We start from the raw sequence: 119,629 nt of genomic DNA on the forward strand, positions 1-119,629 counted from the left end.
TTCTTGGACAAATCATCTTTTTCCTATTCAAGAATTCAAGTATAGTTAGTTTAGATGTGATCCCATGCAGAGGTAGGTTAGTTTGTAGTAAATAAGACCTCACAAATTCAAACTTTAGACAATTTAATGACCTTTAAGGCCTAATACCGATAAAATTGAACTGTATTGAACTTTTTAAGGACCTGCAAACGCTCTGTTTGAGGGTTGTTGGACCAGATCTGCAGACTCATTATAGGGCAGAGTGTAAAATTGTCGTAATTGGGTGGAGTTCAATGTTTCTTTTACATATTCTGTACGCATAGTTCAAAACATTAAAAATTTATGGTCCTTCCAGAACGATTCTCTTCACAAGTGGGGATGTAGAGACTTGTCGCATTGATGTCATTATGTGGCTAAACACGATGAGGAAAGCTGTTGTACTTCTAGTGCCTGCTTACAGTTCTCACAATTCACAGCAAGAAACGCAACCTTTCCTGTTGATTGTATGATAAACAAATAAAAAAAAGAGAATTGATTTATTTTATAGCCCTGCAGGGCGGTGATTTTCTTGCGGCTTTTGTTTGCAGAGAGAATATAATCTGTGTTAACAAAATAAAACAAATGACTTCAGGGGCAGGGGAACAAATAGTGCAAGCGATGTGATCAGGCAACGTCTGATAAGTTTTTTCCTGCGGTTACTCCCAGTGTCACGGACGCTAACTTCAAACAGCGCGAATGATTTAAGCCATACCTTCAGCGCCACAGAGGGTAAAGAATAGTGTGAGGAAGAAAGGTCCATACAGCTGGCGTAGATACAAAAGCAGGAAAGCATGAACCTCATCTCACACCTTCCCTTCTTTCATCTACTTCCCCTAATAAGCTGGTATTTTGATTCCTGGATTCCTGGCAAGCTGCCCCGCTTGCAATTCAAAGAGTTTTCAACAAGAGCATCTGTTTGAGTATTATCATAAACCTGCATACACCCCCACCCTTCACCTCCCAACCCCCCCCCCCCCCCTTTTCTCCCTCCCTTTGCTACCGCTCTCCCTCTCTTCCCTCAGCCGTGTGCACTTGCATGTTTGTGGAAAAGGGGTGGAGAGGGTGGGTGATGGTGGTGTTAGGGGGGCTTTTCCTTGACCCACAGAGTCAATGATACATAAGCCACATGACCAACTAGACTCATACACACACACACACACTCTCACGGAGAGAGACACACGCTGACAGACAGACCTGCAAGCTGACTTCCAGCACATTCACAGCTCCACTGAACTTGGCTCATGCTGCCGGTTTTCTGACAGAAGAAAAGAAGAAACACACACACACACACACACACACACACACCTCCGTGGGAGAGCTCAGATAAAGACGTGCCTTCAGTCTTGGAGTGGCGCTGTCACACACTCATATACAAATACGTATTAAGACAAATACACAGGCACAGTCAGGGAGCCACCACACACATATTCCCACAAATTGACACACTCACTTCTCACACACACACACACACACACACACAGGGGAGCAAACAGCAAACAGTCTCTCTCTCTTTCTTGCTCGCTCAGCTGCTCTCTCTCCCCCTCTCCCTCCCTCCCATCCACACACACACACACACACACACACACATACACACACACCACTACAGTATATCAGCGAGTGACTAGCGGAGAGCCAGAGGGGAGTGCAGAAATGAATGTGAAGATCCTGACGCTGGTGATTGTGCTCTTGGTGTCTCTGCTGTGTTCTGCCAGTGCTGGTGAGTACAGGAGCGGCCAGCCTCGTCGCCGGTCGTCTCCCTCTGCTTTCTATTTCTCTCTCTGTTTGCCTTGTGCTCGTGCAGGCATCTGTAGTTGATCAGTTACCCAGCATGGTTAGCCTTGTGTGGGCTCTAAAAGGCAGGAATATCAGCACCTGGCTGTATACAGTACTGCACTGCAGTGGTTATACTGTCTGCTATTGTACTGCCATGGCTTTTATGGTAAACTTGAATGTGGTTTCTAGCTTAGATTGATCCTTTTTTCCTCCCTGCCTTACCTTGATGTAAGCTTGTAAGACTTGGAGATGAAATATTAACAGGTTTTTGTTGATGGACATTCATGTGTGGAGCTATGCCTGAGTGATAGATAACGCTGGATGTATGGGTGACTGTTGTGGCTGTTATGAAATGTAAGATATGCATGGCACATGTTCTGTAAGGTGGAGTGAATCAGATTAATTTATGGCTTGATGTATTCCATCTGACCCAAGTGCTATATGATTATTACATGACTGTGATTGTGCAGCAGGGGCAACACAGTACCTATATATGCGTGCGTGCCTCCTGTGGTGATGATAATGAGGACTGTAATTGTTGTACGCATCAATGAGGGGAACACAGATCCCAGATGCATGGATCGTCTCCTGAGGGGCTCAGTCTTGATTCCTTGTCACAGTAAATTTCCGTAAAGTGCTGCTGCGTCTCTGGAGCCATTGTTGGACTAGATATCAATTCCAGTGTGGACCTAAAATGTCTAATATTTGGAACAAAAACATTGGCTTGGGACAATTACACAGGGGCAGGGCTATTCGTCTCTGGTGGCTCATGGGAGTAAATTGGTTCTGAGAAATGTGGCTGGGGGTTTAGTTTGGAGACCGATGGGCAGTCTGCAGATGTGATGCAGGTAACACTGTGGTGTGAAAAAACAACACTTAGGCCTGTGTAAATGTCTGGACCATTCTTGGGATTATCACCCACCCACCAACTACAGTGGCTCAGAAGACACACTGTGTTTATATTTAATCCATGTGGAAGATGCTGTATAACACAGAGGATAAAAGATGTAGGATACATTATGATGATAAGACGCTGTCTACACTACATCTTAGAAGATATAGGCCTTGGAATATATACTGTACAATACTGTATAGGCTTTATGTTGCTAGGTGCTGTATAGACTGTGGTTGTAAGATGCTGTGTAGACTTTATGCTTGCTAGATGCTGTCCACTCTGTGTATCGATCCACGGCCACAGCACTCACAGTTCCCATGCTTCCCAGCACATTCGTTACAGCGACATGCTATTTTTGTCTGAGGCTCTCAGCACATGAGTAAATGGGAAGCAATTATCTAGCATCATGGTCAGTGTCGTTTTTCACGCCCTGCATGTGGCTAAGCATGTTCCACGCCTGAGAGCCCACCGTGCTACACCAGCGACGGGGAAAACAAGGCTGCTGTGCCTCGGGCTTTCATGGGAGCTTATCCTTCTCAACGTTGTTTAAGTCATGCTGCTTATGTGCCTCTCTGTTCCCTGGTTGCTACTGTAGTATCAGAGCTCCATTGACATAGAGGAAGAGAGAGAAAGGGAGTGAAAGAGAGGAGGGGATGCAAGTGTGTTGCGGCGTTGATGGGTGTGGGGAGGGATGCTAGCTGGAGTGTGTCTGCGTAGCACAAGCCTCTGCTACAGTATGCGCTGTCGCGGGAAGGTGTCGGAAGAGGCTCTGCATGTAGGCAGTGGGTGTGAAGCCTTTCATCTTGAGACAAACGCTTTTCCAGTTCAGTGGGCTTTCTCTCTCTTTCAGGCATCTGTGTGTGGACATGTGTGTGTCTGAGAGAGAAGATGCACAGAGAGTGAGACAGAGACAGCATGTGTGTGTGTACTTGCAGGAAGCAATGAATATAGAGCTGAATCTGACTGCTATAGGGTGGGGACGTGTGCATGATTGTATTTATGGATGCATTTGCATATTAGCAAGAAGTCCTAGTGCAACAGGCAATTCAACTCAACAACCTAATGCTACTTACAATATTCATTCAGTACACTAAAAGAGCTGCTGTGGCCTTCTCCATGTAATATTAGCATCCTTTAGCAGCGCACTTCAATTACCCATCCTTGAAAAGCACTCTGGCTCAAGAGTGGGCTCCAGCTTTAGACATGTGGTATCCATAATTCATCCCGAGGCCGATCACTCTTCCTCCCCGTGTAACTCTTAAGACTGGTAAATAAACAGTCTCAAAACATTCTCTGTCACAGCCTTGTGGAAGATATCAAAGCTTCCTTTTTCCCCACTATGGAAACACCCTGCCAATCTGCACCTAGGGATGCACTGGATAAAAACAATAACAGCTGGCTCAGATACGCACATACACATACACACACAAACACACACACACAGGGTGTAATTGTGAGGCCTGGGTTGAACAGGTGAGCCAGTTGTGAGTGTGAATGGGGCACGAGGCCCGGATCAGAGCCATTATCTGGCAGAGAAATCGTCTGCTTGGGAAGGGGGGCGATTTTATGAGAGCTGTCAGCAGTGCTATTATTCCATATTAAACTTTGATGTATTGTTGGGGCTGGCTGCTCTGTGGCACCATCATGCATGCATACTGTACTGAAGCCCGCCACGCTCACATGTTCAACCAAATGTTACGGGTCAAAGTACAGCCAAAAAGAGGAGGCCTGCAGTACATGCAGCCAGTCATTAAAGCACCTTGAGGCATAAAACGCCACCTTGCTCGGTGTGATTATTTTGTTAACAACATGTAAAGATCTAAACCAACTGTAACCAGGAAGCTTTAAATCATAATCCCAGGTTTTCTAATGTAAAGAAGGTGTTTGTGCCTGTGGACGTGATTATGGTGGTCGTGGAGAGAACAAAAGCTGCTAAACTTTTCCAGATGTCCAGGCATAACATAATAACAGTGGGCAAACATTTGTGTCAAAGGGGGAGCGGTGGAAAGGTTATTACGGGATTATGGAGAATCACAGAGCCTTTTCTTTTTCTTTTTTTTTTTGAGGCACAGGAGCTTGTGAGCACCAGCTGGGTTTATGTCACACACACATGCACACACACACACACAGACACACACAGAGGGTCAGATGAAATCCTTTTCATGAGGAACCTGGATTTCCTCTTCATGCAGCATTACGAGGAAATAGAGCCAGCAGCCTGCAGCATCAGTGGAGTTTATCTGCTGCAGACAACACACACATACGCACACACACACACTAAACACTCCATGACTTGTGTTTGGGATGTGAGTAAAGAGGGATTTGTTAGCCTCTTGTTGCTCTGTCTCTTGTTTAGCTTTTAAATAGTTGTTCCACACAGTACATATCCATGCTGTCTAGGTTTAAGAGTGGGCGTTTGACAGTATATAATGTGAGATGATATAAATCTGTCAGCTTGCCATACTATTTATAGTGTGGAAGCTAACCCTTTCATATTTCTGGATACATTACTGCATGTCATTTTCACGTCATGTTGTTCAGCCAAGGGGGAATCATATCAGGACAGGTCAATAAGCTGCAGTACATCTAAATAAAATCCAGTATTAATACCAATATAATCCATTTAGCTAATTCAAAGGAGCAATTTGTTTGTATCTGGTTTCACTTGTTAGCGAACCACCACAAATATTGCAAAAGTAGCAAATTAAAGCTGTTTAAATTGTGTGTCTACAAGGTTAGCAGTGGGGGTAGCCATCTTGGAATAATGCTTGAACCCTCCCAAGTCAGAATAACGGGACGTCTTTTAGTTCTTCCAGTTCTGATGGCATTAGCTCACTGTGGTAGCAGGACGTGTAATGTGATGAAGTACTTTTATTTGTTAGGTATTTAATTTTCTGGATCAGTCAAAAACAGACATTTTGGACCAATATTTAATCTATTAACATTTTTTTGATCAAAATATGTCTTTATTATGATATACAATTATTAAGATTTTATCCATAGCACCCACCCCTGTAAGGTCCACAAAATGCAAGTCAGTGTAGCTGTATGTACGTTTCAATTAGATTTTTTTAAAGGCTCTCTGTGATAAACCACTTCACATCTGTATAATATCACCCAACATGAGCTTGGTGAATGACACCCACAATTGCTCTGGAGTGGGTGGGAATTGAGGAAGAGATTTAGTGAAAAATCATAACTCATTTGGTAGGGATATAAGGCTAACCTTTGGGCGAACACTCCCCAGAGAGCTCAGCTGTTGGAAGACTTTGGCATATGTGACTGCTGGGCTGCTGTAATGTAATTCAGAACCCTTTGAATGAATAAATCTACTCACTTAGATCTTCCCTTGAGAGCGAATGCAGTGAAGGGGAAAAAAGGCAATAGGGGGAGTAAAAGACGGGCCAAGGGACAGAAAAAAAAGGGCGGACAGGAAGAGAGGCTATCTGGGAGCTGAGAGGTTGTGTAAGCTTTCCAATGAAGAGGAAGTCACGGCTACATCTAAAAACTCACAGCTGGTGATCTTGTCCATCTTTACTAATGACACTTCACGGCTGTTCGGCTATATACTAAAATGACTTGTAAATTAAATTCTGACTCCATTCTGATTCATTATGTATATATGCCTGTTGCCGGCCAGACCCCCCTTTGAGTTTTGAGGGCACAACCTGGAGGTTTGGGGTGGTGGGGGTGTGGAAGGAGGTCCTGTGTTAAACAGACCTCATGTGATCACCAGACCTTATCCTCAGGCCCGGGGCACTCCTTACAACTTAATTAGAGCCAGATATTTTCAAAAACCGCTCTGTTTTCCACCAGTGACCAATATTAAAGTGATTTATGACTCTCTTTTTGAACATTAAGTGTTACATTTACAGCGGTAGTCCCGGCAGATCAGATTCCTGATCAAGATCTAAATGGACATTTTTATTAACGGGCTGCCAGACCGCAGAATAAATATTGTGGTCTTTAGGAATGCAGGTGCTTTAATTACTTTCATGCTCAATTTGTAGGAACCCAGAATGGAAAAATATGACTTCTGCATATTGCTTTAGAGATGTCATTTGTGGTAGAAATTCATACTCACAGCAGCTAAAACGTTTTGTGAGAGAATCAGATGAATATGGTTTGGGGTATTGTCACCATTAACGTCAAGCCTCTATAGGCGCCATCATGGATCAGAGAGATTTCATATAATGTATGGCTAAAAGCGCTGCACAGCTGGCTGTTGTTAGGCTGTTCTAAGTCAGACAAGGGATTTCAGTGCTGTGAGGATGGCAGTGTGGATTGGGGCTATGGATGGTGTACAGGGACTTAGTAGATTTTGGGTTCATTTAGTGACGCCCCCACTGGGATCTGCCTAAACTCCAAGCCTTAGGCAACAGGATGTGCACGTCACTTTATTCTCAGAGAATTACAGGATGTTGCGGTGCACCTCATGTGGTTTCAAACTGTCATGCACCTTATGTTCTCGCCTGTAATTGAAATGCTCGAAAATGTAACATCTCTTCCATCTTCCACAGAAGTGGGGCCCTTCGGTGACAACACAGAAATCATTCATTTATGAAATCATCCATAATTCATCACAACCGCTCCGTCTTTGATCACAAATGTTACTTTCCCTGGGAGACTATTTCACACATACAGATCCACACTTAAACATTGGTCAATCAAATGATCTGCCACTGACTAATAGCATGGATCTCCACACAGGCTGTTTCCTGGATCAGGACAGGGCCCCTTGCTGTGTCCCTCTGTCTCATACACTGCTCAGGAGAGGCCGCCCTGCTCTCAGGGCCCCTTGAACATGAACAGATGTTTGTAAAAACAGAAGAGCAAAACAATATAGGGAATTCATAAACACGCTTCCACATCAGGCAAACGGTTCATCCTAGCAGCTGATGAAAACCTTGTTAACGCAGAGGGCCAATAAACACTAAACTTTAGCTCACCTGCAGCAGAGCAGCCGAACCTGTCAGTAAAAATCCTCATGAATTTTATGTCTTCACTAAATACATGTGACAGAACTGCTTACTACATTTCATTGCATAACCTTAAGCCAGGAATGCTTCTCTCCTGCGCACCATATGCTCAGTACATAAATAATAAAACTCTGTTTTAGCAGACACTTTTCATTAGACATAATCTAAATGGGCTACAAGTTCATTCATTCATTCAAACCTTTATTAAAGACTTGGGAAGTCAACTGAGGAAGCCAATTATTTCCAATGATGCCGAGCATTAACAGACATCAATAAACAATTAATAAGCAAACCTAAAATAAGATCAAATAAAGAGATAACATGCAAACCAGTTAAAAAAAAAACAAAATCATACATAAAAACAAATGTATTACAGCTAAAAGGTGAAATACGGGGTAATAAACTTGCTAAGGAGTAGATGTAGTTAACAGCATTTACAACCAATTAAAACAAGATCTGAAATAAGGCATTTAAACAGCCATAATGGTGGCAGAGAGTCAAAGTTTAAGGTCTTGTGCAGATCATCCCATGTATAAGCTGCACTGTGAGAGAATGACAGTTTTCCTAGTTCAGTTCTGATGAAGGAAATATGGAACAACAACCTATATTGTTAGCGAGTACCAAGATTGTGTGAGTTCAAAGTTACAAGGGATGAAACACAGGGTGGAAGCATCTGTGTCAAAGCTTTATAGATGAATAAAAAACTATGCTAGTAAAGTTAAAAGTTAAAAGCAAAACAAAGAACAAAGAAATCCCCCTCTTATATATATCATAAAAAATGCATTATTGTCGAATTCATTGTGTGTCTCTCTATTACTAGAGACACTTTTATGTCTATGCTGCAGTGGTGCTCTTTGGGGTACAAAGCATTTAACCTTCCTCGCACTAGTTTTACATAGAGACCAGGGACGGGTCACAGTTCAACCCCTACAATTCAGGAGTATCATTAATACTGATAAGGAAAACATTATTACAAACTAAGAATATTTGTTATTGAGGTTTTGTCTGATGCAATGCATTACAGTGTAACACAGCTCATTGCATCAAACATCAGTTGCTGTTGTTATATGTTATTCAGCATATATTTGCCATAACCTGATCAATATATCAAACAGTGACACCTTTTGTTGAATAAATCTATCCAGCTAAGCTTGAAGTGTGGGAGCCACTGTTTTTCATTCTTTATGGTTGAAAGGTAACACAGTCTGATGCAATGTTGCTGCTATTCTTCCTTTAATAGTACCATATATGCTATGGGGAAAAGCGATGGCCCCCTCAGGCATTAAAAGCTGCAGTGAACCCTGCACAGTGACGTTTCTCTCACTCTCTGTCTCTCTATTTCTCCCACATTAAAAATGGGAGAAGGCACGCAGGTTCACAGCATGGGGGGAGTGATGACACAGGAGAGGGAGGGGGCTGTGTTTCACATCTGATTAGCGTGCCCATGGAAACGGATGGTTGGAGGATCCCTTTGCCCTTGACATGCAATCTCTGGAGATTAGGGCAATGGTTGGTAGCCTTACCTACCTACTGTACCTGCCATGCGCAGAGATTTAGCCTGCTGCTGGGAACGGAAACAGCAGCACCAGCATCTCTCCTGCTCCTGCCCTCGGTTTTGACACTCCTCGAGAAAAGTTACATCAAGAAATCTCCCTTTGGAGTTATATTATGTTTGCTTCTCTGACTGCTCGTGTTCAGTAGGCTCCAACCTGCAGTAACCTTGTAGCCACAAATTCACCCCTTCAACTGGAGTGGGATTGTGAATAAACCAACAGGCAGTCAAGTGGTGAGGGGAGTCAGTGGCTTTATTAGCTGGCTCAATGCTGCTGCCGGCCCTTTGAACTCACAGCGCTCTGATCATAGCAGAGTACGCAGTCTCACACCTCATCATTTCATACACTCTCTAATTCAGGAGCATATATAGCACCGCACTTCACAGGCGGCTGGCTGACTCAAAGGGACATCTGCAGAAAGCCAGAAACTACTTGTTTTTAATTTGTTCTGAACCTTCGCTGAGAGTGGGGGGTTGTTTTCAGAGCTGGGTGGACAAGGGGTTAAGTTTAAACGCTGCAGTAATGGGAGCAACTTTTCATGCACTTTGGTTTCCTCACTGGAGTTTGTGTAGACAAAGCCAGCCTTCAACTCAGCCACAAGCCTAGCATTATCACAGCACAACAATGCTGCATATCAAACAGTCCCTGACAGAAATAAAAGAAAGTGCTCACGACCAAAACAAACCCCCCCTGAGAGGAACATTCAGAGGCCAAGTGTGGTGGCCCAGAGAGGAGGTTAAAAACATCACAGTCACAGTCAGAGGGCTGATCAGGGATTCAGACTGTGTGCAGTGAAATCTGTAAATTGAGAACCTGGTCGATTTCAGCTGACAATGTCATTCTTTTTGCTCCAAACTGAGCGCCTTTCATGGTGGCTGCCATGGTAACGTGGTCTGAAAGTCGGCAAGCAATTGGTACCAGTTTCTGCCAAGGCCCAGACTTACTGGTAGGCATGCGATAAGCAGCATTTCCGACACTAAATGTTGGATTGTGAAAGCTGAACAACAAGGGACTGCCTCCTTTAGTTAGGCATCATTCCATATGTGCAGGATGAATGTGTGGGGAGGCTATCAGGGAGCGAGCAAATCCCCTGTACGATGCTGTAGCAGGGCTGGGGCTTATTCTAGGTTAAAAGAATGTTTGGCTTGTATTTGGCACAATTAACACATCTCATCCATGGCTAAATAATCCTGATCCCCTAATGTGCTTATGCAGTGGGAAGCATCTCTGGCCATGACATGTCTCTGTCTGGCTGTGTGGGTTAGTATGTCTGTGGTAATGGCATGCTATAGAAGGATTCATTAGCTAAAGCTACTTTTAGTGAATGAAGGAGGGAGGCACACGATGGAGACAGCAGGCCTGCTCCTTCAACGTCATGGTAATAACCATGGCTACACACACCAGGGTATTTATTCTTCCTCTCTCCCACTAACACAAATATTGCTCTGTTACCCATAAGGATTACACACTCACATAATGAGCTACAACTACCTCCCATATAGACACAAATAATGCTGTTGTCTTTACATTAATGTTTAAGTGCTTGGTTTATTTTTGCAAGAGAAATCCAATCCACCATTACTCTGGAAAATGTTAGTAAGGAATCATTCATGCTATGTGAACATGACATGTAACTGTAAAAAGAGGGCAAGCTTTAACTGGGGCTCAGTCCAATCACAGTGCTAACAGAAAGTTCAGATAGAAATAATACGGGGAGGCTACAGTCATGCTTTGAGATAACTGCTACTATCAGCATGCAAACAAGCTCACAATGGCAATGCTAACGTGCTATGTAATGAAATTACAAAATAAATGTTATTGTAATCCAGTTACATTCCAGTTACAATCCAGTAATCCAGCTAAAACAAAACATTTTGCCCCCAGCTCACCCCAAGAAGTAAGCAACTTTATTTCGCACCACCCTTTTAGCATTGTTTACTATGTTAGCATCACAAACTGTGTTGACACTGTCAATGGTTGTAACATAGTCAACACTTACTTAACAGGGCAAGCTGGCAGAAGACCAGAGGGTGGGCACAATGTTTCCACAGCAACGCTGTTGAGTCAGAACAATGGATGTTTTAAGGCACAACGTTACTAATGGCCCAATGAGGGGCGCCGCTAGCTAGCTAGCTCCTACCAGAACCAGGTTGTACACAGTGCAGTAAACTGAAGAGTAGCACAATGTACCTATAGATCGATGTGTAACCGTTCAAAAACATTCACGGTGGTTCACTGATCAATGTTTAACATTAACATCCGTAATGCTAACATTTGCTAATTAGCACTAAACACAAAGAAAAGCTGAGGCTGACAGGAGGATGACAGGAATATCAATAGCAAAGTTTACAAACAAATAGACAAATTAAACCACTATTGTAAATGTTAAGGAATCACCAACATCTTTACATTTCATTCAGATGGGAGCATTAAAGTCTGCACTATATGTCTTAATAATCTCAGAGCATAACCAAAGTCAGTAGGTTTCATCTTCTGGGGAACAAGATACTCTGTACGAAATTTCATGTCAATCCATCTCATAGTTGTTGAGATATTTGAGTCTGTACCAAAGTGATGAACCGACCAACCATCCATAGAATAATGTTATAGCAAGTCAAAATACATCCCAGAAACCTGTGAAAGAAACTACCAATCCAGCTTTGATCATTTATGAGGTTGTTGATGCCAAGTTATAAAGTAGAATCAAACTGTGTGGCACATGTGGGGTTAACGCCTCCTATTTCAGTACTGAATTGTTCCCATCCTGCTGTTCTTTAGACATCAAGATGCACCTGCACAAAATGCAATGAGCAAGATTTATGGTGCACAAATGCCAGATAAGTGATGTAGGGACAGTTATGAAACAGAGGAGAGATGAAATGTTTTCAAGACGCTCAGCCAACTGAGAAAATGGATCAATGAGATTGCACGCAATTGATTCATAATCAGTGTGACTGTGAGTGATGAGCAAGACGAGTAAACAAACAGATAAGATTCAAGAGGACAGCAAATCAATTTGCAGTGACACAGAGAAAATTAAACGCAGCAAGGATTACATTTTGGTGGCCATGCTTGACTGTGCATGCTTACATTTGATGCAACAGCTTCTAAACCGTGAACACAGCCCTGTGCTTACTTGTTGCTACAGTTAGACTCACAGGCTGGTAAAGTTTAATCTCTTATGTCATAGTGGCAGAAAAACCATTATGCTGTGGCTGCATTTACAAGTGCAGACATTTGTTATGTGGTCGTTTTGGCAGTCAATACACACAAATCAGCTTTACAACTATTAATAAGCAGCTCTGGCCCATTTGCCATGCTGTCTGTGTTCCTGCTTTGACACTGAGCGCTGTGATATACAGTTTGCTCCTGCCAGCCATGAGGGCAGTTGATGAACTTGGCATTAAACCAGAGGACAGCCATTTCTCTTCCCTGACTGGACGGACAAGTGCTGGAAGATGTAAATCTCTCCAGGCTCCACTGATGGACTCTTTGCAGCATCAACAGGGATAAGCTGTCAGTATTCCACTTTCCGCTGGGCCATAATAAGACGGAGAGCCGGCCATTTGAAAAACACAACATAACAGATATCACCTTAGGAGGTGGTGGGGAAACTAGGGCGGGGAATCAGGGAGCAGGCAACCAGCTATTCATCATTAGTCTGGAGACTGGCCAGTCCGTGACACTGTCAACTACTCTCTGCCTGACCACTTCTATCTCTCCTCTTCTTTTTAAAGAGGACCTATTATGCTTATTTTCAGGTTCATACTTATATTTTGGGTCTCTACTGAAACAAACATGATATTTTCTCCATACTGTCTGTGCTTTATTTACCCTCTCTTTTAGTGCCTGTCTCTTTTTTCAATTGTCTGTTTTACTTTTGGTTTTGAGATCAGTAGGTGCAGCTTTTGCTCGATTTCCTTTTCATGCTAAATTATTATGTTTTATTAATGTTGTGACTGGCATGTCAAAGCCAACATAATGACAGTGAAATGGAGGTTGTGACAACTGATTATGTTGTGTATTTTACATGTTAGAATCTCATTGTTGACATTAACGTTGTAAGCTAATGTAAGGGCTAGCTTGCTGAACTGCAACGTGAGCACTAGTCTAGTGTTTATTCTCCAAACTATGAGGATTGTTACACTTCAAACTGACAATGCAGGCCCTGTGTGTCTCACCCAGGTATGTGTAGGGAATGTATCTTAAAATTAATTTGTTTAAGTTATGCTTGGCTAAAAATTATTGAGCACTCATGGTATTGTATTAAAGCGAAAAAACAAATACAATTCATACTATTTGGTTGAAGTTTTAACAGGCTATGTGATTTAAAATTCTGTCCGATTTCTTGTTTGAATAGATCAGAACTGGAAAGGACTGTTTTATTACAAAAAGACGATGTGTCCGTCCATCTTTCACGCAGTTAATGCGCCGTGAACTCAAGACGATTCCTTTATTGACTGAACAGAGCTGAAGGCTTACAGGCAGTGCTAAGGTCATTATAAGATATTTGACAGCAGTATTTTGAATTGAAAGAATAAGTCCCTTTGAGGCAATAACATCTAACTTTTACCCAAATAGAGGTCTACGTTAAAGCCTATAGTGTGTAAAAGGTCTTTGGTAAAGAAAATCTAAAATATATTCCATCTTTTTGTTAATAATTACCTGTCGGGATTTAATAAGACATTTGGAGATATCAGCCGTAGAGAGCCTTCTCTCCAGAATAACGAATAGAAACTTTAATGGCGTCCTCTTTACCTGAGCTGTAACATTAGCTAGCTCAGTGGCGCTAGGTGAGCTAGCAGTAGACGCACGCTTCCTTCTGTACAGTGATATGTTTGGTGGGTGTTGGGAAAATTGTTCCTTCATGAAACTGCACACAAGAAGCTCTGTGGATTATTGTGGATTTCTAAATAGAGACACTGCTGTGGAGTTTTTCAAATGCATTTTTTTGGCCCTTTGAGCACCACAAGCTGAGTGCCATTTATGTTCAAATACATTTAACATAAGACAGGCATCTCTATGGCCAATATCTCCAACACTCAACAGCGCACACCAAAACAATCTAGACTGATCAAGAGCACTGCAGGTAAAAGGAAACATTACATTTTTGATTTTGGGGTGAACTGTCTCTTTAAGGAGGCTGCAGCAGCAGTAGTTGCAATAACCAGGCATTCCTGAAATTCCCCCTTTATTAAATTTTAATTAGGGAATTACCAAGTGGGGGAAGAGGTGTTGAGATCTGTTGGAAAGAGGGCAAACCCAGGGCTCCAAGGTCATCAGAAGTAGAGATAAGAAGCTTATTATTGTAAGACATATGTTATCCTGCAATTTTACTGTTTTACCAGCTGAACGTAAACATGGGAATCTCTCATGGGAAAAGATCAAATGAGATACTATAGAGACTGGATCCAATTTCAGAGCAATAAGATAGCGGAAATATCTTTGTTTATGGAGATGAAATATGCATTAAGCAATGATAAACCTGCCATAGAAACAATCAAAAGCTCTTATCCAGATGCAACAGATACTGCCACATTCAATCTATATGAGCTCCTCCACAGATGGGTAGAGACACAGTGCTAGCTGTTGCTGTACGTCATATCTGTCACAGCGAGATGCTCTCCCTACAGGCTGCAAGAGTTAATCTATACTGCCAGTGTTATCACTGGGGCCCGGCTTATTTTTAGCAGCTTTCATTACACTTTTCTATCCTGTAGCCAGATTGGATGGGTTGAGATTTGTCAGGAGAATCACGAGATGTTCTCCCTTCAAGCCCCAGTGCCGAGCAGTGGCTGACAGCTTGCTATGGCAGGAGACATCTAAATTGTCTCATTATGGACCTGGGTTATGACAGCCTGAGCCACCCTGTGAGAGAAACAGCAGATGAGTTTTGTGAGCCGAGGTACAATTACTTTACCATCTCGCATGGCAGTGTGTGTGTGTGTATAACGACTGAGTGCAACTCCATGCGTGTGTTTGCAGCACCTCTTAAACTAGCCTTCGCTCAAACATGAGCTGCAGTTGGGTGCCGTGTAGCATTGTAGTTACTGCAGGTATCACTGAGAGACATTTAATGTGTCAGTATGCTTTAACTTAAGTGCTTGTGTCCTTCCCAACGTGTGTGCATCTGACAGGTTATGTAACTTTGCGAAACCAACAATCACTTTGTGCAGCAGTCGGTGGTGTGTGTGGAGGTGAGAAAGTAGGTAGGATTTTAACTTCTCTCTCAAACACTTTTTTCATTTTTCACCTAATTACTGCTGGCGCGTTTTCATGCATACAACTGAATGCAACACCATGAATGTCTCCGAGGAGATTCTGACCGAAGTTTGCACCGATATCCCTGTTTGAATAATGTCAGGCTTTTAATTTCACCTCCACCTGTGACCGTTTGAAACAGATAAAACAACTTTTGTCTTCAGATTTAGTCAAATGAAACAGTGTACCAACTACTTTGTTTTGAACACTGTGCAGGGAGGGTTACTTTTAAACCACATTCTACTACAGATAATTGAATACATGCCCTAAAATGTGACTAGATTATTCAAACTAAGTAATGTATTCTAAATACTTTGGATTACTTTTGGAATACTTCGCTCCTTTGCCTGGGTCGTATACTTCCCAGGTCAAAAACACACAACAGTGTCCTGGCTGTGCATCTCTACATTGAACACTGTTTATGGGAAATCTGCGCCTCGTGAATTTTACACAATGTCGCAGCAAGCAAGCGTTGCTCTCTGTCCGCACTGAATCAGTTAAATATGCACTCCTGTTACCACATTTAAACAAACCATGTACCTATCTCAACTGAAGACACAATCACTTTAAAGGGCTGGGCACGTACTTGTTCTTGTTCTTTCTGCATTTGTACTTTTTAAACAGACAACACATGTTTTACATCATGATATTTGTTGGAAATGACATAGAATGTATTAGCGGTGGTCATTTATCAAACTTTCGGCTCCCTGGGAATCTCCCTCCAGCCAGCTGCAGCCTTATTTTGGTTTTTGTAGTTAAATGAGGAGGTGTTGTGTAGATAACTCCCCATTTCAACTTCACATATCAGCCGTTCTTTATCCATTCACAGCTTTTAAAACAAACAACAGGGATAAAAACAAACAAGGTGTCTGACAAAAGTTCTGCTCAAACCAGCAGCGCACTTTTCCAATTAGGGATGTAACTAATAATTATTTTCATAAATCTAACTAATCCTTTGACCATCTAATCACGGAAGCTCTAATTCCAACAGAAAAAACTGACGCTTGCTTGCTTTGCATTCAGTTAAGACACCATGTTAGAGCCAAACAAAAACAAATAAAGTAATCCTTTCAAGTAAGCTATCTTTAATATCAGTAACTGTATTCAGATTACCACCAATTTAAACTGTACAGTATCTGTAAAAGAATACAGTCACTCGTATTTTAAATATGTCACACCGTTACTTGTAATCCATTACTCCCCAACCCTGCGTATCAACACCTTGAATGGCGACTGCAGCCTTGTGTTTCTGTGTGTTCCGCGCATAAATGCTGACAGTGTTTCAGTGGTGAAAAAGAGCAGTGACCACCCAATAATACGTAAACACTAAGTATATTCACATCTAACCCCCGGATTTGAAAAAAGTGAGCTGAAAGCCTTCAGAATGTGTCAATGTCCCTCATTCACAGCGTATCTGGAACAATAACAAAAGGATAATGCGCAGATTAGTGCTCCTAGAGGCAAAGATGGGCTTTAAATGCGGAAATATGCAACAGAGGCTTTCCCTGCTGCAAATGAATTAGCCCACTGTTCACCCACAAATATAGTGTGTAATGTGCTTGCGGAAGGAGATTAGTGTGGATGTGGAACTTGAGATGTCTGGCATTTCAGGGATATACATCGAAAATATTCAACAAGCTGTCTAGCTGAGTCTTGCAGTTCACCATTATTTAATCCCGAAGGCCAGAAACACTTCAATTTTTCCTCCTTTTCTATGGAGAGTTGTTCTTTTGAAAGGTCTTCAATATGCCACAGCTGAAGGTCAATAATTAAGAGAGGCTGCAGACAGACTTTGCCTTGCTCCTAATGGTGTTCTGAATTCAGCTCTTGAAACAAGCTGCCCTCCATTCAAACAAGTTGATCTTGGCTATTAGAGAAGTGTGAGTACTTTAAATGCAGTAGACGGGTTTTAAAGCTGTGGTTTGTTCATATTACAGCTTGTATTAGCGCCACTCTGCCACAACTAAACACACTAACTGATGAAAACAGTCAGGAACCCTGCATCATCATGGCTTTTGTAAGCTGCTCAACTGCTGTCCTCAGTATACTTTCAGCTTTTCCAAACCTCTGCAGTCGACAGGCTGACTTATCTAAAGCTGTGTCCTCACCCCGGATCCTCGTAAACCAGAGGAAGGTCATTCTCTTGGGAATTCTAAAAATGGTGCCAGTGTCTCTGAGAAGAGGAGACAGGAATGTCATGATCCCCTGTGAGTGATGTCAATCAGCTTTTTGATGGGAAATGCCCAAAGGGATTTGTAGTGTCTTTTGAGTAAAGGGGGTTAGTTTGTGTCTGAGGAAGTCTGAGAAACACAGACAATAGGATGTATTATTAATTTTCAAAAATGAGAAAGGTACGCTGTAAAAGGGGTTCTCTGCCAATTATACCAATGAAATCATGGAAAAAAACTGATAATGTCAACAGAGTTATGTCAGTTTGGTCTTGCAACTTACAAACTAGAAGTGTGGAGTTTGAAAGAAGTGGTTATTTAGGAGGTGGGGAGTTCCTTTTAATCGCATCTACACAGCTCCATTAACTTACAGTCTTTATAAGATAAATGAAAGTTTATGTACATTTAATTGTTCATTGTTTAAATTAAAAATGCATCACTGTATGAGTAATACACACTAGGGGTAGGCATTTTAAGTAACTCCCATATCTGAGTGCTTACATTTAATCATTACACAGTACTCAAGTACTCAAAAATTGGCCAACAATGTGAAAAAAGTGCAATTTTAAATTCATTTATCTAACAACCTGGCTTGAATTAGCCTATTAAACCATAAATACAAAGTTAACAAAAGAAAAATCTGCGAATGTTCTGTTGCTTGCATAAGTAAAACGCAGCACTGAAGGACCATCTCCGCCTCAGGTGGGTGTCTGTGTGCAGATGGACTCTCACTAAATATTCCCCGACAGGGAGCGCAAACTCCCACAGTAGTGGTCACATGATAAACAGAGAAAGACTGAGGCTGAGCGAAGCAATAAACTACACGCAGCTCTACAGTGAAATAAAATCTTAACCATTTCAAATAGTAAAAAAAATATATTAAAGTCATGTTTACTTTTGGCAAATACTCTTTAAGATAAACAGATATCCAAATCGAGTACTCGAGTACACGTGCCTATCCCTTATACATTCAATGACTTGCCACTGAGATAGGTAACCACTTTTACATTCCTGAATAAAAAGTCCTGCTCTGCTTATTAAACTTTTACTGGACTAAATAACTGGCTGTAGTGTGAAAGATCACCAATATTAAATATCCCATTACAAGTAAGGTATTACTGCAAAACTTTCTTTAAAAAAATTATGAGAAAGGAGGACCAAGAGGAGGTGTGTCAGTTTGCGATAGGTTGAAAGGTCATAGAGACACTTAACGTGGACCAAACCATTTGGAAAAGAGGGGCTTAGGGGGATCAGGCCACACTTATTGAGAGATGACTGGGAACATCTGGGATCACTCTCAAACACACATGCACTCACACACGCCCAAGACATTCGCACACATTTGCACACATTCTCACATGTACACGCTGCTATTAAACTCATCTCTAATCTTGTGACAGGATGCACCTCCACAAGGTCTGGTGCTGTTTGTAATCTTGAAGGAGAGTGACAGAGACATGAGACACAAGGGTTCGAGTTTCTCGTCTATCTGCTGTGCTTCACTTCCACCACACTGGCTTGATGAACTATAATGCTGGGTGGGCTTACAGAGGCCCACACACACACACACACACACACACACACACACACACACACACACACACACACACTCTCACACACACACTTATCTATACATGTCTCTTGTTTCCTCATCCATTACCACTGTGATCCCCCTTTAGATCTTGCTACACATTTTCCATAGGCACTGATGGACTAATCAAAACGTGATACTGTGGGTGAGAAGAGGCTGCGAAACACATTTACATGGGAGGTCATCTAATTGGTCTCTCCTCTACATGTGTCCTCCAGGTCCCATGGCCTCCACGGAGCATGGCAGAGAGCTGGAAGAGGCGGCTACGGTGAGAAAAGTGGTCCAGCAAAACCCTGCGAGGGCCGGTCAGAGCCACAGACCAGCCGGCTGGAAGAGGAGACGCCCACGGCCACGTCTTTCCCACAAGGGGCCCATGCCGTTCTAGAGCAAGGTGGGTTTATAGCAGCCAAGGGTGAAAAGACGCTCATTGTTTGTTTGTTTGGCCAAGCACAGCATCAAACCTATACTAACATGGTCAAGTCGATTCTCAGAGAAACAGTCTATCTTTGCTGCATCAGACCAACTTTCTGTCCAACTTTCTGTCAAGTCAGAGCTACTTGTTTCTCATGAGAATATGAGCAAAAGCACTTCCCGAAATATTAAAACATAACTGCTGACTAGTGAGGAAACACAATTTCATAGAGGAATTTCTAAGAGGAATATGAAGTTGAGTCCTAAAATACTTTGTTGGCAGAATCAGTTTGGATGTTTTTCGATGACGAATGGGAAACTCGAACTCTTACAGGAACACTGGAAACTCTGCAGCCAGACTGAACTCCAACACAAGGATGTTATTGTTGGCACTGAAAATAAGTGCACGTCTTAACAGATTATTGGACTTTAGCCTACCAGCTTGCATGCTTTCATAGTACAACAGAGATTGGTTTTAAGGCTACGTCATTTATTTCCTCAATTGGGAGACAGTTATACTTAGAAACTGAACCTTTGAGTCAGTTCAGCTAGCATAAATCTTTTCTCTCCAGCTGATTAAGTAAATTAAACCCCCTTTTCCAAAGATAATACTTTGTAGAGTTGGGTTTCCTAGTGGCACCTCTTTTACTCGTGAAGGAATGTTTAACTTGCTGTCAAGTAAAACAAGACGTTGTGTAAAAGCTCTTTTATCCAAAATCAGAGAAAATATTTTCCTTATCACCTTTTCAGAGTTTGGTTTTCTTTTCTGAACCATAACAAACTCTGTATTTCTATAAAACATATCAAGCTCCATTGAGAAACTAAAACATACTTCAACTAATTAAACAAGATGATGAAATTTACAGTATACACAGATTAAAACTCTGGCTGCACTTGCTGCACTTGCTAATGTTAGCACATCTCTGTGAATGGAGGGCATCAGCAGTACAATTATGTTCCTGCATTAAGAAGCACAAGACCCATTCACATGTCTCTCCCAGACGCTGTGAAAGACAGGGAAACTCACCAAGACACAATATCCCCGCAGGAGGTGCCGACCATACAACACTGACCTGCAGAGGGTCGCCATAAATTAAAGCCATAGTGAGAGCGGGCTGCAGCCAGAGAGTGTCAGGGCATGGTTAATCAGTTTTAAGGAAAAGAGATCAAAGCTTTAGACGTTTGGAAGCTCTTTTCTCTAAAGCAGCCGCAGAGGTTTTACAATCTATAGCGAATTTTTGATCATTATAGTTTTTTTGTATTTTTGAAAAGACTTCTAGAGGCTCAGCACAAAGGTGCAAACAAGGACTAAGGACCGAGCCAGGGCAGCCTGCACTTGACGGATAACGTGGGTCCTCCAGCTTTCCTCAGTCTGCCAATAAAATGTGAGAATCCTCTCCGCGAGTTGAGTGGTCAGTGCTTTCAGTGTTCAGCGCCAGAATGCTGGCCACAAATACGGGGAGCTACAGGAAGTTGTGAAGCTCTGTAAAAGTGACGGCTCAGTGAGTCACAATGCTGTCTCTGCAAACACCCCTTAACCACAACACGCTGAAGATTTCCTTTTTGTGTTAGCTTCCCACTCCGGCTCCTCTCATTCTTCCTGAGTTCATAGTTCGCCTCATTCAAGGGTTTCCTCACTTAACATGCCAATTTACCCAACCTGACCACACTGGGAATCAGGCTGTCCATTAGCAGCATACTAGGCCCTGTCTACACATGTACAGATATTTTCCTCTAAGTTTTGGCCTCTCTGAGTTTTGGGTCACTAAAAAGAAGATATTTTTCAAAACTCCAGATATTGTACATCTGTGCAAACACAGAAACAATGACATCATCTCCTCAATTCATGCATGGCCATTGTTGCTTAGTGTAATGAGCATGTGCTAGAAACAACAATGGTGGACTACCAGCTTGCTAATGTTTTGTTAGCACTGCTAGTCTAAAGCCTACTTTACACATAAGCTTAGTATTGCTGCACAACTTCAGGCTCAATGTTATTTGGTCCATCTCATCGACTGTGGTTTAAAGTCCACCAGAAACTTTGTTTTTGGATCAGGCCCGGTTGAACCAGCAGATGGTAGGAAACTTTGCAGTGTGGGATTGTTGTTGATGAGTAATGGAAGTAAAATTTCAGCATGTCCAGAGCATCACTTATTAGCTTGAGTGAGCTCCTTCCTTCCTTAAAAAGGCAACGTTAGCCTGTACACTTTACAACATTTGTGATGAGGGGAGACTGCTAAAAGCAGCTAATGCAGGCGAGTGTTTGAGGTTACTTTTTGCGTTCTTGTGTGGACAAAGATATTTTGTAAAACAAAGGTTGCATGGACTATATTTCTTTTTTTAAAAAGGAGGGAAAATATCCGTTTTCAAAAGTATCTGTATACCTGTAGACAGGGCTTCAGTGATAATGCTACCAACCGTCACAGATTATATGATCTAAGGAGTTCTACTCTAAGGAGTAAGTTCTTCACAGTTCGGCCCCAGTTTGTTCTGTATGCCTCAGTTTGATGTATTCTGACTGAAGGAATTAATTTTATCTAGTATCATCCCATCCAACAGTGCTCTAAGAGATTTAAGGCTCTTTTTCCTCACGTGTCCTGCTTTCTTCTTTACTTTGAGCTGATGATGGGAAAAACACCTTCTGGAAGCAGCTGGAGATGCATTTTGTTTGATCAAAGCTAGAGTTCAATGGAGACATCCAGCTGAGGGCTGGTGCGACTCGTAGGCAGACAGACTGTATGTGGATATGTCATTATTGGTCTGAACTTAATTACTGCGCTGTTTGAGTAGAGATTAAGAACAATGATTAACTTGACAGTGTCAGTCCACCAACTTTATACTACTTAGCAACATCTCCTCACTTCAGTGTCAAAAGCAGCTCATCTTTTATTCCCTCAGACACCTGACGCAAAGTCTGACTTTTCATCATTACACATTCCAGATGTGAGCGACTCTGAGAAGAAAGATGGCGACCCGGGTCATCTTCTTTGAGCATTTAAAGTAGACTCAGATCCAAACGTGCCATTACAAGTCTTGGATCTAAGCCATGCCAGTGACAGTCTAAAAGACGACAGGATATTACAGATTTAAAGCTGGAGGGAATTTATGAAAAACCCTTTGAGACCCTGACTGTGAGTAAGCTCAGTGAATGAGTCTTTCATTGCAGGTCTGCAACTCTTCCCGTACACTCAGACTGTGATGTAGTGCGACTTCAAGGGGCTGCTGCACTGAGATCATACAGCAGACCCAAAAACACAAAGGATGACAACAAACAACAACTCAATGGAGATTAGATATACGGAACATCAGCTCTCGGGGCATTACATGACCGTGGAAATATGCCATCTTGAAACAAAGGCAGACTCTTATCAGTGAATAAAGCTTGTTGTCATGCAACAAAGCTTACTGCACTACTCATCTGAAATCTTGGAAAATTATCACAGAACAGGAGAAGATAAAAGGCCAGGGAAGATAAAAGATTTCCTCATTGTTAAGGAGAGATGCAGTGCCCAGAGCGTAGAATAATGTGCTTGTGTTTTCTTCAGCGAGATATGCTACAATTGTTTTTCTTACTCCCTGCTGCACTTTTCCATCAAAGACAATGAAATCTGGTTGAAACATGTTCAGGATCTTTACTGTTTCCTAGCTGGTGCAAGATATAACATAGGCTATAACACAGTGAAAGCTCTGCTAGAAACTCCCTGAGGGGCATCCTTATTGGAGAGGAAATTGAAATATCTGAAGAGCGCATGAAATGATTTTAAGGGGAAAAAAAGCACATGCTGATGGCACTTTTTTTGTTGTTTTCCTGTTTTGCAGGCACTGCTTTGAGCGCCCTCCCCCAGGTTCTGATTTCTATGCTCTTCCTTTGCCTTGGGGGGCCTTGCAACGAAGGGCCTACGCTTGCCCAGCCTGAAGAGTGATGTCCATAGCACCTGCTGGTTCTTCAAGCAACTCTGTCCACAAAAAATCAGGACAAGCCGCTCACCCTCAGCTCTAGAAGGAATTGGGGGCAGGGAAGGGGGGTGGGTGGGGTATGGAGCCCGAGCTATCAGACTCTATTTCTCTGTCTCTCTCTTTCTCTTACTCTCACTCCCTCACTACTTATCTATCTCTGTCTTCTCCCAAGTGTTTTTTTTTTTCAATTTTCCTATCATTTGCTTAATAGAGCCCAATCATAGCGATCTCCCTGAGTGTCTCACACACTTTGCATGACATGTGGTGGAGAGGGAGCCCGGTCAAAACAATCTGAGTCTTAAAGCATCTGTCACTTCTCCACGGTGTGGTATTCCCATCTCTCAGATCCAAGGTTACTGCAGCCGCTGATTTCATTGCTGTGTAGCTACTTAACGGCTTTACTAGCGGGAGAGGGCGCTGATTGTGTGGAAGGGCAATGTCAGTTTTAATAGTTGACAACATTAAGTTCACTAATGATACTCTGGATGTCTGCTGCGAAAAGGAATTCAAGGTGTTCAAAATGGAAGAGCAAGACATTTAAATGGCATTACATTCATCATTTAATCATCATTATTAATGGTGCTTTGTACCTCCTAATGACAGTACGTCCACATGCAAAGTAAAGTTGGACTGAAAAGAGAGCACATATTGTCGAAACAATCTATTTAAGTGACTGAATAATTCCTTCATTTAGGAGATTCTTTAATCCAAAGCTATTTTGGTGTTTCTGAACTCATTAACACCTTGGGGGGGTTTACTGACGCGCTCAAGGTTACTGTAACATGTCCCACCTTGGATGAGTCCTTTGACCCCAAATCCCAATCCCAATCCTGTCCCCAATCCCCAGCCTTCTCACCACACTGCTGCCCTGCGCAGCTGCTCTACACGACTGTTAACTGGCAGGGGCAGTCTGCTCCACCGACGGGCTGCCTCGCCTTTTAATGAAGTGCCAAATAATAACCTTCTCCACAATGCTGCCAGGATCGAAGGAATGAAAGGTTAGGGAGAAACACATTACCTCTTGTTTAAAGTCTTGATACACTGACACATTATGCATTTTAAATTTCTGCAAACAGAAATCCCACGTGAGACAATGTTAGCCAGGAGGACAGTTAAATTAGACCAAAAAAAAAAAGAAGAAGAAGAAGTTTCAAAGCAAATATCAGCTCAGTTAATATGCCAACACGATCAGCCTACCACTAGTGCTCTGGCTGTTTTAATATTCAGCATAAGGCTGGTTTGACCCTTTGACCGAAATCTTTCACTAATGAAATGCTATGCCTTTTCCATCATACTGGAATATATTACTGTTTATGTTTATTTCTGTGTTAAGTAGTTTTATTTCTTTTTTTCTCAGGGTGCTGTGATAGAGGCTTGTACTAGAGCAGTCTATTTTGTGCATTTATTTAACAAAACACAAACATACAGTACATTTAAAGCTTATATGAGCATATTTTCGTATATTTCCTTACTCTCCCTCTATGTATTCACCAATATAGCCATGTATCCAGATTCAGTCCTTTCTAGTCCTTTCCCCACATTATGTCGGATACAGTTGCCTTTCTAGTCTGCCCTACCACAGCACAGGTGGTCGTGGCTTTGATCATTACACTCATTAAATCCTAGAGTTAATCCTTCTCAGATGGATCTCCCCAAGGCTGGCCGGGGCCACTTAGTCTGAGCTCATTGTTAAATTGGTTTAGACTGAAACCACACCCTTCCCCCCTTTTCGAATCCTCAAACCCCCGCTGATTCAGTGTGTAACCATGTAACATATTAGGACTGTAACCTGTAGGGCAGCCACCTTGCAATCGTTCGTTGTGTATTAGGTGTGCGGTGCAATTTCCTAGTTGTTCTTAAATCTGATTTCAATCCACTGCGATTCAAGACTCCTATTCCAAGTCAGTTTTGACCACATAAGCAACTGGCAGGTTAACCTAGATTTCCAACACATTTTCCCTCTCGCCATGTCTCATGCAAATATTATAATAAAAAACTAGAGTCTTCTCAGTCCCAGCATGAGAAGCTTTTATTAAGAGAGCATCTAAAATCACAGTGGTAATCCACCCAGCCAAGATCACCTTGATTAAAAATGTATTAAATCCTAGGGCACTGTGAAGAGTAATAATTTCAGTTCCACCATTACTTTTTCATACCCTCTCAGACAGAGATGTAGATTTCATTAATGCTCCTCGGGAGTGAGACAGCTTTGCTCAGGATGTCTCATGTATTATTGGGGAAGATAGTAGGAAGATATGAGCTGGGGATGGAAGTTCAAAGCCACAGGAGTTGGGATGCTGCAAGTAGACTGGGTCATGACAGGGGGTTCAAATCAATATTTCCCCATCTCAGAAGTTATTGTTACGGAGCCGAGCAACGTCTGTATCCGCACTGTTCTTCATGAATGTATCCTCACCATCTGCACCAGCCATGCTGCCCTTTCAGAGACCAGAGCAAACCAATGTTTATGTAAAGTACTCTTTTTAATCTCTGTCTGGTTATCAGTTGAATCCAAAAAAAAAAAAAATTAAAAGCCAAATATCCCACTGATCCAAAGCCTCCGGTGTCAACTAGTCCCAACAAATAGACGTGGCTTTGCTCCAAAACTTCTCTGTATGGGTTCGCAAGGCTGCACTTTTGCAATTCCATTATGCTGCTGGAAAAATACACCCTGAAAACAAGAGTCTCTTGGTATGGAATGGTTTTCCAGTGTATTGTGACAATTTTTTTGTCTGATTCTTGTCTAGCTGGTTGTCCAAAGCTTACTTTTTGAATACAGTGTGAAAAGCTGTATCTTTTGTGGATGTAACAAAATAGAAAAGTAGTCTGCAGCACAATATGTCGTGGACACGTGAAAGCTTTCAGGCATTCTTTTCTTGTAGATCATAGCCCACAGCCCTCCCCTGCACATCAGGTTAATGGGCCTTGTGGTGTGGAAGGACAAGCACGTCCAGGCTCAAACTGAAATGGTAAACCAATACATTATGCTCGGGGAGCAAAACCATTTTCCTTAATGGTCTTTTCCAGCAAGGCTTACACAAGAGAAACGACTCCTATCCTCTCAATGTTTCCTCTCCAGTTCCTCTTCTCTGTGACCATCACAAGGCCTGAGTAATGTTCCTATGCACTTGTTAGCATGTTTTCCTGGTAGAAAAATGTTTGTTCTGAGAACTTGCCCCTTTGTGTTTAGTTCTTTTTGTCCAAATGCATTTGGCTGGGAGTGTGTAAGGAGTGGGGATGAGCAAAGAGATAGATTTGTGTTACAGATGGAGATGAGAATAAGCTAGCAGCAGGTTTTAAAATATTAGCTTAGCCATTGATCTCTGTATCCCAATAGCTATAGACACAACCCCCCCACCCCCACAAAAAGATCACAGAAAAATACAAGGTTTTTATGTTGTTTTTTTCTTTATCCTACTGTCACTCTATACTCAGTTCTCTACCAGATAAAATTCCTTTAAAATGACACTGAACTCCAAACATTTCACTCACTGTGGAAATGGAAACAGAGTTGGCACACAACACATTCCATGATTTTACCTTGTGAATCTCTCAGCCCATCAAACTGTATCATGTTGGCCTTCAGAGTGGGTGTCTGCAAGATCAAGTGGCTGATATTCAATCCAATGCATTCACACATTTCCACCGGCTGGGCAATCCACAGGATAACTAGATTTTATCTCCCATGGGAAATGACTAAGATCTGTCATTATCTTGGAGCCTCAAAATGAGACTTCCTACACCCAGAATAGCACAGGCCCCTCCTGCCTTGATTGTGACAAATTCTCCATCTATGTAACCACTGTGTCCAAGAACAGCGACATTCAGAACAATCTGAGGAGAGATGCAGTCTGTAGGCTAATACGCCATCGCAACAGTGTTACTAGGTCTCAAGCAGATACCATTTAAAAGACAATGTATTACTCCTGAAACTTATATTCTGTTTATGGTGTGTGCTCATATTACTCACCAGGCCAAATGTACAGTCCCTGTCTCTGTTTTGATGTTGAACTGGGCAAAAATAAATGACATAAATAAATAAATAAAACAAGTGTATCAGAAATGGTTGAAATACTGTGTACATATTTGAACTTTTGGTTTCTAATTTATAAAAGATAAGCTTTAGCTCTTGGAGTACTTATTTTATTTTTTCCTTTCATGCGTAGCTTTGTGTTTTTATTTTCTATTTCTGTAAAGTGTGTAAATATATCTTTATGATAATAAGTAATATTAAAAATCTTATTTTAAGAAAATACTGTGTCATGTTTGGTTTTTTGGTAAATGAAATAATGAAATTGAAATTAATGTTAATGTCAATGATAACATGCTATAACTAACATGCTGATGTTTAGCAGGTCATGTTTATCACGGTCACCATCTCATTTTAGAGTGTTAGCATGCTATTGTGCTAATTAGCACTAAACACAAAGTTGGTGGTTAGTTAGTTATTTTAATGACACAAACAAATAAAACGCATTAAACTGATGATGGTTTTAGACAGAGAGTTACTGTAATGGCCCAGATACACCAAACTAACTTAAAACAACAAGTGGCGACAAAGGCCGACTGTTGCATCGCCTCAAGTCGTCTGTGTCTCAGCTAAAAAGCAGCACCTGAACACACTGCTCAGACTACACCATTGGCCAACTTGCATGCACATTCTGCGCCTGTGTGAGAGGAAATAACCCCTCATACCAACAGACAGCGGTGCTCAGTATTGGTCATTCAAAAAGAGAAACCGGAAGACCATTAGGATGGATTCAAGACGCTAGTTAACCAGTTAGCACATTAACAACATAACCTCACTTCTGTTTCTCTTCTTGTGCACTGAGCTGTACTACCATTCAGAGTGATTTCTCTCACTGACGGGCTTCGTCAGCTCTGACACTGATTCAACATGCTGAATCGGCTGAAATAAGCCATCAAGGGGCCAACTACTGCCAACGTTGCGGGACCCAATGCAAAAAATAGACAGACAGACGCTCACTGTAGGCCTGACATTGACTAACTGCCAACCGTGATCTTGGTGTGTTTGGGCCCGAGGAGATCACCAAAGTTATTACAAGTGATCTTGAGGGGGGCGTGAATGTCTGCACCAAATGTCATGTCAGTCCATCTAATAGTTGTTGATACATTTCATTTAAAACTACAAATGTGAACCTCAGGTTGGTGCTAGAGGAAATGTCAGGGGATCATCAAAGTTGGACAACTTCACCCTCTGGGAAACATGAAAAACAACAATGACAAAATTTCACATCAATTTCTCCAACAGTTGAGATATTTCAGTCTAGACTGATCTCTAGAGCCCCAAAATTTAAGTTGACCTTATATTGTAGCTCCAGCAGCCATTATTAAGATACCGAACGACAGGCAGAAATTGAATGCACAGTATAACTGTGATAATAGAGTAAAATTTTCAAGCTGACATTCAGTAAAACTGCACTTGGCAGAAACATTGGCACAGTGTAGTGGCATCAATCAGCCAACTCACAATTGCTGAATTCAAATAGGGTGCTCTAATCAGAGAAAACTTGCCTTTTCATTACTCATCAGATGTCCTCAGCTCCTGAAGATTTACTCACATTTCTCAAATATTTTACTTTAATTCAGCCCAGTTGTTTGTGTATTCTAACTGTGTGTAGCTGAACCCGACCTGAAACTCTACAAAAGACATGTTTACCTGACTGCCATGGCCATTAACCTTTACCTTCAGTTGAATCTTGTGTAGAAATTCATTCGCTGCAGTCCACACATGCCTTTGGAAATGTAAATCAACTCCTCATCCATTAAGGAACACTTCACCAGTGACAGGTAGCCTTTTCAGAGCTTATAGTGCATACTAAGCATGCTGCACATTAATGCATCGCAGCTGCTGAGCATGCATGGAGACTATGGATATGTCTAGATGCACCGAGATTCAGCATGCATACATGTCATATCTACATACAATTGAGTCTTTACCGCTGCATAATCAGAGAGGAATTTAGCAGAGGTAAGCCCACTGTGTCAACATTTATATGTCAGACATTTTGGAGCACTAACTGATGGGATAAACCTGTCCAAGAATCTGTAATCCTTGGATTAAACCTTTTCTTTTATATGTGTGCATACTAAATATTTACATTACTCTAAAAATCACACACTTGACAACATCACTCATGCTACTTTCTCATTATATTGTTTATCTAAAAAGAAAGCTTCAGTGAGGCAATGTGCTGAAATGAACTGGGCCTTGCATGGGAGCCACTCTTCCTCCCAAAGCCCCATTGGGACCACTCAGGGAAGTGTCTGGTTAACGCACAGAGCTGACATGTCATGATAGACAAGACGTGCACCCCTGAGTCCCGGCAGCCCCCAAAAGACGCCCAAGGTTATATCATCAAGCCTGGGTCAGCTGTATAATTGGGCTTGGGGTCACTGGGAGGATATGGAGCGTGACAATGAGGCTATAGAGTTACAGTTTGTAGCCGGGCAGAGAGGGCCGCCGGTGGGGCATTACTGCGAGACCAGACGTCCCTTTAAAAAGTTCAAGGTCCATCTGCGAGAGTGGCTCCAGCCCTGTACACTGTCACTGCAGGAATGTGTGTCACTGCCTGCCAGCCACCAGTACACTGCTGGGAGGGTGGGGGTAGGTGAAGGAGACGGTGGGTATATTTTGGTTTTGTTATGAAAAAAAAAAATAAAACTTCCAGGATGATGAGTGAGGTACTGCAGATAATGAGTTGCAAACTCATTCACAGACACAGTTGCAAACTCTCTCGAGGTTTTTTAAATTATTGACAACATCCCTTCAGCTAGGGGAAAAAAGGAAAAGCAGATCAGAAGTATGTGGTGCTCTGCGCCTTCAGTACTTCAATGTATGTATGTATATTACAAACATAGACGTAGGGGTAACATCTGGATTGCTCTTGGCACAGAGTCCCAGAATCAACTTCTGCCACATCATAAAAACCTTTACTACAGTTGGCTCTCCCACAATACCACCAACAAAGCCCACAGAACCGCTGACAAACCCACAGCGATGGATATTACCCAGCTCACCGCTGTCACTCAACCACCTGGACTCCACAGACTCAAATTATACAGACTGCAAATGAAGCACACATGTAACGCGCAGGTGTTGCAAAAGTTTGGAATGCTTTTTTCATTATTTTTTATCAGTGTTTTTCTGGTTATGTAGCAACAAGTGGATGATTCAAAGGGTGTGTGTACGCAGTGTTTGAGCCAAGATGAACACTGCTCTTTCCAAGAGGGACAATATTCAACACTGTGAGAACTGCACACTGATTACTACAAATTCATTTTTTGAATACAAGTTTTTTGTACATTTTTGCCATTTTTGCTAAATTTTTTTACTAAGATTAATTGACTGACAAAAGAGCTGCAGAATTGTTTTCTGTTGATCAACAAATGATTAATTGACTATTCATTTCAGCTTTGATCTTACCTTAAGTCGCTTTAAAGAACTTAACCATACCAATTTACTGTGGCCCACAATTACTTTTTGGATATCTTATGTTTTTATTAAATAGCCACCAGTACAAACATGACAGGAACTAGGCCAGAAAGAGATGGGGAATAACATGCAACAAACTAAGGTTCCAACCACACAATTAGAGGATGCTGCAGTTCACCAGGGCAGCCCAGTTTGTCATTATTCCAATTATTACATAAAAAGAAGTGTAGTTATATTTAGTGGCAATTCCTAAAGCGTTATCTACCTGTGGTAATAATGACAAACTGTTGGTAAGTCATGTCTGAAAATCAATGTTGGATGTATCAGATATCATCTAAATTGACCTTGGTGACAATCTCTCCTTTAGCTGCTGAGCTAAGGTTACGTTGGCTAGTGTTATAGTTTCACAGACTGTCAAGACAAGCTGCTGCTCAGAAAAAATTAAGTGCACAGTCAAGACAGACTCATCACTCTGTTGGTCCTTTTCAACAACAAAAAGAAGCAATCCTTGCCAACTTTTTAAACATTAAAATGGCACAGAGTAATGTTTTTCTCTTTAACAAACCATCTTTGGCTGAGTGTTGATCCTTCCCTTTATTTTAAGGTGGACTACCGGGTGCAGGGAGGCTGCAGTGACAGGATACTTTATGTTTTGGTGCACTCTGGCTCAAACCTGATGTATGTGTGTGAGAGAGAATTCTTGCATCTGCTTCTGAAGTGAACGCAAAGCAGCTCCTGCCTGCAAACAGAGCCTGGAGCCAGGTAAGAAGCAGGAACAACAGTCTGTGTAATGCACCTCAGCTGTGTTAACACCAGCAGCTCTGCAGTGGCGACGGATCACTGGCGTGGTCATAAAAACAAGGCCAGCACAAACACAGAAGGGGAGGGGGGGGGGGGGGGGGGGGTCAGCTGTAGAGAAATGCAAAGCTGTGATGAGGGTGACAGAAAGAAAAAGGAACCAGTGGCTGCATGAGTTGCCAAGAGTTTCCCCTCTACTGTGCATGTGTTTGGGATTTACCGTAAGTTTTAACCTCCCGTGCTCTTTTAGAACATCAATAAGACAACATGACAATGGTAAGTAGTGAATTTCTCTGAACCTGAGTCCTTTGTTAATGAGCCAAGACTTCCTTCAGGATTATTCTATACACTGTGCAGCTTAGCCACATTAGCTTTAACTCACAGGCCATGAACAAAGCAAGTGCACCGGTCCATAGGCTAATACAATCAGGGTCATAACTTTCCCATCATTACAAAGTTACACATTGATGACGGATGGACTTAGGATATAAACTGTTAGCTTCCTTAAGCCCTTCCTTAAGTGTCCTCTTCTGGGGCCAAGAGGACACTTCCTTTCTTCTTACAGAGAAATGTTGGCACCTGCCTCCCTGCCATTCCCTCTTAATTGTGGCTACACGAGCATGAAGGTGTGTTGTCCATGTAAAGGTACGGGGCAATAGCTTGTAAAATCTTTATGGTCATAAATGAGGTGGTAAACAAGAAACCCTCAGGGAATTTATGTGATAAAGCAAAGCTGTGCAAAGCCATTGTGTTGTGCTGTCATTTTAAAACTTTTTATTGAGCAATGACTGTTTACAAGAATGCTTTCTATTGTTTGGATGCTTGTAACATTAAAACTTCCTCATGCCGTCCTACACATTCTATTTTTAACAATATAGGATGTGAACAGCTTCAAACAAAAATCTAAAGCATCAAGTTGCCCTTGAGGTTTTCTGCAACAGCCCTATCTTTAACCACACTACATACACATGTATACATAGCGTGCTCAGAGCCAGGAAGTGAGCAAGCAGATCATACGGGTGTCACCCAAAACGACACGTTTATCAGCTGTGTGCACGGCACAGATTATCTGATAACACATCCTGGACTTTACAGAGATTGTTGGTGAGATCTATTCAAGGTCACGTCAGTCAGCCCACTCCCCTTCTCCCCTAAGCCAGAGCATTTAAAGAAACAATTTGCTGCTGATCAGGGGATCCGTGCAGTGTTATTATCTTGTTAAGGCCAGTTAAGAGGCCGTGTCTCTGAGGGCTGAGCCGACCCTGTCAGGAAGGCGTCACTTTGTGGGCTGCCATGCGACCACAAAGGCATTAACGGTCCAAACCTCTTTGCTACATGGACACTCTAAGAGACAAACACAAACTCAAAGACAGACAATAACATGACTCACTTCACTACCCTCAAGGTATTTCCCTGATCTGTTAAAAGGCTAAAAGGAGTCAAGTCTGCTGAGAGATGCTGAATGTTTTTGTCTCAGCCTGCTAGCAATATTAAAAGAGCTACTATTCCGAGTAAGTAATTTATATTAATATAAATATCACTGTAAGAAAATCAATATTAGCGGCCAAATTAGATAATGCAGTTGTATATTAGCAGGGGAGTTTTAACTTATAATAATGCAGGCTATTCTTAAGCACTGTCTGTATGTAAATCTATGAAACGTAATGCACCACAATTTGTATATTACCCATGTAATCATGAGCCAGAAATTTGTGTAGATCCAATGGAATCAGGAAGACTGTGATCACGTGACCAATGCGCTAATAGGAGTAAATAAGGAAGTCGTCTGTGCAAAGAGGCAGGTCAGGGAAGTGGATGGGCCCCAAAACACAGGACTTTCTCCCAGTCACGCAGTGTTCAAAACCATGTTAAACCCAGTGAACTTTGAGCCACTTTAAGGTACATTGTCTCTATGTTTCTTTTTCTAAATGTAACCTACATAACTTAACTTGCCTAAACCTAACCCATGTAACTTTGTTAAGTACTTGAATTTACGTTAGGTATCGAAGATCATTCATGGATGTGCTAATTCGTCACCATACAAACCGCTGTATGTGAATTTTCGTAGGATATCATATGAATCATTGTATGAGGATATGCTGAATAATGCCCTGCACCATATAAGCTATTTCTTAATATTCATACTTATCTTCAAACAGGTGTAAAGGCATTCCTTATTAACTGAAAGAGACAGAGGAGCCAGAGGAATATTTTCTTTGATATTTAAACTGGGACCACAGTGCCACTGCCTGCGACAAACTATGTCCCTTAACATCTATGACACTGACATGATCGCTTACAGTTACTTTCATTATTAGATGAAGGCACTGGGTCATTTTATACCGCATTTACTGGAGATGGGAATTAATGCTGATAACATGTGCTTACTTGTAACAATAACCTGTGACTGTTTAAGTACTGATATTGGCAAAATAATTTCACTAACAAGGATGTCTTCCAGAGAATTGGTTTGTGTTTTCATCATGTACAACCATCTTTGTGTGACATAGCCACCCGCACATTGGTCTAAAAAAAAACAAACATCAAACCACAACAGAGACGATCAATACATGAAGCTGAATTATTTATGATGTAACAGACAAACATGCGTCGTTAGCTAGTGCACACATGATTGCAAAAACTGCATCCTCCATTTAAATAATTTATTGTACTGTAGGTCTCTTAATTCCATCAATAGTTGGTAGTAGCTTTCACTTCCAGTTTTGAAGTGATGCACCAGGTGAAATGTCAAAGTGTGTCACAATGTGCTTTGACCACAGTCTACTTAAATTATATCTCAGTATAGGTGGTGCAAATGAACAAAGTGGTGAGCTAAGTGTGAAACTGAGGAGTTAAAACACTGCAAATTGTGTTAACTTTAAACTTAAACTTAAATCAGTTATTGCAACAGGCAAGCTTCAAGTGGACGAATGTGTGATTTAGACAGAACTAATTATTTCTACAAGCAAAAAGGAGGAAAGTAAAGTTTCTGCACTCTCTCTAATTTGCCGGGAATTTGGCAAGGGAGCTTTATCCTGAAACACACAATAATGATTCACAAAACAGCGGTCAAGTTGTTACTGGATTTCTGTTCTACTTTAAATGGCAAAGAGAAAAACATAACTGATTGCGGCAGGAGCTGGTACTGAGCTATTCAAAGCCAAGACAATGATGTCGTGACACACACTGACCTATAATTGCCAACAGCAGAGTGCTGAGGGGCAGTGATTGGCTGGTTCTTAGGGCCCGCTGGCCTTAGAGGATGAGAGTCATCATGCAATTGCACAAGATCAGCAAATCACTGTCAGATGCCCACAGGCTACACCACTCCAAACCAGAGCTATTTTCCCATCAGCATCAGAGGGTTTAGAGAAAACAATAAAAGCAAAATGGTTACAATAAAACAGAGAAAAATCCTTTAGGCGACGTGTTTCAACAAAAAGTCAAAAGAACAAAGTGCATTAGGAGTGAGAATGAGAGAAGACTTTTTTTCATCTTGGCACGATACTGTACTCTCTGATAATGACAGTCTCGAGTGCAGTGAAAAGTAACATAATGCAACAGAGCTATGGAAATGTTGGCTCATGAGTTTCATTCATTCACTACCAAAGGAAAAGGCTGATTTCATACATGTCTCATAAAGACATTAGTGTGGAGATAGAGATATCAGTTAGCAAGGAAGCATTTGGGCGATGTCCAGGCATTTCTAATCTGCCAACACAGATTAGGTGAACTCGATTTAAACCATAATAGCAGATTTCCTTAAATCACTGCCAAAACTCTACAGTTTAACAAGCTTTTGAAGATGTTCTAGAAAACTGTTCCTATTAGCCCATCAGGCAGTTTCTGATGTCTTAATGCAGGTCAGCTCACAGACCTGCAGCTGCACAGAGAAAGACAGACCAGGGGAAGGCGGGGGGTTTGTGGAATAAACCCAGAATCAGCAGCTCTCCCTCTGCCTCCTTTCTTATCTGCTCGCACAGCCAGTTGAGAAGCACACAGACACAGCACTGTCAGACACAGCCAAGCTTTCCTGGCATCTCTCCCCCCACTACGGAGAGATGAGTTTGTCCTCCCATCTACACCTCTGTGTGAAGCCCAACACACATCAAGTAGCAGCAGCAGCCACAAGCACATTTAATTGGCCAGCTGTCTGAGTGGTCAGAGCTACTAATTACTTCAGAAGCGGCAGACAGCAGTTTTTCGACAGTTGCTCAAGTCATATAGGAGCACACATTAGAACTGTGCACAAGAGTGCAAACATGAGCCGTATGCAAATATCAGAGAATTGTCCTTGCCCCTACATCCCCACTGGAGCGAATCTGCACTTTCCCATTTCTCCTTCAGAACGTTAATTGATTAAAAATTCAACATATGGTAATACAAAGCTTGTGAGTGAGGCTCTGCTTGCAGGCAATAGATGCAGTCGAGTCCCCACAGTAAATCAAAGTGATGTCTTATCAACTAATTATCTCCCCTGAATTGTTTATCAAACACAAACCTTGCAGACTTTTCTCCCCTCAACTACAGTGTTTCTGTGTAAATCTCTGTGTGCATGTATAGTTCTGTGAATTGTGTGTCGGTAGGTGACATCTCTGGGTAACATTGCGTGTAAGGCTGGTAAACACAGACATCAGCAATATACAAAGCACACTGACCGTGGATGCCACAGGGAGACACAGCGGAGATGAGTCAGGAGGGCTGGAGGGTGGAGGAGATGATCAAGGGCCGGGAGATTAATGCTGAAAAGAGCACACGTTGCTTTTATGAGATGCACTTACCGTTTTTGATGGTGGTTGAATGTCATCCAATTATGTCATATCATTTTAACACTATGGGCTCTAGTTTCCCGGCGCAGCGCAGGTGGCGCAGGGTGGGGAACCCCGCGCAGAGCTAGTTTTGAGCAGCGCAACCCGAGGCACGCTCAGTTTGGTAGTTTGGCAGACCGCGGTGCGCTGAGATGGGTGTGGCGGCACAGCAGGAGGAGGTGTCGACAGATCCAGCTTGGCGCAGTGACAGTTTCGTGCCAAAAGGCTTCACCGAAGGTGCACTAAAAGCTCCCCATCTGAAACCAGGTCTACTGTCAGCGCAGGGGGAGCGCAGCCGGTGTAAGCCGAAGTTTGGCTGACTGGTGGACAGTGCGCACATGTCACCAAAACCTCACAGGCAGGTTTCCAGAATATCAGGCACATTAACGATGCAATAAATAGCCACAAAACCACTATTCAATGCAACTATCTGCAATCAGCACATAAATGTAACTCTATATCGACTGTCCCGTCACATCTGATGTCAGATCAAAGGGGATTGGCACCATTTGGCACGTGAAATGGAAATCCAACCTGATTTGATTAACACAGCTGCAAACTAATGCGTTCACATCCCTCTCAGCCAACCACAAACAGCCACAGCATCAGATAGGGAGTATATATTCAGCATCTGTCATTAGAAAAAGTCAAAAGAAAAGAAACAGAGAGAGACTGCGAGAGAGAAAGAGAGCGCGCGCGCACGAGAGAAACGCAACATTGATTTACAGTTGTGGTGACCTCCTCCCAGGCTACCTTTGCATCATCAGCCCGTGGAGGTCTGCTCGCAGTTCTGTATATTCGGACACTGCGAGCAGACCTCCCGGACCAAAACATCAGTTTCCTCCTGGGAGGAGTTTGGCCGTCTGACGCTGCTGCTCTCTTCTGCAATGGCGAATTGAGTAAACTCTCATTACGCCTTCACACGGCGCATTTAAGGGCGAGGAGAGGGGCTCATTTGATTGGTGTGATGTGTGTAAAACCCACTCCACGCCTTCTCTCCTCCCTCTTTCCGACTTGCGCCGGTAGGAGGGACAGAGGTGGGACAGACAAGTAGCTGCGCCAGGCGCACGGTGTGCCAAACTTACAAAATCCGCCTGGCCACACCCAGTTGGCGAAGCACAGGTGCGCTGCGCCCCCGCTGCACCCAGTCTGCGAAACTAGAGCCCTATATCTTATTATTACGCAACTTTTTCCCCCAAGGAAAAAGTGAGTCCACTGAAAACAGATACAGCGGATGTTCTTTCAGTGTAGTGCCAGATTGTCTCTCTCATGTATTATCAATGTGTTCAAGACTTCTATTTCTGCTCGAAGATAAATCTCTAAAAATTTTGAAAAATCTAGCAGGTAATTAAACAACACTTACGGCATACATTTCAAAATTCTCAAAAGACTCTTCCAGCCATCTGGAGAGAAAACAATTATCCACCCACTGCATGATAAAAACAGATTTCTAACCTGATAACATTGTTGAAAATCTATTTCCTGATCCAAACAAAAATTATGTCCAAAAAAAAATGTTTTTTGTGCAGTGGAGTGAAAATGTATTTTATTTAAATAGTTATTAGACTCTTTGTGTACTCAGGAAATACTTCAAAAACAGGAGAACAGCTGTTAAACACCCTGATGGGTTTATCAAAGATCATTAAAGCCTCAGTGTGTAAAAATGGTGAGTAACAGTGACATCAGCGGTCAAATTCTAGATTGCAGCGCTCACTTGCGCTCACTCACTCACCCCTCCCGTTGGGTAAGTGAGGGTGGCCTCGTAGGACAAAAAGCCTTGCGCAGACAGCAGTTTTTCGAGTTTTTCAGGAATATCTAGCAACGAGGTGAATATTTATTTAGGAATCTAAACCATGTTATGATATGTTATAGCTTACCAGTGAGATATAGGTTATCTGTGAGATATATGTTAGGAGTGTTTTATTTCTAATTGTTTTGGTAACACAAGCATTAGCACAGCAATGCTAAAATAACATGTTTTATGTGACAGTCACGGCACAGTGCGGCAAATATAGGTTGGTACGATTACAATATATGCATTTCCAGAGTGTTCTTTCACAGGACACAGGGAGATGAGGAAGAGGGAGAGGGGGAGGAGGAAGACCAGGGAGAGGAGGGGGGCGAGGGGGTAGCGTTAGAGGCGGTGCAGGAACGGCCAGGCGAAGAGGTGTGTCTCGGCTACCCAGAGGGAAGAATGTGTGTGGTCCTCCATTTAAAGTGTGACAGAATCATAAAAGTACAATGCAGGTTCATGCAGAAGCGCCCTGGATTGATCTTCACCTTAACCGTCTCCAGTGACAGCAAGTTCTAGGTAAACGCGAAAGGCGAAGCGCGTATATTCCTTTCAGCCGCTGTATTCAAATATGGCGACGCAAGAAGGCAGCCTCCAGCAGACCGCACCCTGCCTGTGTATATATAGAGAAATCATTCTAAGCCTATGTGAAAGCTTCCATTTGTATATGAATTACATTACATTTTAGTTAATATACAGTATATTTATGAAAGCAATAGTTTATATTTGCTAATAAACAACCACGTAAATTACACATTGTAACTTTAAGGTTTTATCTTTTAGAAAATAAAATATGCCCTTTGACAGCAATAATAGGAGCATAGTACACGTGTCTTAAATTTTCATTAACTTTTCTTTTAGCTTTCCTTTTTAGTACAACCTGTGAAATAACATCTTTTTGTATATAAGTGCTGTCTGGTTTCAACAAACTCTTCCTTCCAAAATGGCCACCAGCTAACGGCTAACATTTTAGTAAGCTAACATTAACATTTACATTGGACTGCATAATAAACCATTTCTACTTACATGACTAACACATACACAAACATATGTTGAAAAGTTATACTTCACAGCAACCACACATGGGCGTATTATTTCAACTGTTTCAAAGGATTACCTAAAAAAAAATGTAGGACGCTAACTAGCCATTAGCACCTAGCTAATGCTTCTAATAGTTAATGATAATGTATCACTATAGCTAATTAACGAGCTAACTACTTTGAATAATCGCTGTAAGTGCCAGACACTGATAATGTAAACATAACAACTGGTTACTGAAATACTTACTCAGTAGTTAAGTGCTCCTGGTTATTCCTTTTTGGTCCTGGAAGTATGCTAACCTTGACAGCTAACCTAACGGTTAGCAGGTTAGCAAGATGGCGGCCGTTTGCGCTAACGTCTGAATAACGTTCATCTGAAAGTCAAGATGCCCGTGTTCTCCCTCAGAGGCAGCGTAGTGGACATAGACTTAGTAAAACTCGGGAAGTAAAGACTACAGCTGAAGCAGGATCCATCCTGAGTAATGTTAGCTGATACCTGTTTTACACACTGACAGAGACAGTGGGGTGAGTTCATGAAACACAGTGAGGTACAGGAAGTTTTTATGCTAACACAGCTTTTCACAACTTCCACACCTGACGCAAGATTCAAGCTGAAAACTGTGAAGAGGAAAATGTATATTGAAATATTGCAGAGCACAACATAAAATTACATTATTAGTTTTGAGTGATTTTTTTAGTACAACCATATAATTTGTGATAACATGTCAAGTGTAATATTTCATAACAATACTAAAGCCAAAACAACTGTAACAGCCTTATGTAAATTAATAAATAGGCTAGTAAAGATTATTTAAACCTATTTTACAGCCTTTTTTAATCTTGACAAAATGCAGCTGCAATAAACTGGACAGTTAAGTAGACTGTCACTAGTCATGTTGATTGGCAGCCTCTAGAATACCGGACATTCTAGCTGTTGGACTAAGACAGAGAATGGACATTAATAAAAAAAAATAAATAAATAAATGTTTAAAATCCTCTAAATGAGAAGAACAGACAGAGACTGGATCCAGAGAAGATTTGTATCCTTAAGCACATCACACTGAATGATTGTATCCGACAAATGTTAACACTAACCTAATAACTGTATTCGAGACTATCCTATTTTGATTAAGTTCACTTAAATTTAATTTAAGTTGTCTGCAATGGCCTCTACTGGGGGTCAGCATTTGTTATGCAGGGTACAGGACAAACCAACCTTTCTTCCATTTAAGGAAAATAGTTTACAGATCATATTTTTGCACCATAAACTATACCAAACAAATGTGTGGATAACCATACCAAATGAAAATAGTTTGGCATACCAAAATAAAGTTGTAAATCATCACAGAGTGTTTATACGAACACAAGATTTCAGCAGAGCTGCAATTGAACAGATCCTAGATCAGTTTTTTTAGTGCATCAGTGGCATAGTAAATGTACAATTAAACTCTGACTGGTTCAAAATCAGCTCAGTACCAAAAAATCTGAAACAATGATATGTTATCCATGCATTCAAGGATAAATTATTGTGCAAGTATAATAATTTTTTGTACACCTGGCAACTAGGGCTAGGTAAAAAGTACCAGTACCAATACTTGTACCCTTAAAGTGATACAGATAACAGTAGAGTACCATATCTGAAACCTTTTTTTCTACTTAATTTTATACACATCATCTGAAGGGAAGCATTCATTTGTGTAAGACACAATCAGACACCACAGGCGTGTGGTAGCCATACTTTCGAACATTTTGGTGGCATCCTAGCACACTGCACTGCCATCTCCCTTAATACACCAGTTTAACTTCACCATACCACAGACTGTATGGGTTGTAGCCGCTACAATAGTGGGCCAATCACACCTGGCATTAAACTGAAGAACACTTTCAGTGACTGGCAAACAAACCCATACAAATAGTCATTCTTTTGTAGATGTAGGTACAAAACGGATTGAATACAGGTATTGTTTGACTAGAAAAGTTTCAGAACTACTTGGTACTGGGTTATTTCAGTCGATATATCAAAGGTATCAAGTACCAATACCATGCCCTACTGACAGCACTTACAACAACTGACCCAGAAAGGAACAGACATGGTCATCAGTCACCTGAACCATATTTATAATCCACCCAACAATGTGTGCTCCTGCACTTAAACATGCTGTTGTTTAGAGTTAATGACTTGTGTTTAGGTATTTAGGTAGGTTTACTGTCCGCTTCATGATCGGTTGTATGTGTTGGGTCCACACAGCAGCTGACACACAGACAGGACATGTTCCTGCTGTTCCTGGAGAACATCTGCCTGCAACAGGTAAACATAACCCACCACACAGATCAACACACAGCCAACCAATCACATGTCGAGAAAGCACAGTGGTGGGCAGTGTAGACACAGACTGATAAGGATGGTTCTGGATTAAGGATTATTTGACATGATTCAGATCTCAACAGGTCAGACGTGTGGGCGTTAACACACTGAGGAAAATCTCAAACAAGTTCAGAATATTTCAGGACCCTTGATATCATGTGCATTATATGAAAATTAAGTAAATTTACAGTAACTATTCAATATTGTTTGACTTTTAAACACAGAGAAGTTGACCCTATGGGCTGTAGTGAAAAGAAATATACATCATTTTGACCATTAAGAGTCCAGACTTGCCGTGTGGCTCACTTGGCCCACACGGGGCTGTCCCTTCAACAGCTACTCCACTCATGTAAACATGACCGCTGTTAGACTAACAACTGCCTGAAATTTTTTTTTAAGTAATCCCATTCCACGGGGACTCGCTATAAAACCTACCAGGCACTTTAAAAATCCCAGAGTATGTGTGCGCCAAACACACGGCTTAACAAAGATAGACAGAGAAATTCAGTGGCACATTCTCAACTTAAAGATAAATCATGGGTCTGTGTGGCTCAGCGGGCTGGAGGTGAACACCATGTGTTCCTGTCATCACGGGTTCAAAACCAGCTCATGACCTCTCTGAGACATCATCTGTTTCCTTCCCGAATTTCCTGTCATGTTCCACTGAGTACTATCTAGTGGAGCAGAGGTTTCCTTCACGGATAATACTGCTCTTTACATTATTCCTACTGGTGTTGACAAACCATAAAAAGAGCATATTATTCATTTCTCGTGCGGCATGAAAAACCACAGTGACACGACACTGACAAAATATCTCAAACACAGATATCCATCAAAGAAAAAAAAAGCTTAATTTGATTTTTTGTTAGAGTCTGTGTTTAACTTTCCACTGTGAATGAGTCGACTGTTTTCACATCATTATACCAAACTTCTCTCACTGTCAGTCACCTGGAGAAATGAGAAGTCGCCTTCAGGAAATAATCCCTTAAAAACAAGTCAGCTTACAAACTTTACTGTCACATTCATGTCTTCTTATTCAGGGAATTATTGTTGTGTGGCGGAGCAGTTCATTTCAAGCTCGGCTGGCACAGTAAAGGGTTGAAATTTCAAAACAGCTCAGAAAGATGCACGCACAACGCTCGGAAATATTTTATTTATGTGTTTTAAAGGAAACTTAACTGCTACAACGATAATGACTACTGGCAATGTTTTCTTAATGGGAAGTTGGTTGGAGTTGCTGGTGGTTCTTCAAAGTAGAGGACTTTGACACCTGAGACCAGGGTGCACATCCTGAGTCCCACATGCAATTAGCCTAGGTTTTTGAAACTAAAGCACTTTGGTAAAGGTTAAATTAGGGAAAGAAGACGGTTTAAGTTAAATATTAACAAAGTAAAGTGCTCATGCTTCAAGATGTTAAGTTTTTCAGTCCTCCTCTTAACTTAGCCACCCGCTCTGAGTGCCCACACATCACCATCAAAAAACATAATCATACTTTTGTTGCTTCAAGCAGATATTGTAAGTAAATATTTAATTTCTAGATATGTTCCATATTAACATATTGCCACTTTGCATAAATGTTTATGACAAAGGTTTCCTCATCATGCTGACAAAATCCAATTAATGGTCAACAGCCAAGCTAGTGACTCTGAGGGATAGTACTTAGCTAAATGCTAACATCAGCATGCTTACATGCCCACACAATGACAACGCTAATATGCTGATAAGCAGATATACAGTGCTGCAGGAAGTTAGTTAGCAGTTAGCATATTAGCACTACTGGTTCCCTCGTCTCAAAGTCAGTGGCTTTTTGTCTGAAATAAGGTCTGTGGTTAACACATGCTTAAGATATTTTCACGTTTTGTTCTGTGATATAAAATTCATTAGTAAATATCCCCCTCATGAATTTTGAAACTGTGTCTTAAAAAGGCAGGTGCTAGCGAGTGGTTAAATTAGACTACTGAACAACATCATGCCAAACACGGCTTGCCGATTACATTTAACATAAAAAAATCATAAAAGTGGTGTTCATTTCACAAACTTTAGTTCTCCACAGAGCTTATTTTCTACAATAAACCAAAACCCAGTGGAAAAATCCCACAGGCTTTTTGTCGAGGGAACCAGGACAGTGCTACTTCAAGGTTGACCTACAATAAAACATCATCCCTGCAGCACTCTATAATGTTTAGTGTGTTCCTCATCTTGATTTAGTGTGTTAGAAAACTAACATTTGCTTGAAGCACTTAACACAAAGCACAGCTGATGGTAATGTTATTAGTTTTGCAGGTTTTTATCATAAACCAAAGTATTGGAGAAACTGGAATTTGGATTGGATGAGGGTGCAAAATAAAAGGTCAGAGGATAATCAAAGTAATAACAATCAATCCTGAGGGGGATATGAACAGTGCCATGCTATAACTCTGAAACCCCAGTAGTCTGAAAAATATTCCACTGGACTGAAAGCCAAACTGTACGACAGCCCACTATCCACCCTGAAAACAAACGCCCATTGCTCCGAAGGCCCATTGCTCCGAAAATACACACTTTCCCAGCAGTGAGTAAACTCAAGGCCTGCAATTTGTCAGCCATGCCACAATATTTTGTTTTCTACAATGAGAAAGGCATGACCTGTCCTACTCTGCCTCTGACTGTCTTACCCTGGTATTCTTATCGTAACTCACACCAGTCTCACTCCTTATGCCTAAACCTAACCAACCCAACCAACAAAGGCACTACGGTGAAGGCACGGTCGATTGGCTAGTACTCCTAGCCAATCGACCGTGCCTTAGCCATGGTAGGAAAAAGCAGTGGGAAGGTCCAGTGATGACATAATTCTGTATAATTAGCCATGTGTGTCTCTACAGAACAGTGTGTATTTTCAGAGCACTGGCTCTTCAGAGCAATAGGTGATTGCCTTTAGGTTCAATGGGACTATTGGAATTTCGGAATAATGGGTTGTCAGAACACTGGGCAGTCCCCACATGGGTGTTTCAACTTAATATCATGGCAGTCCATTGAATAGTTGCTATCAGTTTGGACCAAAGCGGTGGACAGACAGACTGGCCTTTACATTTCCCTCAAAATGTACTTGCTGTTGCAAAGTAGTGGTATATAAACTGAATTTCTAAAAGACAGGGTTGTGCCCAAAACATATTCAGCAGGGCACATGTCTGCTGTTTGAACACAAGGCAGAGGTTCTGGGTTCAAAGCACAATCTCTCTGAGCTGCTGTCTAACAATAGTTACATACACTTTTCAAGCTACAGTTAAAACTTGAGTCCAAACCACAGTAGAGAACTGGCTGAACTGTTTGTCTGCCGAGCCTGATTCAGTGAAAGAAACTTTGCGGTCACAGCTTCCTCGAAGCTCACACTGTAGTGACCTCAGCCACTGGCAGTTCTCCACAGACCTTTCACCGTGTGCCAGCAACACAACTCAAAAGGCAACAAAAGGGACACCCAAACAAACCTCTGGCTCTTTGACACAGTCAGCATCTCCTGACACAGTGCAGCTCTGTGCTCAACCTGGATATCTGACAGGTTATTATCCCATTAGGTATGCTTCATTTACTGTCCAGATAATAAAAGCACGAGCCAACCGCAGCTGAGGCTTAGAGATAGAGATCAGCTGCTCCTGGCTGTGGTTTTTACCAACCAGAGTTTGTTTTTCAGCCAATTAATGGTCACTTATAACAATCAAAATTGCTCTCTGTTTGGGGTTAGAAAAATACTTATTCAGACTGTTGTGTCTTTAAATGTGGGACTCGTTAGCATAAAAATATCTATTAATGGTTGAAAAAGACTTTGACGTCAACTCTGCCCAGCAGAACCAACTATTTTAATTGTATTTGGAAGGTTGTTGCTCTTAACAAGACTTTACAGCACATTTCATATGAACAACTGAACAGCAAACAATGCCCTTGTGTACCAGAAAAAATCAGACAAGAAATACTCAGAATTCCTGAGTCCTGTACCTCTGTTGTACTACTTATTGTGTTTGGCCATAAATCATATTGTCATAAATCATTTTTAAAACAAGGCCACTGCATGCATATCCATCATCCTGAGATAATTTCATTTTCAACATGAGCAAACTCATCCTTACACAGTGAATGTTTACGGTCTCTGTCAGCATCAAGCCAATTGCTCTTCCTCGGTGCGATGCATGGCGTGAGGTGGGAATGTAAAACATGTTAAAGAGTGTGGACGGCTCCTAGATGCCATGTATCAACAGATCCCTGAAATGTTGTTTTGACACAGCTACAAGATGAGGGAAACAGATGGGATGCTGAATGTTACATGAAGTTAGAAATGAGAAATGTCTGTTCAGTTTTAATTCCAGGTCACTGGACGAAAACACAAGACAAAAATACAATGAATTTGATATGAAGTGACAAACCTCTGCTTGATTTTAGGGTACCAGTTTCTCATAAGTCACTTAAGTTACCACTAATGGCTTTATTAATAAATCAGTTGTAAAAATAAATCATATGTTTGACGCTGTCTGAGTGCCCTATTATTTAATATAGCGCATGCTCTCGGGCTGCAGGCAGGTCAGCCCGAGCTTTGTACTGGAGAAATGTCAAACATTGAACATCCTATCACTCATTTAGACAAAAGTAGACCCAGGTTGAAAAAAACATAGTTCCCCTTCAAACATGAGAGCATGTTCCCAACTACGGTTCGGAGCCGGTAAACTGTCACCAAGAGAGAGGTAACATTAGCTCAATATAAAGACTGCAAGCAGAGGGAAACAGCTAGCATGGCTCTGTCTAATGCCAAAAAAAGTTCTAAACAACACTTAATTGACATATTATATCCTGTTTGTTTAATTTGTATGAAAATAAGTGTAAAAATGAAAATGAATTTGCCATTTTAGCTTTTTCCTTTTGTTCCCTTTCTTCATGCTAAGCTAGGCTAACCAGCTGCTAGCTAGCCATGTAGGCTAATTACCACACAGTCATGAGAGTGGTATCATCTAACTCTCAGCATGACAGCAAAGCAGCATATTCCCCACCTTTCCTTTAAAAGCACATTATGTATGATACAGATCCAACTTCCTGACACCAGATTTCACACATGTCCACACCACACATGTTGTGCAAAACTGTGCACAGGACATTACTGCATATTATATAAATATGAAATCTGATGTCCTCATTATCACATGTAGCTCTCTCGGTCCACTAAGCAGCCATACAGACAAACACACAGGCTGGGTCTCTTCTTATATATAATAAATTGCAGCCTTGTATATTCCCTCAAGACCTTCCCTTGAATGGGGAGACAGATGTTTATGCAGTTGCCATGGCGAGGGGTGTCCTTTAGCGAGGGAGCAGCGGAGGTGTCGCACGATCCACATCACCCTTTCACAGAGTCATTAGACAGCCCCGGTCGTGTCAATGGCTGAAATACCATCCTCTCAACAGGGTGGGCGCGTTCTGTTGGGAACGAGGACACGTTCTGCAAAATATAGGCAGAATTTATTTTGACATAAATTGCCATTTCACCCCAAAACAACAAGGGAGTTACTGATAGCTTCTGCACATGATGAAAAGTAAATATTCCCACAAACGTGAACTACATTCCACTGAAACAAATACAGTTGAACCTCAGTATTTTAAGTTCTGTGTATTATTGCTTGCATGTTAAGGTTTCCGTCTCTACAAGGTATTGTATATCCTAAAAACACAATATACACCAAAATATATTTTCTCATAGAAGTAAACAGATCGGGCTAAAGGAAGGAAACTGGTTTGAGTTTCCTTTGTTGCTAAAGTTAGCAGTGCCTGGGATACATCCATAAAAATTCACAAGGACGTTGTGTGGCCGTATTGAAGGAGGCCATGAGTCTAATTATCAATTAACTGGGTTATTACTCTCTCTTAACTCAGTCAGGCAGCACATATGCGCTGTTATGTGCGCAGGATACTTTGATTACTGCTAATAAAAGACTGTTTGTTGTCCAACTATTCACAAGTAATTTCCTGTAAAAGTCACAATGCATCCAGGTTTATTGTTCGTATATTTAGATACTCACATGAGAATAATTAAAAGCATATAATGTACTCTATAATGTTAATATCACGCCTGAGGCTAGTGGCAGAAGTAAATGAAAATGTGGACCTTTGACATGTTGTGTTCAGAGTTGGCCAATAAAATCAGGAGTTTCAACGCCCTGGAATCTTGGAGGTGTGGATCTGGTGTTCTGTCTGGCCCCTTGTCTAAACATTTGTCTTCATCTTCAGGATGGCTGCTGGTTCCGGCCATGCCGCCAGCTCCTCGCTGCTTGTTTGATGATTAAATACATTTTTGGCCATGTTGTAAACTTCCTGTGTGGTTGCACCATCAGGTCTGTGTTCCACACCGCTGCTCCCTGAAGGCCTTCCATGAGCACCACTATTATCCCTGCAAATTAGCCCAGTTAACCCACCCCTGCTCCAGCTCACTCTTTGTTAACCCCTCATTTTTCACCGCGTCTGGACCGTCGGACCAAAGGCTTGTAGAAGCTGGCTCCCCCTCCCACCATCCCCGTCCACCCCTGTCCCGGCAGATCCTAACCCCTGTGAATATTAAACAGCACAGACTGCAGGAATGCCTTGGCTAAATTGGCAGCAGATGTTGTTGAGGGGATTTGGTTGTGAGGTGTTTTGTCTGCAAACTGAGCTGTAAAACATCGCAGGCCTGACAGGTCCTCTGGTGAGCCTCTGAGGTGAAGCGGCACAAGGGCAATATAGTCCTGTAGCAGGTCTACTGAGGCTCACTGGTGGCTGAACACCCAACCATCCATTTAATGGTCACTTATGAAGAAAGGATTCAGGAGACAAGCTGAACAAAGAGCCTACTTCAGAGTTGGAGTACAACAAAGATTAGGAGTGTTTGAGCTGTTCTACACATTGCAAATAATGTAAGAGACAATTCAAAGATTTAATTGGTGGATAACATACTTATCATCACAACATGACCTCAGTTTGTTCCACATGTTGTTGGCCTTTACATGACACAGGAAGGTTTAGTCGAATAAGACACAGATTGAAGTACAAGATGTGGAAATCATGTCAACACACAAGCAGATTACATTTTAATGTATGTTAAAATAAAATTTTAAAAACCCTATATGTGATCCAAGAGTGGAAAATGTTGCTTACCTGCTGGTCACGTCAGTTTGAGAGGAAGCAGGCCTGAGATGTCTGGGTGTCTGGGAGAAAGATGAATGACTGCTGTGCAAAGAAAATTATTTTGTAGGGTTTTTTTTTTCCAAATTCTAAACCAGCCATTGCTTCAGGCTACAACCGCCGACCTAAACTGTGACACATGTAATTTCTTACTCCCAGCACAAATTATGATAGTTTGGACTACTGGTGCTCTGGCTCCAGGTCCTCAGAGGCATAGGAAGAAGAATTGGTTATGAGCTGAAATAAGTCAATGGGTGGTAACAAGAACAAATGCTTTCATGAATCTGAAATTTAACAAGCAAAACATGACCTTATTATTGATTTAAAGCCGCACTAATTAATATAGTTAAATAAACAATGGATGAAATGACCGTGTGTAACGTAAAAGATGCCACTCATAGTGACAAACCTACAGAAAAAAACCTACTCAGCTCTGTGAAATGTTTCAGCAACTTTCAGCTCACTGTTATGGTTTTATGCTCCGCAGCAGCAGGCAGCTTTTTTTTTATTTTATTTTTTTTTTTAAGCACAAAAGCTCTAATAAACCTGTTGCACTCCACCAGGTCTGCACCAAATAGGAGGCAGACACAGTTTGCAGCTAGCCGGTGAATATTGTGGAACATAAAGCAGCTGAAGTGCCAGATATTTTCCTCAGGAGTTGGTGGAGACCAAAACAGAGCTAAAAGAAGAGTGAATATTGGATTTAAATTCCAGTGAATGATAATATTGCTCGTTGTCTGCTGGATGTTTTAAATAGGCAACTGTTTGCTAACAAGTTAATTTCACTTTTCAAATGTATCAATCATAGTCATGTTTCTACAGTGCCTCAATGTATAAGCTGACTTTGTCGTCAGGAGGTGGAGAGAATGATGGATAGCATGTCACTCAGGCAGGATGCCTGCCAAGCTAGCTTTTCAGGCACCAAACCTGGGTGTTTTTTTAGGGATTCGTCACTGTTTTTCCATGGAGGATAGTGCCCGATGAGCGTTTTTTTTTTTTTCCCTTAAGATATTTTTTTGGGCAATTTTTGCCTTTAATGAACAGGACAGCTAAGTGTGAAAGGGGGAGAGAGAGAGGGGATGACATGCAGCAAAGGGCTACAGGCCGGACCTGAACCCAGGCCGCCGCGGCAACAGCCCCGCACATGGGGCGCCCGCTCCATCACTAAGCCACCGACGGCCCATGAGCGGTTGTTTTTACTGAGCCATTGCTGCTTTCGCTGCTGGCATAGTATGGCGAAAAGCAGATGTTTTTTAGCTAGCCATCGTTAGGTTTTCTGCGGGGATAGTGTAACAAAAAGCAGTTGTTTTTACTTAGCCATTGTTGCGTTTTCTGCAGGGATAGTGGGACAGAAGTGGATGGTTCTTACAGAGCCACAGGATAATGCCACGAAAAGAGGCTGTTTTTTGTACCAAGACATTGCTGTGTTGCTGGGCAGAACTGAGTGCTTTTTGTGCTTAAACCTAACTATGATAACCGGAGTGTTGTTAAAATGTGGAGTTTCAGTGTATCTGATACATAATGACATACAAATGTAACATATTCATGCTTTGCAGAAGTATACAACTACACAACATTTTTCGGGCGATTGGGTTGCAAGACAACTATAAAAGGTGCTTTCAGACAGCTGTAAACCGCCGCTGCATCTGCTGCCCAACAACATTGATGTTCTGAATTAGCGGCAGGAAGACAAAACACAACAACACCAGCTCATGGCTACATCAAGTTCTACAAATTGTCTGTTGTAGAGATGCGACTGATCTCCGGGAAGTCGTTAAAGTAGAAGTAGTTTTATTGTGGGCAGATGTTGTTGTAGTACAGGTCAGGTTTCAGTGCTCAAAAAGTGACAATGGCTCAGACAGTCATCTCCCCAAAAAGAAAGTAAAACTCTGACTCCGAAATGCAGGAGTGTGATGTTATATGTTAATACCCAAATGGCAATCATTACATTCTACCATACACCATGAGCTACTATCCATCTAGAGTAATCTCATCGAGTAGCTAAATACAGCAGGTTGTAGCATTAAATAGAGGAAATAGTAGCAGTACAATGTGATTAATACAGTAGGTTTTGCTAACTAATATCATAAACTTTGTTTATTGTCCCACAGCGGGTCACCAGACTTTGACAGTTTCACTTCATCAATAGCAAATGTTTGCTCTCTGCTTGTGAAAAGGTATATAGCTCAGAGATCTTAGATATCATTAAAATTAACACCTGTATGTTTCCCTCTGTGTGGTTTCTGTGGTTGCCATAGCGAGCAGCAGCAGCAAAACTGAAAAAGTTGAACTCTGAATTTGGCCACCATCCTCTCCTTACTGTCCTGTTTGCATTAGAAACAATGGAGGTGGCTCGCTGTCTGAAAACACCTTTAGTTCAGACTGTATAAGTGTTGTGTTTACAGACTGTTGAGTGGGCAAAAATAATTTAATGCAGATTTAGTAAATCATTTATAAGATATATTTTGCAGATTATAAATGCCTTCTGGTGGTCTGCAAATGCACTTAAGTGTTTTTCACCCTCTTATACTCAATAAGTGAGATCACTGTGTGCCATATAATTCAAATTAAATGCGTCCTTACAGTGTAGCTATAAGCACTCACTGTATATCACAGTATGCCATCTATCAACACAAAAATTCCAGAAAAATAATCAGGTTAAGTGCTACAGTAGGTGGGAGGACCTCATGCAGCAGCAGCAGCTATGTGATAAGAAACCATTACAACCAAGACATAAGTTGCTGTGTGTAGGGTAGGAGCAGGGAGCAGCCCATTTACTGACAAGTGAAGCTTAACATGAGAACTAAATTCAAGGGTGGCCAAGATCCACGCAGGCCATCTGCCAAGAATCCAATACAGCAAATGGCTGGATCGGTGTAAGCCCTAAGCTGACAATAAAGTCACTATGCTTAAAAAGATGCTAACATCCTTTAATGGGTATGGAAGCCACAGCAGCAGAATACAAATCCAGGCTGTTTTCTCTCGCCGTCCCTGTAGCCCAGACTTTTATCCGCTTCCATCCAGCACGCCCTGTGAAGTTGATTAATTGAACCCTTTTGGACAAAAGGGAAACTTTTATCAACTTTGGCTGTGACTAACCCACAGTGTGTGTGTGTGTGTGTGTGTGTGTGTGTGTGTGGAGTTTGGGGAAATTAAGAAAAAGCTGCTTTATCTTCTCATCGCAAAACAGGGTACTGGAGTGTTTGCCAAGAAATAAAATGCATCAGAATCTCACATATTAGATGTCGGATCAAGATGGGGAGTCGGGGGGAGAGTTTGCCACCTGCTTTGGGACAGACACGAGAGGCAGCATGGGGTAAATGTGGGGTCAGGGCTGTCAACAGTCTCTCCGTTAGACAGGCCAAGTGGAGCTGCTGATACGAGGAGGGCAGAAACTACAGCGATGACATGATGGGGGACCCGGGGGTTATGCAGTCACACTACCACCATCTTCATTGAGCATTGCATGGCGTGTAAACTGTGTGTGAGGAGCTGTGTGTGTGTGTAAACATTCCTTTAAGGAGTTTTCTCTCAGGACTCAGCGATGCTCCCACAGTGGAAGCCTGTCCACGACCCCAATAAAAAGAAGAGGGATGCCCACTTCCTGCTACCCTCAGGCGTGCCAGTCCTGCCTCAAGGGAGAGGGGCCCCATAATTTATTATTTGTTCCCCCTCTTGTTAAGGAAATACTTTCTCAATAGCTCTCTCCCCTTTGTATATTTTTACTGTCCTTATTTTCTTCCTTGACTCAACCCTGTCCTCTCTTATTTATTTGCTTTCTAAACACCAGCTTGGTTCATTACGTCCAAGCTGCCACAAAGAGACTTTAAAAAATTACTTTTGTCCTCACTGACGACAGTGTTTATTTGTCTGGGTGAACCTGAAGGGGGGAAAGAGTATTTTGGGGATACCTATGTGTAGGTGACAGCCCAGCTGACCTCGATCACCATTACCTCAGGCCGTAATCACATTCCCCTGCTGCAGATTGAAGATATGTGGACTGATGCAACGAGCTCAAATGTCATAATTTATCAGGCCGGCCCTGCCACTCTTAATGTAAAGACATTCCTGCACCATGTGAAGTTAATGGGATGTTATGTCCACAGCACATGTTGTGTGAAATTGTGTCTTTCAGCACGAGCAAACCATCATTAAACATTCAACATTACCCAGATGGACCCAACTCTGCTTTACTCCCAGCAGTGACTTCTTTGTTTGTTGGTGTTGGGCAGGTTTGGCTGTTTTCTCTCCCCCACCCCCTCACCCATCCACAGACACCATCAAGGGAAGAAAAAAAAAAAAAAAGGGATGAAAAGGCCAAGCCACTGGCTGACCACTCATCCATGACTCAGCTTTGAAAATCTCCGCCTTCAAATCAAATTGTCCGGCTTCAAGGAGCAGAGGTGGCACAGTCCTGCCCCGGGCCACTCGGTGTCAGCAGCCAGCTTTGAGGGGTTAACGCGCATTTTTCTCAGTTGTCAAGGACGTGTGATGAGGGCAAAGGAGTAAAGACAAGCTCAAAGGTCACCAAGCACACAAATATCAAGTCTTTGAAATACTTAATTGTGTTATAAAAGGAGCGGCTGGAATTAACACATTTTTAAATCCAAACACGAGTCATTTAACAGTTTTTGCTTTTGCAGAAACACATCGGTTTGTTGATTTGCCTCGAAGGATGAATCATTATTTATTTTGTGTTAGTATTTGTATAAAAATATTATGTTGGGTTTTCAAAGGTTTGCTTTATTTTACCCAAACAGCATTTCCTGTTTTTGATGATATGTTGGAGATTATTAAACAATTTAATGTCATTATGAGACTAAATGTTTTCTTTAGATATTCTGTAGAGATGGTAATGTCAGTCGGTCCATCACTTTGATCTAGAAGAAAATATCTCAACAACTATTAGATTGATTATCATGAAATTTGGTGCACACATTCGTGATCCCCAGGGGACGAATCCAGATGACTTTTATAACCCCCTAACTTTTCCTCTAGCGCCACCAGGAGGCTGATATTTGTGGTTTTGAGTAAAATGTCTCAACAATTATGCACCTCATTTCCACTTGTGTATGTGACTGGTGTCTGTAGATCCGTGAATATACAGATGATGCCTCTAGTGTCCAATGCAAGGAAGTGCATTTCTTCATGGATGGATAGAAACCTGATAGAAACTACCTGTAGCCGTGGGGGAAAGGCTAATTTTATCTGTTTTTTTCGCCATCTGGTAGTTTGGAATGTCCGCTTGGAACATTACCGGGACAAAAACAGGACCAATACTGCATGGCAACAAATATATCAATATGTTGACCTGCCAGGTATGCGGCATGTGTTGTGAAATATTTATTAAAAAGACATATGAACAGCTGAACGAGTCATATTGACGATCTGACTGTATATAATGTGTAATCATATTTTAGTAGATCTGATATTAATTGTGAGTGAGAATGAACCCCTTTACATGTATGAAATGTTCTTGGTTGATTTTGGATATTTATTGTTTGTGGTTTGTGAACATTACCCAAGGTAATACATCTAATTCGTCCATTTTTCTCTTCCTGCACTCCTTCCCAGGTATTATTAGTTTTCTTTGGCTATTTCATGGCTTGGTCACTATGACTGGTTGTCATTCTGTGCAGGAGCTGACAGCTCTCTGACTGCAGGTGTGCAAAGACCATTTTTCCTGTATCGAGGCACATCCACACCAGCAGGAGAATTTTACTATTCTGGTCCAGTCTATTTCCTTGATTTCCATACAGTCAGCCACCTTCCCCCAAGAGGCAGAGCAGAGAAGATAAAAGTGGGAAAACACAACTCTTAGAGGAAGAATATTTTCTCCTTTTCCATTTTCATATTTACCACAAGGCAGAGACAGAGAGGTCCCATGGGATCAGGAACACGGGATGGTTTGTTGGCTTTTTATTTGAAAGATATAGAGGAGAGCTCTGAGGAAAAACGTCTTCTACCTCCTCTCCTCTGAGGTCTTGATTGAGCTTTGCAGCCCTGAGAAAACAGACACAGCAGCTTCCTCCTGAGCCGAGCATGTTTCATGTCAGGACAATTAAACAAGTCACTGTATCCAGCCATTTCTCAGGCCTCTCTCCAGACACTGAACTCAGTTATTACAGAGGCTAACTCCTCATCAGTTCACTGAGTGTGGCTAATCTTATCTGATCCGTTATTAGCAGCATTTTTCATCTTTATGGCAGAGCTAACAAGCCTTTGAGATCGTTAATAGCTGGGAATGTTCAAATCTCATGCTGAACATGAAGATGAATGAAAGAAGGATCACTGAACATAAATCACTATGTGCTCTCTCTGTGTAGTTTCACAGTGCGAGGAAGGTCTTAAGCCCAAAAATTCACAAGCAGTCCTCATGAAGCACAGAAGGAATCACACAGTATGAGGTGATCTCTCAAGCAACTAGTTTTATTTAATTTAAATCTGAAGCAGATTCTGATGCTTTGTGCATAAGCGGGAATGATTTATCACAGACATCTTGAAAGTCATGTTGAAAATAAGGAAGAGATTACACAGGAATGTATTACCGAATGCTTATTTCTGAAACGACAGCAAATTGGGACGTTGGTTTTCAAAAGAGAAATAATAAATCACACTGGCTTTTTCTTGCAGAAACATCCAGGTGCTCATTTTGTGAAAGAAAACAACTTCATGAACCATTTGAAAAGCAAACAGAGCACTGCACACTTGACTGCAGGGAAGGTGGAATGTTTTTAGTTACTAAAAGAAGAGCTGTCAATATGTTTGTTAACAGTGAAGGGGTCGTAGGTCAAGAGCCAGTAATCAGACAAAGTTTGAGTGATGGAAGAGGTGGTATCAGCTGGGGGGGGGGGGTCCTTCACGGAGCTGCACAGTTTCACTTGTGTGTTTGTGTTCAACAAAGAGGGGACAAAACATTTATGAAACATATCAGGGAGCTGGTAAAGATAAAACCCACTTAAGGAAATATCCCTGCCAGACACTGAATGGATATACACTTGTGGCGCAGCCCCGATCCTCCCACCACGTTTAGACAGCTCCATCTTTCTTGGAGTCTCGGGGTCATCTCCTAGCGACCTGTTATCAATGGCCCGTCTTAAGGCCTCCAGACGGCATTAATCTGTCATGATAAGTTCTGCTTAAATTGCTGCATTGGTACCTCAAGCTTCATCCTAGTGCTGGTTTCGGTGTGTTTTTTTTTTTTTACGTTTCTCTTTGGTCTGTTTTCTAATCCATGTGTGGGGGGAGCATCCAGCCTGCCAGTATCACTCTCCGGCCTCGAGTCACAGGATGCACAGCCTCGCCTCCTCTTCCTCTACCAGACTCCTGGACAATGTAGATACATAAAGACACAAAGGTTAGCAAGGTGAAGTACTCAGAGGTAGATTGAACATGGCATTTAACAATTTACTGAGCTTCAAAGGTCATTGTTGGCTCTTAGAAAAAGCAGTTTGATAAACTATTTCACCTTAAAAGTGCAGTTGAAGTTGTTGAGTCTCGTTCCCAGCTCGTCATCAGTGCTTTAGCTTGGTGGACTACCACCCTAAAACATCGATATTTCATGACCAGGGAATGAGACTCAACAATCAACCGTCTTTCTCTAGAGTTACACACAGACTGCCACTAACTATTATTTTGATTATCAATTAATCTGCATATTATTCTCTCAATGAATCAATGAAATCATCAAGTTTAGTTGAGTATAAGCTGTGAAGTTTTGGGAATATTGTGAAAAATGCCAAGCCCAAGAGGGTGTCCTCAGTTAGCCTTTACTGTCTAATCAACAGCTAAAAACATCAAGGTTTTTGGTTTACGTTCACAAATGAAAAGCAGCACAGAATACTTCAAATTGGAGGTCGAAACAAAAGGCTATCTGCCATTTTGCTTGAAGAATAACTTCAAATTAATTTTCTGTCCATCATTTCAGCTGAAGCTTTCAATCATAAACCTTGAACACAGGCCTTGAGGTGAGATTGTTCTGTCAAGTGCTGTTTCAACAGTCAAGAATAAACTTTAGGGCTAATGTTATAGGCCAACATTAGCGAAAGGTCAGTAAAGTGTAATTAATGATAATAATAAGCATGTTTTATATAGCACCTTCCATACAGAGGGTGTAACTCAAAGCTTTACTGCTGCTTTACAACAAAGTGAAAAAACAAGAGAATGAATAAATGAATAGCAAACGCCTGAGAAGAAGATCTGTTTCTTTAGTTGCTAAATGCTCCACTATGTTCACCAGCTAGTTGCTAACTGTGTCTGCCTGCTGTTTGATGCTGGGCTGGTAGTGTACGGAGGGTTTTTAAAGCTATTACACAGAAAACAGCTGCCTGTTGCATCAGGAAATGCTGCCGACAACAGCGGAGAGACTAAATTCTTGAAAACAAAAAAGTAAAACAAGTGCAAAGACTGTGCAATAACGCCAGACAATCACATGTATAACAAAGAAAAGAGGCAACACATATTGTAGCAAGCACAGGTATGCTAATAACAATGGAATATGTGAAAAATACAAGCACAAAGGAAGGCATAAGAAGAATAAAACATAACATAAGGACGAAAGACAGTTAGTTCAGGGCAATGCTGACTATATAAGTTTTCAATTGTTGTTTGAAAATGTGCATGAATCTACTCTGGCCTTGGATAGGGAATTTTGTAATTCTGGCACTGTTTAAAAAACCCTTGGCTGACAAAACTATATATGTATATAAAGATATATTATTTGGCCAAATACATCTGCTGACAGAGATCATGTGATGAGATCAAAAGCTTCAGAACAGCTACTTCACTGACAACACCTGCAAAGTGTTACTTTACATTATCATCATGGTGTATTCAATACAGATAAATTTCAACACCACACTGACATTACCTCCTTATAGAGTTGATATGACGTACTTGTTATCAAACAGTTGCTCATTTACATGTCCAGCAGACACATTTTCATTCACTTGGACTCATGTTTGTGTCCACCTGATGAATATAAGTCCACCATTTCCTCTTTTTAACTTTGTCTGTGCAAACTCCTGAGAAGATCTGTCTCTTGAGCTGCTAAACACTCCACTATCTTCACTAGCTCATTGCTAGCTTTGTCTGCCTGCTGTTTGATGCAGGGCTGGTGGTGTACAGAGAGTTTTAAAGCTATTACACTGAAAACAGCTGCCTGATGCATCTGGAAACGTTAGAGACGAGAGCCAAGAGACTGAACCATCAAACACAGTAAAGTTGCCAGAAAACCAAAATAACGACTTAAAAGATGCTACAAAGCTCAGTAGAGCTACGGCAAGTCATTTGATTCATTGTTAAGATAAAAATATTCATTACAGCAGCCTTAAGATTAAACTGAACTACAGTACCGTCTAAAAATCTTGTCCCTGGTTGAGCTACTTGTTGCTGAGTCATGCAGCAGCCTGAGCAGACCACAATGAACAGCAGAATGAATTACAGTGTAATATGGTTCACATTAGCTGTGAGCAAAAGCAGCGAGCATCTGCCTGAACTGCTCCGAGATGCTTTCACAGGCGATAAGCCACCCGGTAATGGCAGCCTGGGGTCATTAGGGTCTGTTGTGCAGACAGTTTGCCACAGCACGGAGAGAATAAACAACCACCATTTTCATTTCTTATTCATGGTTTTAATCACGGATGACAAAACATCCAGTAAATAAAAAAATAAATAAATAAATAAAAGTTGGCGTCAACTGTGTGCCTTTCCTGTGCTTTAAATGTCTTTGGGACAGTCTGTTGGGTAATGAGAGGGAATTAAAACTGTGGCGAATTTGGAAATGTGTGTAAGGGGAGGGCTGACATTAACAGGCTGGCGTGGAGAAGAGCTGGCAGAGTCCCAGCACACAGCGCTGACAGTGTGAGGTCCTCTTTGCCCATTCTAATGAGGCATTGTGAGGGTCTGAGCTCAGGTCTGCAGCAGGGCCCCCTGGGGGTCAGATGCAGTCGGATCGACGGTGGACAGACTGGGAGGAAGTCTGTGGCAGCAGGATGAGGTGGCTGAAGTGTGTCACTCCACATACCAGGATGGCAGATGGTTAAACAACCTCAGTGAATGAAGGGAATGGCATGAAAAGTCTTCAAGGTCACGTACAGGAAACTGCATCATACTCAGGAGCTGTTTCCTGTGCACCCCAGTGATGTCAGCCCTTTGTGTTTGCAGGATTATCTTATTATGTGGCAGTCCAGGTGACATCATATGAGATAATATTGGACTGATACACAGGATCTACACAGGAAATACTCCCTGTGTTATTCACGCCGATGCTTACGCAGAAAGTTCTTGTTGATGTTGAGGAAAAACAGAAACAATGGACACGTCATTCGCACATTTCCACGTGTGTTTTCAGGTGTGATTTGCTCATACACTATATAAAAAGGTTAAAAGTGAACAGAGCAATCGAGATAATTTAAATCTAATGAAATCAGTGCATTCTCCTCGACAAGTTTAAATAATGTGCGGCACCACAGGGGACGTCTGTTTTCATTTGACCCCCCACCGCAGAGACGTGAATCTACGACACATGTCAGGGAAGGCTCCGGCGCTTTAGACTTTAATTGCAATCAGAAACTGCAGCAGTTGACTTTATGACACCTTTAACAGGAGAAGACAAACTAATCAGTGAAACCACCTGGTGCAGTGTTTTTGTTGGAACGAACACCTCTGTGTTCTCCGGCAGACATGGCTGTCCATCTCTGCCCCACAATGCTGATCACAGTCATCCTGACTGACAGTCTTGCTAACAGTTAGACCTCACTGTCCCAAAGTCTCCTTATCTTCTCTGGAATAATTGGGCCGTGTTTTACATGATATAAAATGTGCTTTAAAATTTTAGGGGTCTCATTTAAAAATAACAACCTGCAGCTCTGTTTAATAGAGGAATGAGAGTTATGAAGTTATGCACGATCACTGCAAGAGCTGAATTTATGACAGCACTGAGAGTTGGTTCAGCTCTCGTACATTATGGCAGGTTGTAGCATATTAAGAGTTTAAGTTAGAAGGTAATTACTGCTGTAAAGTTAATTCCAGAGGGAAAGATCAATCAGATCTTCCCAGACACTGCTGTATAGAGAATAGGCAACCACGTCATGGCACAGTGCAATCTGGATAGGGATGCAGTGATCCAACTTCTTCAGTCCTGATACAGATACCTGTGTATCTCTGGGTATTGCCACATACTGAGAACCCATCTGATACCAGCGTTTAATTAATAAGGTGTATGCCTCACTGTGCAGAAGTGATTGGGATCATTCTATTATGTTTAGAGCAACATCAGGCTTGACTTGAACATTGTTTTCCTAACTTGTAAAACAATATGTAATACATAGACTAGTCCATACCCATTGGTAGCTTTGTCACCTTTTACCTATGCCAATCCTCAATGCCTATGTGCAGTTTCAGTTTGACCACGTTAGAGTGTAGAACAACATGGGACAGACAGAATGACTGACTGACAGAATGACACACTGACAGTTTCCGTGATTATGTACAGCAAACCATACCATGACTTAGTCATACCAAAAATTAGAAAAAACCCCAAAAACATTCAGCCACAGGGGGAGCCACAGCGATCGGTTGCATTTTAGCCATTTTTAAGCATTTTTCTGTTGTTATAGCACCACCCAGTTGCCAATTAGAGTTAAATTTCTCCAGTCACCTTGAAGCATCCTGTTCTACATATCTACCAAGTTTAGTAAAAATCGATTTGGCGTTTAGGCCTAGATAAGAAATTAGCTCTCTAGCGCCCCCATTTTGTTTGATGGGGTCAATAATGGAGGGGTCCCCTCAGATTATGTGTGGTCATATGCCTACAAAGTTGTGTGGTGATCGGTGAAACCCTTGAGATGTTATACACCTTTATGTGATGAGCCACGCCCTCCGCAATATTCATTGCCTTATAGAAGCTCAGTTTTAGTAAGTTTTCCAACTTTTGCCAAGAGGGAACTTTAGATATTGGTCCCTAGATTATGTTCACCAAGTTTCATGCAGATCGGTCAAACTCCCTAGGAAGAGATCGATTTTAAGTGTTTTTCAAAAAATTCAAAATGGTGGAAAACCTATGTAACCGGAAGTTACGGGTTCTTGAGGCAAATTTGTTCCTCATGAAGAGAGGCATCTCTGTGCAAAGTTTCATGTCTGAGATATGCCCATTCAAAGTTTGCGATTTCAATCAGTTGCTATAGCGCCCCCCTTTGGCCAATTGATGTAATATTGCTTCATTCGCATCCTCCCATGACCCTCTACCACTGTGCCAAATTTCACATGGATTGACCAAGTCAGTGAGGAGAAAAACGTGGAACAGACACACACAGACAGACAGAGTTTTCGTCATTATATAGTAAGATATATATTTACTGAATAGTTATTTAGTATTAAAATAATAAATCATGCACTAAAAACTTAGTAAAAGAAAATCTTCAAAATTACTGGGAATCACAGTTTAAGTGTAAAACTTTTAAATGCATTATTATGCATATTTCAGTCGACCCAATATCAGTATCCGTGCATTCCTAATTCTCAGAAGTTGTCGCCATGATTGAGCATACACCTCTTTGTTTACATTCATTCATTCATTTTCAACCACGAGTGCAGAGGGACAACAAATACAAATCAACAGAGAAAAAAACACGAATGGCCTGGGTAAAGATCAAGCGCAAGATTCCTTATTGAGCCGAACAAGGAAGCAAAGGAGCACTACTTTGACAGAATAAAGGAAATTACCAAGCTTGATGCGCATGAACACAAGTGGACGTCAGGCGATCTCTACGAGCCATTACAAGTAACATTTCCAGACATGTTTTCCTACCTTGTTTGTTGTTTGAGCGCTCACACATTCTGGCAGCTCAAGCATGCAGAGCCTCATCAGACTTTGAATTGTTACCAACTCACATCACACAGATTACTGACAAGAAGAAACATCTAATTGCAAAGTTCATTTTATTCTAGGTAACGTGGTCTCATATAATAATCCAAATTTGTTATCTTTTGAGTCTGTGTTTTATCTCTTTTCAAAATCAGGTTCATAAAAGGCATGAAAAGCTGTAGATGAAAATAAAGATGCATATATAAATGTATTTATATTCAATCAACAACAGACAAAAACAATGTCTACATACAAGTCAAATCTGTTTCTAAAGAGTAAGTATACCAATGCATGGTGCTGAGTTAGTGATGGAGGATAGAGTGTTTGAGGTAAATAGTTAAACTACTTTTACATTCACAGTATATATAGCCTGTCTAGATTGATATTTGGCAGTGGTTCCTGGATGATGTACTAATATAGTCTAATTTTAAAGTTTATTTTATTGTTTTGTTTTTTTGTCATAGTTACATTCCTTCTATACATCTTTCAGTCATAACATTTAAAGGTCTAGTGTGTAGGATTAAGGGGGGATATATTGGCAGAAATGGAATACAACATTCATAACTATGTTTTCATGATTTATAATCACCTGAAAATAGGAAACCTTGTGATTTGGTTAACTTAGAATGAGATGTTTAAATCCTTATAAGGAGCCTGTCCTCTTCAACAGAGTTTGCCATGTTGTTTCTACAGTAGCCCAGAATGGACAAACAGCACTCTGGCCCCAGATAGGGTCATTTATGTTTTTGTGTTTTCGCTTTGGTCACTGGACCACACTGGACCTTTAATGCTCAGGTTTTTGTTTCATATCATACGGATGTACTAACGAACCCCTTACTTGCTTATGGTAGTCCATCGTATCCGATGATGACATTCTACTTCTTCTTTTGGCAGTAGCTCAGTCCATAGGGACTTGGGTTGGGAACCAGAGGGTCGCCTGCTCAAGTCCCCGTCCGGACCATAAATGTGGAGTGTGGACTGGTAGCTGGAGAGGTGCCAGTTCACCTCCTGGGCACTGCCGAGGTGCCCCTGAGCAAGGCATCGAACCCCCCAACTGCTCTGAGCGCCTGTGATGGGCAGCCCACTCTGACATCTCTCCATTTAGTGCATGTATACGTCCAGTTTGTGCATGTGTGTGTTCAGACCTGTGTGTAATTGACAACAGAGTGTAAAATTGAATTTCCCCTCGGGGATTAATAAAGTATATAAAAAATAAATAAATAAATAAATAAATAAATTCTGAGGTGACTATGAAGTCCAATGCGTGAGCCACAAGGTCTATTACAGTGAGGGCATATTAAGTCAGTAATTGTTGTCGCCTTGGCTGCAGTGACCATCTTCCTCCCCTGGTGCTTCCTTTCCCTCGCCTCACTCCTCTCCTCTTCCAGGTGCTGAATGCCAGCTTGGCAAAGTCTCCTCCAGAGAGCACGGTCCGTGGCAGTGCTTTCCAGCTGTGTGTACTGTATCCCACACTTCTTGAGCGTTGTTTTGAGCTGGTCCTTGTATCTCTGCTTTTGACCTCCTGCAGATCGCTGACCATGGTGTAACTGACCATACAGCAGTTACCGTGGAAGTCTGTCCTCTGTCATCCTGATGGTGTGGCCAACCCACCGCAGTTGGTATTGAAGAAAAGTGGCCTCCATGCTCTTGGTACCAGTTCTCTTCAGGACTTCCGTGTGTGGTACACAGTCGCGCCAAGTTAGTCCAAGGATGCGCTGGAGACATTTGAAGTGAAAGTTCTCCAGCTGATGGATGTGACGGCGATACAGGGTCCACGCTTCACAGCCATAGAGTAGGGTGGAGACACAGATAGCTTGGTAGACTGCAACCTTGGTCTGTATGCTGAGGTCCTTATTCAGGAAAACCCTCTTGCACAGCCTACCAAAGGAAGCTGAAGCAGCCTTTATCCTGTTTTGGACATCATTGTCCATGCTGCAGGTTTCGGAGAATGTGTTATGTGTTTTCTGTTTTTATTGCTTTTATCTTGTTTTACTGGCTTTGTCTTTTACTCAGTTGTGTAAAGCACTTTGTAACTGTGTTTTTAAAAGGTGCTATATAAATAAAGTTTATTATTTTTATTATAAATATCATCACTAGAAGCTAAATGGGATCCTACGCACAAAAAACAAGTCCGTTTCTTATGTTTCCTAGTCCACCTGATGATCTGTTTTGTCTTGAATTGTGAAGCCATTATTATCATTCAGAGCAGTCTTACAGCACACACACACACACACACACACACACAAAATCACAGTTTATTACCCCAGACTGTCTGACCTGTAGGCAGTAATCTCCATGTCTCTGGCCATCTTCTCACTGAGCAGCTCCTTGTAGTCTTCACACTGCTCCCTCATCTGCACTTGGAAGTCAGCCTCCTGGCGCCGCATTTCATCTATAGTACACTGAAAAACATACACACAAACATGCACACACAGACGAACACACACACACACACACACACACACACACAGAGTGTGGTAGGATTAGAGGGTGAGATTAAATGACAGAATTAGTCCAAACCACTGGTCCTTTACAGCCTATGATTATAATAATCAGTCCACTCTCAGACCTCCAGCTCAGCGATCTCGTCCATGTACGCAGCCTTCTTCATCTCAACCTCGTCCTCCAGCTCCTCATTACATTTCTGCAGCTCAGCCAGCTCCTTGTCTAGCTTTGAAATCTACAGAAACACAGACGACATACACATCAAAGTTTATTCACTCAAAATACACTCGCCTACGACTGAGTTATCTTGATTCTAATAATGTGATGATGCAAAAATATGTCTTGATGGTTCCCTCATCATTGTCACTGTCACTGACATCACAGTAGCTTCGTCCATCATTTATACAGTCTATGCATCTTACAAAGGTGCACACACATTATCATATACAGTGGACAACTCATGAACGTGCACTCAGAGCACAGGCACACAGTCACGGAGCTCGCTGAAGAATGCTGCGTCCTGCAAAACCACACCCATCTGGGTGAAATACAAGTTTTTAGGGAGCCCCGTAACCAAACACCTGCAAAGCTAATGACAATTACATTCCCTTTAGGCTGAGCTAATGTTGTGTGCTAATTAGCAAATGTTTATGCTAAACCAAGATAGTGAAGACAGTCAACACAAATGATTTCTTCTGCACAGTGATACAGTTGGCAGGTGTAGCTTGGCAGAAAGAAAATAGTTCCTTCATAAAACTGCTCACAACAAGGTCTGTGGATTATCTTGAGTAACATGTGCATGATTTCTGGAAAGAGACATTGCTGTTGAGTTTTTTAAATGTATTTTTTTGGCACTTTGAGGACCACGAGCTGAGTGCCATCTAGTTCCATTATATTGGGGAGAAGGCAGACATCTCTATGGTCGATATCTCCAACACTCCGTAACTCACACCAAAACAATTTAGATTGACAAATACAGGTCAGAGGAAATATGTGAACTGGCCCTTTAAGTATTCCAACCAACCAGACCTACACATATAAAACAGGTTCCTTTACTTATACTAAAGTAAAGCAGGAGCATCCCTGCCCCCCTCCCCATGTCGGACGGCTGTGGTGTCCTGCCGTGAGTAATTACAGCAATCACAGAAGTTCAACAATTAGCTGTCACAGCCAGATGGGGATCCAGGCGGTCGTGCTCGTCTTTCAACGAGATCATGTGAGCAGAGGAAGACCTGGTTACAACTCAGAGGCTGATGATGACTCCCAAACCTGGTCAAGTCACTTACTCCCACTCCGCTCTCCCTGGCATGATGAGTGAGGTCTGGCCCGTGTGCAAGTAGTGGCGTACAACCCCATCAGCGGCTGCTCTATTATATACATTTCTGCGTCAGGGCTGATTTCACTGCAATCTGTTTGTTTGGCCATGTTGTGTCTCAGCGAGAAAGCAGACCCGAGGCATCCATCACAGGCGAGAGAGGAAACAGAGCAGATCAGGCCGTGCTGTTCATCCGTCAGGCTGGATTGAGCAGAACTGGGGATTGTGAGCTGCATATTAGAGACAAGTAGATGATGTTGGGAGTTGTGCTGTGGTTACAGAGGCTCAGTGTTTACTTAAAGAGCTGGAGGTAGAGCTGCAGCCACAGTAATGAGAACCAAACCACCATGTTTGTTACAGATGTGGTCCGGTGTCGGCTGCGGTCTGACCACTGATGGATGTTGAAGAGACTCATGTGAAGGGAAGAGGAGGTAGTTACTGGAGTCACTTGGTGATTTTACCTGAGTCATAATTTCCTACTTCGACTCTTTATTGATGCCTCACTTTGCTTTTTCATTCAGAGCCTTCTTGCTTTCATTTTCCTGCCGGCTGGATGAGAAATATCAGATGAAGGTTTATTTCCTCTCCTCCATTTGCAGAGGAAGTCTCCAGTCAGTGTGTGTGTGTGTCAAGTTTTTAAGACGTTTATGACGCTGCAGGCGCTCTGAAAGACTGTACTTAATAACTGAGGACACGGAGGGCAATAAATCCTGTCTGAGCTGAAGCCGAGCCCTTCACATCTCCCGCTGAAAGTGTCCGCAGAGTAAACACTCTGGTCAGCAGGATCTCCCACACTGTTGCTCCGCTGTCACTCAGCTGCTCCCCTCCTTCTTCACCCGCTGTGGGAAACCATTCATTTTCACCATTATGTCTGATTTAGGAGCTGATGGCCGACGCAGAGCCAGTTGCGGGTTCTTTTCTTTGTCAGTAAAGAGATGGAAAATGTGTTGTGGGAAGATCTGAATCAGTAGACTGGAACTGAAGGATTTTAAATGATGTGTAAATGTGACACTAAAAGGGTCAGTTCACTCCCCAAAAATACATATTTTATTCGCAGCAAGACAGTTTGGGTTTTATTTACAGGAGTTTCTGAGTTTCAGTTTCTGAGACTTATACTTTATACTACATTGTCCTCCTTACTCTGGATAATCTAATCTAACCCAGTCAATAATTTTCATGGGGAGTATTTCTTGTAGCAGCAGTTCATCATTTTGGGAAATATGCTTTTACACTTTCTAACTAAGAATTACATGAGGAGATTGAAACCACTCTCATAATGTGCAAGACAACAACAACTGAATTTAAGAAAGTGATTGCACCCAACCAGGAAATAGTCTGACACATATCTCGTCCTTGAACCCCAACTTGTCATTTTTACACTTCTCTTTTGTTCAGATGAAACAAACGACATAGAAAACAATATTTAGTGAGCTTTAGGGGTGCTGCTAGGCTGATTTTGTTATCTTTGGACAAAGCTAGGCTGGCTGTTTTCATTTTGAGTCTTGGTGCTAAGCTAAGCGGGTTGTAGCTTCATATTTAGTGTCCAGGCAGAGCGACATCAATCTCTCTTCCTAATGCTCTGCAACGAAGCTAATAAAAGTTCTTCCAAAATCTGAACCACCCTTCAAGGCTGAAACTTACAGCTGCACTTACACAAACACAAACAGGGATCATTTGGAGACATTTGCATGGCAGTTTCTTTTATATTTGTATATACAACTTATTGGTATACTATGTAGAATTATCTTAAAAATCAATGTGTAGTACAGAAGTAATCCCTCTCAATCATCACTTATGACCGACTGGAAGTGTGTGGCAGTGTATTTATCTGCAGAGACTCTCTCCTCTGCCTGTTTTTTGCCTTTTTTGTTTGAGAGATGACAGTGAAGAGGCAGATTGGAAATGGGGGAGACAAGAGTATGACATGCAACAAAGGTCCCCATGCTGGAATATGCAACATTGAAGTTATGTGGCATGTGCTGTAACCACTTGGCCGCCAGTGCTCCCTGCTAGATTATTAAGTTTGAATATAATGTTTAAAAACAGTAACTGACTATTCTTGGATAGTATACCTTCATATATATAACTTTAAAAAAAAATTCTTCGCTCTTTTGAAGCTATCACCCAACAGGAGTTGAATTAACCAATCAGCTGATTCAGCCACAGGTCGTCACAACGTGTTGGTGAGATTTTCAAAGTCTGCATGGCAGAAATCTGAGAGAAGTTCATCTAAGTATCTTCGCAAGTAAAACCAGATCCCAAATTTGCCTTAATGGAAGCACTTTTTTCATGTAATTTGGGTGAACTGACCCTTTAAAACCAGCGGTGAGCTCACTCACCAGCATCTTAATCTCACTGACGTCCTTTATCTTTGACAGGTCTTTGACTGTTGACCCCGCAGCTCCTCCCGCTTCCACTTGTTTTCCATCACCACGGTGAACCCCAGCGGAGGAGGCTGCACCACACTCGTACTGCAAAGACAGAAGAAGAGGAATAAGTGCAGACTGTGGGGGATAGTGCTTTCTTTTGGGCATTTAAGTACACTTTGACAGGGGAGCACAGAGCAATCAGAGCCTCTCGTAGCGGCTGATGGTTAAAGCTCTACTTATGTCCACCACATTCCTGATTAGATGGAACAAATGCAGCCCAAACGAGCAACATGAGGGTGCACAGGTGTGTGGGAGTCAGCCAGCAATCACCATTACTGTTCAAACCCAATAGCAATCATATTTTAGCATCGAGACAATTGCATCTCGTAATCGAGGCCAGGCAGACAGGACGGTGTCCAGCTGGCGAGAGAAGAGACTGAGTGGGAGGGAGACAGAGGGAATAGACGGGGTTTGGGGGAACAAGAAACACACCTACGCATCCAGACAGACACACAAATATATAAATACCTTGTATACCCTTCAGCCATGCCTCTAAATGAAGGACACACACACACACACACACACACACACACACACACACACACACACACACACACACACACACGCCAGCGTCCACTCCAGTGCTGCCGAGGAGCCTGGGAAGGCGGCCAGCAGTCTGATTACAGCCCTGACCTCTGAACTGGGCAGACATCCTCGCCCCAGAGGGGGTCAGACCCACCGGAGCTGTAGTCTGACCCCAATACAACACGTCTTCCCTTGCACTACACACACACACACACATATACACTCAGATAGACAAAGTCGTTCTGTTCGGGTCCAGTCCTGCACCTCTGATTCTCAAGTTCTGCCCCGCTGTTTTGTTAAGAGGGAAAGAAAACAAGAGGGAGTATCGTCGTGTGATTTGTGAAAGTTGAGATTTACATCTGGACCTGACGGAGACGTTTCAGAGGGAGAGGGAGGAGGTGATCGGTGGTCAGTGTGAGGATGAGGATGGCAGTCTGTAGTGGAGGAAGTACTCAGATCCTTTAAGTTAAATAAAAGCAGAAATAAATCAATTTAAAGATACTCTAACTAAATGTACCGAAGTGCGAAATGTAAAATTTCTTACTCTGCAGAAACATGACCCGTGTCACTGATATATTATTATGACATTATTAGACTCTTAATACTGATGCGTCAAATGTGAAAGTGTTGTAGCTGGTCGAGGTTTAACAAGTGCTTCTTTATACACAATTAAGTAGTTAAGTCCAGTGGGTGCTAACCAAGGGGTCCCTCCCCTCCAGAGATAAATCTGGGGGATCATGAGATGATTAATGGGGAAGAAAACGCAAAGTTTTACTCAAGCGGCAAACTCTGAGGCTGAAAATTAAGCCAATGTGCCAAAAAAAAAGCAGTTTCTCTAATGTAGTTTCTCCAGAAAGCAATAAATCCTAATAGACCTCCATGTTAAAGTGCCGAAATTTACAGCAGAAATAAATATTTTACAGCCTGGCACAAAAATGGTTTTAGTCTCTGTAGCTAATTTCCCCATTCATGACAACTGTACAGGGGTGATTTTTGTCTACATTTTATTAAGGCTTTAAGTTATGTATAATTAAGGGAGGGCAGCTTGAGTGACAGATCCATCCCTCCCTCCTCCACAGCTCCATCCCCTCATCCAAATATGGTCCCTTCCGGCTCCAAAATACCAAGAAGTGAAGTTCACAAACCAATGTGTGACATCACCGTAGCTACGCTCATTATTTTATACAATCTATGGTTCTGCTTCACAAGTTTATATCCATTTTTGTGGACTTCTCTCAAACGTGTTGGTAATGGGTAATTTTGACATCTGTGCTACCATGTGAGGAGTTAAGAGGGTTTGCGCTCTTTGCTGCAAATGACAGCTCATGAAGTGGTTTTCCATCCACCAGTTTTTTTGACCCATTTTGTTGAAAAGTTGGTGCACCTATAAAAACAAAGTGTGACATTGTCCAGTGGAACTAGACATTGGAAATTAATCAAAATGTGACTTAAACATCCACTGAAGAGATGGAAAATAGCAGAAAACAATATCAGATCTGAACGGAGCGATGAAGAGACTGTAACCTTCCTAAAATTAATAAATATAACAAATGTAAATGTTGTATTTACATCACAATTACTACATTGTTTTTCCACAATTTGAGGTTTAAGTGGTGCTCTTTTAAATATATTAGTTCCTTGCTCCCTCATTTTCTGCATAATTTAAGAGCACACGACTGGAGAATTAGCACCAACAGCGGTTTATCTCGATACATTCCACCCCTTATATTCAGTAGTTAATGGAAACATTTATTAATTCACATTGTACTGCTGTTTTCTGGTAGTAATTTGTAGTAAATTTGGGTGGAAATCTGACTACAGACATCTGCCCAACCAGCCGGGGCTTCTCTGTAAAGGGTCACGAGTGCAAAAAGGTTTGAAAACACTTGTTTAATCATTAACAAGTTATTGTATAAATGTTTCTTTTTTTTCTGTGTAAAATCTGAAACTGATAAATAACTTGTATTTCTAGCTGTCAGATAACAGATACAATATTTCTCCCTGAGTCATGAAAGTGTGAAATGGAAATACGATACTTTATAATTGTACTGAAGTACAGTACGTGAGTAAATGTACTTTGAATTTCCACCGCAGGTATGTATGAGGTTTGTCTGACTCCATTCCTGAACATGTCAGTGTTGCTCAAGGAGAACTAAAGCAGGAGATATCATTGTTGTGTTTCTACAGATGAACACGGACATGCTGCTGTAAAGGATCTGAAACATAAAAAGGCTTCATGACTTCATGTTTGTGTGTGTTATGCTGCGGTGTGTCGTACCTGGAGGCTCTCAGCCAGCTGGCAGTAGTACTTCTTTACATCCAGGGCCGGAGTGATGTCAGGGCTGCCAAATTTAATAGCTGCCACCGCCCCTGCAGTCCCTTCAGCCGGCTCCAGCAGAGTCTCCACTGCCTGCTCGTACACACCACACATACAAACACACAGTGGGGAGGTGCATTCACATCCTTTACTCAGTGGTCAAATGTAACTCAGGACATTTCTTCAAGTGTTGTACTTAAGTACTATCTGAGGTACTTGCACTTTACCTGAGTATTTCCATTTTATGTTACTTCATACTTCGACCTCACAACATTTCAGAGGGACATCTTGTGCTTTTTACTCTTCTGCTAGTACATTTCGATAATGACACTTTCGGTAGTTACTATGCAAACAAATGACCCTTGTGAGTGTTTTGGGCCCAAACACACCAAGCCGACAGTTGGCTGCTTGTCAGTGTCAGGCCTTCAGTGAGTGTTTGTCACCCTGGTTTTTGCAGTGTGTCCTGCACTGTTGGCACTAGACGGCCCCTGTCTGCTGTTTTACAGCTAATTCAGCAGGATGACTTGGCGCTGGAGGCGGCGAAGTCAGTCGGTGAATAAAATCACCCTGATTGACAGTTCAGTGTGAGAGAAGAGAAATGGAAGTGAGGAAGGCAAACAAACACTTAAGTCCCACGTCGGGCTGTGTTGTTGATGTGCTAACTGGCTAACTAGCATCTTGAATCCGTTCTGTTGGTCTTCCAGTTTTCCCTTTTTGAATGAAGAAGTCAGACTACCACTGCCTGCTGGTATGGACAGTTATTCCTTCTCACACAGACGCAGAACGTACACGCTACTTGGACGTTGATTGTAGTCTTTGCAGTGTGTTCAAGCGCAACTTTGTGGCCGAGACAGGCAACATGAGGCCTTCGTTGCCACTAGTTTTTTGATGTTGGTAAAGGCTCGGACACACCAAACCGATATCAAAGACCTAATGGTGATAAAGGCCTCATGTTGCCCGAATCTCAGCCATGAAGTTGCGATCATACCGCAAAGACTACAGTTAACTGCTAACTAGCATGTACACGCCTTAGAAGAAAATAACTCCATACCAGCAGGGGGCGGTAGTCTGTAATTGTCATTCAAAAAGGGAAAATGGAAGACTGACAGGACAGATTCAAGATGCTAGGTAGGGTCTTGGCACATTAACACACAACCTAACAAGGGGACTTGAGTTGTTTGCTCCCCTCACTTCTGTCTCTCTTCTCATACACTGAGCTAAACTGCCAATCAGAGTGAAATACAATTTATTATTGGTAATGCATTAATGTGTAAGTAACATTTTCCAGTTGCAGGTAGATCACATACCCTGTTGAGTGGTTTTATCTATAACAATGCATCATATTTTATCAGCTCATCCTGTGTATTCCATGTTAAATCTTAATTTGTAATGTAACTAGTAACTAAAGCTGCCAAATAAATAACATTGTAGTGCAGCAGAAGTGGCATAAAATGGAAATAGTTAAGTGCAAGTACCTAAAATATAAACTGAAAAATACTCCACCTCTTCTAACACAAAACATATCAAAGACCTGACCATACTTGTCTTCAGCTTCCAATATGTCGCCCCTTTAGTACAAACCCGACATCCATTACAGAGAAAATGAACTGTTACAGAGCTGCAGTGGCAGTCTAACATTTTTCTCCCTTCCCCTCCACCTAAATAACGACATGGCTGCCGATTTGTCAGGGGACTGTAGGGTATCTGGAAGTGCTGATAATAACAACAGTTAATAAAACAAAGGGAACTTCTGTTTTCATTTGGTATTCAGCTGCATTTCCTGGACTGTGAGTTATCGAGCGTGGCCCAAAGGGAGTGTGTTAAACGCCGGGCAGCCCGGCTCTGCAGAGAAAAACACAGTGTGATGGAGCTGGTCCTGCTTCAGCTGCCTCCTTCTCTCTCTCGCTCTCTCTGCCTACAGCCTCCAGATCTGATACTGGGGCACGTCTGTCATCTCCTGGCGATGTGGAGAATATTGTAGAAGGTGCAGAGAGCACGTGTGTGAGGATGTGATAAAGGTAATGATGTGCATTGGATATGGTTACATACATGTCTCTATGTTAAAGCTACTTTGACATTTTGGAATATCAGGGTATTCACTTTCTTGTGGAGAGTTACATAAGAAGACTGAAGATTAAATGTGATTCACCTTGAATCATATGTGTTAAGTTGATCTTTGAGTTTATTAACCCCAAACAGCCAATATACCAACTGTACAGATGTTAGCTGTAAGCTAGTGAGCAACAGGCAGTGGCGGCAGTAGCTCAGTCTGTGGTGACCTGGCATGAAAAACCAGAGGGATGATGGTTCAAGTCCCCTATATTGACCAAGTATGGACCCCCAAACTGCTCCAGGGACCCTGCGCTACTTCTCTAAAATGCATGTGTGTGGTACGCGTAAAAGGAGGGATATGTGAAGAGATACATTTCAACGGCCTTGTTTAAAATTGCCTCGTGTTAATGGACGAGTAAAGCATCTTTCTTTTTCTTTCTCTCACCAGACACACTGACCATGTCTCTGGGAGTGTGTTTGTGTTCAGCTCAGCCCGACTGATCTCAGAACTCACCGGAAAGGTTCTTTCTGTTATTTCACTTCAGTTGTTCTCCCTTTTCCTCTCATCTCTGCGTTTATGAGGCGGATGCATGAAGCTCCAGGATACATGTACATATTTTGCTTAAGTTGAAACATTTTTAACTTGTGAGTACACATCTTTGCATCAATCTCCGTTTTTCCATTTACTTGCATTTATATGCATTTGCACCTTGTCTAAAATTCATGTTATGCCTGAATGCACAATGAGGCTACAGCCAGCAGGCGGCTATTTTAGCTTAGCACAAAGACTGGAAACTGGAAAACAACTAGCCTGGCTCTGTCCAAAGGTAACAAAATCAATCTACCAGCACCTAACTAACATATCACATATCATTTGATTAATCTAAACAAAAACAAAGTGTAAAAATGTCAAATTGTGGTTTAATGGTGGATTACGTGCTGGATTTCTTGGCCAGGAACTGCGACTTCCTGGAGTCTGACAAGAAATAGTCCAGCATATAATCCCCTGAGTACCTATTCAACAAATTAGATATACTGTGTCAATGAGTGAGCTTTGAAGATGCTGTTAAACAGATTTTTCTAACCTCTAGGCAGTACCAGGCTAGCTGTTTGTAGTTTTTGTGCTAAGCTAAGCTAACCAACCTCTGGCTGCAGCTTCATATTTAACTGACAGATGTAAAAGTGGTGTTGATCTTCTCATCTAACTCTTAGAAAGAAAGCAACTTAAGTGTATTTCCCAAAATGTCAAAATACTCCTGTAAAGGGACGGTGTACCCCCAAATCAAAAAATATGTATTTTTCCTCTTACTTGTCGCACTATTTATCAGACTAAATTGTTTTGGTGTGAGTTGCTGAGTGTTGGAGATATCAGCTGTAGAGATGTCTGCTTTCTCTTTAATATGTTGGGTGAGCTGTCCCTTTAAGACATGGGACTAAGGATTGAAATGACCACTGAAATTTAACATGACTTGTTGCATGCCACACTAGATTACTTTTTTTTTTGTTTTATCTTCCCCCCATATATATTTCTGTTGACAGGTCTGCTCCTGGCTCTCCAGCAAGGTGACCGGGGTCATCACAGCTGTGTTTGTCACTACAGGTCTGGGCATTTCTCCAACATTCCCGTCTGACCTAAGTGCTACATTTCGAGTCATTTTCATGGCTATAAACAATTCCTGTTTCATCACGCTGCATCCATATATCCTCTCTCTCCCCCTCACCGTCGTGTGCTGGGCCTCCATGTTGGCCAGCTGCTCCTCGTAGATAGCCACTTGCTCCCTCAGCGCCAAACACTCTGCTGCCACAGCATCGACGTCCTGCAAAGAAAATCAAATTAACAGAGAACAAGGCCTCAAGTAGAGAAGTTTAACTTTATTTTTTGGAGGTGTCTGAGAGGCATGCTGTAGTTTGTGCTGTAAATCACACCACAGGTTGATGGAAAGTAGAGAAAGGCTTTGTTTCCACGCCGAACAACCATTTTAGTACTATCAGCTCCAGCACATCCACCTGTTTCACTGAACAGCAAGTAGACACCGCAATGCAGAGGAAGGGGGAGGAGGAGGAGGAGGAGGAAGAAGATCAGAAGGAGGCTAACTAGACACAAAAGCCCTGTCCACCAATCCATCTGCCAGCAGGGGTTCTCGGCTCATCTACTCTTTTTAAAGAACCAGATTAATTGGGGTTGGATGCAATTACTGTGGGTGCCTGCATTTACATTTGGACACATGCAGAGAGAGTTTGGTGGTGAAGTTTTGGAGCCTCGCTGGGAGGGTGGCAGCGTCCTTGATGGACAGCAGTAAGCAAAGGTAGTGTCGTTCTGCTGCTGCTGCTGCCTGTGCTCACATATCTGCCAGCAGCTTGGGAGAAACTTGTTGTTAATCACATTCTGCTGAAACTTTAAAGCAGCATTAATTGATTTTTGGCCTCTTAGGGGCAACAGAAAAAGCTGTAAACACAACACTGACAGATTAGCACCTTATAAAGTTCATTTGGCAAGCGCAGGGAAACAGTTGCCTATTTTTAGCACCCAGGGGAGCAACATGAGAGTCCGGTTTCTGTCCACCTGATGAATTAAAGTCCAATATCAGCTCTCCTTTTAGCTCTGTTTTGGTTTCCACCAACTTCTAAAGGAAATATCTGTCTCTTTTCCTGCTAATTGCACCACTATGATCACCAGCTTGTCAATAACAACGTCAGTCAGCTGTTTGGTGTTGATCAGGTAGTGAACAGCTGCCGGAAATCGAACAGAATTGTCAGCTTGTTACACTCCGTTTCCATCTTCAGTCTTACATTGCCTCTACTCCATCCGATGTTTGTAGAAGAGGGGGATTTGATTTTCCCTGACTAATCCGTAGAAACAAAGCAGCAGCCTTCAGAGCTGAAAAATGAAGCCAATGCGGAAGTGCTAAAACTGCAGTTCCTCTAATGGCCACTTGAGGCCGGCTCCAGAAACGAGTTAATCCCCATAGACCCCCATGTTAAAATGCCAAACGTGACAGCAGGAATAAACACGTTTACAACCTGGTACAAAAAACGGTTTTGGTCTCTATGGCTAATTTCCCTGTTCATGAAAAACTGTACAGAGGTTTTTACATAAGTTCCCCGTTAACATTTTATTAAGGTTTAAAGTTATGCCTTGTCAAGGGCATGACTGCTTTCAGTGACAGGCTGTCTGAGAGACGACACTACGGTCTTTGAGTCAGATCCACCTCTTGACACTTCTATGTCCACTTCTGGCTTCAAAAAACCAAGATGGTGACGACTAAAATGCTGAACTTGAGGCTTCAAAATGGGAGTCCAAAAACCAATGGGTGAAGTCACGGTAGTTGCCGACACTGATGTGTAGCCATGAAAAAAAACTGGTTTGGGGGTCTTAAGAGTGGATTGGCGCAAAGTAAAACAAACTAGAATGTCAGGCAATATTAAGAAGAACTGCTTTTTCGGTGTACAGCTTGATGATGCTTCATAATGTTGTTAGTCCCACCTGTAACGCTGATTGACTAACCTGTGTGCTCATTGGATCAAATGCTTTTTCAACTGAGAAACCTTTGTTTCATGTTATGATGCCGGACGAATCAGTCACCTCGGTGGTGTGGGTGAAGGTTTGGACCCGGGCAAAGTGTAATTGGATCTATCAGATTTGTTAATGAAAATGAAGCTGATGAAGGTGATAAGAGGGAACCAAAACATTAAAGCTGTGGGCCGTAAAACGGAAACGGCGACTGAATAGCGCCCAAGCCAAATCTAAAGTATTTTTCCATAACTTTAAATATTTGTTACTAATGATGCAAAAATCTAAGTTAAAATCCTGATAAATAACTTTAGGGCCTGTGTCCACAAAGCATGTTCTTCTGAGCATCAGCGTCTTTTTTTTCAATTGTTCTCAATGCATAGAGTGTATGTGGTCACCTTGAGAAACAGAGCGCTCCAGCTTTTTTGTGTGGCCACTCTGAGCACTTCTAGTTGAAAATCTATTTATGGCAGTTGGCAGTTGCTGGTAAGTGTTGTGCTTTAATCCCAATAAGAGTTGTTAGCTTGTTGTAAACTGTGTAGTCAACCCTCTGTTAACGTAGTGTTACGTTAGCTACAAGCTAATTTTCCTGCCAAGATATTGTTGCCATAGCATCACTACCTGCATAGCACATCACTACATACATTTTTTTATGAACCTCTGGGAAAAAGCACTCCCCGGTGCCTGGCACCACTTTTCTAAACACTATGTGGTCACAGGCCCTTAGATATTATTTATAAACTGTTTAACAGTCAAAACGTGAGCTAATCTGCTTCATCGGGTGTGTTTTGGTCAAATGGCCCACCAACTGTCATCAGATTATGATGCAAATGTTGCCAAATACTGACTGTTGTATGTGACATCACCTTTTTCCAACAGAGCCCTGCCCCAATGAAACCCAATGGAAAAAACATGCAGAAAAACAAATTTCAGAAATCTGTCATGTAAAATAACCACTTCTGCATATAACAGAGTGTCTGCGTAGAGTCGGACCCGTCACTTACAGTTAAAAGCTGATTGATTAATTAAGTTTTGGTCTCCTTAACATTTAAAAATCCAGTGTTATTATACTTATATACTATTATACTACCCTGATGAGGACCCTGTGAGGTCGAAAGCAGAAGGCGTTTTAACCGACATGCCTGACTAAATAAAGGCTTTAATAGAACTTCTCTCCCTGTTCTGCTTAAGAGCGCGTGAAGAACATTTTCTTTTCTGTGACCTTTTTTTTTGTTCCCAGCACTTACTACTGTACTTATGAAACAGACTGAGCACCCGGCCTCCTCATTCATCCATTACTTATAACTGTATTTTAATTCTGGTGAATGTTGTTGAACTCATTTCACTTGAGCAACTGTGTTTAATTGCAGCCAGCTAGTCTGGCAACTCAAGACACTACTGAAACAAAATGTTAAAATGAATGTGAGACAACAAAGAGGGGGACTTTGTAATAAAAAAAGTGGAGCAGAACTGGCACGAGAGGCATCGCAGTAATCAGTTGTATACTTTACAACAAACCAACATGTCTTGTTTCATCTCTGTCAGTGTAGCATTATGTTGAGAGGACTGCAGCTAGCTGTGGGTTGAGCTGTGCAGTGTTCGCTCCTCTCCTCCGCATCTCTGCTCTTCCTCTACCTCCCTGTCGGTTTCCCACCAAGTGTTGTCACCCTGCAGCTGCTTCCAATTCAGAACCAGAGAACTGAGCCAGCAGGAACATTACGGCACCATATTACAGCCAACATTACATCTGTAAGGGAGAAATTAAAGCCTCCCTCGCATCTGGCCCGGCTGGGAGGAGATGGGCTCTGGCATGTGTGAGGGAGGGAGGATGGGGGAAGGGGGTATGTGGAAAAGTTGGTGGCTCAGGTTGCAGTGGGCCACCAGCCCAGACTGTGTGACTGCTGGTGATCAACACCCATTGGGTAGCGCTACAGAGGAGCAGCTGTGCAGAGTTTCAGCTGATTCACCAAGAGGCCAAGGGGAGGAGGAGGAGGAGGAGCAGGGAGAGGCTAGTCAACACTGCCATCTAGTGCTGAAGGGACATTATCACAACTGTGGGCTGGTAACGGGAAGCACAATGTAAGAACAAAGGTTTTATGCACAGACACAAGTGACTGAATTTGACATAGAATAATTGGTTTATTTTAGTTTGGAAGACATGAGGATTTATCAGACACGACAGTCTAACAAAAGGTGCCACATACGAGGGCAGGGATACTCAACTTGCTTTACCTGGGGGCCACCTTTGCAAAATGACAGGAGGCCAGGAGCCAGTTAATGAACAAAAATGAAGTATATTTATCAGTATACATAATAGATGAGTTGTCTGTTTTCAACATTTGGTATCCTCACCCATCTTTGCCAAGAGGCATATTCAGTTGCATCGGCCCTGCACAGGTCAGGTGTACACAGAGGCGTTTCTAGGATTTTAGGACATTCAAGGTTTAGCCCAGACCCCTGTCAGCTTTTTTTGTTATGCTTTTTTATGTACTATGGCACCTTATTTAAATTCAAAGTAGAAAAGAAAATTCCCAGTGTGAATAAATGTATTTAATAAGTACTGCTAAGAAGTAAGTGTTTGTTGGCTTTAAATCTCTGCAGCGGGTTTAATTTATAGAGCAGACTTTTTAAATTAACAAGATATAAACGCAGGCTTTATGAACTCCAACTTAAGGGATCCTTCTGTAAAAAATGTGATCAAAAGTTATTCCTATTTCTAAGTTTTAATGATTTATTTCTTGTCTGTAAAGACGTAATAAATAGACAGTCATTGGTTTAGAACCCCTTTATGGATATCACTTTAGTATAGATCTTGGTATACTTTTATTACTTTAGTTTTTATTACTAATTTCTGTGGTATGATACACCTATCAGCCAAAATATTAAAACCACTGACAGGTGAAGTGAACAACATTGATCATCTTGTTACAATGCAATGTTCTGCTGGGAAACCTTGGATCCTGGCATTCATGTGGATGCCACTTGACGTGCTCCACCCACCGAACACCTTTGCAGACCAAGTACACCCCCTCATGGCAATGACACTCCTCCAGGACAATGCGACATGCCACACTGCAAAAACTGCTCAGGAATGACCCCAGGAATGGGACAAAGAGCTCAAGGCATTAACTTGACCTTCAAATAACCCAGATCCCAATCTGATCGAACATCTGAGGAATGTGTGGTTACCCCAGAGGTAGCCTCGATCCACAGTGGGTCCTCCTTGGATCAAACTTGACTCTCACCTGTCAAGGCATGGACACAGGACCTCTGGAGGCTGTCCTTTGGTGCCTGGCATCAGGGCGTTACTTTCAGATCTTTTGAGTCCCGTGGGCTGTGAGGTGGAGTAACAGCATGTCCCACAGACATTTGATCAGATTGGGATCCAAGGAATTTGGAGACCAGGTCAACGCCTTGAGCTCTTTGTCTCTTTTCGGTGTACACTATAGTGCATTTTAATTTTGTTTTGTTGTAGGGAAACTCAGAGTGTTTCTAAATCCTGGTTACAGGGCTGACTCTCACTAACTTGTCATTTGTCTTCAGGTTTGGATGGTGTTGTATTTTCAGCTGTTACCTCAGCAACATCTTGTCGTCCCTGCTGCAGGAGGGTCCTCTGCTGTGCAGCCTTCTCATACTCGTTCATCAGACGTTCCAGTTCGTTCTGCAGCTCCTCAGTGTGACACAGAATCTCATCCTGCGGGGAGACACAGTGATGGATGTCGACAAGGTTATAGATCAGTGCTGCCTGTCACTGTACAAACTGAAGTAAAATTGATGGGATGGGATGAGGAGTGAGATGGAGTGGCGATGAGAAAACCCAATTTAGGAATGTCACACACACAGAAACATGCAGCAGACACACCCAACACTAGCAGCAGCAGCACCCTACCCTCTCCCTGCGCAGTCTTTCCACCACTGCATCCAGACTGTAGTCAGGCTTTGCCACAGCAGAGGTGATGCCGGAGGAGGCTTGTCGACTTTTCAGCTTCTCTTCTAGTTCAGCAATCTGACATTCAAGAGACTCATTCTCCTCCTCGAAACAATGGGCCTAAAGGGTACAGAGACAGACAGGTGCATACTGTGAATATAGCTTCAGTGCTTCATTCACTAAGAACAAAGGCTTGACACCACTGAGAGAAAAGAAAGTGCTGATGTGTCATTGGGAGCAGTAAGAGTTTGTCCTCACCAGTTCAATAAGCCTGACCAGGCGGTCATTGAGGGCAGCGATGATGGTGCGGTCCTCGATGAACCGACTCAGACCCTCCTTGGTGAGCTCCTTGGCAGCCACAAAGTCTAACTTGTCACAGTCGCACTCATCAACAGCCGCACCCCTGAGATGACACAGAGCACCAAAGACTGGACTGGATTTTGAATGATCCTTGAGGGAGATCATTTAATCGGCCTTCAGGAACAGAGGGAAATTAGATGGAAATTTTTCCCATTTCGAGAGAAGCAGCACAAAAAAGACTGACGACACTACCCCGTTGTTCTTTAAATGCTTCAGAGCATACTAGGCCTCATCCGTCATGGTACATGATGTAATTATTTCCATGAGCATGAAAGGCATTTGTCATCAGCATCCAGGAAAACCTGCCATAACATGTTAACTCTAAGAATCACACACTGGGATTGATGAAGTCAGACCCCAAATATTTGGTTTTGGTCAAAAACATCTTAAAGGGACTTAAGTATTTTTCAACCTGGACCCTCTTTTCCCTATTCATCCAGTACAGACAGGCTGCAGTCCAACCAATTAGAGCATGTTTGCACTGTCAATTTACGTCCACTCAAAGTGCTTGTTTTTGCCACTGACTTGCTCACATTGTTATTTTAGGTGTCTGACAACTTATGGAAAGGATCCCTACAGAGGTAGACTTTTTTGTTATGGAGCAAGATCATTTTTGTTTAACCAGAAATAGCCCAGAAACGTTATTGCCAAACCCACCAGATTCCATTTAAATAAACACTGATTTTATAATCATAAAACGCACCTCATTCAAAGTCGACAGTAACAAAATAAAACTCACAAAAGCTGGCATGGTTCATCTCTCAACTGTTCCAACAATCACCAGCTCTGGTTTGACTGAAATAAACCTTTAATTCCCCCGGGTTAGATGTGAAAATATGCTGGATCTATACACGCTAAAATTACTGGTAATGTAAATGGAGTCTGGTGTGTTTGGCAATAGCGATTATGGGGCTGTTTTAGGTTAAAAAAAGATCTTACTCTTTAAGAAAAAGGTCTATCTTTACAGGATCCTTTCCATAAGTTGTCAGACACAATAATAATTTGGGTCTATCAGTGGCAAAAACAAGCGCTTTTAGTGGACGTAAACCGACAGTGCAAAGTTACTCTGAGTGATTAGATGCAGCCCTCTCACTCCATACTGAAGCAGTCTGGTCACTCAAACACAAAAACATGGGAAAATAGGGTCCAGGTTTAAAAATAAAGTTAAATTCTACATATTTTTAAGTGTGAAAACACTTAATATTTTAAAGCTGGTGGTAACTACACCCCAAATCCTGAGGTCACTCGGCACCCAGAGACCCACACTGACCTGACAGAGGCCCTGTACTGCGGCGCACACTGCATACTCAACCCTCCATTCCGACTCCAGCTATCATCCTCAAACAGCTTGCGGTAAGACGACACTCGGAGCATGGCCATGGCTTTGGGTGGGTTCAAACTGAGCAACAACACAATAGGCAAATAACGGCAGCAGGTCTGGGGCGGGGGTTTTATATTCACAGGGAATGAAAATGTAACAGTGAGGTGAAGGATCTCTCAGCGGCCACTGAGTAGACTAAATATACCGCGAACATCAGCCAGTAACAATCTCACATGTGCATGAGGAGTGAGCCCCAGAGACCACTACACAATTGTTTATCTAAATGAGAAGCTGTCAACAAAAAGACAAGTGTTGATGAGTGGGAAAACAAAAACAGCTTTGTACATAGTTTTATTTCTGTTAAATAAATTAAAAGCACCAAAAATCTTAGAAGTTGAAAACAGGTGCAAGTGTTTCCTCGTGTACCTTTTACACGTACCTTAATTTTATGAACAGATTGTGACAAAACTGAAGACAAGAAGCACAATGGATCCACACAAATACTTCAGCTGATACAGTGGCAGAAGACACTTAAAATCAGAGGTTACTGTTCATATTGATTTTGCGTTTGACATCATGAGGATAGTATTTCTGAAGACAAAGTGAATGAAGGAATGGCTAGTGTAAAATGGCTCTCCCAATTCTGAATCACCAGGAACTACTGCGTCAGGCCAAAGCCAGCGTTTGGCAAAGCTCGGCTTGATTGAGACCAACAGAGGAATCTAGTGTATTGATGGCAATAAGGCAGAATAAACCACGCAAGAATAGAGCAACTTCAGCCCGACAGGCATTTCTACGAACGCCATGATTGTCAGTGTTATCACATTGTCTCCAAACGTTTAATCTTCTGAAGTTCCTGCAACAACTCAGAAGAAAACTTCTGGGGTTTTTTCACCACATTACAGGAGCGAAGGGAAATTAATGTCATAAATGTGAATCTTTTTGTCGACTGGGAAAGATAATGCTGACATCTCTTGGGTAAAACGGTAAAAGAGGAAATAAGTGTTCATTATACACAGCAGAGAAGTTCCTTATTTCAATAACTGTGACATGTTTTGTAACAGCGACTGCAGAAAAAAAAGGTCCTCAGTGGCACAAATGAGAAAGGTGCACAAAGACAAGCTGTATCCTGCAGAGTAATGAGCCATTAAATCCTGCACCCAGAAAGTGCTGCATCACTTAAAGCAAGAGTATTACTCATCTGGGTATACCATGAGGAACACGGTGGCTGTGTCTTGGCATCACACAGGCCTCAAACAACGAAAAATGAGCTTTAAGATGCGGCAGAAGTGAGGAGAGAGACATGTAAACAAACACAGACATTAACAGTACCACCTTCATGACAAACAGGACACACCATCACAGATTTGCACCACTGTACCGACAGTCAAATACCCATGAAACAGGGAAACGATCACTATTTACAACCATTTAAGACATCGAGAACCACAGAGGGTGACTCTTCACTCGATTCCGGTTGACCAGGAAGTTAGTGTGTTAACAGACTTGTTTTGTAACTCAAGAGGAACTGGCAAAACGAGATGTAAGGCTCACGACTGGAGTCACGTAAAAACAGCACACATTCATCACAACACAGTTTTCTATAACAGGATGATAAAAACAAGCGATGAATATTTTAAAACCAATGCAGAGCTGAAAATAAACCATACTGTAGTGGGAACCAGGATCTGTTCACCTGGTGCAAACTTAGAAGTGACGTATAAATAACAGTTAAAATACAATGAGTATGGTAACAAATAGTTCTTGAAGATATCGATCATATTGTCCCCTCAGATAAAATGGATGATTGTCATGATTTATCTTAAGCTTAAACATTCTTAGTGATACATTTCCACAATTATCCCACTATCTAATGCTTTATACTTTATTCAGTCTACTTCTTAAAACTTCAGGAAGTTCCTTTTCTTTAGTGTAGTCGAGTCTTTCTCTTAGCATCTATGGATACATAGTGTTTTCACATTCATACCACTCACTTTTCAGGGGTTATTTTGGCATGAGCACCTACAATAAGAAGTGTCAGCTGAGGGCGACTCGTGTTTTAAGCCACAGGGCCTTTAGGTCATCAGAAAGTGCAAAGGCATGAGTTCAAACGTCTCCCAAGTGCTTCCCAATCCAGCGAGTGGTCATACTGTGAACAAAGTGAAGATATGACACTTGGTAAAATCATCACAGTTCTAATGGAAGTCTTGAGTTCCTCGAACATGAGAGTTTGTGAGAAGGTAGGGTGCAAAACGGCTGCACTGGTCTCCAGTAGATGACAAAACACCACACAGTGTCCTACAAGTCCAGGTCCTTTGCCAGCAGGAAGCCAGGTTGGGAATCAGCTCCGAACCCGGCTGACATCACGAGGCACCACTGACCTCGGTTACTCCTCGTCTCCTGCCATAAGGAAACCCAGGATGAAGTCGATGGCTTTCTGCCGGTCGAGTGGTGTCTGCCTGCCCATCAGGTTGGGTGGCGGTCGGATAAGGAGGCTGGCGAAGAGTGTAGCTAAAACACAGGACCAGGACAAAGAGGTAAAGAAAAAGAAAAAGACTTATTCTTCTATCAAGTAAACACAAACATTAAACATTTGTTTCTTAAAAACATTCACGTCACTGTAACCAACCCTTGTGACTGACTGACGCCCTGAACCATACCCTGCTGTACTGTCTATTTTACTCTGAATAATTGACAAAATGAAAATCATATTGTATTGAAGATGACTTTATAAACTCATTAGGGAAATATTTACTAAGGTAAAAAATCAAGTGAGAAGCAGAATCGTTTGCTCATAGACCTCAATACAGCAGACTTTTTGCAACCAGTGGAGTAGCCCCCTGCTGGCCATTAGAAAAAAATTCTGGTGTAAGGCACTTCCGCATTAACTTCACCTTTTTGTCCCAGTCATGTCCACTTCTATTATAGTCTTTGGTAAAAAATCCTTGACTAACAGAAAATTTTAGCAGCAGCAGCTAACATCCAACACCGATCTGTTTACCCATCCCAACAAACTCTCACTGACACCCAAACAGCTCGACTGAGTTGTTAAACCCATAAGGTAACGTTAGCAGTGTGATGCTAACGGTTAGCCAAGCCACTGTGTGTTTGAAGAGTGCGAGCTCCTCTCTGTGAACCTTGCACTCCTGCAGCAGTAGTGTCATGATAAATAGAGACAGAGAGAGAGTGGGGTAAGGAGGCACTGAGCGAAGCAATACACTACACACAGCTCTACAGTGAAATAAGATTTGACACATATTAAATAGTAAAAAACAAAAAAAGCTTTAAAAAAAACAATGTCTTTAAACAAGATTCGGATGGATGTCTGTATAACGAATTACATTTTTATCAAGGTATTGTAAAAGAGAAGTTTCTGTTGTTGACACCTTACAGGGATCAAATTAAATGATGTTGTTACCCTGATAATAGATATTTGTAGGAAAATAAAACAAGCTCATACCCAACCACACGTACAACAAACCAGTTTACAATGGTCTTATGCATCTTCAGACATTGTGCTGTGTTGTCCAACTAAATGGAGACTGATATATATTATAAACAACAAACTGTCTGTTTAATGAGCTATAAAGTATAGTGAACATTAAGAAAGGAGGCATTAATTCGGGGCGTCGGTGGCTTAGTGGTAGAGCAGGCGCCCCATGTACAAGGCTGTTGCCGCAGCGGCCTGGGTTCGAGTCCAGCCCTTGGCACTTTGCTGCACGTCACTCCCTCCCTCTCTCTCCCCCCTTCACACTTGACTGTCCTGTCAATTAAAGGCTAAAATGCCCAGAAAAATATCTTTAAAAAAAAAAAAGAAAGAAAGGAGGCATTAATTTCTTACCTATAAGGCTGGCTGTTAGGTTGTTGTTGTGTGAGTGCTTGAGAAGTTCCTTCAGAAAGGCCATTAAGTAGCGAAACACGTTGCGATGAGCCCGGGGCAACTGCGAGATCAGCTGTCAAATGTAGACAAAGATTAGTCAGACATACACATTACTGTGCGCAGTACATGACATTGAAAAATCCTGTGATGATGCTGAGCTTCAACATAACCTGTCTGCACTCTTTTCCATATAGCTGCATGAAAAACACTTTAAAATTCATTCAAGACCATCGTTTTATTCAGGAGTTGCATTTGGATGGGGTAAAATTCAATTATCAGGGAGCATTTTGATTTGCTTCTGCCATATTTAACATAGACTGATATTTGTGGAGGAAAGGAGAGGAATCTCAATCAGCTGTGATTGGCTGTTTTTCGTCGCGTGACAAGTGGTGCCCGCTGCTGTGTTCCAAACGTTGAACTTTGTTTATCTCTAAGTGCAGCCACCATGCCATGAGAAACAGGTGCTGGGCAACACTTGTGCTTGTAAATGCGCCTTCTGTGTTTCTACACTGACAACAATAGATTTGAGGGAAGCAAAAACATGGCTTGTGCGAGGCCTTAAGAAAACAGAAAACAATGCCTCACTGGTATACATCATACGGATATCTACACGGTATATTAAGTGTAGTCATTGCACCTGTTTGCAGAGGCGGCTGTCATGAGCGCATTCTAGGCACCGTTGGTAGAGTTCGTAACACACCACTGGCTCCGGTAAGGCCTCCAAGAAGATCAACAGAGCCTCAGCTACAGAGTGATTACAACCAGCTACACCAACAGTTAGGGAACAGCAATGACACACTGAGAGCTAGGGTCGAAATAACCCTTCTCACTCTGACCTCCACCACCACAAGGTCATGTGATTACTATTTCTACTACATTAATATCATCACGATAATAATGCTAACACATTTTCATGACCAAGACACAACAGGGTTCATAACTTAGCTGAGTTAGTTAGTATGCAGGTGTTTGTCTTTGCTACTCAATGTGTCTTTAATTCGTTTTATGTGCTGTGTGGCATTTCAGTGATTGCAGCACTGGGTCTTAATGAAATCTGTGCTTGTGGGACTGGCTTCATCAACAAGGATACAGATGGAGTCTGGGATGCTGGTGTCCAGACAGTCGATGATGCTCTGCAGCTCCTCCTGCAGGCCTGGTGTCTGGAACAAGTCCTCCTGAGAGATAAACAGAAACGAATATGGAACATTTAAAAATGGTTCCCACAATAACACCTGTGCCCAGTTACTTCACTGTAGTTATTTATTGTGTTAGGCACATACAACTGCCCAGCCCACATGGACTTACAATTACAAGACATGAAAAATACTGTTGCAGTGGTCACACATGAACATAACTCCTTACAGAACAGAAAGAAAATTTTGTCTTCTGTCGGACGCTCTGCAAACAAATTCAGCTCAAGTTTCTTATAATCATTTTTATAGAAGTTTAGGATGTTTTCCTGAAAGTGTGGCCCGTAAATCACCAAATAATGAACAATAAAACATGAAATGGACTTTGACTTAGCAAACAAAGTCTTTTCTCTGCAGGCAGACCAGTAAACCTGTCTGTTTCTACAGCTACTGCTGATGTGCCTGAACACTGCTGCACACAGACATCTTCTTCACACAGGCTCCGCAACATAGTTGTTTTCTTCAGTTGTAATGTATCAATAGACCATCTTTTCTGGAACAATCTGTGCTGACCGTCATGAATACGACACTAATAATTTGTTTTGCAAAACAAAACAGATTTGGCAGTTTTGAATTGAAAGAAATAAGCGTTCCTTAATGGGTTGACAAAAGTGACGTTCTTCCTCAGATAATTAAATCATTTAAAAACCAACTGAATTATCTGAAAAATGCGTCATCACAAAACTGAAAACAGGCGGTGTTTCTCAGCTCATAAGAAGTTGAGGTTTAGGAGATAAATGGTTTGATATTTTGTCTTATCATATGATCGTGCTACAGCCTAAATGTGTTTACTTGGTCTTTTAGGTTTAATTACATGAAAGTGAGATCATTATTAGACCATTCTCAGACAGTAAGAGGCGCTTTAGTCATCATATGTGCATCGCTGATGTTCATTTCTTATAACTTACTTGTTTGTAAAAAGCCCTTTAAAACAACAATAGCCATGCCTTAAAATAACATCTTATCATGTATATTGAGGTTGTGTTTTTTTGTGAAACACTATTTTGTGAGTATAGAGTTCTGGTTCTCTCAACCCAAAGCCAATGGTATTTTTCCACTGGAGTTTGGATTATTGTAGAAGATAAGCTCTGTGGCAAACAAAATGTCTTAACGTCACTGCCGTCACGAGGCTGTTACGCTGTGGTCAGCGTGACGACGTTCTGTAGTCTCATTTAGCAACTTGTTAGCAACTGCCTTTTTAGAGACACCTAAAAGCCTCACAGTTTATGAGTGGGTTACGTACTACTACTGACATATTTTATTTTGTAGAATAAAACTTGAAAGTCTCTTAAGTGCGTAGTAAACTCAGACATCTAACCAAAACCCAATTCTAAAAATCCATTGACTTCAAGATGAGGGACCCCTTATTGTTAAAATGCTAACTCATTTCCAAGTATTAGGACTTATTCCTGCACCACACTATTATCCACCACCTGTTACAAAGCAGGCTTCTTTCCAAGCATCTGTTGCTACTGCTTTGAACTCTACAACAGTTACAAATGCTAGACCTCATCAACCAAGCTAGACTCAGTGGCTAAGGGAGGTGATGAAACATGCCAAACTTGAGGAACTGAAATTCATATGTGGCTGCTGTCATAACTTTGAGAGAATTTGTAAACCATTTATAAATTACATTAGAGCCAAGCTTCGTCCTCACCCCACCTCAGGGTGTCTACAGGAACCAGACAGTTAAATTAATGCTTTTTCAGACCCGTTCAAGACACTTTCTTAACAAATTTAAGACAGAATTTTGGACAAATCATGTTTTACTTATTTGAGCATTGCAGACAAGTAGTATATATGTGGTCTTGTGCAGAGGGAAGTGTTATGTGGGAGTTAAGTCAGTGTACATTTTCACTCATTTTCACTAAAAGAAATTTAAAAAATGGATAAATTAAATAAGATAAAATGTTTATTGTAGTTAAGACCTAACAAATTCAAATTTAAGACTACTTAATGACTTTTAAATCCTTATTGTTGTACATTGAAATTAAGACATTTGAGGACATTTTAAGGACCTGTAGACACCCTGCACCTTCTGTAACTCCACATTTATCCTGCACCTTCTGTAACTCCACATTTATTTACAGTCTTCTTCGGTCTTTGTAGCTCATCACAATGAGACGAGCCTTGGGCCTTTACTTTGTGCAAATGCCTGTTTGTTTGTCTTCATTGTTTTGTCTTTATATTGTTGTGTAAATACTCTGTATGTTAGAAAAAAAGCCAATAAAAAGGCACAGAACACAATCACTACAACAAAAATAAAATAAATGAACTACTTCCCTCATGTCCACAGGTCAGCAGTCTCATTTCTTCTCCATGATAAATATCATCTGTTCAGTATTTTATCAGCTGTGGCCATCTCACCTGATCACAGGACTTGGTGAAGAGATGGTTAACAAGAATCCAAACTTCCTTGGGGATCTTTAGAGGTTTGTCCTCAGTACTTGCACCGTCCACCATCAGGAAGCTCACCTTTGACTTTTCCTGACAAGAGATAACACAGTTAGTATGTTTTACACTGACAAATTGGAGCAGAGACATTAGGACCCAAAATAACACAACAATATGCTCCCATTTATTCATGACAAAGAAAATCAATGATATTATCCCCATATGATTCTTCGAAACTTGCACACTGACTGCACATGACACATCTGTCAATAGATCAGTGATGGAGTGTGAGCAACAGCAGCAGTGAGGTCAGGATTATCTCTGGGGTCTGTAAACCTGAATGAAGGAGAGCTATTTTAAAAAGGGCTGGATATCACATTCTTTTTGTCTCTGCAAATGGATTCTCAAGACTCAAGAGAGACATCCAAAAATAACCACAGCTAGTGAGGCTGCACAGAAATGCAGAGGAAACTGGAGTGGGCCTTTTAATGGGGCACGATGCACCACTAATGTGATATTCTGTAAAACGTTTTAACATCAAAAGCTTCTACTGTGAATCTTCAGGGTATTTACAATGCTGTGAATCTTTCAGAGGGAATTCACGATCAAGAAAAAGCTTTAATATGAACTGTGTTAACGGCTACAGTGTTAAGAAACAGGGTCTAATACATATTCTAAGTGGATTCCATTTACTCGTGCAGCTACTCAGTTTCACTGATCAGTAACAAGTTATGAAATGGAAGAGGAGACTTGTCGTCTGGCTTCATAGGACTGTTTGAGCTAAGCTGAACAGACCCCAATACTTCTTCTCATTAGCTTTAATCATGTGAATGAGGAAGCTGTGCAGTCTGAGTGACCTGCTGTGAAATGGGATTTAATGTGTTTGCGTGTGTTTTGTTGGACTGGCGTACCCTGTCCTCAATGGGCCAGAAGAGATTTAACGGGTGACTGATCCACACACAGATTATAACTAAGCTGGTCTGTGATTGCCTGAGGGTTGACAATTGTTGCCCTTGTCAGCTTTCTGAAATGTAGAGAGAGTATGAACTGATTCAATTTTCTGATTAGCAGTGAAGCCAAATTCTAATCAACCAAAGTGCACAAGGACTGCACATTAAAGGAATAGTCCGACATTTTAGGAAGTAAGCTTTGTTACTTTCTTTTCAAGAGTTGGATGAAAGGTTCAATACCACTCTTTTGTCTTTGCATAAAAGTGGAGAGGGCTGTATGCCTTAACTTGTCATTATCAAGTTAATGTAGATTACGAAATGTAATAGCCACAAAAAATGACACCATCAACATTCAGACTGGTTCCCTATAAGCCTCACTTTCACTATGCAACTCTGTCTGCTACAGGGTGCGATCTCCCGCCAAAATGAAGGCTCTACTTACTGCACAAAGACTGTATGTCAACCATTGCACAAATCAAAACAAGGAAGAGGATAGTGCTGTAGTTTTTTTTTTCCATTAGCTATCAGTCACAATCCCCAGTTATCAACCAGTATCCATGTAAATACTCTGCAGTGGAAAAACCAAACTGTAGAAAAAGAGGAAAACAAAGCGATCCAGGCATTTCTGCGACAACAAAAGCTTAGCTTAGCACAGAGCCTGAAACCTTGGGAAGAACAGCTAGCCTGGCTGTTTCTAAAGTATAAAAATGTAGCTACCAATACCTCTTAAGCCTCTGACTGGGATTTGTTGTTTGCAGCATTTTGGCACCAGAGATGCCTTAAAACTCATGGATCTGTTTCTTAAGCTGGACTTCCTGGATCAGATTTTATGTCTCTCTAGTACTGGAAGCAACAGGCCCCCACTAACACAGCTCCTTGTGTTGCTTTAACACACAGCACACCTGAAGGCTTTTCAGGGCCCTAGGCTACATATTCTTAGCCCAGGGCTAGGGATACCAGCCCCTTAGCGTGGGGCTTAGTGCAGTGTGAAAGGGGCTTTAGGGGTGTTGTGGGCATATTTATAAACTTTGGGGAGAGCAAGACCAGCGATTTCCCTCTGCTTGCAGTCTTTATGTTAAACTAGGGTAACTGCCTCCCAGCTCCAGCTTCATGCATAACGTAAAGACCTGAAATTGGTATCAAATTTCTCATCCAATTCTCACAGAGACTGACTATGGATCATTAAAAAATGTGAAACTATTTCTTTCTCTATTTCTGCTTATTGGACTGCAGGATAATTTAAGTTAATATTTGTACCTTTGATGCATAAGACAAATCTGAAACATATTTCTACCACACTATGTGAATCTTAAAGGTTAAGGTTAGACATTAACAGGATGTAGTCGACACTGGGGTAATTATTGATATCATGCCCTTACAGGACTGATTCTAATAATGAACCAGTTTGTTTTTATGACATGAACCTCTGAGGAAGGTCAATAAAGTGTCACACAGCAGGTCTTGTAACGAAGGTGTTATTGACGCTGATTTGCCTGATAGCTGATCAATATTGGTGTTAATAATTTACCTTTTCCATGTAGCTGTCCTCTCCCTGAGCAAGGAGTCAGCCCACAACCACAGTGAAGAGTTGGAAAGGAATGATCAAGGCAATTAGATGCGATGAAGGGAAACAAAAGAAGAAAGAACAAAGTAGACAGAAGAAGAATGTATAAACACAGAATCAGAAAAGTAGATAGATTATGGATTTTTCTTGCATAAATCATTGATCAAATACATTAGGCCAGGAGGAAAGTGTAATAGTTTAAAAAGAAATTAAAGAAGAATTAAATGATAGTAGCACTATATCCCAAAGACAAATCAGATTAAGTTAAAAATAAGATTACAGAAATAGAGGAGAGCGTGTGAACACCAGAGGAGTCTATTTATGTAAAGCACTAATATGGGTCTAACCTGAGTCAGTTTTCCCTGTTCTCTAGGAGCTCTCTCTTATGTTTCAGCCACTTCCTCGTTTCTTTGGCCCCTTTTGGCCAGAAATATACAGGTTTTGCGCTCCAAATATAGTTCTCTCTGTGTGACTGTGTTTACCCTGAGGGACTGAACAAGCTCTCACGTGTCCCCGCTCAAGTTTCAGGTGGTAAAAAGCTACAGAGTGAGGAGCAGCCATTGGATCATAATATGAGCTCAACGGCTGTGTGTAGAGGAGGGTTTATGTCTCACAATCAGAGCTTCAACTAATCTGAGGAAAATATGTCTGTATGTTAAACTGGGCTGATTGGATTTGCCTTTCCCTCACCAGGTCAATTAGTTTGGTGATGGGGATCTCTCTGATGGGCTTCTTCATGCGGCACAGGGTCTCCAGCGAGGTGCCAAAGCAGCTGGGCAGGTAGTTGCCAGAGATGGTAATGAAGTAGTCCTTGCCACGGTCCAGATGGAGCACCAGGATGTCCTCTATGGCATCCTCTCCGGAGTTCAGCAGTGTCACCGAGTCTTTGCTGACATACACCTCCAGATAGATCTCCAGGGTCTCATCTGTACAGAAAGTTAAGGCAGAGTTTTAATGCAACGATTAAAAAAGGGTTAGTGATCCGCTACAGTAGTCAATGTGACACTATCAGAGTTGCAGAATTTGAGACATGTAACAGTACAAAGTTGTCCCTAAAGCCCAGTTCAGACCAAAGATTTGCAATGAAACAAGTTGAAACAGGCAATTATTTGCAGGACACCATTCTGCAACGCTCTAAAACACCCTATATCAAGTTTTTCTTTAATATGTTTGAGTATTCTTCATCTATTTTTCTGTGTGTCCCTTTTCTATTAATCGCATTTACAACCCTGACACGCAGCTGAGACACAAGTCTGCACGAAGCCTGTATGGAGCCGGAGCAGACAGCTGCATGGATGAAAATGAGAGCGAATCCATTGAGTGAGATGGATGTATGAAAAACGTGCCCTGCTGCTCAGGCGCGCCTCAGGTCCAACCCCACAGTAGGCATCATGTGACCATGGTATTGTGGTCATGTTTTCGTCACAGCCCTAGATAAAACTAAATTTATAAACTACCCTTCACATTTCATCACCCATAAGACTACTTGGTCACAGATGTAAAATTTGAGGTAATAAGCCCCACAATGAAAAAAGAAAAGGGAGTTATTCAGACTTACTCTGCTCTAAGAATCCATCGCTTGGCTCGGCACGGAGCCAGTTCTTACAATACTGCGAGTCATTGAGTTTGGGGATGAAGGCAAAGTGACAGGGGACCTGCCCGTCATTTGTTATCAGGAAGCGCTCCTTCTGAAGCTGCCGGAATTTCACATTTTCAAATATAAACTGCAGGACAGAGAAGGAGAAGCAACATTAACAGATTCACAGTAACTTTTTCCTACAAATTTCAGGATAGGAGTGATCAGTAATAAGTGCTTCAGATTATATCACTGAGGGAGGAACATATGGCAGACCCTCAGTATAATGAGTGTATGTGATGACTATATATTTTTTTACCTCTCTTCTGCTCAGGGTTACAGATGGAAGGCAGTCATTCTCCATTCTGTCCATTGCCCGAACAATCTCCTCAAACACCTTTTTGTGGCGCTGCTCATTTACCACCTTCACCTGTCACACAAACACACAGGCCAGGTTTCTTAAAACTAATAACAGGACTGTGCATGTTTCCACCAAAACCCTTTAGGGTTTATTACTTGACAACACAGCCTCTTACCCCGACATTGAAGAGAGCGCTGACAGGCTTATGGTCGCTAGTTTGCAGCTCCATGTGACTCCGGTATTTGAGCTGCTTGACATCATTGCCCCTCCACAGGATCCTGTCACACCAAGCCGGGACACGGCACTTCCCGCTGCAGGAAACAGTCACAGTTTCAGAGGCAAAGTTAAAGGTCAGACATTCAGTTCTGCTGACTCTTTGTTAGTGTAACGATAGGGCTGGAAAAAGCTTCTCTATTAGCAAAATTTTATCAGGATTCCAAAAAAGGATACAAACCCCAGAGTGAGTTTGTGCATTAAATAATTTTAAAAAAAGATGTTTTTACCTTGAGTCCCACCGATCCGTTTTGGGGTCGTACTTGTATGTGGGAATGAAGTTGATCTCTCCCTCCATGAAGTCTGTGAAGGCTCTCTTTGTCTGCCGCTGGATGTTCAGCTGTACAATGAAAAGTAGCAACATTTCAAAGTCTTATTTGGTGAAAGAGTCGAAGCATAATCCTCAGTTATTACCACACAGGTAAATTCAAGAGGAAATCATGGCAGATTACAACCTGTGCAATAATATTTCCAAAACAGCTTCCCTTATATATTTGCCCAAGAAATACTATAATTTTTTTAGACTGAACAAAAATTCAAATGCAACACATTTGTTTTTGCTCTCTTTTTTTTTTTTTTTTTTTTTTTACAGGTTTAAGTTAAAGAGCTAAGACTTTTTTATGCACTCAATCAATATATTTCTCTTAAACTTTGGTCTAAAATTTGTGTTTGTGAGCACTTTTCCTTTTTCTAAGATAATCTATCCACCTGAAAGTTGTGGCATATCAAGATGCTGATTAAACAGCATCATTACTACACAGATACCCCGAAAAATCCATCAGTATCTGGTGTGACACCATTTGCCTCATGTAGTGCATGGGCAAGTTTTCAACTTCCAGGAATTGTGTACAGATCCTTGCAACATGGGGCAGCATAAAGTCATGCTGCAATGTCATGACAATGGGTCACGGTATCTTGTCACGTTTTCTCTGTGCATTCAAACCGCCATCACTAAAAAGTATATGTGACCGTTGTCTGTAGCTTATGCCATCCCATACCTTCACCCCACCACCACCATGGAGCACTCTGTTCACAATGCTGGCATTAGCAAACAGCTCACCCACACAACGCCATACGCGCATCTGCCATCTGCCCACGACAGTGTAAACCAGGATTCACCTGTGACGAGACCACTTCTCCAAAGTGCCAGACGCTATCGAATGAAAGCAGTTGCCCACTTAAGTCAGTTATGACAACAAACTGCTGTCAGGTCAAGACCCTAGTGACGACCACGAGTGTGCAGACAAGATCCCATGAGACGGGTTCTGATAGTTTGTGCAGAAAAACTTCGGTTGTGCAAACCAATGATTTCATCAGGCTTCAACACTTGCAAGCATTTTGCTGGATTGAAAAAAACAGTGTTGCATTTTTTTGCAGTTTTGCCTTTAATCCACAGGACCGTTTTGGGTGTGTGCAGCAAGCCGTTGCAGCAAGGACGCTGCCTTAGTACGTGGGACACCTGCTCTACCCACTAAGCCATCAGGCGCCCCATATCCCTCATCCTACACACAACGCAGCCATAGTACAGTGTCCCTGGAGCAGTTTCAGTGCCCCACTCAAGGGCACCTTGGCAGTGTCCAGGAGGTGAACTGCCACCTCTCCAGCTGCAAGTCCACAGTCTGAATGGGGGGACTTGAGCTGGTGACCCACTGGTGCTATGTCAAAATGACTACATACATGACAAATTAGTCATACTTAAATTGTCAAAGACGGAAACTGAAGCTGATTATAAAAACAGAAGCAGTGACAGGGGCTTTCTTTCTAGTGAAAATAGTTGTGGTAAGTTTTCTTTAAACAGTCTCTTACCTGATCGACCTCCTGAAGCTTTTTCAGCTCATTCAGAGAAATGTGCTGTTTGACCTCGGCAGCATCGTACAAGAACAGACGGTAGTTTAAATCCCCGAGCCAGATTACTACACTGAAACACAAACAGGGACAGAGATAGCTTAAAACAACAGAATCACAGCAAAAACTTTGCACTGAACACGATTATCTTAACAACCACTAAAATCTCTCAAAGAGAATTGCAGTCTGTAGCTCAGGTTTGTTAAGACAGAGACACAGTTTGTGTTGGCGTATTAAGTAAGAGGAGTTTTGCAGTATAAAATGAATTAAGTAGAACTGCAGAAAGTTGTAAATGTGTGAGAAAAACACACACAGGAATGCTGTCACAGCTATTGTTGAACAAAATGTCAAGAGGGTGATACAAGCACAACCAATGAGTGTAAAGTCTTCCTTTGCACATTATTTCAATGTTCTCATTCTGGACATGAATGGCTGAGGAACTCACTCGTGCTTGACGATAGTAAGAGGGGGGTGGTCCAGTAAGTGGAAGGTCATGCGAGCACAGATGTCTTTATAGTCCTGGTTGCGACGCTCAAAGTCTTCCACGTGTGCTGCTAGATGGGAGTTGACGATACAGAAGCTAGTGTTGTGGAAAACAAACCTCACTGCCACACCTCCTTTGTTCCCCTGTGAAAACAAAAATAAAAAAGTTTTTAAAGATACAGATACAGGTGGAAATAAGGTCGAAGGAACATGTTTAATATTAAGTAAGTCAAACAGAAGCCAAGTGCGGCATGGTTGTATCTCACTGTGTGTATTCTGAGGCAGTTAGTTTATGTTTAATGTGAACGTACCATTTTTCCCATGATTCCCGTCCCCACGTGCTCTGCAGCCACTTCTTTTATGTGATTCTTGTGAGTCTTTTTGACAAAGACCACAAGCATCATCCCAACTAGACGTATGATCCGAACCTGTAGACATTAAAAAACAAAAATAAGTTATCACATTAAGGCCCCGCGCAGACGCTGCATTTTTTATGCTCTCAAATCCGCTGCTGTCAATGTAGATGTAAAGGAGGCGCACTTGAAAGCGAGAGTGATGCCATTGCAGCACACAAGTGTTACCAAGTGCCTGTTTTTCAGGGTACAATGGCTGCAACCTGAGATAAATCCAGTGTTGTACTGACACAGGTTGCTGAAGCAGTCCAGCAGAAAGTGGTTAGGACACGTACATTACTTGCTCACTGTAGCTGGTGTATTAGCGTCAAAACTAAAATGTATTCACTCAGCTCTTCTGTCAGCTGAAGCTGGAGGCAAATGAGTTGTGCTGGTTCGTGCAGCCACATTCACAAAGGTGGTTGTTGTCAAGCATGGGTGGAGATATTCAAATTAGGAGCGATCTGAGCCGACAATTTACGTAACAAGGGAAGCAAATCCTGAACAGTGTGTTGAATCCCATGTATTCAGATTTAAGCAGACCACAAAAAAATGACTAGGTTGTTTGATTTCACAGTTTGTGGGTTGGTAGACACCCCAGATACCCAAATATAGGTGCTGAAGTAATGGAAAAGTAAGCTTAGCATAATATGTCCCCTTTAAGAATACAGCAACAAGCACCACAAGTCATTTGTGAAGGAATATCCAATCATAGCTGGTAGATATTCTGTAAATGTCAGCACATGATAAATATGGAGAAGAAGCTGATCATTTTAGTGCAGGCTACCCAGAGCTTTACAATCTGCCTACTACACTACACTACAGGATCTAAAGTATTAATCCAAGGTGAATGGCTGCATTTGTACAGCACTTTTATCCAATGTGCATTACACTCACCCCTTTACACACACACACTGATTATTTTTACATCAGGGTCTTGTCCAAGGACACTTTGTAGTGTGGGCAGGACGAGCTGGAGATAGGGTAGCCTTTTCTCTACTCACCCTTTTGTACTTGGCTTTAGGGTGCAGGCTCCTCTCCACAGCTTCCACCCACAGCTGTTCCTTGGACGAGTCCATGTAGAAGAAAGCTTCAGTGCTCAGGTCCAATTCTTGAAAACTGGAGTCACAAACAAGGTCACCATATTGGATGTTAGTAAAGCAAAAGATGATGACAATATGTAAGGCTTCATGGTCAGAAAAAGTACTGTGTGAGAAATTACTGACCCCAGAGCATAAATGTCAGGAGGGTCTGTGTCACAGCAGAGCCACGCGTCAAGGCTGCTGTCTGGAGACTGGCCGTTCACATTCCACGTGCCTGTGAAAAACCTAAAGAAATAAAAAGCAGGATTGTTTTGTTTCCATATCAAGACATTAAAACTAATGATAAACAGAATAAAGAAGCTCCTCTTACTTGAATTCGCGGATGTCCACATACTCGCTCTCCTTCTTACCCAGGCGGTGTTTGATGAGGTATTCTCTTTGTCCTGCCTGGCTGGAGAACATGGCCTGTCTCATGCTGTTGGTGGTCGGGCTTTCGCACCAAGATGTCGGCCTGTCCACGCGGTCAAAACCTGACCTAAAACTACTGGAATCGAAAAAGTAAACATAATTTAGCACCACAGTATTTTGGACACATTCCACTTTGAGACACTGGGCCTAATTGGCTCCAGTAAACCTGAATTGGTGCCATGAGAGGTCAGCTTACTCTGGTCTGGAGCTGTCTTTGGTCTGCAGAGAGACGGCTCTGTCCTTGGGGATTGGTGGAGGAGGCAAAGGATTGGATGGAGTGTAGGAGGCTTTGCGAGGAGGTAGAGGGGGAACAGGAGGAGGTTCTCTCGCGGCAACTATGCGATTCTGGTGGTTTTTCTTTTCTTCCACTTTTAGAGTGTGGTTGAAGTTGTCCTCAAAGCCAAAGTCTGAGGCAAGTGATTGAACTGGATCTTCAGAGACAGAGTTCAAAAACAGAGGATTTAGTCTACGACCAGATTAAACTGATTTAAAAGGCAAACACTTTGAGCTTTGTTTTCAGTGTAGCTATCATTTATGCATCTTTTTCTTGTAACGGTTGGGCTTATCTAAGTGTAAACACAGTGTATCTGTGCATTACCTGTGTTAGTCTGAATTGTTGCCCTGCTGTTGTTGAGATTAGGAGGCAGTGCACTGGTAGATTTGGGTGGGTTGACTCCAGAGCCCACAGAGTTAGCCATCTTGTTTGCTCTTTGTGGTGGGATGGGGACTGGACCTCTGAGGGCTGTTGGTGCAAGGGGCTCCATTGCTTTGGTTTTCTTGAGTTTGGATTCAACTGAGAAAATTAAACAAAATTGTCAGAAGGAAGCAATAAATAAAAGCGCTACAGCCTACAGCTTGCTCAAGACAGAAGTGAATGTGTCTTAAATTTACATCCTGTTTCCACTGACCTCACTGAATGTCAATATGAACACAGATAAAAATGAGCCAACACCCAGAAGAGCAATGTTGTCATTGCAGGAAGTAGAGTATACCAGCTGACAGGTAGCTTGCTGCCAACAAGAATGAAGTGGGCACAGTTCAAGAGTAGTACTGCTGATTACTATGGCATGTTATAATTATCAACTAGTGCAGGAAAGCAAGTGTTAGTGATAAAAGTGAAACAAGATGAACGGGCTCTAAGTATAGAAATAATTACTCATAATAACCTACAGCCCGACCATGATCCTGCTTCAATATCTATTATTTCCCCAGGGTGTTGGCTCGTGAGGTGCAAACCAGAACATGGATTTAAAAGCCACAGTTTACACTCACATCAAAAGTGCAATTAGGCAAAACCTGTGTAAAAAACTAGTCACTTACTATATAAATAAATATAATCTCAGGAACCTTTTCAGAGTACTGCAGTGTAAAACACACCAGTCAGGACATGTGTAAACATTAAAGAGGACCTATTATGCTCATTTTCAGGGTTCATACTTGAGGTTAAGGTTTCTACTAGAACATGTTTATGGTCAAAAACACACTATTGTCTCCATACTATCTGTTCTGTTTTCACCCTCTGTCTGACACGCTCCATTTTAGTGCCTGTCTCTTTGAGCCCCTCTCCCAAAAAAGCCCAGTCTGCTCTATTTGGTCAGCCTTTCCGGGTCTTCCGTTTCTCTATGTCTCTACTCTGTCATTATAGCCGAGGGAATAATCACAATGGAGAAAATACCCTACCCTAAATCGGGTAGATATCATAGAAATTAACAACATCAGCAACCAAGATTTCATATTTTTCTTATGAAGGCATGTCCCTACATAGACATTAACTGTGTACTTGAAGCAAGGGATAACTGTAATTGAGAACAGCGGCGCTTTTTACCATAAAAAATAACCAATAAAAGCCTCTTAACACTACCAAACATTTTAAAGCAGGAATACGTTCTCAAATCTGGGAGAAATTTACAACTTCTGCAACCAAGTTTATATGTTTACCTGACGTTAGCATGTAGCAGCGTAGGCCATGTAAGGCAAACACTTGCAGTAGCAGGTTGTGACATCATACTGCAGCCAGAGTAGAAAAAAATGTCTGACATGCTCCATTTTAGTCCCTTTCTCTTTCAGCCTCCCTCCCAAAAAAACCCCAGACTGCTCTGTTTGGTCAGTGTATCTGGGTCTTCCGTTTCTTGGTGTCTCTACTCTGTCATGATAGCCAGGGGAATGATCGTAAGGGGGAATAGTGGAACTTTTTACTATGAGAAATCACCAATAAAAGCTTAAAAATACAGCCAGATGTGTTTTAGCATGAATATAATCCTAAATCAGGTAGAAATTAAAGAAATGAACAACATCAGCAACCAAGTGTTTGTATCTACATGCAAGTTTACAGTATACGTGCAGCAGGGTTTCATCGTAAAAATAACCAGTAAAAGCTTCTAAGTACAACCGGACATGTTACAGCAAGATCACAATCTACGAGAAACTTACAACCTCAGGAACCAAGTTTACATGTTCACATGAAGTTAGCATGTAGCTTCATGTAGCAGTGTGACCTATGTTATGTAAACACTTGCAGCAGCAGGCCGTGACATCATACTGCAGCCAGAGTGAAAAAAAGTTTTCCGAACTGTAGGAAACCTGAGGTTTGTGCTCACAGGAATTACTTTGACATATGTTTACCTCATTTTTTGAAACTTTGGCCATGTCTAATATGAACATCCTGCATTGTAACTTTATATAAAAGACACAAAATACAGGAAAGCATAATAGGTCCCCTTTAACAACATCTTGATATTTTGTGATCTCTGAAACAGTTATTAAAGTTTGCTCACTCAGTTGAAGAGATTAAGTTACAGGGCTGCAACAAAAAAGTAAGAATGAAAGCACAATGACGTCAGCTTCAGGCACCATTAAAGGTGTATCTGATTTCAAACACAGCAGCAAAGTGAGTCACAGGAAATCAGTGAGTGGTGTAATCCACCCTCAGTGAATAAATGTTAAATGAGTGATTAAATAATTAATCATGCAACTGCTTCAGACTACCGACAGACAGTGACGTCTTACCTTGTTGCTGAGCGCTCTTCACCTGCGTTAAGAAAGTCTGGGTCCGATCATCATCCTGCAGTTCTAACAGCAGCTCTGGGGCTTTTTCTCCTTTGACTCGTATCCTGATGCAGGCTTGAAAGGGAAAACACACACACTTACACACACGTTGGACACCTTTAGACTTTGCAAACACATTAGACATGCAGACTGTCTAGGAAAAAAAAAAAGGAAAGTGATTTATTAGTGGACTAATTCAGCATTCTTTCAGAGAGCCCTGGTAACTCATGACCAGTGTCTGCTACTAAATAAAGGACGTAGACATTCGGCTGAAGGCATGCTCTAAAAATGGGGCTGTGTTGCAATAAATGCCATGTTTTAGCTCACTTTTGTTCCCACAATCGGCCCTATTTTATTCTTGCCGGCCTGCTTGACGGGCCAGAACAACATATTTTCTGCAGAAAGAGGAACTAGTTTAACGTGAAGAAATAAAAAAATATATATAATATATACTTACAATCTACTGAGAAGTTAATAAGAAGAGCCTCTTCAGCCTCTGCAATGAAAGAGGAAAGAGAGCTTAAACGGTGCAGTTCAAAGGTCTGTTGTGGGAGTTAACCTGAGGTGTTATAAAGTATTTCAATAGGCTCAAGTTGTTGTCCGTTGATTTTTAAATTTTGTCTTCCAAGTGCAAAGGAAATACTTCCTGGACATTCACTTTTACAACACTGCAGCGTGACCCTGAGTAGACAATAGCACTATTATGCACTACTATGGTTAAAGAATGTGAGGTGAGGATCAACTTTATAAACATGTCATGCGTCTATTGGACAGGAATCACAAACATCTTAGAATACATATAAAATAAAGAATAGTTAATAGTAGTTTGTAGCAACTTGCAATTTAAAGTATCCTAAATATGTGATTATACTTAGCAAACAAGAACAGAAAAAACTGTAGATTTGATATTGAGAACATAAAGAGTCACATACCTCGCACAATTTCAAAGTTACCATTGATGGGTATATTCAGCTGAGCGACTGGACGAGACACAACAGCATCAGGGTTGGCTAAAACTCCCAATCTGGATGAGAACAGCACAGAGTCCCACTTAACATCAGCCCTGTGATGTCTTAATATCATTTAAGATTATCATCTCAAACACAAAACGTATACAGACAAGCTGCAGCAATTTCTCTTATCCTCACTGCGGCCATTTTCTTGCAATTAAAACTGTGTTTCATGCACTGAATATTTGTGATGCAATATGGGTAAATGTATTATTAGGATTAGATTATAATCATCAAGTCATTCAAATGCGAATTTAAGATTTACAAAAATCTGAAACGCACATGCACACATGCAGAAGTCTCCATTAGTCTAATGCACAGTCCAGTTGCTTTAGTTAAATAAGCAAACTAACTAACAAGCATTCTGCTTTGGTCAGGTGTTGTTGACAAAAGTCCAGTGTAGCAACCTGGCGCATGTTCAGAGGAGCCAAGCTCTCAGCAACAGCAGCCTCGAATCTGTGATGTGGGTAAGTGTAGGCAAGGTCATATTTCAGTCTCAAACAATGGCTGACTAACAGCCAGGGTCAAAGCAGCATGCTGGGCACTGCCCACGTTTCCTGTCCACTTCACAATAAGTCTGATTACTGGTGAGGAGAGGAAAATGATTCAGCCCCGGGTGAACTAAATGACTTGGAGTTCTCACGAGTCAGCAAGGGCCCCTCTGATGTCGCAAGCTACATGACAACCAACAATGGTCCTCCTCGAGGGCGTGGACGAAATAACAGGAAAACCTTATAAAACAGCTCTCAATTAAATACGATTGTTGTGCTGAACCTCAGTACATCTAGTTTTAATTTGAGACTGTCAGACATGTAGCTTACATGTAGTTTATAGTTTCTATCATCTGTCTTAAGTGAACCTCTGTAAGATGCCTCATTTCACCCTTAAAAATAACTTTTAAATAGTTGTTTTTACACCTGTATTATAGCTGTAAATAGGTTTTGATGCATCAGTGGCACAGTCTGCAAAAGTATGAGCTGCAGCAAACTGAATATTTTTCAAAAACTGCGGTGATACGTAGCTTTTTCACTCCGGTAAGAAAAAATCCACACTGTCACAGGCCTAACCTAGTCTCTATCCACCATGTTTCCCTGTCCAGAGTGGAGTTTAGTGTGTGTGGTCTTAACACAGTTAGCGCAGGCTGGAGCTTGGGCGCCCATGTGAGTCTCATTACAGCCCAGGACTAAGTGGAGGAATTCTGGATAATGCATAGTGAGCTGACTGCTGGTAGGTAATTGCTTTTTCCCCTCATGCTAGTCGCCACACACCACAACCTGCTACAATCACAAACAACCCTGATGGTTTGAGACACCCACTGCTGTCACCCACAACATCCCCGTTCACAAAACAAATACTGAAGCTGCCAAGACATTGTTTAATATCCTGCTAATGTAACGCAGAACTACATCACAACAGCTCCATGAGCAGCACTGCCCTGTAGATGACTCTCTGACCTCTGAAGAGAAAGTCAATGAGGAATCACTGATCTATGTGACGACAAATTTATTCTAGCTGGAAACACTGAACAGTTCTGTGACTAACATTTGTTGCAGGTCCTCTGCTTCTGTGTTTAATCCTTGTCTTTTACTTGAAAATGCTAAATATTAGATTGCTTGTTTTTCTGACAGTACACCGTTTGATTTAGCCGCACAAACGGCCTCCTGCATTATAAATCTTGTGTAACACCATTATGCTATAAAATCTTTTCATTTGATAAGACAGCACAACCAACACTATAATACAGTAATAAAACTGTACGATCTAATCATCTTGACACTATCATGGTACACACCTTTTAGATACAAGGGAGTGTATTTTGCACCATCATAGGAGCTGATTTGCACATTAAAAGGCCACAGCTGTTCAGTGCATGTCATTTAAGGACAGCAGAAAATATAAAACAGTTCGCAGATTAAGAGACCTGCCCATGAGACAAACAGCAAGCATCTACCTTCACACAAAAAAGCTGTTAAAAACTTAGCTTTTGTCAGAGTTAAGAAAAAGCCAAAGGATGAAGGAGCTGCCGATGAACATCTAGATACTCAAGGTGTTCAGAGCTGCTTCGAAATCTGTGACATCTCACTAAATATACCCACTACCTGACATAAAAACACAGATTTTCAGTCATCAGGTTATCTGATACTTACATAAACTCTCCACTGCGCTCAATAAGTGTCAGTAGTCTGGGCTCCTTCTGGCCAGCCCTCAGCTCCTGACCTTTCACAGTGTGAGCATCACAATCAAGGAATTATTTTGACTGAGGATGACAAAGGTGCTTGGACATGACAAGCACTGAGATGTTATTTTTATTAGCAGGGGACAGACAGGGACTCACTGTCATTGTACGATTGTTAGTAAAAAGGCGTGTGGTTAGATTGCAGTTACTCAGAGGTGATGATCTCTGTGAGAAGAAGCCATGCTTAGTGAACATTACAAAGCAAATTATTGTGACAAAATGCCAAGTCATAGGGCAGAAAGAAAAGAGAGTGGCCAAGCTGGTTAGTGGCAGCCATTGTTAGTTAAAATAAATGACAGCTAAAGTTATCATGTTCAAGAACAAGTTAATTAGTTAGATGAGACTGGTCATAATGGTGTGGTTAGTAGTTAACTCAATTAAAAAGTCACCTCTAGTTATAAAACATCCAGGTGATTAAACTCCCACGAGTTAACCAGCTAGCTACTGAAACACAGTTAACGTGTCTTGTTATCAGATAATTGTTAAGTTAGCCGCATTGCTAACGTTACCTGACGTTTAAGCTAACGTTAGCCAGCGAGCTAAAGCAAACTGGGGGAATAAACACAAAAAGGGTTGTAACTTAATTCAAAAAGGATATTGCCAAGCAATCCTCGTCGCATATCCCCAAAGAGGACTCCATTCTTACCGATATGTGATAAATGGTTATTTATCATTTGCTAGCGACTTAGTGTGGGTTCAGTCCAGACACGGAGAGAGAAAGTTAAATCCCCACCCGGTGCGGCGGCGGCGGCGGCCTTCCGGGATGACAGCTGTGCGGCGGTTGGTTGCTAATGCTAACCGCCTGTTAGCTTGTTAGCCAGCTGTTGTTGTTGTTGCTGTTGTGGGGCGCAAATGTTCAACAGAGCCGGGAGGTCAAAGTATCCCGGTTAGTTGGTTTAAATCGCTGAAATATCCGGCTTGTCTTCGGTGTGTGGGAACAGGCTGGACAGACTACATAGCCGGTGGTGTGTGGCTGAATTAAGACAGCTAGCTGAGGCTACAATAGAGAGTTTGCGAGGTGGACTCCCTCCTCCTTCTCTCCCTCTCCTCAAGGCTTCATCATCTTGGTCTCTGGCGGCGGTTGGAAACAAGGATGAGGCACATAACGCCACCTTCTGCCTCGGAGTGTGCACCAGAGACTGAATGATAAATATCAGAAAAGAAAATCTGCAGCATCATGTGGTAAATTCATATTTATATCCAAATCAAACTGACACTAAATGCTGTGTCACGCTGAACACATCTGGATGTCTTCTCATGGGAGTGTGGGATCACCTTGTTGCAGGTCACCCACTCAAGTAGGTCACTGTAACCTACTGAAGTACAAGCTTGAGGTATTCTTCCTTTACTCTTTTCCTTTTGTGCCACTTTTTACTTTTACTGGAGGTGAAGAAGTATTTAGATCATTTATTTAAGTAAAAGTATGTAGGTAAAATCAAGAAAATGTAGCCTACAAGTAGGGGAGAGCAGGGTCAGTTGGGACAGTGCTTTTTAGCAAGTGAGAAAGCAACTATGCCGATGATATTTGCCATGCTCATACCCAGCGACACCCTCTTCACTTTAAACCTCAGACCTTTTGACTATTCCTCAAATTTTATCTTCAGTTTTAAAATCTGCAGCGTGTGAGTACCATAAAACTTAAAATCATTGTCCAGGCTGTTATTTGCTTCAATCACTTAAATCAACAGGGCTATATTTGGGACAGACCTTTAATTCCTTTCACACAAAACTGTTGCTCAGCAAAGATTTGGAAGTACAATCAAATTGTTTATTGAAACCAGTATGAGTATTACTGGAGAGAGTTATGGCACTCTCAGATTACAGCACCTGGTAAACCGACACAACACCACTTTATCCTGTTAAAATAATACTCACAACTTGGATTCATCTTTATGAAAAACCGTTTTGACCCTTTTGATCTGAGGACCCTGATGGACTTAAGAAACATCAATGAGGTACAGGGTAATCCAGGAATGGACACATAATTTGAGGTAGCCAACAACACGCTTTTATACATCTGAAGAACGTCTATTAAAAAAAATGACCAGGCCTCTAATTGAGACAGGCCTTTATTGGTCAAAATGTTTAAGGGCACATTTTTGGCTCTTTTGTGATTTTTCTTCTACCATACTAATTTTAATTCTGCCACATACAAAAAATTTTATTGGAAAGCTGATTTTCTGATTGTATAGTCAACATAAACCTATAGACTATGGTATCTTACACTCTAAATATATTGATAACGCTTCAAATAAAGACAGGTTTCAACATTTAAAAAAATCACATTTGTCATATTAATTAATCAGTTGACAACTTATTTTAAGAAGCTGGTCATAATAAAAAAACAGCATTTTCACATTTTTGAGTAGGATGGAATTGAAATACATAAATTGGGTTAATTAAAAGTCAAAGCAGCAAATCTAAACATTTGTGAAGTTGGAGTAAATGTACTTAGATTCCACCACTGACAGAAGGTTATAACACATGCTGCTGGGTAACATTCACATGCATGTGTAACACAATTTTAAGTATTTCTATATAATTTTTTTTGTTCATTTGGTATGTTTTTAGTCTTTCTTACCCTCAGGTGTACATAATCTACAGGTTATACACTCATTTTTGGAAAAAAAATAAATTATCAGTGTCAGCAATGACAATCCATAGTGTGTATCCCTAATTTCTACAGTTAATGCTGTGGTTCACTGTGCAACTGGGCTTTAACTTTCCAGGCACTCCTTATGAAACATTAAACAGACGCATCATTGTAAACAAAATATTCACTAAAACAATCTTTATTACTTAGAACGACTTGTTTTATAATGTACAGTATATACTGGTCTCAACATTTTTACACAATGTCTTAGAACCAAAACAAATGTCGGCAGAAAGATAGCTAGGGATACATTTTTGGCCCCACTGTTACGTCATTTAATTTGCTTTTGGATTAATTTACCAAACAAATCATCTGATGTTAATCTTAATGATTGTAATTAATCTAACACATTAAGACTTTGTATATTTCACTCTTTACTGTTTAGAGTCACTTGTTCATGAGTGACAATACAAGGATAAAGAAGCACAGTTACATTGTTTTAAAAGTAAAATAAACCTCTGTGTGTAATTTCAGTCCAATTTAAATGTCATGACAAACAGATTTTTTAGCTCTACATTGACTGATACGTGTGACTTCTCTCAATTGTTGTAGGTTTTAATCTTATGAATGGCGTAAGGGCTGGAGTCTCGATGTGGCCACATGTCTCCGTTGGGCAGATCCCTCGTCTGTTCCACCCCACGATCGACCATCTCCACTGTCAAAGTGGATGGACTGAGGATTTCTGTAGTGCGGTAGGATTGTGTGAGGCGACGGAAGGATGATGTGTCTGAAATGTCATCGTCAAAGAGGTCCTCCATGAGCCCCTTGCGCTGTCTGCGAGAAGCTTTCAGCTCATCCTTCAGGTCAGACACCAGACCTTTCACATCCCTCACTAGTGTGGAGCGTATACCAAACAGGCAGAGCAGGAACACCAGACCAGCACAGATGCCAGAGACAAAGTACAGAGCCACTCGCTCTGGGAGCTCTGGAAGAGATAAAGGAATGTAATGATCATTTTAAAATGTGGCAGCAAATGCAAAGTTGTCCATACTGATAAACATCCTGGCCTTCTTTACCAAATTATTCCTTAAAAAATTATACTGGTGTTTATACATGTATCAACCAGTTTACTACAAACTGCATTACTCCTGACAACTGACCAAAAATGCTGTAAGTTTTTACATATTTTAATGTGCTTTTGACTTCCTAAGCAGCCACTAACTTCCCTGTCAGTGCTGTATGAAAATCAACTTGCAGAGGCCTTGAATTAATCAGTTGGAACGTTAAGTTGTATTTATTGTCTCTATGTAGTTAGAAGTACAGATTAAAATCCTCTTGGAGGGTGCGTTTGTGTCTTAATAGAAATATTCAACATCCAAGGTTTTAAGGTTGGCTCTGCATCGGCAATATTATTGCATAGACTTACGAGAATAAGTGTCCATATTGGCTGTTGTTTGTCTTAATGTACATGGACGTTTGAGTTTTCCCACTAGCACATGAATGCACCTTTCAGAGGAATTTTTTGGGAGGAAAAGGCAATCAAAGCTTTGAACTGTATTACAGGTCTGTGCAAAAACTTGTTATAATATTTAAGAATTCTCTGACATGTTAACGCAGTTGTGAAATCTAACTTCTTCCAGCTCAGAGTCATATCCAAGATCAGGATCTTCTTATCCCCTAAGGATTAAGAAAAAGTAGTCCATGCTGTAACATCTCTAAGACTAGATTTTTGCAATTCCCTCTGTTTTGATATCAACCAGGCCTCTATTTACCACTTAGAGCTGGTACAGAATGCTGCTGTCAGACCCCTATAAAGGAACATATTACACCTGCTCTAGCATCTCTGCACTGGCTTCTCACCCAGTGTCGCATAACTTACAAGATTCTTCTGTTTTTGTTCAAAGCCCTGCATGGTCTCGCTCCAAGCTATATTACAGAACTTTTATCCCCCAACAGTACAGCTAGTCACCTCAGATCTACAGATCTGATCAGTGCAGGTTTAACTGCTTAACTCCTCTGTCCCCTTGTCCATTAAAGCCTTACATGGGAAGCTAACTGTAGCTTAACCATACAATGTGTATGTGTAGGTATGTATCTGCATATGTGTATGTGTTTTTACAATGAATTTGTAAAACAGATATGTGGTGCAATGGGCAGCATGCAGTTTGTTGGCTGATGGCAGTCTGTACATGTACTGTTGGTACTGAGTGTGTGGGATTGTGACTAGTGACAGCTCTAGTGTATAGATGCAGGAGCTGTACGTATAACGTTTTTGTATCTTTTAATGGCAGTTACTGCATGTATCTGAGACAAATTTCCATTGGGACAATAAAGTCTTTCTTATCTTATCAAGCACTGTTAACTATCCCACAATCTTGTCGATGACCTTTTAGAGACAGGGCCTTGTCAGTAGCTGCACCAAGACCAAAACAGTCTCCCTAAAAAACATAAGAACAGCAGAATCTCTTGACTCCTGTAAAAGGTGTCTTAAGACCCACTGTTATTCCCTTGCCCACCCCTCAGATGATTCTTTATTTTATGCTTATTATAAAGCACTTTGGCACAAACCTGGTTTGATTTTAAAGTGGCACTATATATTAAATTTGGCCTTTACCTCTATGAAAATGTCACATGGACAAAAAATACTGAAGACTTAAGCAGATTTTTCATATGTCCAGGTTGATTTTAACATATTGTAATAAACTGAAGGGAACAAATGTCTGGCTGAAACTGAGAGAAAACAGTTAATATTAATACTATGGCTTTGGAAAATGGTCAACAGTAATGCAAATGAAATTATGCAAGTTCTACATTATTGCACAGACAAACTGAGGGGAGCCCTTTAACGAAGACAAGTGCAAATATATTTTTAATATGCACAGTGTGGGCAGAAAGAGGCAAAATGTTTTCAAACAGGCAGCTACCCATAATTAGCTGTGATGTGCTGTAATGGTATATGCATCTGAGCATATCTGAAATATATATATATATATATTTTGTTTTTTAATTCAACGCCTCTACTGAATTTTTACATGTGCTACTTCTAAACCATCTGGGAAGCCAATTCTGTCACTGTGTCTGTGTCAGTTTAGTAGAACTAGATGCTAAAACACCAATGTGGTCCTGATGATCTACAACAACGACAGGAAACATACATGCAACCCTCGCCTGAGCTTTTCAGGCATCAGTGCACATACCCAATATTTTTTCAATGATCTCCAGAGAGTTGGTTAGCACGTTTTGAGGCCTGTAGGTGGGGCCAGTGTACCATCCACCTGCAGGTGAGAGGGGTCTGGGCTCAGACGCCAGTCAAAGTCTGCTGCATGCAACAAATCCTGTGAATCTTAAAGTCTTACTCTCACCGTGTGTGTAGTCTGAGATCATGAAAGGATCCGTTGACCCTCGACCCACATCTTCCAGAAGATACCGGGGCACTGAAGAGAGAATTAAGAGATTTTTTTTACATAATTCAGCAAACCATGTCAGTCACAAGCAGCTCACATCCGGTTTGTCACTCACCACATGTGAAGGACACCCGCAGGTGTTTCCTGGTGCCGGGGAAACACGGGTCCCCGAAGGTTAGAGTATCGGCTAGTACTGAGCAGTTTGCTCTGCCATGACACCTGCGTGACACCTTCCTCAGAGCCGAAGGTGACAAACACTCTGGAATAAAATTAGAAATATTAATAACTGTTCATTATAAGCAATCAGTTTACTGTTGTAGCATTGGGCTCTGGTTTCAAATCTAAGCTCTTATGTATACTAATAAATTAAAAGGGCACACAAGTTATTCTGTTAATAGTACTGATGTTTGTTCCACTGTTGAGCCACTAGGTGACACTTAAGCGTCTTGTTTCAGACCCATGTCAATGTGTGATCCAGGTTCCTGAGGACAGTAAGGACTGCCGTGCAGCAGGTGTCCAAACGTGGCCGAGTAGATTGCCAGGACGGTCTCGTTTTTACACATCAGCCTCAGACGTTCATTTTCACACACCAGCCTTGTGCGGTGGTGCTCTGAAAAACAGGTTACATGTACACACATGAGATTATAAAGAAGTGCTTTGATGAACAGTGAAGAAACTTAGATGAACACATTGTACTGATGTTTTTGTGTGTTTAAGCTCGTTACTATGAATGACAGTTTTCATGTTACTGTTGTAAAAGTTCCTAATACTTCTTCCACTACTGCAGATAACTCCTTGAGGGGTCGTTTTGGGTTTTAAAAAGTCAAAAGGGGATGATGTTAACTGTTACTGATTGCCTAACTAAAACAAGTTTCAAGTCAAGTCGATGTTCATCTTGTACTAAAAGCTTTCTTTCAGCCACATCACAGCTCCTTCATCAGGAGATCAAGTTTGTTCAGTTTTCCTAAAACTTAATTTGTCGCCATGTTTAACTTATAGCTCAAAAAGTCCCAAAAGTGCTCTGGGTGACATCATAACAGCTACTGAGCTCACATATCAGCAGATACAACAGATCACTATGACAACTGAGCAAACTACATCTGCTGATTAAGACTGTGTGATGATATGCTTGAAAGCCCTGACTGACCTTGAGTTGGATTGTTTTTGTAAAATGACTATTTCCAAGGTGAGGACTGAACTTTGATGCTGCACTATGAAATCTTTTGGCAAATTGTACATTAGTATGAAGAGCATTGTTTACAGTGATAGGTTTAAACATGCAAAACACATGATTTTAGTTCAGTCTAAAAATTTAGCAGAAATGGTAAGCTGACTGAAATGTTGGTGCCCTGACCACTACTGTTCCAGTCATATGATTATCCACATAATAGATAAAGGACAGGGGCGACATACCTGGTCTGCACTTGTAGGAGACTAGAAGGTACTTGGTGGTGAGAGGACAGGGGTCCTGCCCAAACACTGGACTGAAGACAGGGATATGACAGGACCGCCGATCCTGACACTCTGACAGCACTTTCTACAAAGGACAAGAAAACATGTTGACTGTCAGCTGCAACAACAAACAGATAGATCTTACCTTCATCTTAAAGTGGATTTATCTACCTCAACAGCAACTGGAGAAGTACACTCTGTATCCTCGTCCACAGTTGTGGTTGTGTTTCTGTTTGCAGAGGGACATAGATGCTGATTAGGAACACGGCGTCCATAGAAAGCTGAGAGGACGGCCACAGACGTCCTGGAGGGACACTCGATGATGAGCATGTCTCCCTCACAAGCATGAGCTGTGTGGTTCTTCAGGATGGTGTGAAGATAAACTGTAAGAGAACACAAGGTGATAATCATTTCACTTTATGGAAGATCGCTTTTGTTTAAAGCAGTGTGTACAATTTCGGGGAATTTAATGAGGATTGTAGATTGCAACCAGCTGAAACTTCTCCTGGTTAGAGTTCAGGAGGTTTTTACCGTGAGCTGAATTACCTGCAGAGGTCTCTTCCTCTCCAAAACAAATGGACCAGGTGATTAAAACCAGTGAAAACAATGGATAAAGCAGCTCCATGTCACAAATCACTCTTTCTCTAACACTGGTTAGCTTGTCGCAGATGGGCTGCTAGCCCAGCATCTGCTAATCAATGCTAAAATTTCTTCTTATCCAGATGTACAGGGGATTTTTACCATGAGCTGAATGATCTGCAGAGGTCTCCTCCTCCTCAAAACAAACAGATCTGGTGATTTAAACCAGTAGAAACACTGAATAAAGCAGTTTCACATCACAAATCAGTGTTTCTCTTCTGCTGTTTGGCTCATCAGAGGCTGGCTGCTAGCCCAGCACCTGCTAATCTGTGCTCTCCTTTGTTCTCTGATAACTTAAGACCCAGAGGTTCAGGAGGTTTTTACAGGGGTCTGAATTATCCGCAGAGGTCTCTTCCTCTCCAAAACAAATGGGCTAGGAGACTTAAACTGGTAAAACCACTGAATAAAGCCATTTAACGTTAAACACTTAGCGTGTTTGCGACACAGCTCGTCACACAGGGGCTACTTACTACAGTGGCCGATGCAAAAACGTAAATGGCCCTGTCTAGAGCTGATCTAGACTGGTTTGTCTGTTCTGGGCCACTGTAGAAACATGGTGACTTCCATGCACAAGGACCTGCTCCCTATGTAGATATAATTGGCTCGTCCTAAGGTTACTAAAACATGATGATTCTTATTATTATCAGGTGATTATACACAAAAGAAACCATTTTTATTATATCATATTCAATATCTGTCAATATATTCCCCTAAATCCTACACACTGGACCTTTAAGTCAACATGTACAGGTGGGGGAAAAAATGAATATGTCACTATAATGTTATTTAAATATATAAATAAGTAGGCGTGTAACTCCTTGACTTACGTCAGTCATAAAACAAGAGTTTCAGATTTGCTTCATCACTAACAAGGCAATTATTTTACCTTCTCAACAAAGCAGAAATGACTGGTTGACTCAGTTCTCATAACCAATCAATCAATCAATTTTATTTATAAAGCCCAATATCACAAATCACAATTTGCCTCACAGGGCTTTACAGCATACAACATCCCTCTGTCCTTATGACCCTCGCAGCGGATAAGGAAAAACTCCCCAAAAAAAAACCCTTTAACAGGGAAAAAAAATGGTAGAAACCTCAGGAAGAGCAACTGAGGAGGGATCCCTCTTCCAGGACGGACAGACGTGCAATAGATGTCGTACTGAACAGATCAGCATAATAAATTAACAGTAATCCGCATGACACAATGAGACAGAGAGAGAGACAGAGAGAGAGACAGAGAGAGAGAGATGCAGGTAATGACGGTAGGTTACAACAACATTATTGAAAGTAATAATATTATAGTTATAGTTCTGGCTACTGTGGTACAATATGTTGAAAGTATGTATTAATATCTGGCAGTATACATGTGTGACAATAGTCATATGTGTATAATAACAGTAGAAGTATGACTAATGACTAATGATGGCAGTAGCAGCAGGAGGCATCTGGCAGGACCACGGCAGCAGCACAACCACACACGTCACGCTGTCCAGGCACCGCTGCGATATGAGTTAATCTGAGAGACAGTGGAGCACAAAGGCTCCGGAGAAGAAGCCGAGTTAGTGACATCCAGAATGGCTGAGTTAGCAAGATGCAGTAATAGAATACGAGAGAGAAGGAGAGAAGGTGCCCGGTGTATTATAGGGGGGTCCTCCGGCAGACTAGGCCTAAGTCAGCCTAACTAGGGGCTGGTACAGGGCAAGCCTGAGCCAGCCCTAACTATAAGCTTTATCAAAGAGGAAAGTCTTAAGTCTAGTCTTAAATGTGGAGACGGTGTCTGCCTCCCGGACCGTAACAGGAAGTTGATTCCACAGGAGAGGAGCCTGATAGCTGAAGGCTCTAGCTCCTGATCTACTTTTGGAGACTTTAGGGACCACGAGTAACCCTGCGTTCTCAGAGCGCAGTGTTCTGGTGGGATAATATGGCACTATGAGCTCACTAAGATATGATGGAGCTTGACCATTTAGAGCTTTATAAGTTAACAGTAGGATTTTAAATTCAATTCTGGATTTTACAGGGAGCCAGTGCAGAGAAGCTAAAACAGGAGAAATATGATCTTGTTTCTTAGTTCCTGTTAGTACACGTGCTGCTGCATTCTGAATTAGCTGGAGAGTTTTTAAGGACTTACTAGAGCTACCTGATAATAGAGAGTTACAGTAATCCAGCCTAGAGGTAACAAAAGCGTGGACCAATTTTTCTGCATCTTTTCGGATCAGGATAGGCCTAATTTTCGCAATATTACGCAGATGAAAAAATGCAGTCCGTGAGGTTTGTTTTAAATGAGAATTAAAAGACAAATCTTGATCAAATATTACTCCGAGGTTTCTTACGGTAGTGCTAGAGGCCAGAGCAATGCCATCTAGAGAAACTATGTCATCAGATAAAGAGTCTCTGAGTTGTTTGGGGCCAAGAACAATAACTTCAGTTTTGTCTGAATTTAACATCAGGAAATTGGTGCTCATCCAAGTTTTTATGTCTTTAAGGCAGTTATGGAGTTTAGTTAATTGATTACTTTCTTCTGGCTTCATCGATAAATACAACTGTGTATCATCCGCATAACAATGGAAATTTATAGAGTGATTTCTAATGATGTTACCTAAAGGAAGCATATATAGAGTAAATAGGATTGGTCCGAGTACAGAACCTTGCGGAACTCCAAAACAAACTTTGGTACGTAAGGATGATTCATTATGAACGTCAACAAACTGAAAACGATCAGATAAATAAGATTTAAACCAGCTTAGTGCAGAACCTTTTAGGCCAATTAAGTGATCCAGTCTCTGCAGTAGAATTTGATGGTCAATTGTGTCAAACGCCGCACTAAGATCTAATAAAACAAGTACAGAGACAAGTCCTTTGTCTGAAGCAATCAGAAGGTCATTTGTAATTTTAACTAGTGCTGTCTCAGTGCTATGATGCACTCTAAATCCTGACTGAAATTCCTCAAATAAATTATTATCATGGAGAAAATCACACAGCTGGTCTGCGACTACTTTCTCAAGGATCTTTGACATAAAGGGAAGATTAGATATTGGTCTATAGTTGGCTAACACCTCTGGATCCAGGGTGGGCTTTTTTAGTAGAGGTTTAATTACAGCTACCTTAAAAGACTGTGGTACATAGCCTGTTAATAAGGATATATTGATCATATCTAATATATGAGTGTTAACTAAAGGAAAGACCTCCTTAAGTAGCCTAGTTGGGATGGGGTCTAAGAGACACGTTGATGATTTAGATGAAGAAATCACTGCTGTCAATTCTTGAAGAGAAACTGGGGAGAAGCAATCTAAATATATATTAGGTCTTACAGCTGTGTTTGAGGTTATGTAACGAAACGTTACATAATTTAGAGGCCTTTCATCAGTGGTGTGACTCTTTTAGATGCTTTTTTTAGTCTTTGCAGTTCAGCCTGGGTGGCGACTGGGTGGTGTCCCAGTCACTGGGTGTAGCTCTCCAAGACAATATTTGGACTATGACCACACTTACAAACATACAAGACAACAGAGCATAAACACTGACGTGACGCCTCCCCTCCCACGTGTGCTTCCCGCACACGTCCCCCTGTGTTGTGTGTGCGTATTTTTGTGTCAGTTTTGAAGCTTCAGGGAGCAAATGAGAGGCAGTACCAGGCACTCACTCACAATGAACTATTATTAGGCCCCTCAGAGGCTGCAGCCACACAAAAAATGGAAATCTCTGCTGAGGTCAGATACAGAGACACACTGCTTCACTCACAATAGAACTGTCTGAGACAAAAGCTACCTTTGGCTTTGTCTAAACAATTCATTGTCAACATTGTCATCTTTCATATTCATACAACAAAACAAGTCAACTGGAGTTTATCTGATGCTTTGGGAGTATCTAGTCCTATTTTGTAGAGTTCAGTAGCCTGTGCCCCCTGACTCTGGCTTGAGCATGAGTTTCACCAGCTGTCCATAAAAAAGGATGTGCAGATAAAACCATAGGATACTTAATGTCTCTTAGAAGCTTCCTTTGCAAACCTTTAACAGCAGAAAAAAATACCCCGTCAGCATTTTTACTTTCTCCTGAACAAGCGATTATTGACGTCAAAAACAAATCACTTACGAGAGAAATCAGGAGCTGAGTGTGCGGTGGGAATCTTCAGTGCCAAAAGAAGAGATGAGAACAAGCAGTAAGTCCATGGTACTGTCATTGTGCATATCCTGCATGACAGACCTCTGGGTTTTGTTGTGGTAGCTTGTGGTGCTATTGACTGCCTGGGAGAGAGCGGTCAGTGGGTCAATGATGCCATTGTGTCTTAGCAGAAACAGCCCCCCCTTCCCAGTAAACTGCAGTCTATATCTATGCTCCAGTGTTGCTGTGGCTGAGCTTGGTGTGACGCTGCATGTACATTTAATTTGTCTTTAGTCCGACATTAAAATCACATTATGAAACAACAACATCTTTATATACAAGAGCAACATGCTGCATATACCTGTGATGTGTTTTGGCTGGTTGTTGCAGGTTGCAGCTCGAGTATTAGTACAAAGTCGTTTCATATAGTAGTTGTACATTTTGGGCACATAATGCACATATTAGCTTTGTTTCAGATTGTTAGATCAAAGGATCAGTCCCACTTTGATGTTGATTAGCTTAGCTTAGCATAAAGACTCAAAGCAGGGGGAAACAGTTAGCCTTCCCTCTTCAGATCTCAGAAATATGCCCACTAAAATCCCTAAGGCTCCCTAATTAACATGCGGTATGTCATTTGTTTAATAGGTAAATGTAAAAATAAAAACATTTCTCATGTCACAGTAGAAAAAGCACAAGCATAAATATCTGCTGAGGAAAAGTAACAAACGGTATTTGTAATTTGATGGTTGGAAGTTATGTGTCATAGCTGTTTCGTAGGAAATGAAAGTTTAATATCCACTCAGCACTTCTGTGCAGTGTCACCGGCTATTGCGTGAATTGCCAGATATGACCTGTGAGTAGAAGTTTTAGTGTAGGTGTCTGCACGGTGTGAAGGGGGGAAGAAAGAGGAGGGATGACATGCAGCAAAGCATCATGGGTTGGAATCAAATCTGCTGCCAATGTGGCATGGACACAGCCTTTGTACCTGGGGTGCCTGCTCTACCAGGTGCCCCTTATCCTAATATTTTAACAAAAAAATGAGGTTTTGATTGAGTCCCCTTGTTTTCCTCCTTTTCAAGAGTGTCCTGGCCAAGACAGGCACCAACATAGAACAAAAATACAGAATAAAAGCTCTAAAACAAGCAACATAAATCACAAAATAAGATTACTACAGATAACCCTCTGCTGCAGTTATGTGTGGGGACACCATATTTATCAAAAAAAAAAAACAAAAAAAAACCCCTAAACCATCACCTCCACACAATGAATTGTATAGATTTGGATCCTCAGCCACATTCGAAGGATGTGATTCCTGAAGTGAGACACAGCTTTTATGCTAAGCTAGGCTAATCACCTCCCAGCTCCAACTTCATACTTGACTTATAGATGTAACAGGGTCAGTTATACTCTCTTACTACTACTATTTGTGTAGGGGCTGGAGTTTGTATGGTTGTGTATGATGGAGGATTTTGTTTTGCCACTTGTTGTCAGGAATAAATGGAGATCGCCTCATCTGACGATATCCACAGTCTTGGCCTCTTTATATCTGCACAACGCAGTCCACCAGTTACATAGAAACAACAGTAGTATTGATCTTTTCCTCTTAATGTCACCTTGGAGAGGAAGAACATAAGTGTACTTTCCAAAACGTTGAACTATTACCTTAATGCCTGATGATAATTTTGTCCAAAACACTGGTTCCTCTCAGTAAAAATGACAAAACACTGCCACATTGAATCAAAACAGTCTTGCAGATGCTCACTGGCATGTCAACATTATATTTGCACCATAAAATCTTGACCTTACGTGCGTGTTTGTGTGTGTATTGGCAAAATCAAGGCTTATTCTCTCTGGGCTGTCAACAGTGAGGGTCCTGTTTATGGAGATAAGGCAGTTGTTTCCAGGAGGTCACTTCCAGCTGCTGTGTGTGTCCAGTGGAGATATGTGTATCTCTCCCCATGACACAGGACCTTCCTATCTCTTTGTCTGTGGAGGAGGAAGTAAAAAGGTCACTGGCGAGTTACTACTGCCAGTTTTTTCCAGGAATACTCAGGAAATGTCTCCTGTCAAACGTCCTCCCTGCAAAGCCAGAATCAGTTGGTTTCAGTTTACTGTAAAAACTGTGATTTTAACCTTGATTTCCTCTTTTCACTCAACCCTGTGTGTGCCGGCTGTTGTCATACCAACCAAACACCGACACATAATACATGTGAAGTCATTCACCAGTGCTGACGGGGGCATTATCAGTGATTGCAACCACTTGTGATGGTGAATCAAAATGAAAATGTGAACAGCACCCAGGTCATTTATCACACAAGCTCCAATAAACACTCCCTCCATAGCAGCAGAGCGGACGTAATAATGGAGGCTGATGACCTGAAAGGAGGAGGCCTCGTTTTAATCACTGTAAATGAGAGTGACACTCCCACCTTATAGTCCAGTAAAATTCCACTCACCTCCCACAGGAAGTGTCAGCAAAGAGACTGGTTATTCCTTTAAACTGTCCACTTGGAGGAGGGGTGGTACCAGCATGTGGAAAGGGAGATCAGTGTTCAGATATTTGGAAAATCTCAGGCCGTAACCTCCCTGACTTTGTAGATATTTATTTAAAAGAGGAGGACACGTTCTTT

At 41.6% G+C, this 119,629-nt stretch overlaps 4 protein-coding genes across 9 annotated transcripts; 1 reads left to right on the top strand and 3 right to left on the bottom strand.

The window, feature by feature from the left end:
* Positions 1-1,423: 1,423 nt before the first annotated feature.
* Positions 1,424-26,162, top strand: apln (apelin). The gene is made up of 3 exons (XM_033633033.2): positions 1,424-1,735; positions 19,457-19,629; positions 23,469-26,162. Exons 1-2 carry the CDS (start codon positions 1,669-1,671, stop codon positions 19,621-19,623), a joined length of 234 nt encoding a protein of 77 aa, XP_033488924.1. The 5' UTR covers positions 1,424-1,668; the 3' UTR covers positions 19,624-19,629; positions 23,469-26,162.
* A 29,281-nt stretch (positions 26,163-55,443) lies between these two features.
* vimr2 (vimentin-related 2) lies at positions 55,444-82,316 on the bottom strand. The gene is made up of 10 exons (XM_033633555.2): positions 82,053-82,316; positions 80,681-80,825; positions 80,384-80,542; positions 80,069-80,188; positions 74,705-74,800; positions 70,893-71,024; positions 68,000-68,131; positions 64,470-64,580; positions 64,178-64,302; positions 55,444-56,361 (listed from the first exon to the last, which is right to left on the bottom strand). Exons 1-10 carry the CDS (start codon positions 82,160-82,162, stop codon positions 56,319-56,321), a joined length of 1,173 nt encoding a protein of 390 aa, XP_033489446.1. The 5' UTR covers positions 82,163-82,316; the 3' UTR covers positions 55,444-56,318.
* A 103-nt stretch (positions 82,317-82,419) lies between these two features.
* ocrl (OCRL inositol polyphosphate-5-phosphatase) lies at positions 82,420-106,019 on the bottom strand. 5 transcript variants are annotated; one of them, XM_078169439.1, is made up of 24 exons: positions 105,460-106,019; positions 104,725-104,794; positions 102,500-102,591; positions 102,025-102,063; positions 101,529-101,642; positions 99,121-99,315; positions 98,719-98,953; positions 98,425-98,598; positions 98,238-98,339; positions 98,016-98,130; positions 96,931-97,047; positions 96,582-96,763; positions 96,098-96,209; positions 94,522-94,631; positions 94,194-94,329; positions 93,977-94,087; positions 93,640-93,805; positions 92,772-93,007; positions 92,046-92,069; positions 89,541-89,660; positions 87,074-87,158; positions 86,621-86,748; positions 85,945-86,056; positions 82,420-84,614 (listed from the first exon to the last, which is right to left on the bottom strand). In XM_078169439.1, exons 1-24 carry the CDS (start codon positions 105,485-105,487, stop codon positions 84,490-84,492), a joined length of 2,928 nt encoding a protein of 975 aa, XP_078025565.1. In that variant the 5' UTR covers positions 105,488-106,019; the 3' UTR covers positions 82,420-84,489. The 5 variants fall into 5 exon arrangements, with proteins under 5 accessions (XP_078025565.1, XP_078025563.1, XP_078025564.1 ...); XM_078169437.1 differs by having other exon boundaries at positions 104,725-104,803; positions 105,411-106,018; XM_078169438.1 differs by lacking the exon at positions 92,046-92,069 and having other exon boundaries at positions 104,725-104,803; positions 105,411-106,015.
* Positions 106,020-107,592: 1,573 nt separating this feature from the next.
* LOC117260764 (protein eva-1 homolog C) lies at positions 107,593-117,163 on the bottom strand. Of its 2 annotated transcripts, XM_033632844.2 has the most exons (8): positions 116,991-117,163; positions 112,434-112,645; positions 112,224-112,347; positions 111,268-111,420; positions 110,926-111,069; positions 110,769-110,840; positions 110,604-110,681; positions 107,593-108,391 (listed from the first exon to the last, which is right to left on the bottom strand). In XM_033632844.2, exons 1-8 carry the CDS (start codon positions 117,076-117,078, stop codon positions 108,006-108,008), a joined length of 1,257 nt encoding a protein of 418 aa, XP_033488735.2. In that variant the 5' UTR covers positions 117,079-117,163; the 3' UTR covers positions 107,593-108,005. The 2 variants fall into 2 exon arrangements, with proteins under 2 accessions (XP_033488735.2, XP_078025567.1); XM_078169441.1 differs by lacking the exon at positions 110,604-110,681 and having other exon boundaries at positions 116,991-117,162.
* Positions 117,164-119,629: the final 2,466 nt, after the last annotated feature.

The sequence above is a fragment of the Epinephelus lanceolatus genome, chromosome 7, assembly GCF_041903045.1.
Source record: "Epinephelus lanceolatus isolate andai-2023 chromosome 7, ASM4190304v1, whole genome shotgun sequence".
Taxonomy (NCBI): domain Eukaryota; kingdom Metazoa; phylum Chordata; class Actinopteri; order Perciformes; family Serranidae; genus Epinephelus; species Epinephelus lanceolatus.

What these genes read in the sequence shown, in the direction of transcription:
- LOC117260764 (XM_033632844.2), bottom strand. Translation starts at nt 117,078, where the DNA reads ATGACAGTACCATGGACTTACTGCTTGTTCTCATCTCTTCTTTTGGCA. An exon ending in GCGGGTGTCCTTCACATGTG is followed by an intron (nt 110,841 to 110,925) that starts GTGAGTGACAAA and finishes TTCTCTCTTCAG; the next exon opens with TGCCCCGGTATCTTCTGGAA. An exon ending in GATCATTGAAAAAATATTGG is followed by an intron (nt 108,392 to 110,603) that starts GTATGTGCACTG and finishes TATCTCTTCCAG; the next exon opens with AGCTCCCAGAGCGAGTGGCT.
- vimr2 (XM_033633555.2), bottom strand. Translation starts at nt 82,162, where the DNA reads ATGGCCATGCTCCGAGTGTCGTCTTACCGCAAGCTGTTTGAGGATGAT. An exon ending in CAGTACAGGGCCTCTGTCAG is followed by an intron (nt 80,826 to 82,052) that starts GTCAGTGTGGGT and finishes GTGTCATCTCAG; the next exon opens with GGGTGCGGCTGTTGATGAGT. An exon ending in TGGAGGCCCAGCACACGACG is followed by an intron (nt 71,025 to 74,704) that starts GTGAGGGGGAGA and finishes GTGTACGAGCAG; the next exon opens with GCAGTGGAGACTCTGCTGGA.
- ocrl (XM_078169437.1), bottom strand. Translation starts at nt 105,453, where the DNA reads ATGGAGTCCTCTTTGGGGATATGCGACGAGGATTGCTTGGCAA. An exon ending in CTAAAGCCAAGTACAAAAGG is followed by an intron (nt 97,048 to 98,015) that starts GTGAGTAGAGAA and finishes TAATGTCTACAG; the next exon opens with GTTCGGATCATACGTCTAGT. An exon ending in CAGCATCCCAGACTCCATCT is followed by an intron (nt 86,749 to 87,073) that starts GTATCCTTGTTG and finishes CTGTTGGTGTAG; the next exon opens with CTGGTTGTAATCACTCTGTA.
- apln (XM_033633033.2), top strand. Translation starts at nt 1,669, where the DNA reads ATGAATGTGAAGATCCTGACGCTGGTGATTGTGCTCTTGGTGTCTCTG. An exon ending in GCTGTGTTCTGCCAGTGCTG is followed by an intron (nt 1,736 to 19,456) that starts GTGAGTACAGGA and finishes TGTGTCCTCCAG; the next exon opens with GTCCCATGGCCTCCACGGAG.